The following is a 144,179-nucleotide window of genomic DNA, read 5'->3' on the forward strand; positions in this document are numbered from 1 at the left end:
CTAGCATCTTGGCCATTCATTTCAACCTGCCTTCAGAAGATCGTCTAAGCTTCATGCTCGGTTGTACGGTGGCACTGTATGAACCATCATGCACAGTTCATCACTGAATAGGTGTGAGACGGATATCATGAGCAGAATTTGGAGTAGCCATTTAGAAAGGCAAGTCCCTTGTGTGTTTTGTTTCCAAGTTGCTTTGCCAGAATGGCTCCCGCTTTACAAAATGGGCAATCATCATTTCAGCAGGAGGGTTTTCAAAGAGACCTTTGTTTACAGTTATGATCATAATGCTGTATTCAGCTGACTCATGGGGTTCACCTTTGTATGTTATAGTTTTAATAGATGCATCTTAATTTTACAAGACCTAGGTGGCATACCTGCTAAAAACTGTGATATCTGAAGTGCTTACTTCAGCCTTCCCAACCTTGTGCTCCCCAGATGTTTTGGACCATAACGCTCAGCATTCCTGACCACTGGCCATCCCCAAACATCTGGAGGGCACCAGGGTAGAGAATGCTGGTAATACACTATCTAAAATGTATTTAACTGTTTTTCTTTAATGTATCAGCTATGATTCCAGGAAAACCTGCCCAAAGTGATACACAATAAAAGCAGAACTATTAACATTCAATAAAATCATAGCTCAATTACTGATTTTTCAAAGAAACTGCCTTCCTACAAACAGATCAGGAAGGACTCTGGTGGATGTCATTAGAGAAGGAATTTCAGAGAATTGGAGCCATGACAGAAAACCTCATCGCCATCAGTAGAACATTTTGTAGTCTGGGCAAAAACCAAAAACTTCCAGTGCAGATCTTAGGAAACTATGGAGTTCATATGAATGAAGGCCCTCTTGAAGATAAGCTGAGCCCTCTCCATTTAGGCAGTTTTAACCTTATCAACACCCTGGAAAGAATTCTGTAGTTCCCATCAGTATGCTTATAGAGGTGCATATGAAACTGTTCTAAAATACCTATTCTTCCAGCGTTATAGTTTAAGCGACACATAAAATAGATCTCCAATATAAAATAATGAATATTGGAATATAGGAAGTAGCCCTCCTGAAAGTAAAGCTTACTTGGTTGGAGCCAGATGCAGTTATACTTAGAAAAGACCTATTGAAATCAATGAGACTTCCTTAGTCATGCCTAACTTCAGTCCCCTTGATTTCAGTGGGCCTACTCCAAGTATGACTATGTCTGGATCCAACCTTCCTCTGGTGAAAGCTCTTCCTTATCCTTCAAGCCTAAGGAGGGAGCAAGTGAATACCCTACACACACTGGAGCACTTGAGTGGTTGCTCAGATTTCAGTTTCACATGGTGATGGGACACGTTTTAGGGTAATTCCTAAAGCCAAGCTGCAGAGTGACCAACCTGTCAGTCAACATGGGTGTTTACTTATTTTTTGAATGCTTTGGCAGATATTCAGGCAATGATCCACTGTGCCCCCATTCAAGATTATACTGGATGTGATAGGATGAAAACTGATGTCATTATGTCACAGCATTCACTTGACTGGTTTTTCACCACTGAAATATCCTACACCAGTCCACAGACGGAATTTATTAAGAACTGGTTGTGTGAACCTGTACTTTCATGACCTTCTCTTATCTGTTATTGTAGCATTTTATTAGAAATCAGAGAGAGAGAGAGGGAGAGATCATCGACATACAGTATTAAAAAGTGCATTTTATTTGCAGTTATCCAGGTATCCAAGCACAGAAGTGTCCACCATGTCTCCATAAAAAGTCACAAATCACTCGATGGCAACAGGATACCCTAAACCATCCATAAAGGGGCACAAAGGCAGGAATGGGGAAGGGAGATGTTAAAAGCAGAAGCTGATTCTTTTTTAAAGGAGGAAAAAAGGCAGTTCTGGTTCACCATCAGGCCTTGAGCAAAAGGATCTTCGGACCACCCCTTCTGGGAAAGGGAAGGAAGGCTGGCGTTGCTGTGCATCATCGCTCATGTTTCGTGTGTGAGTCGCTGCATTCCACCATCACTCCGTTTCCATTTCGCATCAGATCCTTTCTGCTCCAGTCCCTCTCTGTGTAAAATTCAGCTAACACTGGGCAGTGGCTCGATGCCACTCCACCCCATGACCAGTTATCAGGGATCCAGGGGTTCGTAAGGCCCTCTCTCACAACTGCCCAGTGACCTATGTGGACAAAGGTTCACAGAGGAGAAAGAGGAGCATGAATGTTTGGGAGGGAGACAGCTACCAATGACACAAAAGAAAGCATTCGGCTTTTAAATGGTAGCCTTTGAGTGGCTCGTCTAGAGGCATCTGACGCGGCAGTGCCCTGGAAGCTAAGTGGGTGTGCACCTAACCAGTGTCGGGGAGCACCCCCAGGAGAGCCATGTGTGGTGGGTTGGTTGCTGAGCAGAAAATGTGGACTTCACAGAGTTTCTAATTGCACAGAGACCTGTGTAGTTTAACTTAACCAGCAGTTTTATAGTTAAGAAAGCAGGCCTTTAACACAGGCTGGTAATTCACAGCCTGCCTTGAAGCTGTTTATGCCAGCTAAATTATGTCATCCTGAAGGAAGAGATAAGGGTGAATTGCCTTGATTCTCACAGAAAGGTTGGGAGACTCCCCCACCCAAAAGGCACTTAGATTCCTAAGCTAAATGTTTCGAGAACATTTTGGGTAAGAGAGAAGCCCCCTTCTCTTGTGTGTATGTTAGCCTGTTGGTGTGAGAGAGGAGGGGAGAGGTGTTGCTCATGGACTAGAAAGAGGCATCTAGCAGAGAAGCATATAAGATCCAGCTTGCTGGGCCCTTTGGTCTCACTCTAAGGAGGAACATGCATGCTACCAGCCTAGAGAAACATGTGGCCCTGAGGAACGGCCTTTCGTCTAACGTGCGGACCCCGACAGACACCCAGCTATGAGAGGTTGATTAGCTGGAGGGAGGTGTGAACTTTGTGTGTGTGTGTGTGTGTGTGTGTATGCAAAAGATGTGCAAAAGATGACAGTTCAGTGATAAAAAATGGATGCATCCTGCATCCATTTTTTAATCAATAAACTCATCTTTTGCACAATTGGCTTGTTTCATCTTGATAACCAAAAGATTCTGATTGATGACTGGGAACTGACAGGGTCAGGACTGGGAACTGACAGATCAATACACCATGGGGTTGGATCCAGGTGTAAACTGGATTAACTACGCTGGCGGAAGTGGACTTCCCTGCCCCCTCCTTCCCATAGCAGCCCCTCCAGCCCCCTGAAAATGCTACACAGAGAGCCCAGAGATAGCTGAATGGTGTGAGCTGTGGTGTGTGTCGGGGAGGGGGATCCTCAAAGATCAGGCAGAGGCGATCTCATCTGAACTCGGAAGCTAAGCAGGGTCAGCCCTGGTTAGTACTTGGATGAGAGACCACCTGGGAATCAGGCTTCCTGCACTGAGCAGGGGGTTGGACTCGATGGTCTTGTAGGCCCCTTCCAACTCTATGATTCTACGACCTTCTGCAAGCGGAGCCCTGCCTCATGTGGAAGGTCCCTTCCTCTTGTGGAAGGCAGATCCTGGATCCAACCCATGAAAAAATGCTCATTTGTTCGAAAGAAGAATATGATGTAAATAACAGGAAATCAAAGAAACAGACATGTGAGTTTATCATTTCATGGCCATTGGCTGGGCTACTGAAACCTTCTCCTGGGCAACTACTACATTTCTACGCTCTCTTAGGGTGCAATCCTAATGGGATAGTCAGCAGCCCTCAAACTCAGAGGCTGCCAACTATCCAAGGCATGGCAGATGGGGAATGGAGGGGATCCCCTCCTCTGTGCTCCAGCCGCCCTGCATTTGTGGCTAGATGCACGTTTTCATGCATCTAGTCACAGCTTTGGGAAGGGGGAGGGAAGGGGCCCTGAGACCTGATAGGAAGCCGTCTAAAGCGGCTTCTGAGGTCTCCTCCCCTCCCCGCCCCCAGGACAGCCCCCTTTTCACCCTCTCCACGCTCTGTTTACAAGGGCAGAGAAAGTGATGGTGTGGGAAGAACTGCACCGGCTACAAGGGAGTGGGGAGCGCGGTTTCTGGAAAGTGAGGTCGAACAACCTCGGTTTCCAAAAACCGAAAAATGCTGTGGCCATCTAGACAGTGCCTAGTGGCCATAGGATTGCTCACTTAAAAACTAAGCTGCTAGTTCTTATGGAAGTGAAGAAAGCCTTGAAAAAAGTAAACTTGTAAAGGGGGAGGTGTGCATCTCGAAACACCTGGGGATATGTGGCAGACAGGCTCTGAGGAGCTGAGACTGGCTGCAGGCAGGTCCCTGCTGAACATCCACAGTATGTTTGAAGGCACATATCTCCTTTCTATATGTTTACCGCAGCAAACACAGATCAAACTCTGGTAAGCAAGCAGGCACCGTAAACATGACTACTGTATAAAGTGTCCAAATAGACTAGGAGAAGTTGGCCCGAAATGTGCAAGGCTGCTGTAATTCCACTCAACAAGCAACAGACACATTGCAGGAGATACCTCACTGTTGTTGCTTCCGAAGCTGTTTATTGTCATAACCATTACACAACAATTGAAGCGTGATATTGTGAATTTTCACCTCCCTCAAGAAATTAAACCTTACCAGTGAAAACCTTCTTCAAGCTACGGCTGATCCAGATGTTATCCAGGGACTTGGAGCCCTGAGGGTTCTTTGTGCTGATGTTTGTAAATGTGCTGGCAGGGACCAGATGATGGAACTTTTCCTTCCTCAACAGGTCGTGGTCGCTACTGTCTGGGGCTTGACTGAAGTCTCCCAGAATGATCACATCTTTTTCACCTAGGGTTGGGAATAGTGAAAAGACATGTAGGGTTAAGTGATGGCATATGACATAAATGAGGCAACGTCCTCGTTCACAGAAGAGCTTTACTCCTACAACTGCACCACCCAAAGGTCTCTTGATATCTAAAAACAACTCTGCCCATTCTCTCTTGCTGCCCCCTAAACATGAAATACCTTCCGTGAACATGGAGGAGAAGGCTATCAGTGACTACCAGTCCTGATGGCTATACGCTACCTCCAGTATCACAGGCAGCATGTCTATGTACACCAGTTGCTGGGGGATTGGACGGGAGGGTGCTGTTGAACTCACATCCTGCTTGTGGGTGTCCTGTCGACAGCTGGTTGGCCACTCTGTGGACAGGATGCTGGACTGGATGGACCCTAAGTCTGATCCAAAATGGCCCTTCTTACGTTCTTATGTATGTAATGCTACCGTATCATCCATCAAGTCCCTCCTCAAACCATGGCTCTACCATTTCTCCCACAACACCTTTGGCCTTCAGGCTCATTCATAACTGCTGGCACATATAAGTGCATTTGCTCACATTCATCCTCCTTATCCTCCCCAGCCCCCACTGTCTCTCCACAAATTCTGTTGCAGACTTCCCCCACCTAGTGCCCTCCGGATGTGTTGGACTACAACGCCCAGTATCTTCCAGCCAGCATGGCTGGTAGGGGGATGCTGGTTGTTGTAGTCCAACACATCTGGAGGACACTAGGTGGGGGAAAAGACTGTTCTACTGTCTTGTCTTTTTAAGCTCCGGGGGTGGGGGGAGGGGGCAGCAATTTCTTCTAATTTGCTTATAAAACTCCATGAAGCATCACACACACTGAGGGTGCTGAATAAATAAAACAAGGTCAACAGTGCTGCTGACAATGCCACCCACTGGGCCCTTCACTTACATAAAACAATAAAATGACTCAGAGGGCTTTTCCCTACGTTATTTAGCACATTGCTGTAGATGATTTGTGTTTCTTTTCCACTTCGATTCTAGGAAGGAAATGCATGAAATTGGCAGAGACCCCCAAGGCTAAAGGGATAATCGCAGAAGGAACAGGCAGGCTAGTGGCGACAGAGGACAGTGAGAAAGCAGCATATAAACCAACCTTCCCCAAACCTGGCCCCCTCCAGCTGTTTTGGATTACAACTTCCAGCATTCTTGCCTACTGGCTATTTTGGCTAGGGATTATGGGAGATGGAAGTCCAAAACATCCTGGTTGGCGAAGGCTGGTATATACAGTAAGAGGAAAATACACTGAGTTGCTCTCTTGACCTTCAGAGGAGGTGGGGGAGAAGCTGAGTAGTCACGTCCTAAGTCCTCCTTGGCACTGGGCTGAGCAGCTGTGAGGTCACAATGCTCAGAAACATTCTAACAGCTGGGCAGAGGAAGGGTCAGCCATGGAATGTTGATCATCAGTGCAGGGGAGTGGAAGGTTGATTAGGCTGGATGAAAACCCCACATCTAGTCTAACCAGCCTCATGGATTATGGACAGTAGGAGGCAAATGTCTGTGCATTTGGTGTGGGGTGAGCGGCCAAGCCTGAATTTCACATACTGATTCCATAACTAGCCAACCTTTTAGAAGAGATCACAGGATGGGAATGAGTTGGGAAACACACTGCCTCTTCCCACTCACAACCATAGAGTTGTCTTCAGGAGGGAGGCAATGCTTCTCCATCCATCCTCATCACAAAGCCCAATTTTTGATTTGGGCATATGCACATAAGAATTTAGTGGGTCTATTTTTTAAATTCTATTTTTCTATATAATCTGTTGACAACCCTCCTTTTTCGCCAAATGTTTTGATTTCTTCTCAGAGCTGATAGGGCTGGCCATCTGTTTGGCAAGAGAGATGCTCACATGACTCAGCTACCAGAGAACTCCAAAGGATATGCTCAGTCATAATGCTCTTCTGACAAAGACCAGAGCCTCAAAATGGATAAATGTCCACAATTTCCATGGTAAGAATCCACAATATTTGAAGTTGTGAACAGCTACAAATGTGTTCTTTTATTTCTTTCATTTCTTTAGCTTTGTTATTGTTGCTGCAATTGTTGCTTAATAGTGTATTTTAAACAGTGACTTAATCTTTTTATATGTAAACCACTTAGATATTTAACATCTAATTTTATTCACACAGTGCAAATGTTGAAGCCATACAAAACCAGGTGACAATATTCTACAGATCATTAATTAACTGTTTTAAGTGGACACTTATTACTTTTTGAGTAGGACTTAAAAAAAATTTGCTGTTGACTCTTAAGACTAGTTATTAAGTTTTTGTTGTTATGCAGGCAGCTAGCCAGCAGGGGGAGCTCATATTCAATAGCAAATCCTCATCGGATTCGGACTTAAAGAGAGTTGTCACCAGTAAACTACTAGAGCTACTTCAACATCACCAATGTCCCACACTGAATGATAGCACTTCTGTATAGAAGCGGGGGAAAACAGCCATGCAAACCTTATTAAGATTTAAGAATGTCTCTGTGTACATGGGATACATATTGTGAAACAGACATGCATGTGATTGCTGCGTGTGATTTTATTTATTTATTACATTTATATCCCATTTTTCTTCCATTGTGGAACTCAAGGTGGCTACATGGGGTTCCCAGGCGGTCTCCCCTCCAAGCACTGACCAGACCCAGACCTGCTTAGCTTCAGCACGGTGGCTGCCTCATGTGCCTTCAGACTATGCCCTGGAATTGTCTTAGACAGAAGTGCTTTCTCTTTTAAACAAATAAACAAACTCCATGCCTTTTGAAGCAGCCCTAAGTATCTTCTAATAACTGATTAAAAAATACCAATCCAAAACTATCCAACTGTAAATGATAACGAAAGACTTGCAATGGGGGACAAGGAGAAATTAATGTTTGGCTAATGACCAGAGTGCAGGACACGGAATCATGGGCTGAAGTTACAGGAAGCCAGATTCCGGCTGAACATCAGGAGAAACTTCCTGACTGTTAGAGCAATACAACAATGGAACCAATGACCTAGGGAGGTGGTGGGCTCTCCCACACTGGAAGTGTTCAAGACGAGGCTGGACAGCCATTTGTCAGGGATGCTCTGACTTGGATTCCTGCACTTAGCAGAGGGTTGGGCTCGGTGGTCTTGTAGGCCCCCTCCAACCCTACTATTCTATGATTCTATGGTCAAAAAACCCAAACAATTTAGGGTCCTCTAAACATCACAAAGATGACCCATTTAGAGTGGAGCCACACAGCAGTTTTGGAAAGGGATGAGCATGCATTCAAGGCACAGTCAACCCCTATGGTCCATGCGCACCCATCATTTCACCTTAGGGTGGTCCCCCTAACCCTGTTCATTCACAGTAAGGATGTATGGATTGTGTAAAACCCATTCCGTATGTGTTTTGCGGATTGTCAGGCACCTTTCATTCTGCATCCACTCAGCGATGGAATCAGATTTTTTTAGTTTCTGAATTTGTGTAAATTCGCATTTGTGCAAATTTGCACTTGCAGAAATGCGCAAATTCCCCCCAGGTGCGCAAATCCCCCCAAATATGCACTTTCACATTTTAGTCTATGGGGGAAATGCACATTTTCGGCTTTTAAATTTTTTTGTGTATTTTTCTAGAACTAAATTTGTGCAACCCCCCAAAGGTTAGAAAAATGGTCCACAAGTCCACGGAATCTCCCCAACATGGGAAAAGCCGGTCCGCTGCAGAACTGGTGGGTTGGATTCATAAAAAGCCTAATTCATTTGGTTCCATTGCTGATTTCTCCAACATCCCCAATTCACAGCACTGCCAATGGCACCTGTATGACCAGCATAGGGGATGCAGGCAGTATGTGTGGAAGTAATCAAGCAATACAAAGCATCTGTTTTTTGCAGGGTACCACTTCAAAAAAAGGGACCCCTTTGTATCAGTCTCACATGGGTGCATCCACTGTTATGCTTTTGCAAGATGGCACCCCTTGGCAGTTCACTACAATGACCAATGATCTAGAGGTTCAATTCTCAAGGTTTGAAGTTCAATTACAAGGTGAATACAGAGCTGCTCAGCACTGCATCAGACCAGCAGCAACTAGGGGCTCCTACCCCAGATGAGGGAGATGTGGTTGCTCTTTCCAGGTCACTGGAGGAAGGCTCCAGTGCCTCTTTCCAGGTCACTGGAGCCTGCAGAGGAGAAATCACAGAAATCACTACGTGACAGTGAGCAAGAGGCTGAAGGTCAGTCAAATAGAGGCGATGAAACCCAGGCCTACAACAAGAAGAAGAGAAGAGTGGTAGTAGTGGGAGACTCCTTGCTGCGTGGGATCGAGACCCAAGTATGTTGCAAAGACTTGTGGACTCACCAGGTATGTTGTTTCCCGGGAGGACGGATTAGAGACGTGACTGAAAGGTTGCCTGCACTCATAAAGCCCATTGACAGGTATCCCTTTCTTCTCATCCATGTGGGAACAAATGATACCGCCAAGAGGAGCTATGAAGAAATCACGTCAGATTTTGAAGCTTTGGGAAGGAAACTCAAGAACTTTGGGGCCCAGATACTTTTCTTATCCATACTTCCAGTAGTTAGAAGAGGGATAGAAAGGGAACGAAAAATACTCTGGGTGAATGACTGGCTACGAAGATGGTGCCGACGAGAGAGATTTGGATTCTGGGACCATGGGCTATACTTCCTGGAAGATGGGCTGTTGGCAAGGGACGGGTTGCACCTCACAAAGGATGGGAAGAATGTGTTTGGCCACAGCACGAAGAACTTCATCAGGAGGGCTTTAAACTGAATCCTACGGGGAAGGGAGATGTAAAGTTGGGGGTAACAATGGACATAGGCTCATGTACTGCAACAGAGAGAACAGCTCTAATAGCGCCCAATAATAGTCTTCAGACACATGTAGGAAGAAAGCCAGACTACGAAGCACATGGTCTTCGATGTCTATATACTAATGCCCAAAGTATGGGAAACAAACAGAACGAACTTGAACTCTTAATACAAGAGGGAAATTATGACTTGATAGGTATAACTGAGACTTGGTGGGATGACTCTCATGACTGGAATACAGCAATTGAAGGATATAACTTGTTCAAAAAGAACAGGAGGAACAGAAAGGGAGGTGGGGTTGCACTGTATGTGAAAAATACATATCTCTGCACAGAAATACAGGAGGATGAGCTTGGTAGCCCCATCGAGAGCATCTGGATCAAAATAAATGGACAAAGAATAAAAGGAACTTGATGGTTGGAGTCTACTACTGGCCACACAATCAAGGAGAAGACGAGGATGACACTTTTGAAAAGCAAATAGCCAATGTTTTAAGGAAGCATGATGTAGTAGTCATGGGGGACTTCAATTTGCCTGATATTTGTTGGGAGACAAATTCTGCAAAACATGGCCCCTCCAGGAAATTCCTGACTTGTCTGGCGGATAACTTCCTCCTACAGAAAGTAGAGGAAGGAACTAGAGGATCGGCTATCCTTGACTTGATTCTAACCAACAGAGATGACTTAGTGGATAAAGTAGCAGTTACAGGAACTCTGGGGGAAAGCGACCATGTTGTACTTGAGTTCTTGGTTCTAAGGGAAGTCAAATGCGAGTGTAGACAAATGCGTATCATGGATTTTAGGAAAGCTGATTTTAATAAACTCAGAACAATGATCAGTAAGGTCCCATGGCAAGCGATGCTAATGAGAAAAGGAGTCCAAGATGGGTAGGAGCTTTTAAAAAAGGAAATTCTCAAGGCACAATTACAAACAATTTCAACAAGAAGAAAAGGTGGAAGACAACAGAAGAAGCCAATGTGGTTTCACAAAAAGCTTAGAGATGTCCTGGAAACAAAAAAGGACACATACAGGAAGTGGAAAGAAGGCCAAGTAACAAAGGAAGAGTACAGGCAGGTAGCACAGAATTGCAGGGATGGCGTCAGGAAGGCTAAAGCTGAGAATGAGCTGAGGTTAGCAAGGGATGCTAAAAACAACAAAAAGGCTTTCTTCAGATACGTTCATAGTAAAAGGCAGAGGAAAGAAATGGTTGTTCAGCTATTAAATAAGGATGGCAAAACGATAACAGATGACAAAGAAAAGGCAGAGGTGCTCCATTCCTACTTTGGCTCAGTCTTCTCCCAAAAGAGGGTCTATGACCCCCCTGGCAAAGGCAAAGTACAGGCTGAAGGGGCAGGATTGCAGCTTGAGATCGATAGGCATATGGTCAAGGAACGCCTCATTACTTTGAATGAGTTCAAATCTCTAGGGCCAGATGAACTGCATCCTAGAGTAATAAAGGAACTGGCAGAAGAACTCTCAGAACCGCTGTCTATTCTCTTTGAGAAATCATGGAGGACGGGGGAAGTGCCAGATGACTGGAGGAGGGCTAATGTTGTCCCTATCTTCAAAAAGGGTAAAAAGGAGGAACATGGGAACTACAGACCAGTCAGTCTGACATCAATCCCTGGGAAAATTCTGGAGCAGATGATAAAGCAATCCATCTGTAAGCACCTTGAAAACAATGCTGTGATTACTCGAAGCCAACATGGATTTGTCAAGAACAAGTCCTGCCAGACGAATCTGATCTCATTTTTTGATCAAGTCACCTCCCTTGTGGACTGTGGGAATGCTGTAGACATAATATACCTCGACTTCAGCAAAGCTTTCGACAAAGTGCCCCATGATATCCTTATGAGCAAACTAGCTCAAAGTGGGTAGATGAAACAACGATCCGGTGGATCCACAGTTGGCTACAGAATCGGACTCAAAGAGTGCTTATCAATGGGACCTTCTCAAACTGGGGAGAGGTAACAAGTGGGGTACCGCAGGGCTCAGTCCTGGGCCCAGTGCTCTTCAACATTTTCATTAATGACTTGGAGGAGGAGGTGCAGGGAATGCTGATCAGATTTGCAGATGACACTCAATTGGTTAGGATAGCGAATACTTTGGAAGACAGAAAGAAAATTCAAAGTGATCTTGATAGACTGGAGCGCTGGGCAGAAAACAACAGAATGACATTTAATAGGGATAAATGCCAAGTTCTGCACCTAGGAAAAAGAAACCAAATGCACAGTTACAAGATGGGGGATATGTGACTCAACAACACTACAAGCGAGAAGGATCTTGGAATTGTTGTCGATCACAAGCTGAATATGAGCCAACAATGTGATGTGGCTGCAAAAAAGGCAAATGCTCTTTTGGGCTGCATTCATAGAAGCATAGCTTCCAAATCCCGGGAAGTACTAGTTCCCCTCTTCTCAGCACTGCTTAGGCCTCATCTGGACTACTGTGTCCAGTTCTGGGCACCACACTTTAAGAAGGATGCAGACAAACTGGAGAGGGTTCAAAGGAGGGCAACAAAGATGATCAGGGGACTGGAAACAAAGCCCTATGAAGAGAGACTGAAAGAACTGGGCATGTTTAACCTTGAGAAGAGAAGACTGAGGGGAGATAGGCTAGCGCTCTTCAAGTACTTGAAAGGCTGGCACAGAGAGGAAGGCCAGGATCTCTTCTCCATCATCCCAGAGTGCAGGACACGGAATCATGGGCTCAAGTTACAGGAAGCCAGATTCCGGCTGAACATCAGGAGAAACTCCCTGACTGTTAGAGCAATACGACAATGGAACCAATTCCCTAGGGAGGTGGTGGGCTCTGCCACACTGGAGGCATTCAAGACGAGGCTGGACAGCCATCTGTCAGGGATGCTCTGACTTGGATTCCTGCATTGAGCAGGCGGTTGGACTCGATGGCCTTGTAGGCCCCTTCCAACCCTACTATTCCATGATTCTATGACTGGATGGGCTTAGCTCCATATTATTTGGCTGGTTCCTGATGCAACTGGGCTGACACTTTGTAAGGGTCAACGTAACCCCTTCTCTAGTATACCTAACCGGTAGAAGGAGGGTTATCAGCATGGTACATAACTATGTGTTCTGCCCCAGCCACATGGGTGGAAGACATAGACCAGGGGTTCATAACCTCAGGCTCGGGGGCCAAATCCGGCCCTCTGGGGTTCCCCAGAAAGTCCTGCCCCTTTCCTTGAGTCCACCCATTTCCTCCGACCACTGATCATTTGGTGGTTTCCCAGCTTACGTGAAGTTTTCCCCCCCATTCTAAAAGGTTGAAGTGCCTCCCCTAAGGCTCAGTAAGAGCTCGAAGCTACAACATGCTGGCAATTTGGCATTTTTGGCCATGCCCCTTTTGCCTGCAGCCCTGCCCACCACTGGAGTACGGCCTCCGAAAGCTTCTCTGAAATGGAATTCGGCCCTCGGGCTGAAAGAAGTTCAGCCCCGCTGAGGGAGACGTCAGCCCAAATGGGGTAGATGCAAGATGACGGTGGGAGCACACCACACCGCCCCAGCAATGTGTCAGCAGGTGTGAGACCTTGAGATTGCAGAGTCAGAGAGGGTGAGGGGACTTCAGGAGGCCAGGTAAGTCTGTTGGCACTGCAGGGAAGTTGCCCTCGGAGTGCCGCTTTACATTTACTAAGGGGTAAATTCCACTGAAGTGAGTGAGATGTCTTCCTTAGAAAATATACTTAGGATCAGATGGCCCATGTCACAGACTGTTGCTGAGAACGGCTTCAGTTTAACTGAAAAGGCAATGCTATTTTCAACTTCATTTGAACGATAAAGAAATCAACACTTGCCTAATGGGAGGAGAGAAGAATCACTCTGGAAGCTGTTTTCTAACTTTAAAATACATGTTAAAAAGGGGGCGGAGGGGAGTGCTAGTTAACTGTTGGCACAGCATGCTTGGCTTTAACTCCAGTAGCTGCAGTCCTTCAAAGGAGTGCTGTGTTGAAATCAGGTCTGTATAGCTGCCTATAATTTTTTTAAAAAATACACACCAAAGATAGGTCAATCCTAACTGATGCTTTGCAACAACAACAACAACAACAACAAAAGATCAAGACACGACGCATGTTTGTGAGGTATCCTCTTTGTGAACCTCTTTTGAAACTGGAGATGGGTGTCGATTCAGAATGTTTTTAAGCTGCTGACCTTGAAAAACTGAGCTAAGTCATCCCACATTTTTAGGCTTTGTTAAACAGCAAACAAAGGGTGAGTTGCTCCGATTCCCCAACAGAGGCCCCACAATGATATTAATGATGGCGAAATCACAATGGCTTTACAGGAATCTAGCTGAATCTAACCCCTAAGGGCCAGAAGAAGGGCTAAGATTAGAAATGGAGGAAACTGATTCAAGGCTCTAGCAAACAACATGCAACATCAGCAGGGTCAGATGTCTAGACAACCCATCCAATCTAACACCAGATTCCTATCGTCTATGGTAGCCTTCCCCAATGTGGTGCCTTCCAAATGTTTTAGACTACAACTCCCAGCATTCCTAACCATTGAGGCTGATGGGAGCTGGAAGTCCAAAACATCTGGAGGGCACCAGGTCGGGGAAGACTGATCTGTGGCATTTCAATTACCCTTAGAAACTTTAGTGTGATGCACAGCACATTGTTTTAAAAATATGCACGAGCTGGTTTGGCAGTGCCACCCTTTCTAGCTGGCTCCCCTTTCCTGGGTAGTCTGCACAGTGCCCCCCGCTCCACATTTCTTGCTCTCCCTCCCTCCACAGCAGTCATTGAACCGTGTGGGATCCCTCAGCCCGATCTGGTACTGCATGTTTAAGTATTTCTTGTGTGCATTATGATCCTAACCACTCGACATTGGAGGTCTATTTCCCAACATTTCTGGTAGCGCATGTTAAATGGTGTTTAGGGCCATGGATGCACAACTGAACATTCCAGCTGATGGCTTCCCTGCATCTCATCCCCTCCAGTGCAGTTGGGAGACCCCGGAGGGCATCTTGTTAAGCATGCACGCTCAGTGGAATAGTTTTGTGGAAGTCAATGATGCCTAAGTCAACTCAGGTCTTAGGATAGAGGTGTACAAAATGATGCATGGTGTGGAGAAAGCGAATAAGGAGACATTTTTCTCCCTCTCTCACAATACTAGAACCTGGGCCATCCCATGAAGCTGATTGGTGGGAGATTCAGGTCAGATAAAAGGAAGTCCTTCCTCACACCGCGCATAGTTAACCTATGGAATTCGCTACCACAAGATGTAGTGATGGCCACCAATTTGGATGGCTTTAAAAGGAGATTGGAAAAATTCATGGAGGAGAAGGCTATCAGTGGCCACTAGTCCTGATAGCTACATGCTACCTCCAGTATGCCTACAGTACGTACACCAGTTGCAAGGAAACCTGTGTAGTAGGGTGCTATTGCGCTCAGGCCTTACTTGTGGCCTTCCTACAGTTGGTTGGCCACTGTGTGAACAGAATGCTGGTCTAGATGGACCTCGGTTTAATCCAGAACAGCTATTCTTATATTAAAATACATGCTAAAACCTCGTGATGTTAGATCATCTTCAGGGGCCTTTCTCCAGGAGTCCCTGCCAAAAGAGGTAAGGAAGGCGGCTACCAGGAAAAGATATTTTCTGTTGTGGCACCCTGGTTGTATAACACACTCCCTAGAAAGGTTCACCTGGCACCTACGTTGTACTCTTTCTGGCGCCAGGTGAGGAGCTTTTTATTTTCCCAGTATTTTAGCATTCCAGTTTTTTAGCTCAGCTGTCTTAAATCTGCTGTTGCATTATAAATATCTGCACTGTTGCTAGGTTTCACTCTAGTTATATTTTTATTCTGTAGTTTTAATCTACTATATTTGATATTGTATTTTTTGTTGTATTCTTGTGGTTTTAATTTTGTGAACCATCCAGAGAGCTTTGGCTATGTGCGGTATAAAAATGAGACAAATGAATAAATATCCTTATTTATACTGCTGGACATGCAGAATCCAGTTTCTTGTGTGCATTATGAGTCTAACCATTCAATATTAGAGGTCTATTTCCAAACATTTCTGGTAGCACATCTAGAGACAATATGCCACTAAAAAACCAGCACCATAGCATGCCACCTTTAAACATGCTACTGGAAACACACGGCTACAGGTGGGCATTGCATGCATAATAGGGAGCACCATAAGGCACAGGAAGCAGACTCTGACATCCCGAAGCGCCCTTAAACTAATTTAAAATCAAGAGCAATGTATATTTCATACATTGGCAGTGGTGGACTGTGCCCTACAGAGGCCCTGCTCAATGTATGCAAAATGACAATGAGCTCCATGCCCCAATGCATCCCTGCAGGTAGGCTTTGAAAACTATGCACAAAACTATGCACAAACACAAATAGTTCTCAGTGGCACACAGACACCACAACCATAGAAGTACATGGACTTCATGGACACTGTCAGGGTTCCCCTTATGACCTGGACCCCCTGAGCAACTCCTTAAGGATCTCTTGCCTCCTTATTTTCCCCTTTCCAATAGTGGTGAGTTTTAAGCTGTAGGAGTGGGGTGATTGACACTCTAGACACAGGGTTTAACCACAACAGTTTACTGGTGAATTAAAGCAAGCAAATCACAACTAAAGGTATTTACACAATATTGCTGAGTGGTACAAAAGGCGTTAAGAGAAAATAAAAGTTGCAAAATACAAGTTCCTTTACTCTAGCTGTACTTAGACTTCTCCATGCTGCTTTTTCCTGCTTTCTCCTCAGGCTCTGGTCTCCCCGACTTTGCTCTTACTGGCTCTTTCACTCTCTCTCTATACCCTCCTCCCACAAAACTGAAAGTACCATTCCAAACCTGAAGAAATGAAACTTAACTGGGGAAATGAAACTACTCCTCTCAAGGATACCCCCTTCCAACAAAAAACGCAGGCTTCTGAGCCTGACCTTTTCCCCCTTTGCTTCTGTAGGCCTCAAACCTTCACAGACACACAAACACTTACATTCTCTCTCTCTCGCACACGCACACACAAACTTAATTCATCTCTTTATTCCAAAACCCAGTGACTTAGAGCCCCCTTGTTGTCCCAAGACTCCTAGGCCTAGCATAGCCTCTCTCCCATTGCCTGAAGAGCCCAGGTATGTTGGAGAAATAAGCACTTCCAGTTGCCATGTGACATTAGGGCTACTACACTTAGGGTGCAATCCTATGCACACTTAGACAGAAAAAAGACCTACAACTCTTCACATTCCCCACCAGTGCTGGGAACTGTAGGATCTTTTCTGTGTAAACATGCATGGGATTGCACTCTTAATCAATTAATAAATTGGACTGAATAAATTTTTGATAAAGGTGAAAAAGTGTTCGGCAGATGTAATTTTTTAAAAAATTGTTTTATAAATGCAGTTATAAAAACTGCAAGCATCATCTTAAAAGAGGCATTCCCTCCTGAGTAAAAGACAAGAGGGAATGCCTCTTCTAAGAAGATGGCTGCAGGGACAAATGCAGGCATCATCATCTAAGTACACTTTTAAAAACAGGTGTGGGGAACCAATGGTGCCCGCAGCCATTGTCAATATTCAAAGCTGCAGTGCCTGCCCACTGCGGCTTGAATATTCACAATGGCTAATGGCACATGCTGCAACCCACCGTGGCTTAAATAAACCATGGTGGGCTATGGGAAACCAGGCCAATGTGTAAAACTGCTGAGCACTGATGTAGGAGTTAAAAATTAAATGGACGAAGAGTCTCATTCCGTAGTTTTCAATCTTTTTGACTGATACTGTAAAAAAAGCGGCCTTACCTTTTAGTGTTTCCTGCAGAGTCTGTGCAAAGGCTGCTAATTTGTGGCTATTATGATTCTTCACAGCATTTTCTCCCGCTGAGGGCAAAGGGGCCAGATGAAGGTTAACCAGCGTTAGGTCGTTCATTCCAACCTAGGCAGGTGCCAACAGTGTTAACCAAGACAGAGTCAGATGCTCATAAGGGCATACGGTTTTCAAGGAACTGCTCATAACAGCCCTCCCCAACCTGCAGATGTCTCAGACTACCACTCCCATCATCCCCAGAGTACATGGTTGGGTGCTGCCTGGGGTGATGGGAGTTGTAGTCCGGCACATCTGCAGAAGCTTGGTTGGGTAAGGCCAGCTCACAACATGTCAGCACTGTAAAAACCTGTCACACTCCACCCCACCCCACCCATCATAACAAGATGCCCTTCAGGGTCTCCCAACTGCCCTAGTGGGAGCCATCATCTGGGATGCAAGAGCTGGGGGTAGGTCCACTGTTTGCTTTTGCTGCCGTGGCCCTAAACACTATTTAATAGTACCTTATCGGGCTGCAGGGATCCCACAGGGTTCAATGACTATTGTGGAGGATGGAGGTTCTCATTACATAGGGTCACTACAATGACCCTGGCAGGATTTTGGGGAGCCACAGGGCTCCGCATCCAGTTCCATGAGAGCTCCCCTTCATGAGAAGTCACGACATACTGGATGCAAACACTCTCTCTAGGAAGTGCCTGTGAATAGGCCAGGCCTATTCGCTCAAAACAAATCCCAGCAGTGCCACCAAACAAGCCAGTGCAGTGTCATGCTGAGACGTGGATTAAGACCGGAGAGACCTGAATTCAAATCCCTTCTCAGCCATGAATCTTACTGGGTGACCTTGGGCCAGGCACTAGCTCTCAGCCTGCCTGCCTCACAGGGTTCTTATGAGGATAAAACGGCGCTGGGGAGGCAACTGTGTATGATGCCTCGCCTCAACTGGAGGAAAGGCGGGATGATGTGCGAAACAATGGCACTTAGGCCAACCTTCAAACACGGCTCCCTTAATGCAAACTCCCTCTTGTTGTTCACAAATACCCTCGGTAGCTGCCGTCAAGATGTTGCATTCGTGTTAACTGCTGAAAGTAACTGCCAAAAGGTTTTATTGTTTTCAATTTTTGAGCCTCCTTGATGGCTTTTTAGCAGATAAGGCGGCATATGAATGTTAATAACAGCAATAACAATAGACCTTAGACCCGTTTGTACCTATGCAGTGGAGGATGGTGGCTCTGATGTCAGTGGGGAGGTGAATTCGCTCCGGGTTTCAGTCAGAACCAGTCAGAACTCTAAAGGAGCTATCCAAGCACGTTGGATAGCTCCTTTAGAGTTCTGACTGAAACCCGGAGTGGATTCACCGCCCCACTGATATCAAAACCACCAGCCTCCACTGTACATATAGGAAATATATCGCTATCAAATATTATCAGGATATACCTGATAGCAAGCTAAATGCTACACTGCCCAGCTATTTCAGCTGGCCAGTAAAACATGAAAGAACTCTTGTTAACAGTGAAAACATATCTGCGCTTTTTCACCTCCAACAATTTCTCGAATTCCTCACATGGGAAAGGCAAGCCTCTCTTCTTGAGCACCATTACCTTGAAGTGTGCAACATAAAGGTCAGGATACGGCTGCCTCCCGTTGCCATTGGTGTGTGCATTTTCATGGGAAGAGGCATCCTTCAGCTCAATCCCTGCAGTCGTGTCCCACAAGAAGCCAGAGTATTCCGCACACTGGGAGGCAAGAAGGAAAAGCAAGCTAAGAAAGACCGTTTGCCTTTCCAAAATGACAAATTCAAGTCCCACAGATTGCAGTGGGTCAACAAGTCCAAAACAAGTCTGAATCCAGCCCCTAGGGATCCACTCACAGGGCTGGTTCATATGATCAGAGGCCGGCAGCATGGCTCAAATAAGCCACGGTGGCTTGTGGCGTGTGCCGGCTGCTAATGTGAATATGTAGCTTATCATGTTGTGTGAACCCGGGCAGGTGGCAAGTTACCATGGTTAACATGCAGAGCCGGCCCAAGACATTTTGCTACCTGAGGCGAAGGCAAGATGCCCCCCCCTTCCATTCCATGTACAATGGCTGATTGGACTGGCAGTTGAATCTTTCCTCAACACCGGTGATGGGATGGCATACTCTACCACAGGCTAGCTTAGGGGCAGGTCACGTGGCCCACAACTCTCTCCTCCAACACTTTGCTGCCACCTCCCAGCATTTGCTGCCTCAGGCGACTGCCTCACCTTGCCTAATGGTAGGGCCAGCCCTGTTAACAAGCCATCCAAGAACCAGCTCACAGTCACACTCTGATATCTCTTCCCTTCATCCAGCAATACACACTCCTTGATTGCAGGCTACCAAAAAAGAGCTGAACTGACAGCAATGTTGCCTGGGGCAATTTATTGGAATCTGTGATTAGGACAGAGCTGAACTGAATTTGTGTGATTGTGTTTATAACTGTAATCAGCTCTGTCATTAAAAAAATGGAATAAATATATGCTTTACAAGCAGTTCCATAAGAATATTGCACATATTCCACAGGGTATCTTTTTACACTCAGATACTTTTTAAAATCAGCATTTTCACATAGTGAATATAAGTACTACCATGAGTCATTGGACAGGTAGTTTCAAAAACTATAAATAAATAAGGGTGCAATCCTACATGTGTTTAGATGTAGGCCTTTTCTCCGTTGAAACATGCATAGGATTACGCCCTAAATATACTGGGTGGGGGTGGGGCAGAATATTACATTCACATATGCATTTTTTCTTTAAAATTCATATAAATAAAACTCTTCACTTTCCTGGCACAAAACATGCTGCAGTTCGACAAAACAGAAGTATTTCCAAAATCAATAATAAGTTCCAGGGAAAAGCCAGTTATGGAAAGTCAGCTCAAAGCAGAAGAAAAATGCAATCATCAACAAACAACAAAATCAAACAAGTGTAATTGTGTCCTTGGCTGGACAAAAATAGAATGTTGCGAAAAGGCCATGATGCTTGAACTGGACTACCTTCTGTGGGTGGCCTGAGGCCTTCTCTGAAACAACTCCTTTCCAGCATCCTCGAGGGCCCCTCCACTTGCGGATGTTTGGCAGAGTCGGCTGGTTCAACTCCATGCAAAACTGAAAAGGAACCCAAAAAAGCAGTGAAATGGCCATCACTCAGGATCATTTGTGGGTTTTAGAACAGGTCTGAAGGAGGCCATTCTTTACCTGACTGGTGTCAAGGGTAGGAATGTTCGGACACTTGCCAAGGGCCCACACCCCAGCAGGGGCCCAGTGAAAAGAGCCCTCTGGAGTTGCTCTTCCTCTTCCCCATTTCAACCTGCCTGTTTACCTGCCTCTCACTCTGGCCCAGACAATGGTGGTGGTGAGGAGGAGGAGGAGCAAGATGCCAGTGCTTACTTGCTCACTGCCTCTCTGCCTGTCAAGCAAGCAAGTGGCATTTGTGGTGAGAACGAGGTGGAGGAGCAACAGCAGCTGGTGACAATGGTGGCGAGGAGGTGAGGTGTCTTGCCCCGGGGTCCTCAAAAACCCGGAGCCGGCACTGACTCTTTGACCCGGTTCGCACATAACGGCAAGCCACCATGGCTGAATTTCCCCGCTGGGCTTGCTGTTCTGCGTTTTAAAAATTCAAGCCATAGCGGGGGTGTGGTGCAGCCTGTTGTTACAAACCCGAGAGGGTGGGTTGTTGGGGTGGTTAACAAGCCACCCAGAACCCAAGGTCTATTTCAGAGTTGCAGGTGGCTTGTTAACCACTCCACCCTTGCCGGGTTAGCAGGTAACAACAAGCTGCAGCGCACCCCTGCTGCAGTCTAAATTTTCAAAATGGTGGCCAGCGCCACGGGGAAATCCACCCAGGGCGGCTTCTCATTATGTGCAAACCAGTCTCAAATGAGAGAGAAGAGGGTCACACACACATGCACACACCCTGGTGAAGTATTTCCAGAGAACTGTCTTGCTCATCCTGCAAGTCTGTTGGGATAGTTGCTTGAGTGTTACCTGCTGCACACCTTAGCCAAGGTGAGCTATGCATCCAGCTTAATCAAAACATAGTTTAGAGCAGCCCTCCCCAACCTGATGCCCTCAAGATGTGTTGGATTACAACTCTCATCAGTCCCATTGGTCATGCTGGCTGGGAATGATGGGAGTTGCTGCCCAATGCATCTGGAGGGTTGAGACAGGCTGGTTTAGGGACCAGATGTTTTGAAGGCCTAACAGGCCACTTATTCTCAAATTGGGTGGCCTTGCACAGGAGTGTACGTTACATGATAGAAGCATTACGGTGCCCTGACGAACATATTAAGTTAAATAACTGAAGGATTTGGTGAGGCCCTGGGCATGCCCCCTTCTAAGCAGGACACCCAGAGAAGGAACCTGTGAGGACACAGAGGATGGCCTCCATGGAGGGTAAACAAGGCATGGTTTGAGAGCACATGATGCAGCAACCTGGCTGAAGCTAAGCTGGTCTGATCTGGTCAGTATTTCAACAGGAGACTACCTGGCGACCCCATGTGACCGCCTCCAGTTCCATGACGGAAGAAAGACAGGATATCAATACCCCAATTAAATTAAATTTAAACATTAAAATTAGGAAGCTCTGCTGCATCCGAGTGTGGGCACTTTGAAGTGTGGGTTGCAAGTATCAAATAATAAAAACCTGCACCAACTCCATACCAAGAAAAAGCTGAGTTCTATGACTTGCATAAGCTACGCAGATTTGCATATATTTGCTTAATTTTCCATAATTCATTCTGCTTTTACTAGTGATGAAGAGGGGCAATGAGCTGTGCAGGGAACTTAAGCCTGCACCCCTGACCACTGGAAATCCTACTGAACACTTCTCCCATATGTCCAGTCTTATCCTTTCCTCCATAAGGATTAGAAGCATGCGTCTTTTTTTAAATGAAAGACAACATTTTCAGGATGCTGTATTCTATGTCCAATGCCCAATTCTGTTTTTCTCTCATGTGTGGAACTGCACAATACACACAGCCCAGGTTGGCTCACACAGAAAATGAGATAAATAGACCATTGATCTCATAAAGATGAGAGAACAACGTAAATATAAGATTACCCAAAAAGCATAATCAGACCAAAGTTCTGCATGTGCTTATGGTTCTCTTATCAAAATTAGTGGCAAGTAAACATTCACACACACACACACACACACACACTTGCTTAAATCTGGCTGGATCACATCCTCTTCCTGCCTTTCTTTTCTTTGCATAAGGCTTCATATTTTGTCAGTATTATCTTAATTTTGTTATTCATGTTTCATGTATTTTACATTTTCAAACATTATAATGCAAATGAAAACAATTTAAATGCCTTTCAGTTGGCATATGTTAAATATGTTAAATTAACAGGGAGGTCAGTTTTTGTTTTTTTAAGGCTAAGAAGTAGATTAAAGGAAAACCGATGGGTGGGTGGTGGAAAGGCGTTGGTGAAACCCAATGAAAGGCATTCTAGCAAGAGCATCAGTTTTAGGAGATTTTTAAAGTGCTCAACAAAAGAACTAAATTCAAAACGCTGGGGAGAAGAAAAAGCCACTCCAAAACCAGCTGTACTGATTTTCAATGAAGCGAGGCTGTTTTACATCAGGTAGAACATCTGATGGAGGATGCTGAGGCAGCCTCAGCAGTTAGAACAAGCTAAAGAAAGAAGCGTCTATTACAAAAAACAAAACAAAAATGAATGCCCTCTTCATATAAAGGGGAGATGGCTAGTCTCCAATTCTTTCATTCTACATTCATTCTGACTTGCATTCCGCTCAGTCCTTTTAAAGAGATGGCTGTGAGCTCGTTGCAGGTGACACATTGATCAGATTAGTCTTGAAATGGGATTCTCTGTATGCCAGGCACAACCAGTGCTAAATATAAAGTATGATATTATAGAGCCAGTGTGGTGTAGTGGTTAGAGTGTTGGGCCGGAAGTCAGGAGATCCAGGTTCTTGTCCCCACTCAGCCATAAATCTCACTGGGTGACTGTGGGCCAGTCACTGGCTCTCAGCCTAACCTACCTCACAGGGTTGTTGTGAGGATAAAATGGAGAGGAGGAGGGCCATGTACGCCACCTTGGGTTCCTTGCAAGAGGAAAAAAGGTGGGATATAAATGCAATAATAATGACAACGTTTCTAGTGCTACTTTTCTACATGCCTTTCTGACAGCATGACAAAATCATACTTTATTAAGCCTGATGACCAGGATCAAGGTTTATGTTGAACCAAATTGATCAACTGACAGTCACAGTGTCTGCTTTACAAAAGTCATAACAAAAATGTCATGTTCCAAGGAGGGTTAAACTTGATATCTCGTCCATCTCTTCCTCTTTTTCTACAATCTGCTTCCATCATCTGAAGACTAGACTGTGCTACTGTTAAGGGCTCCAAAACCCCACCCTTCAAAACATGCTATAGCAGCTGTCCCCATTCATGGGCCCTCCCAGCTGGCTGGGGGATGCTGGGAGTTGTAGTCCAACATCTGGAGAGCACCAGGTTGGGGAAGGCTGTGCTAGAGGATATATACTGGCATGCCACGAACTCCATAGCCCCTAGGGCAGGGGTGGGCCACTTCAGGAGATCTGGGGCCACTTTCCGCCCACCAGACTGCCTGGTGGGCTGCGCTCCTGCTGCTGCTAGTGTGGAGGCAGCAGCAACAACAACAACAACAACAATGGTCATCTTGCTGCCAAATTTTGGTGGCAAACTGCTACAGCAATAGAAAAAGGGGTAATTTCGCTTGTTTTCTGTGCTTTGTCCTTTATAAGTTTCCAAGTTTTTTTTTTGTCACTGCCACAACACAGAATTTCTAGGCCTCAGTTGGCCACACAAGAGCCTGGGGGGTTGGGGAGCGTGTTGCCCACCCCTGACCTAGGATTATCTCCTTTTCTTTTTTGTGAAGCTATCTTTGAAATTGCACCCAGACTCAATTTAGTCCAATATCATCCCTCTAATATTTAAGTATTTTATAGTTTGAGATAAAGGAGCTCTGTTTTAAACTGGAACAAGGAATGTACTTATCTTTATAGTGCAGGTGCCCATAACGGCAAGCTGGAATACCAACCGAGAAGCATTTGACAGGGCAATTTTGTTTTTTAAAGTAATCTATCACTGCTTTGCAGAGCACCTGCAAAGACCTTGATTTGAACAACAGGCTGTTATTATTATATATATTTTTTTAAGGAGATTGATTTGCTCAAATAAAAGGGACAGAACAAAAGCTAGCTTGATTGCTCCAGAAGAGAACACATCTACGTATGTTTATTGGGCAATACCAAAATGAACAGATAACTCTGCTGCCTTAGGTAAAGTGCCATTTCTTAGCAGCAAAGGCATCGCCTTTTCAAAACCTGTCTTAGGGAAGTTTGCACATGACATTCTTCTTGTCAGTACCTGAATCCAGGCCTGCAGCAAGTGCTCTTCGTCCAGAGGAACTGTCGCTGTGTGGCAGAGCAGATACTTTGGGGCTGTTCACACAACATGCTAACCCACACTCGGTGGTTGAGTGCGGGTTGTTTTGAACCATGGGTTGTTTGTTGAATCGTGGAATAGCGTGTTGTCTCAAAACAGCCAGGGTGACTTGTTAACCATGCAGTGTGGCTTATTTTTCTCGAACAAGCCACCTTGAGAACCTATGGTTTGTTGCTGGGTTCTTCAGGGTGGTTAACAAGCCATCCCGGCTGCATTCAGACAACACGCCAACCCGCGGTTCAACAAACAACCCATGGTTCAAAACAAGCCACACTCAGCCACTAAGTGTGGGTTAGTGTGTTGTGTGAACAGCTCCTTTGTGTGCAGAAGGTCTTGGGTCCAATCCCTGGCACCTGCAGCTAAAAGGACCAGGTAAAAAAAAGGTAAAGGTGTCCCCAACCAGTCGTGTCTGACTCTAGGGTGCGGTGCTCATCCCTGTTTCTAAGCCGAAGAGCCAGTGCTGTCCGAAGACGCTTCCGTGGTCATGTGGCCGGCATGACTGAACACCAAGGTGCACAGAACGCTGTTACCTTTCCCGCCAAGGCGGTACCTATTTATCTACTTGCAATTTCTTGCTTTCAAACTGCTAGGTTGGCAGGAGCTGGGACTGAAGACGGGAGCTCACTCCATCACGCGGCACTTGGGTCTCGAACTGCTGTCCTGCCGACCTTCCGGTCTGCAGTTCAGCATCTTAACCACTAAGCCACCGCGGCCCTAAAAAAAGGACCAGGTTGTAGGTCAAAGACTATCTGCCTGAGCCCCTAGAGAACCAGTCAAAATATATAGCAATTTGACTTTGTCACTCCAAGTATACAGAAATGGGCTAGATCAGCCTTTCCCAATCTGGCGCCCTCTAGATCCATTTGCACTGAACTCCCATGCTGTTGAGGATGATAGGAGTTGCAGTCCAAACACATCTGGAGGGCACCAGGTTGGGAGAGGCTGCCTTAACACATAGTTTGTAGTGAGGCAGTATCAACTGTGTAGAAGCTATTTTGTTTAATTATTTTGTTATACTGTGCCTGGCTTGATTTCTCTCTGAATATCTTTTCTTCTTTTTCTTCTTCTTCTTCTAAGTTTAATACAGATTCTGAATTGGAGATTGGGATTAGCTGTCTAGTTTAGGAACTCCGGAAGTCATCTTCTACCTGCCTAAGTCCCTTAGTTTTATGCTATGTACATTGAGCTGAGGCCCTTGTGGCTAACCTTCTAGGGCTGCATCCCCCCGCCCCCCGCAAAATGGGGATGCCACCGAAGCAAGAAATAGTGGGGTCAGAGTGAAGGGGAGAGGCCCACCCCACACTCGCTCTTTCATACACACATTTATTAACACACATCCATATGCCCTCTCTCCATTTCTCTCTCTCTCTCTGTCTCTCTCTCTCTCTCTCACACACACACACTCCCCCCCCTCACACACACACACTCCCCCTCCCTCTCCCCCTCTCTCACACATACACAATCATCCCTACACATACCCCGAACAGCAAGTAGGTTTGGAAAAAGCATCCCATTGGCTCCAGTGGAAGGCTTTTTGTCAAGCCTAATTGCAGCACAGGGTTGACTGTATCTTAGCATGTGGAGAGGGTAAACCCTTCCCTCCCCAGCTCCAGATCCACCTCCCCAGAATCACTCACTCACACTGCAACTAGCTTTGAATCAAGCCTTCTACTGGCTGCTAACTGCTGTGCCAGGGGCAATGGGGTGGGTGGGTGACGGGTCGCAGTGTACAGGGGGGTTAACCCTTCCATGCCTACTGGTGACCCCCCCCTCCCCAAATTGCTCCTCACGCTGCAATTAAGCTTGAAAAAAGCCTCCTGTTGACTCTAATGGAAGGCTTTTTGTAAAGCATAATTGCTGCACTGTGGGAGGATAGGAGGGGAGGCTGCAGGCTGGCTGGATAGGCCCTGCAGGCCGCACTGGTCCATGGAACAGAGGCTCTCCACCCTGATCTAAGGGGGACAGGGCAAGCTGAATGCAGCTGAACCTCACACAGTGGCATCTGTGAAGGATAGGCAACAGCAAACTCTCCTCCCAGTTTAAACTCACCGCTCTTTGGATTTGCTCCTACTCAGAAGTAAGAGTGAAAAGGAGAGTGAGTGGTGGTAGATTTCAAGAAAGGAGGAGTGTGGCAAGCAGCCCACCTCACAGAGTTGTTTTATACCCTTGGGATTCCCCCAAGCCTGCTGAGACCTCCCTCTCGTGCATGGATGGTGCCATTTTGGCAACATCAGGATCGGCACTCACAGCTTGAACATCAGAAAACGTTGTTAGCGACACGTTACACAAAAGCTTAAAGACAGCAATCTTTTCTCTTGAAGCCACACAACAACAGCAGCACTCCTCAAGCGAGACTGTCGGGTTTATAATGCTGTGGTGTAATAGCGGTCAATATGACCCACCCTTACTGTTTATTTGCTGGCACAAGTCTTAGGTTCAAGCATTAAATTAAAGTGGGAGATTTATGTGGACATTTGCCAAGATGCAATTTCCTCAGGGCAACTTGCTTTAATTAATTTCAATTCGCTTCAACTTTGATAAACCAGCAAATTGCACAAATCAAAGACAATGTGTACTAATTCAGTTAGTTCTGGCTGGGTGGCTTAACAATTAATCTTGGCTAGACGAAACAAGCAAGCTACAAGCTAAGTGAATTAGGCAAGATTGAAGCTGATGCATTTGCAGCATTGCAAACATTGACATTTTATCATTTGCTACAAGTTTAAAAAAAAAAATAAGGAAAAGAATACCAATTGACTCATGTATAGGATGACAGATTATTCTCCCGGGCCAGCTGTTTTGGACTACAACTCCCATCATTCCTGACAATTGGATGTGCTAGCTGGGAATGATGGGAATTACAGTCCAACACATCTGGAGGGTGCCAGGTTGGGAAAGACATGCCTGGGCACACATACTTCTGGTATTAATCTCCAGTGGGAAAACTCTCTCTCTCTCTCACCCTCTCCTTCTCATTATGAACACGGGGAACGATCCTGGATTTAATGCCAGTTATTTGCTGAGGGACCAGTTAGAAGAGCAACTCTTCAAGAGCTCAGCTGAACTCCAGACAAGAATGGTGCTGGAGCTTTGCCATGGGGTGCCTCTTTCCAGTAAAATGGGAAGGGCAGGATTAGGTACATACAGGTAACCATTTTACCACACAGCTCCACCTGATGTGTGACAATATCTACCTCACCACACTGCAGGAGGCTACAGACAGCCACATTAAGGCTGCAATCCTGTGCATGCTTACCTGTGAGTAAGCCCCACTGAATACAGTGGAACTTACTTCTGAGTAAACCTCTGTAGGACTGTGCTGTGAAAAAGCTCACCCCAGGCGAGTCTGATATTCTGTGTGAGCTCTATGTCAGAGGGCATTGTGGAATTCATCCAAATCAATGCTGGTGCTAAAAGGATCAGAGCCAACGAAAAATAGCTCCCCTGCCTTCCCCTCATGTGTGCTCACTTTGAGCTGTCCTGGTACTACTGATTTTTTCAAGAGCAAGTATGGACACAGTTAAGTCAAACTCATACCCCAAAGCCTCAAATTAGTTAAAACCAGAAAGGCCTGAAACAAACACCTTGACCCCACCCCCAAAAAAATGTTTTAAAAAGTGGGGAGGCACTGAACTTCCTATATGTTCAGTAATTACCATATATTATTATTAAGGGTTGTTAGTAAAGTTGCCAGAAACCAGAATCCATACTCTGAAAAAAAGCCTGGAGTTCTTGCTACTCAAAATCAGTTTTGTTTTGTTTTGTTTTGAAGTTCAAACATTTTACCGAAACAACAAGTCTAAGTGATTTACATTTATTAGCTGAAATGACATGGCTCTTTTTCAGGCACTATGCAGAGGTGGGTGGAGGGAAGCACATCAACAAAAACACCTTCTGTAGCAACCTCACCTGAGGTTGTGTGTATATAAGATACAATTTGTTTCTCAGGCACATTCTGGAGCTCAGGAGGGCTGGATTTGGCCCATGGGGCGTGGCTGGGGGCATTCCGGGGTGGGGAGGGCGTAGCTGCATGTACAACACATACAGCAGCCTCCTTCCCCGCTCCGTGCTCCCACGGCTAGACAGCCGTAATCGTCTGTCTAGCCAAGAAAGCAGAGCAGGAGAAGCGCGGAGGGAACGATCCCCTCCATGCTTCCCCTGCCCTGCTTTGGATAGGCGGTCGCCTCCGAGTTCGGAGGCGGCCGCCGATCTTGATAGGATTGCACCCTGAAAAACCTAAACTGAAGTTTCTTATCTCTAAAGGTTATAGATGTATGGTTACGAGATGTAAATTGTAAGAGGTACCGCCTGAAAGTACAGCTGACGTCATGCGATTCCCAGGTTAGCTTTATGAAACACAGACAAAATAGTATTGCAAAAGGAAGGCAACAGCTAACTGTCCAGAGAGCAGAGCACTGAGGTGGGAGATCAGGTGCAATACCTGCATAGCTCTTCTATGAATCTTATGAGAAGGTGAAGATCTGTAGCCATGCAGTTAGTCATGTGTCACGGAGGTCAAATTCCCTGCTAAAGATTGCTTTAAAGCCTTTCTTTTAGGGTTGCCAGGTTGCAACCTACCCCTAGGTAGAAACATTTGCAAAAATAGCTGTGAGAAACTCAGTTTACTGTGGCACCAGCTCCTTTGTCTCTCTTTTCCTAATGTATTTGAACATGCCTAGCTTATACATACATTGCACACAGCATGGTATGTATGCAGAAAGGTACATGGTTAAAAAGCTTCCTTCACAGAGCTGCTGCCACCTTTGCACTCAAGCCAACCGAAACCAGGAGCTTTATTTGGACAGCGCACAACCTTCTCTTCTGCTTAACAGTCGTCTCATGAGCTGTCTGCTTTGCTGTGAAAGTGATTTAGAACTAAGAAAGATAACAATGGGTTTAATCATAATGAAACACTGATCTGGCTGAAATGTACTCTGAAGCAGGGAGGCAGGGAGAAAAAGCCACTGCAAATGCATTTACACTCTACGCTTTGAAAACATTCATTCGAGCCTGCCCAATTCAATGCCAGGAGCAGGATATTATATTGGAGTGGGGAAACAACAGGAAGAGACATTATACTGGAGCAGGGAAACAACAAAATAAATAAATCTTAGACTTGTTTTCCCATTGCTATTACTATTTCGTAAGATGAAGAACAAAAAAAAAAAAGCAGGGTGAGTGATACAAGTGCAGCTTTTTCAAAGCCTTGGAAAATGCAGGCACACCAGTTTACATTTACACATCACTCCCCCTTAACAGTGAACTCAGGTGGCGAGTGCCAACAGAAATGGAACCAAAATGGGGCCACTGAGGAACAAGAGAAATCAGCAAGCTTAGAGGAACCCCCAGGTTTGCAGAAGTACAAATATTTTAAAAATACACAAGAGGGACAACCCATCCCCAAAACAGTCCAGCGAGGACTGAAAATACTTATTAGACATGGCATTTTGAGTGTCAGCTGGAAAAGACAAACAAGAAATTGGTGGTGGTGGTGGTGGCGGAATGGAATGGAATGACTGACTGGCTGGAACCCTGAACAGGAGCACTTTTACCAGGACATGAGTATACATTGTGACAATTTGTTGCATATCCTGCTTCTATGGCTTAGTGCGCTACCAAACAAAAAGCCACAGAAACCAGAAAGCTATAAGAAAATGTAGTTTTCGCACTGCCCCACCTAAAGGGGACAGCAGCAAATTAGAAGATTTCTACAACTGGGATTCAAAGAGTTACTCTGGGCATGCCCAAAGCCAAGGGCTTGCATACTCCTGGTGAGATTTTTTACTCCTCCCACCCCTGTCCCATTTGGACAGACAAACCATCTCGGTCATACCACAAACTGCTTTGAAACTCATCTCAGCTTCCAAAGGGGTTTGCCATGCAGCCTGAGCAAAATGCAAGCCCAACCATCCCAAGGGTGTGCAGAACTAGTTACATGGTTGTTTGGATTCTGGCCTATTAAAAAGGCAGAGGTATGTACAGTGCATAAGCTCCTGCAGGCTTCCCCAGCCTGGCAGCCTCCAGATGTGTCAGATACAGCTCCCATCATCTCCAGCCAGCATGGCAGTTGCGAATCATGAGAGTTGTAGTCCAACACATCTGGGGGACAGACTGCGGAAGCCTGATCTGGCAACTAATAAGAGTGGCCTTGAGAATGCCAACAGGAAAAAGAGGCAAAGGCTATCCGTTTTTGCATGCTGCTGCTGGCTGCCACAGAGCAGAAAAAGTGGAAGACTGCCCATTTCAAGTTAGGAACCAATTTTTCTTCTTCTGATATTATGTAATATGAAGTGTGTGGCATGGGGAATCTCTTGCTTATACAGCATGAGTCACAGCAAGTAGGGAATCCTACTGTTAATAGAAAGGTTGTGCTTAAATAGTATGTCTTGCTCAACAAACAGGTTAAAAATACCTTCTCCAGTGCTTCTCGGTCAACCAACTCCTGCACAGCCAAAAGCTTGATGCTATGAGAGAAAGAAAGAAAAAAACACAGAAAATGTGTCATTGAAAAATCACACAAGACTAGCTCCTGGATGTCTGAAAACTGGATGTAGCTAGTTGGCCAACCATTTACAGAGGTCTAGTCCCTCTGCCATCAATATGTCTACATCTGTACAAGCAAGCATGAGGGTTGCCGTCTCTAACTGCTTTGTCTCGCAAAGGAATGATGTGCAAGAATTTACATTACATTGCATGCTCTGTTTAAACCGGACATACCTCCTGTAAGTTGATTCTTGGCTGGAAGTGTCAATGGTCATCCCAAAATTCAGCATGCAAGAGCCAATTGTTTGAGGTGTGTATTCTTTTATTTCCAACCTTTCCCCAACCTAGTGCCTTCCAGATGCATTGGACTGCAACTCACATCATCCCCAGTCAGCATGGTCGATGGCCATGCTGGCTGTTGGTGATGGAGGCTGTATTTGGGACAGTGCTTTATCACATCTGAAAGAGAACCGCCGGAATAGTAAGGTTAGAAGAACTGCCTTGCTGGATCAGGTCAAGGAGCCATACGGTCAAGCACTCAGTTGTCAACCGCAGCCAACCAGATGCTTTTGGGAAGCCCACAGGCAAGACATGGAGAAGCCCTGTTACTCATCCTAATCGTCAGGTATCAGAGGTGGACTGCTTTTGAATAGGGATGCTGGAGAAATCTGCAACAAAACCCAATGAGTTCGGATTTTCATTAATCTGAGCCATGGATTCCGCAGTGGACCAGCTTCCGTTGACTTGCAACCTGATTTTCTAACTTTCCTTAATTTTGCGCAAATTTTGTCATAGAAAAATACACCCTCAAACACACACCCCAACCAAAAATGCACATTTCCCCCATAGGTTAAGTGTGAAAATGTGCATTTTGGAGTATTTGCACTTTTCACACATGTGAAATTGTGAATTTATTCAAATGAGAATTTGCCCAAATTCGGAAACAAACAAAAAATCTGATGTCATCGATGGGCAGAAGGCAGAATGAATGGTGCCTGATAATCTGTGAAACACAGATGGAATGGATTTTACACAATCTGTACATCCCTACTTTTGAACAGAGATGCTCCATGTCAGAGCCAATCAAAGCTGATACATCCATCTTCTATTAATTTGATCCATTTTTTTAAAGCACTTAAGCTACTGGTCATGTGTGTTATGGTAACGGACCACACAGATTCCATCATCAGCCAATAGAAACCAATGGAAGGATGGAATTGTATCTCTTTGTCATTACTTTAATAGGCTGCTCTGTAGAATTAAACAAATCCAGCCCCTGGAACGTCTACCTTGTTGCCCATAATAACCAAGTTCATTTTGTCAACATTTAATTATAATGTGCACTGACTGATATAGTCCTAAGTTCCAAAATGTGGTAGAAAGAAAGGGAAGGGACAGAAATAAGCTTGTCTGTCTGTCTGCTTTTAACTTTAGCCAGGTTCCGATGCTGACTAACAGAAAGTATGAGGTTCCCAAGGAAGCATAATCACCAAGTAAGGATTTATAGCACTGCATAGTGAAGGAGAGATCAATTTATCTAAATGGTAGATGGCAACTTGGCACCAGGGTCTGGTGTAGAACGCAGAACTGATTGGACACCCTTGGTGGGTTTTACAGGACTTGCGGTGTGACTGATCTAAAAATAGGAGGTAGTTATTGCTGGCTGTCCAATACATTATACTCCTCCAAGGTCTTCAAAGGTTGCCTTTTTAAAAAAAGAAAATGTGTGCAATTATATACCCAGCCATGGAGAATGATTGTCCACAAAACAGGCATAGCATAGAGGCCAAGACTCAAACCCAAAGTGAATCTTGAACTGGTAACTTAAGGCGTGTCAGAGAGAAATTCTGCCTCTGTTCTCAATTGTAGTCAAAGGAGCAAGCTGCAGAGAGACCAGCCTCACCAGCAAGGAAGCTTCAGCTTTATACCAATAGGCTGCCCCACAGCATGTCAGGTAGTAAGTAACCCCTGACCCCAATAAAGGTTAGTCGGTCAGGAGAACTCACCGCTTTGAGCAACTAGCTCTCATTGCTGCCTTGCACTGCTGCTTCCTCACCCCCTAAACTCACTATGACAGTAGATTGCAGAAAGGTGCGTTCACTCCCACTTTTCTTTGAGGGTTGTTTCATCCCATTAAGGAGTGATAGGTCTCCTGAATGTACCACTGAATCCCCAGTCCCCAGCACAATCTACTTGTTTGTTTCATGATGGTACAATCACAGGATTCCAGAACTTTGACACAATGAAAATCCCTAAATCAAGGAAACCTGATCAGGCATCTCTGTGTAGAACAATCACAAAACAAAGACTCCTTAGCTGAAAGCAGTTGCTTGTGTCCTGGCCTGGGGAGAGGGGGAAGGAAACACATCCAAGAACAAGGGAGCAATCAGAGACAAGGGAGAGAAACAAGAGAATCCCTTTTTATTAGGGAAGCACCACAGTGATTCCAAATAGTGTGTGGGTACAGCCATATGAACACAGACCTGCACCCTCATTTGTATTAGAATTCTCACTATGGCTTGGCAGCATGATGTAAACCAGCCTTCCTCAACCTGGCATCCTCCAGATGTGTTGGATTTAAGGATGTTCATTTCAGGGAAATCTGGTTCTTTTTTTGGCTCAGTGGAGTTCTGCAGCCTGTAAAACTCGCTTTGCGTCTGCAAGCCAAGCTGTGGGGTGTTCCCCAAACTCTGGGAACTTGTTTGCGAAGGGGGGGATTTCTGAGCCATTTGTACAAATTACAGCCAAATTTGCAGGAATTACAGGAATTTAGCTGTTGTTGTTGTTCAGTTGTTAAGTCGTGTCCGACTCTTCATGACCCCATGGACCATAGCACGCCAGGCCTTCCTGTCCTCTGCTCTCTCCCCGAGTGTGCTCAAGTTCATATTAATTTTAGCTGTAATTTGCATAGTAATTTGTGCAAACTGCTCAGAAATCTGTACAAATTGCGGAACCTCCCCCCCCCACTCCAAAAAAGTGCAAAATTCGTGGAAAATCTGCAAACTGGCCCGACTTGCTGCAGGTTGATTCGGACGCCGTGGCAGGAACTGAAATGAAGTCGGTGGGGGTGAGCCTAGGAAAGCTCATCAAACTCTAGCCCCCAAGTAGATTTCTCTGACATCCCTACTTGGACTACAAATCTCATCAACCCCAGCCAGCATGTCCACTGGTTGTGCTGACTAGGTATGGTGGTCCAGCACATCGGGAGGGTGCCACATTGGGGAAGACTGATACAGACACCCAGTTAGCAAGCACTTTTCATGCACACAATGACCAGTTCACGCTTCTTCATCTGTTATCCATTCACTGTCAATCATCCAGCAGGACAGGTAGACAAAGCCAGACATCAATCTTGTACTGACTGCAGAGGGGATCTTTTTTGAGCAATCAACATATTCATAAAAGAATTGGACTAAGAGATAGGGGGAATCAGGACTTCTTGCCCTTTCTCACCTAGCAACTGCTTATGATTCCTCTGTCATCCCTGCCTGAGCGTTTAGGAAGCCTGGTTCTCATGCACACACTGGGTATGCATTGACAGTGAAATTCTGGTAGGACACCGTGAGATTGGCAGAAAGGGCAAAAAAGTTCTTGGACCTCTGTCCCCATAACAAAGGCCCATAAAGTAGGTGCAGATTTAAAAGAAAGAAGAGGGCCCATTTAAAGAATTGTTGCAATCTGCTAACAAAAGCCTATTGTCTTCAGTAGTTTGGGGGGACAAGGTTCCAATGGGCGTATGGGCTTTGTAGTACTGTATCTGGTGGTACCAATGCTACATCATCATCTAGAACTTACCGCATTTCTTACAGCAAGCCACGGTGACCTGGTTCGCACATAATGAAAAGGCACTGTGGGTGAATTTCCCTGTGAGGGTTTTCGATGTGGTGGCAGCTGCCATTTTGGATATTCTGGGTGTGGCAGGGGCATGCTGTAGCTTCTCGTTATGTCCGAACCTGGCAAGGGTGGTTGTTGGGTGGTTGACCAGCCATCCAGACCCATGGGCTATTTCAGGATTGCAGGTGACTTGTCAACCACCTCAACAACCACCCTCACCAGGTTCGCATGTAATGAGAAGCTACAGCATGCGAGAGCCAGTGTGGTGTAGTGGCTAGAGAGTTGGACTGGGAGTCGGGAGATTCAGGTTCTAGTCCCCACTCAGCCATGGAAGCTCACTGGGTGACTTTGGGCCAGTCACAGACTCTCAGCCCAACCCACCTCACAGGGTTGTTGTTGTGAGGATAAAATGGAGGAAGAGGAGGACTATTACGCCGCCTTGGGTTCCTTAAGGAGGAAAAACGGCGGGATATAAATGTAATAAAGAAATAAATACATAAATAATACAGCATGTCCCCACCGTGCCCCAAATATTCAAAGTGGCAGCTGCCACTGCAACAGGAAACCCTATAGGGAAAGTCACCCATGGTGGCTTCTCATTACATGCAAACTGGGAGAGAATATGTCCATCAACATATGAGGAGCAGTTAATAGCAGCATGGACAATGTATGGAGAAGAGGTACAGTATGTCATTGAGTTTTGCATCAATGTATAATGGAGGAATGGAAATAAAGGCATCAATTTGAAAGCTGTTTCGAAAATGGTGGAAAGTTTAGGTTTGGTTTAGTCAATGTAGTAACTAAAACATCTGACTCTTTAGATTACTTGGAAAAGAAAAATTTATATATCATTCTTGTCAGAAAGTCTGAGTCATATTTCAGTAGAAGAAAGAAGAAAGGTTCCTCCTGTGCAAGCACCAGGTCATTACTAACCCCTAGAGGGACACTGCTTACGCTGGCGTTTTCATGGCAGACTATAGCGGGGTGGGTTGCCATTGCCTTCCCCAGTCGTGACTACCTTTCCCCCCAGCAAACTGGGTGCTCATTTTACCGACCTCGGAAGGATGGAAGGCTGAGTCGACCTGAGCCGGCTACCCGAGACCCAGCTTACGCTGGGGTTGAACTCAGGTCATGGGGAGAGTTTCAGTTGCAATACTGCTGCCTACCACTCTGCGCAACTGCTCACATATTCTTCACAACATTTGTAGGGTTCTTAAACCTGCCATTCCATGTATGAAATGGGATTTATTTATTTTCTTCCAGCACAAAGTAATTTATTCAGTTGGCTTTGTTACTGTAAAATGAGGCTGCAGGCCACACTCCCATCCAACTCCCAATGCCATTCTTACTTTTCTTGGATCTTTTGTTTCTGTGTAAATGCAGTTTGTAAAATGCTGGGTTGTTATTTACCAATAAGGTAGTTTGCATGAATGAAACCAGATAAATGTGACTTTTCAGTCCACTGCTGATTAATTTCTTCTTCATATCAAGAATAGATGGGCAATTAATACTGACCCAGGCAGTTAATATAATAAAGAGAAATATATGGAATTTTACAGATTATGCTGAAGTTAAAGTGCAACTGGGTGTGTGTTTGTTTTTGGCTGCCTGCATCAGAAGGAAGTTACTGCTCCTCGAGTTGTTCAACATATTTTGCCTAGAGCTGATAGCAATGAGCTTTTGTGTGACTTAACTGAGTAAGGGATTCCTCCCACGTTATAGTTAAACAGTACCACAGAACTCCCATGAGCCTCTTCTTCCTTCTGGAATAATAACAGTGCCACAGGAAGAGCTCAGGATCTCCATTAGGCTTACACTAGTGGAAACCCAAGTATAGCAGTGGCCATATTAACTAGACTAGTGGTAGGCAACCTGGTACCCTCTGGACTACAACCCATAATCTCTCACCATTGGCCATGCTGGCTAGGGCTGATGGGAGGGGTAGTCCAAACATCTGGGGGGCACCAGGTGGCCTAGCTCTGAGCTAGACTGTAGGATTGGGCTGCTGGTCGGAATGGCACCAAGTGTGGAAAGACAAAAATGACCCCTTCCCCCATCCTCACACACCTGTGGGGATGTGAAGAACCTTGAATAGTGTGGACAGGGATGTGGAACCGGGTGCTGTGACCTCATGCTGAGAGTCACTCCTATGCTAACGGAAGCATTCTAAGTGGCCTTGCCCCATGGGGACACTTTAATCAAGGAGGGAGAGGGAGATGTGGGGGAGAAATAGAGAAAAGCGGGGGTGAGAATACGGGGAAAATAAGGGGGTGGGAGAAAGTGGGTGGGGCCACCACTCTAGCCCCACCCACTTTTGGTTTCAGTCAAAAGCTGCAGTGCTCAGGTAATTAGGAGAACAGTAAGAGGTGGGGAAAGCTAACCTTGAGTCCCAGAGGAGTAAAACGCATTGCTTGGACAAAGAGTCATGGGAACAAGTGCAGTAAACGAATTTCCTAGGTATGCTGTTGGTTAAGGACTGTGTACATCATCTGAATCAAATTTCCAGCATAGAGTCTGACAACCAGTGTGGCATAGGCATTAAAACACATGCAGACGGGCAAAATAAGAAGGCACTGCTAAAGCCCTTCTTAGCCAAGGCATATCACTTTTTTCGGCTTCTCCGAGTTTAATGGAACTTACTTCCTAGTCAAGTGAGTTTAGGATTGAAGCCTCCAGCCTAGCACAGATACAGCGCTGGTTTGCAAATCAGAAACCATCAGTGGTGTAGTGGAGGCAGGGTTCACAGGGTTGACACGCTGGGACTCTTTGATTAGCAGGGATGATGACATCAACTGCCATCTTGGCTTCCCTGTTTCCTCAGACCTTAGCTGCAATCCTAACAGCAACTGGGGAGGGGGGCAGGGAAATGGATTTTCCCGGCAACAATATACTGTTATGAGCTATCCCTGTTGTAATACAAAGTATTTTGGGTGGCTTGGTCTTGAATGGGTTATTAAGACCCATTAGCTTTACAAAAGACCTACAAAAAACCTAACAGAGAGATGGATCAATACAGCTGCCTGCACTTTTGGACTCTCCTTGGGGGCATGGTTCATGATGAGCACCTGCATTTCAAAATGCACCACTATGCCACTAGGAACCAGCCTTAGGGAGGCATGCTTCTACCCTGTCACTACTCCACTCACCAGCATGAATTCCCCTCTCCCTTCCACAGTTGTTCTTAACCACACTTTAGCGTCCAAAGAGGAGACGGGGGGAGAGCGTACATTCCTGAGGCTGACTCCTGATTTGCAAAACGTGATTTTCAGAGTGCCAGCATTCTGTCCACACTGGGCCTTAATCTATTTATAGTACATCCTTCTATAAAAACAAATGTTTACATTTGTATTTAATCCAAATCCATATTTGTTTGCTCTTACATTAACTATTGGCACACTGAGGTTAAAACAGTTTTGTAATTATGGAAAATCCACAATATTATTTAAATAACAAACAAAAACAACCTTCAGGATATATTGCAGGAGCCACCCATTTTTTAAAGTTTTTGCAAGACAGAATCGACAAGGAAGTACAGTCTGTGTCTGTCTCTTTTTACATAGGCATTTAAATTGGGTTTAGATGAATCATTTAACTGATTTTTTAAAATCCTATCCATGGAAAGAAGACCGACATTTAAGATCTGAAGATCATAAAAGCAATTCTTGGCTTACACTTTTGAAAACACAGACCATGATTATTTTGCAGATAAATAAATCTATTCTGTTTGCTTTGTCGTTCTAATTTCTCTCAAGGGTTGTTCTCTGGTGCTTCTGAAGTATCTTTTGCTCCATCTGATTCTACCTCCCTACTCCAGTGCTTCGCCATTGATTTGAGGAGGGGTGGGAGAGCATGTGCACATTTTAAAAAAACGGCCAATGACTTCCTGTTGTTTCCTGACACAAAGCACAGCTAAAAATAAAATTAAGGGGCTTTGGGAGGAACCCAGGAATAGCAGAGGATTGTTTCTCTTACGGGTTTATCACCCGAGGAGCTTAACTCTGCATCCTTGCCACACAGCTCTAAACCCGGGAAGCAATCAAATGTAATTTAAGGTTGTCTGATTCCTGGGTTTAGCTGAGTGCCTCAGCTAAATCCCATCCAGCTCTTTCAGTGAGAAACTTGCATCTCCCATTAATTCACAACAGTTTCATGCTTTTTAGAAAATCGTTTTGACCCACCTGCACATTGCAGACTTACAACAACGGTTTTTCCAGGACATGAGTACCAGACCACTGGAAGCGCAAGACAGAGCTGGCTGCATAGCAGTCTGCTTCACATGTGGCAGATGACCTACAGTGACGTTACTTCCATGCCGGGCAGAGCATGAAACTGTTTCCTTCTCATCTCATGTGATGACAACACTTGCGCAGCTGTTGCCCTGTATACACACACTGTGTGCCAAGCACAGCCTCCATGCATGTTTACATGGAGTGAAATGCACGTGTGTATAACAACCAGGTGTGATGAAAATCAACAACTGAATATTATTAGTCATTTCCCTAGTAATAAGTGCTTCACTACCTCTTGTGTATGCTTGCCATCCCACCCTCCTCCCTCTGCCCCTTTGGCCAGGTTCCTATGTCTTTAGTTGCTTTATGTCCGGTTGATGTTAAACAGGGCAAGTATTTTTCTAGCAGAGAGAAAAGGATGGGGACAGCTTGCTCGATTTGTTTTTTTGTCATCTGCAGGTAAAGGCACATGATAGGGAACAGAAGAAGCTGGTAACCCCAACCATGCAGTAAACTAGGTTGGAAGAACGTGCTTTCCTCCTCAAGGGTGGGTTTCGGGGCTGACTAGAGATCTGCATGTGGTTTCCCTGACAGCCAAGCTCAACGCTGCTTCCTCTGCGTCACTGCAGACCATGCCAGACATAACTTCCTCAAGTCCGCGGAATCACTTCAGTCACTTACGATGATGAAGCAGTTCAAAACAGCTAGGCGCAGCCTTCACATTATGCTCAGCATGTGGGGGCCAAACGCCCTCAAAAACCTGGAACCGGTACTGCCCTGAGAGCTTCTCCGAAATGGAATTTGGCCCTTGGACTGAAAGAGGTTCTGCACCCCTGAGCTAGACTTGGCTGCCTGACTGCTCAGAGCATTTGGTTGGAATTTTTATTTTAAGGCAAGGCTAGGACAACAGTAGGCCCCACTCGGATGCCAGGGCCGCAGCCCAAGAATGCCCACTGCTGGCACTATCCAGTGTCGGGTGAGTCACCTTGTTGCCACCAAACGTTCCTGAAACCTGCAGCCATGTCTTTCTTAGGCCCGACTGTATGAAAAATGGTCGGAAAGATGGTTGGAGAATGGTTGAAAGGTGTCTGAAGCTACGCAGGTTTGGGTCTGGCCAGTCCTGGGATGGCAGATCATTGGAATATCCCATGTGGCTTCTTGAAGAAAGTACAAGATAAAAATAATAACAATGATAGAAGCAAAGTAAGCAAAGCTGCAGGGCCACTAGCCAGCATGAAATCAGAACCGAAGCGGCCTGAAACATCATTAGAAAGAGAAACTGGAAACCAACACCAGTCCATTTCTCCCTCATTATTTTTACAGGCAGGGACTTTTAAAGCAGCATTTGGAACCACACATGCCAATTTCTTTTAATGAGGCCACATGTTCCTTAGACAGAGCTCTCTAATTTAGCAAGCATCTTATTAGTTTCATGTGGGAAGCTGCATGACTGTTAAAAGCTGCAGTGGGGAAAATTAAGCTTATGGCCATTCTCAATGCCCTATTAAATTTTTTAAAAACGACAAAGTAAACAAGACAATTTTCTCATTAGGATGCAGCTATCTCTCCCCCCGCCCCCCGTCTCCCCTAATGAGGAGTTCAACGGTACTATGTGAAATTTTGAGCCTCGGGTTTGTCAATAGCAACAGCCTTGCTCAGATACTGCTCTGTGTACTACATGCTAATATTACTACTGCTTTAAATACCGTATGTCAACTGATTTTGATTTGAACATTCATGGAGTGGCTCAGATTCTAAGTCATTTTAACCCAGATATCATTTAATTTCCCCCCCAAGTCTGCAAGGAGGAAAAACAGGCTGAATCTACATGACCTAAATAAAATGCAATCCCTAAAGTAGTGTGCAGAGCTATTTTGCCCTTTTTCTTGTAGAGTTACACAAAGCAGGCCCTGCTAATGTGAATGTATAATACAGCTGACTGCAATTTATGTTACAATGTAAGTGCAAGAATAAACTGCTTTCTATTCCCCACCCCACATATTTATGGTTTGGGTAGAACCTTGCAAGCCTGTCTCTGGGGCAAACTGGATTACAACATTCAGAATAAATGCACCTTTTGTTTAGCAGCTATATATTAAAACCAGAGGTTCCGGTGAAAATAGTTTGTTAGCATTTATGTAACAGTTTTGGAAAGCTCAGTGCATGCACAAGAGACAGGGTCTTTTCTGTGGTAGCTCCATCCTTGTGGAATGCCCTATCACAGGATGTGTGTGAGGCTCCCTCCCTGGCTTTTTTAATTGGTCTTAAAGACCTGGATGTCCCAGTCTGCTTTTAAATGAACAGATGTTCATTTTTATTTTATAAATTGGGAGTTCTGTTTTTTGTTTTAAATGTTTTATGCTGTTTTAGTTAATTGTATTTTATATGTTATTGTTTTAACAGTTTACCTTGTAAACCACCTTGAAGAAGCTTTGGTTCAAAAGGCGGTGCATAAGAATACTTTAAATAAAGTGCTTTATCTCAGAACTCCTTACAGCAGGGGTGGGAAACCTGTGGCTCTCTAGACTGTTGTTGGACTGATGGCTGATGGGAGTTGCAGTCCAACAAGATCTAGAGGACCACACACAGTGGAGGCTGGTCGCTCTGATGTCAGTGAGGCAGTGAATCCGCTCTGGGTTTCAGTCAGAACCGGTCAGAAATCTAAAGGATCTAAATTTAGAACTCTAAATTTAGAGTTCTGACCGGCTCTGACTGAAACCCAGAGTCAGATTCACTGACATCGGAGCCACCAGCCTCCACTGGCCACACATTGCTCACCCTGCAACAACCCCTTAAGGAAGACCAATATTATTACTGTTCGTTTGTAGTGTGGATCTGTCTTAGGTTTCAGGATCGACCTATGTTCTCAGTGGTGCCATTCATGATTAATTCTCCTCACCCATCATTCAACTGCTGCAATTATCTCAGTAATAAAGAAAAAAAAGCCTCTCTGGTGACTGTCTCCAAACGTCCCAATCAGATAAGCTATCAAAATGAGGAAAGAAGACACATGCTAATAGACTCTGCTGGATCTTTGGATCAAAGGGACAATGACACTGTCACACAGCAACTCGCACCCCTCAGCAAAATTCAGTTGTCTTAAATGGATGGTCACCACAGTATTACTGCAGCCCTCTTACAAAACAACCGCGGTAGAGCAGCCTAGCAACTAAAAACAACAACAGTGTCTGGTGTGGTCTGAGAGACCGAGGGAGTTCCCCACAGTAGAATGAGCACAAGAGAGTAAACCATCAGTTTCTGAGGTCTAATCCTCCTTCCTTTCACCAAGCGCCCCTTTATACTGACAGCAAAATCAAGGAAGCGATAAAGCTTTTTCCGAGATTTTACCATTTCATGGTGCAGGGAGGGAGGATGCACATTTCAATGCTCACCTCCACCCCCACTACCCCAAAATTAAAAACCCTCCTGGCACATAGGAAGTTAGCATACAGCATATGCCAGCCTAACATGTTATCCTTCTATGTGCGGGGCTTTATTTATTGGTATGTGTGTGTGAGTATTCAAATATGCATGCATACCGCACCCCTACTGCAGCTTGAAGTGGTAAAAGCCAGGTGAGCTTTATCACTTGATTCTGCTGATATAACAGTCGCATGAGCATCTAATTGTACACAGGACATGCCTGAGGTAAATGGCAGATCGACAAACTGTTGCACACATGCAGCACCAAATAACGTAGGTCAATATCCTTATCGCCGGCTTGTCAGAGGAAGATGTGACAGAGTTTCTGCTTTGTATGTGCAATAACAACCATGCCACACAAACCAGGTGATGGCATGTGGTAATGACGACGATTGGTGTGACTGAGGTCAGTTACCACCTGCACATATATTCATGGCCCTTACACACATGATATAATTGATCAGGGATAATTTTGGGTGGGAGGGGGAATGAAACTTTAATCTCACAGCTTCAGATCTTAAATCTCTGTGAAACAAAACTACCATGACCTCCCATTAAAGGCTTGTTCCCGGAGGAGAAGGCCATTCCTAGAGGAGAAGGCTATTCTTGGAGGAGAAGGCTATCAATGGCTACTAGTCCTGATGGCTCTGTTAACCTCCAGTATCAGAGGCAGTATGCTTGTGTACACCAGTTGCTGGGGAACTTGGGTAGGAGGGTGCTGTTGCACTCATGTCCTGCTTATGGGTTTCCCGTCAACAGCTTATTGGCCACTGTGCGAACAGAAAGTTGGACTAGATGGACCCTTGGTCTGATCCAGCATGGATCTTCTTATGTTCTCATGTTCCTTCCCTATGTTTGCTAAGGCCATATCTCTCAGTATCAAACAGCAAAACCTAAGGCTCCCGTCTCCATTGTTTTCACCCAGGAAAGACATTTGTTCCCAGAAGCTCCTGGAAAGTGGCACAGCGGAGATCCCTTTGGGTGGGGAAGGAACTGAGGCATGAATGACTGTCTGTGACAGAGCTCAGGTAAAAGCAAAACATCTGTACACATATCTGGGGGAAACCTGCTGTTAGGGCACAGGGGTGGGTGAGTACAGAACCAAATCTCAGGCCCAGGAGAGCAATCCATTTGCCAAAGACTCAGAACAGCTTTCCCCGACCTAGTGCACTCCATATGTGTTGGACTGCAACTCCCATCTGCAACAAGATTTAAACATTTTAATTTAAAATATGTTTAAAATGTCAGAGAAGCATTGCAATTGTCCTTTAAAAGAAATTTTAAAAACAGGACACCATGTGGCCAATGTGTCATTTGTCTCTCCCCTTTGCCCTGCTCATGCTTGATCATGCACAATTGTAAAAACTGCCTGAGGAGTGCATTCAGGCCAGACTGAACTTTGCTAAGAGTGAGCTCCTTGAACTCAAGTAGCTCCAACATGGGCAAAAATCCAAAGAGACGTCTTAGAGGTTACTAGGATTGCTTGTGGAGGAAGAAGAGGAACGTGTTGGTTTTGTTGTCAATCTACAAAAGAATAAAGATAGCTGAAAACAGAAGTTCTGTGGCATGCACAGAAGAGTGTCTTCAAGTTATTAAAATGAACTGAGCAACAGTGAGGTAAAGATTGCTCAAACTTCTTTGGGTGTCAAACAATCAACTGAGTCTTCCAATCCGTCTCATTAGGATACAAAGACCCATTTTCTACAGCAGCCTTCCCCAACTTGGTGCCCTCTGGATGTGTTGGACTACCGTTCCCATCATCCTTGGCTCCAGATGGGGGTGGTAATCCAACACATCTAGAGGGCAACAGGTTAGCGAAGGCTGTTCTACACAGTAAGATGGTCCATACTGTTCACTGCTATACTGCTAGCAAGTCTCAAATCCAGAACTCCAGGGTCTTAAGCAAAGATTTGTAGCAAAAAAGATTTGTGAGTGTATTTATAGCTCAAGAACAGGACCAACTGCCTGGTGCTGTGCCCAACAAGGCAGAAGCAAGAGAGCATTTGCCAGTCATGTCGGCAAGAGAGAGAGAAAGTGAGAGCGAGTGTAGCGTCCCCTCCCGCACAAACTACAACCATTTTGTGACTTCAAATGCTGGACCCTGAGGCTCTGGTAAAAAAAAAATTTAAAAAGAGCACCCCACAAGACTGAAGTCCACCATCCCCTGTCTAAAGCCTTCCTTAAAGGAGAAATGGTGTTCAAATTTACAAATATATTAACAGCAATGCATGTTCTATGAGGGAACAGCAGCGTGGTCTCTCATGGAGCATAGCAAAGTAATCTGTGCCCGTCAGAGTCACTTGATGGTCGCCAAGGGTCGCACAACAGACCGATTCTTCTATGTGTACTAGTTAAAATCATACTTTCCATAAGATTCACAGCCAGTGCAATATAAAGTTGTATAGGTATCATTTTCCCCTATGCGAAACCATCAACAAGGAGAAGCAAGTTTGAAGTGAGTAATTGTTATGCCTCCCTTCCCCTCGCTAAATGGAGTTGTTTCCTTTCTATGCAAATCTTATTTTGCGCCTAGCTGTGCAACCTACAGAAGCTATTTGCCTGCATGCACCCAGGCTGGCCCATCCTTTGGGAAAAGAAGATTTCTGTGGAGTTCTCGAGGAGCACCACGAAAACAACTCTGGTGACCCGCTATTACCACCTTTGATCGTTCCACCCAACCATGTGCAGGCAAGCTATTTGGTTGCCTTACTTGAGGTGGAAAGAGACTGTGCCTAGCCTAGCAGTTGTGCAACATGCTGCCCAACCAACTCCAAAGTCCACATGCTCTCTGTTCGTGCCAGTCAGTACCTCTCCTCTGCTCGCTCGCTCTCACCTTTGCATTGCACAACTGCTGTGGCGTTAACTCCCAGTTCAAAAAGAGGAGCAGTCAAAGGCTGCTGGTCTCTCAGCTGACCAGATGGGAGCAGCCCTGCTTCCCTGCTCCTCCACCTCCCTTGCAGCAGCCTGATGGAATGTCTGCAGCCAGGAGATGGTTGATGGAAGGAGCTAGCTTCTCAGCAGAATTGATGGGGGCCATGTTTCCTACTGTTCCTCCCTCGCAGCAGCCTGATGGGATTTGCTTTGGCCTACTGGTCTACTTTCTCCTCAGGCATGCCACTAATCATGACCCACTCTGAAAGTCATGGCAGAATTTGTATCAAAACTACACATAAAAGAAAAGTGTTTGCCCAAAGGTATTTGGATTTTAACTGCACTGAGACGAATTATTGGAAACAAAACAAGCTGAATCATCCATTCTCTTTAACCTATTAATCGGACCCATGTTCATTCATTCATTCATTTTCTATACCACCCAACAGCCAAAGCTCTTTGGGTGGTTCACAACATGATAAAACATAATATAAAACCTATAACATTCAAAAAAGTATGACAGTTTGAAAACAAGTTAATAACAATTAATAATAAAACTACCAAGACTTGATCAAAAACTAAAAAGCCCCAGCACATGCCATCAAATGCCTGGGAGTAAAGTCTGAACCTGGCACAGAAAAGTTAACAATGTTGATGCCAGGCAGACCCTACTGGGGAAGGCATTCCACAATTGGGAGGCCACCACCGAGAAGGCCCCCTCCCTTGTTGCCATCCTCTGAGCCTCCGTCAGAGGAGGCACTTGGAGGAGGGCCTCAGATGTTGATTGTAGTATAAAGGTAGGTTCATATCAAGAGAGGCACTCCATCAAATCTTGTGGTCCCCAACTGAATAAGGCTTTATAGGTCAAAACCAGCACCTTGAATGGGGCTCAGAAACGTACAGACAGCCTGTGCAAGGGGGCCAGAATCAGTGTTATATGCTCAGACCTCCTGGTCCCCACTATCAATCTGGCTGCCACATTTTTGAGACGCTGCAGTTGCTGAACCGTCTTCAAGGGCAGCCCCACATAGAAAGCATTGCAGTAATCTAACGGAGGTTACCCAAGCATAGACTACTGAAGCCAGGTTATCCCAATCCAGATAGGTGTGTAGCTAGGCCACCAGCTGAAGCTGGTAGAAGGCACTCTGTGCCACTGAGCCCACTTGAGCCTCAAATGACAATGATGACTCCAAGAGAAACCCCACGCTACAAACCTGCTCCTTCAGAGGGAATGCAACCCCATCCAAAACACGATGAACACCCTCAATCCAATTTAGAAGGCCCACCCACTGACAGCATCTCAGACTTATCTGGATTGAGTTTCAGTTTATTAAGCCTCATCCAGTCCATTGTCACAGCCAGGCACCAATCTGGTGCTTATGTTTCAGGGGAAATTCTCCTCCTAATCATAAAAGTATAAAACAAAAGACATTCATGTTATAGACGCTTAATAAAGTCATAGGAAAACTAGTGCTTATGGCCCATTCCTTGCTGCCCCTTCAGAGACATAAGATGCTTGCATGTGATGGCTTGGGTGATGATGGGTAAAATCACACCACGTTGGTGTTAAAATCTCAGCAGGAAGAGCTGTTTTTAGATATCAAATGACAAGGAAGGCAAGTCAGAGAATTTTAAAAAACAAGACAAAAGGGGAGGCGTTCTTAGCATCGATTAAAATCTCCTGTGGCATTTAGACCAGGATTTCCTATTTTGGAAAAGTAATGCTTTGGGTAAAAAAAAAAACACCTGTTAGGAAAATAAAATTACAGCATACCTTTTATATGAAAAACACCCATTCTGTCACAAAAACTTTACGGGCTGTAATCGGGGATGCAGCTCACTTCTTCCAACACCCAAACAAGCAAAGCAGAGTCAGACTGGAAAATCTGTGGTGCAGGCTTGCAAGTAGCCACTAGCATGGTTGTCTGTGGAGAGCAGGACTCCTTATTGTTTTACTTTTTATTAATCAGTCATGTAGCCAACTTTACTCTTTCTCAGATTTGATACCTGAGGAAAGGTTTTTGTACTCTCAGCCTTCAAACTATGGAAATATAAAATATAAAACCTTGGTCAATATAGCAATACTACAAAGAAGGGAAAGGTTATGCCAGGGGTAAGCAACCTGGTGTCCTCCAGATGTTTGGACTACAAGTCCCAGAGTCCATAGGATGGGGCTTATGGGAGTTGTAATCCAAAACATCTAGTGGGCACTGGTGGGCAGGCAGAAGCGGAAGAAGTGGAAGGTCTTGCTTCTTATGTTCTTGACTGCTTTTGTATGAAGTCTTGTGAGAGGCCTTTTTGCAGCCTTCACATGTGCTGGATTACAGCTTCAATCCAGGAATGATGGGAGTTGTAGTCTAAAACATCTGGAAAGCACCAGGTTGGGGAAGGCTGCCTTATTGGATGTGCAACTGACAAAAATGGCTGGATGACCAGCAAAATTCAAGTTACTATTTTTGTTGATTACCAGTAAGAGAAACAAAAATCATAGCAAGCTGTGATGGTCCATTATGGAAAAAATCCCAAAGGTGCAGACAAGCAATATCTCTGTTAGGACCACAACACAGTATTAGGCAGACTAAATATTTTTTTTTCCTAATGGAGTGACATGGCCCCCTAGGATTTGTGTATGTTTTGGAGAATACTCAGTTAAGCTGTCCAAGGACAAAACTCTTAAAACCAGAAGGAGATGATCTTCTGGCACCTGAAGGTAAGATTTAACTCTGAGGATTACATTTCTCCAGCCACTAGATAATACTGTCCAGCTTGGCTTCTACTGACTCTTGTTGTTGTTGTTGTTGTTGTTCAGTCGTTCAGTCGTGTCCGACTCTTCGTGACCCCATGGACCATAGCACGCCAGGCCTTCCTGTCCTGCGCTCTCTCCCGGAGCGTGCTCAAGTTCATATTCATTGCATCCGTGATGCTATCTAGCCATCTCATCCTCTGCCGTCCCCTTCTCCTTTTGCCTTCAGTCTTTCCCAGCATCAGGGTCTTTTCCAGGGAGTTTTCTCTTCGCATTAGGTGGCCAAAATATTGGAGCTTCAGCTTCAGTATCTGTCCTTCCAATGAGCACTCAGGGTTGATTTCCTTTAGGATGGACTGATTTGACCTCCTTGCAGTCCAGGGCACTCGTAAGAGTCTTCTCCAGCACCACAGTTCGAAAGCATCAATTCTTCGGCGCTCAGCCTTCCTTATAGTCCAGCTCTCACAGCCATACATTACTACTGGGAAAACCATAGCTTTGATTAGACGGACCTTTGTCGGCAAGGTGATGTCTCTGCTTCTTACTATGCTGTCTAGGTTGGCCATAGCTTTCCTCCCAAGGAGCAAGCGTCTTTTAATTTCATGGCTACAGTCACCGTCTGCGGTGATCTTGGAGCCCAAGAAAGTAAAATCTGTCACTGCTTCCATTTCTTCCCCTTCTATATGCCAGGAAGTGATGGGGCCAGATGACATGATCTTAGTTTTTTTAATGTTGAGTTTCAAACCAGCTTTTGCACTCTCCTCTTTCACCCTCAACAAGAGGCTCTTTAGATCCTCTTCGCTTTCTGCCATTAGGGTGGTATCATCTGCATATCGGAGATTGTTGATAATTCTCCCAGCAATCTTAATTCCGACCTCTGATTCATCCAACCCGGCATTTCTCATGATGTACTCTGCATATAAGTTAAATAAGCAGAGTGACAATATGCAGCCTTGTCGTACTCCTTTCCCAATTTTGAACCAATCGGTTGTTCCATGTCTGGTTCTTACTGTTGCTTCTTGACCTTCGTACAGGTTTCTCAGGAGACAGGTAAGGTGGTCTGGTACTCCCATCACTTTAAGAATTTGCCACAGTTTGTTGTGATCCACACAATCAAAGGCTTTAGCGCAGTCAATGAAGCAGAAATCGACGTTTTTCTGGAATTCTCTTGCTTTCTCCATGATGCAGCGAATGTTGGCGATTTGATCTCTAGTTCCTCTGCCTCTTCGAAACCCAGCTTGTACTTCCGGTAGTTCTCGGTTCACATACTGCTGAAGCCTAGCTTGTAGGATTTTGAGCATCACCTTGCTGGCATGTGAAATGAGCGCAATGGTGCGGTAGTTTGAACACTCTTTGGCGTTGCCCTTCTTTGGAATTGGAATGTAAACTGACCTTTTCCAGTCTTGTGGCCACTGTTGAGTGTTCCAGATTTGTTGGCATATTGAATGCAGCACTTTAACAGCATCATCTTTTAGGATTTTAAATAGCTCGGCTGGAATACTGTCATCTCCGCTAGCTTTGTTGTTACTAATGCTTCCTAAGGCCCACTTGACTTCACTCTCGAGGATGTCCGGCTCAAGTTCAGTGACCGCACTATCATGGCTATCAGGGACATTCAGATCTTTCCTGTATAGTTCTTCTGTGTATTCTTTCCACCTCTTCTTAATCTCATCTGCTTCTGTTAGGTCCCTGCCTTCTTTGTCCTTTATCATGCCCGTCTTTGCACAAAACGTTCCCTTGAGATCTCCAATTTTCTTGAAGAGATCTCTAGTCTTTCCCATTCTGTTGTTTTCCTCGATTTCTTTGCATTGTTCATTTAAGAAGGCCTTCTTGTCTCTCCTTGCTATTCTCTGGAACTCTGCATTCAGTTGGGTATATCTTCCCCTTTCTCCCTTGCTTTTTGCTTCCCTTCTTTCCTCAGCTACTTGTAAAGCCTCATCAGACAGCCACTTTGCTTTCTTGCATTTCTTTTTCTTTGGGATGGATTGAGTTGCTGCCTCCTGAACAATGTTACGGACCTCCGTCCATAGTTGCTCAGGCACTCTGTCTATCAGGTCTAATCCCTGAAATCTATTCCTCACCTCCACTGTATATTCATCAGGGATATGATTTAGGTCATACCTGAACGGTTTAGTGGTTTTCCCGACGTTCTTCAATTTAAGCCGAAATTTTGCAAGAAGCAGCTCATGATCTGAGCTACAGTCAGCTCCAGGTCTTGTTTTTACTGACTGTATGGAGCTTCTCCATCTTTGGCTGCAAAGGACATAATCAATCTGATTTCGATATTGACCATCTGGTGACGTCCATGTGTAGAGTCGCCTCTTGTGCTGTTGGAAAAGAGTGTTTGCTATGATCAGCATGTTCTCTTGGCAAAACTCTATTAGCTTTTGTCCTGCTTCATTTTGTATACCAAGGCCATGCCTGGCTGTTATCCCGGTGATTTCTTGACTTCCTACTTTAGCATTCCAATCCCCTATGATGAAGAGGACATCTTTTTTTGGTGTTAGTTCTAGAAGGTGTTGTAGGTCTTCATAGAACCGATCAACCTCAGCTTCTTCGGCCTCAGTGGTCGGGGCATAGACTTGAATTACTGTGATGTTGAATGGTTTGCCTTGGATTCGTACTGAGATCATTCTATCATTTTTAAGATTGTACCCCAGTACTGCTTTTCCCACCCTTTTGTTGACTATGAGTGCTACTCCATTTCTTCTAAGGGATTCTTGCCCACAATAGTAGATATGATGGTCACCTGAATTAAATTCGCCCATGCCTGTCCATTTTAGTTCGCTGATTCCCAAGATGTCAATGTTCAATCTTGCCATCTCATGTTTGACCACCTCCAGCTTACCTTGATTCATTGATCTGACATTCCAGGTTCCTAAACAATATTGTTCTTTACAGCATCGGATTTTCTTTTCACCACCAGACACATCCACAGCTGAGCGTCCTTTCGGCTTTGGCCCAGCCGCTTCACTCTTTCTGGCGCTACTTGGAAATTCCCTCTGCTCTTCCCCAGTAGCATATTGGACACCTTCCGACCTGAGGGGCTCATCTTCCGGCGTCATATCTTTTAGCCTTGTGATACGTTCCATGGGGTTTTCTTGGCAAGAATACTGGAGTGGGTTGCCATTTCCTTCTCCAGTGGACCCATTTTGTCAGAACTCTCTGCCATGACCTGTCCGTCTTGGGTGGCCCTGCACGGCATAGCTTATGGCTTCACTGAGTTACGCAAGCCCCTTCGCCACAACAAGGCAGTGATCCATGAAGGGGTCTACTGACTCTACTGTATCACATAAAATGAAGTTCCAACTTTGGTCATCTAAAGACTAACACGGTTCACTTTACGTCACAAGGGAGTCACATGTTCAGCTTAGTACTAGAGACAGATCACTGCTACATGTGTGTGTGATTACAGATAGACAGACAGTTTTTTCTTTATCTGAGCAGTCCTTTGTGCAATCTCAAATCTGTTTTGCACCTAGGACTCATCTAATTAAGGCTGCAATCCAATACACACTTACCTAGGAGTAAGCCCAATTGAACGCAATGAGACTTACTTCTGAGTAGATATGCACAGGCTTGTACCCTTACATTGCAATCCATGCATGTGTACTCAGAAGTCATTCCTGCTGAGTTCAGTGGGACTTACTCCTAGGTAAGTGTGTATAGCCTTCTCTCCCTCTGCTCCCACTGTTACTTTGCTTAATGTCAAGTCTGATGAAGACTTCTGGAGAACTCAAAAGCTATTTTGCTACATTAGACTTTGGGAACCTGTGGTCCGTGGGTTGCAAGCAGCCTAATTTTATGCAATGTTTAGCAAAGTTCCTCATAGGGTGAGGAGAGATAGAGAGAGAGAGAGAGAGAGAGAGAGAGTGCTATGCAATCCTGCAGTGTTGCAAACTCTGCCACTTTGAGCTCTGGTTCCACTCACATTCGGCTGTGGTCCCCATTCACTTTTCCCATAGTCCAATGGCCCTTCATAGGAAAAAGTTTCCTCACCTCTGTTTTAGTTGGTCATAATAAAGGCAGCACTCTACTAATAAGGCAATGATCCATAAAGCAGTCTTATCTACAGTGGGTACAGCGAAGCTTCCATCAAAATGGTGAATAATGAGTTATTAGATAGAGGTAGCAATTATTACCAACTGTTTAATGTCTTTGATGTTAGTGGACTATACTATAGATCTGGATATTTTTGATACTCGACACACTGTAGGATCATTTTTTGCTCTGCAATAAAGAAACACTGACTGACCGTAGGGTGTTAGAATTCCTTCCAGTTATCAGCCCAGGAAGAGTTTGTAAGATGGAAAATAGTTGTGGGCTTTCTTTCTTACAGGATATGCTCAAAATGAGCACAACATATATTCGTGCAAGCAGGCAGACTAGTAAATTGTTTTGTGAGCTACTAAGTTATGGAGATATTTGCAAGGCTAACACCTCTCTCCATCAAGCATGTTAATTTAATTCTGTAAAGAAAGCAGTGAGGGACATCCTAAGAGGAAGGAAAACTACAAGAGCTCTCTCTCTCTCAGATCCCCATATTAGATTTGTTCCCCTCCTGAGTCATATATGGACAGTGAACAGCTACAAGAGTCATCAACTGCATCTCATTATTCACATCAATGCTCCTGCAGTCCTCAAGAGCACATAAAGCAGAAATTCTGTTATGCCTGAACTCTGGTCTCTTTACACTCCTGTTCTATCATATCATATAAGGATTTGGCGGAAAATTAATAACCAGTGATCATTGTTCCAGGAAAGTGTTTCAAAGAATATTTAAGAGGCAACATTCATGCAAGTTTTATGAGCATGATTAATACCATTAGAAAAAGACAAGGCGGGGGTGGGAATAGGGTAAAGGTTTCAACAAAATGCTTGGAGATGCAGCAAGCTATTAAAAAGCCATCTAATATTTATGCGTTAGCACAAACAGTACAAGGCCTCAGTATACAAGTCCCGCAGAGATCACTTGACAGTAGTTGTGAAGCACTTCCTAGGTTGGAAGAAAATAAGCAAGTCTGAGGTAAAACGCTGAGGATAACAGGATTGGGGACCTTTCCTAATGCAGCACCTGCACATACCATGGTGCCCACGGAGACATTACATTGTGCCCATGGGAAGCACCCGCAGATACCATGGCGCCCACAGAGACATTACATTGTGCCCATGGGAAGCACCCGCATATACCACGGAGACGTTACATTGCGCCCACGGAAGCTCCTGATTACCTCTTCCCTCCCCGAAGCTCTGTGCTTTTATATATATTGTTTTGGATTTTTAACACTGTGATTTGGGGGAGTGTGGCTGCCATCGGGGCAGGGGAGGGGCGAGATCAGGGGGAGGGGCAGGCCAACACTCTTCACTTCCACTTCACTTGCAGGGCAGTAGAGGGGCAGAAGGCCAATTGCAGCCACCATGGTAAAGCTATGGAGGGAGGGAGGCTCGTCAGGGCAGCGAGCCCCTGAAGGCTTGGGATGCCTCACCACATGGGGAAGAGGCGGAGGGAGGCTGGCTGGCTCTCAAGATTACAAGCGCACCATTGTTCAAAGCAGTCCTGGCTGTTGTTTTAATGGTTTTACAAGTTGTCTTCATATCATCTTGTTTCATATATGAATTCCTACATGTTATAATTATCCTTGTGTATTAGCCCACATGTGGTGTAAATTTGGGGCTTTTATAAAAAGGAGTGCATGGTTGTTGTGAAAAGTCAGGCTATGCTGCTGCCACAGTACTGGAGAAGTCTGCTTTTGTATATGGAGCCAAATCTAGAGCAAGTTACTAAAGGCATTTGGTCTACAGAGACAAGACTCTTTTCCTAATCCAATATCTCACCAAACTGGTCAAATAATGGAGGAAGCTTAAGGCATATGTAAGAACTGCCTAAAGTTGTCGATCAGTGGTCCTGTGCTAACTATAAGCGCTACTCAGAGGGCAGTGTGGAGACACTGCCTGGCTGAGCATGAAGATAAAGCAGAAAAGCTGTACCTGTTGAAAAGCCTCCTTGTTATGGCACTATTAAAGCCCTGACAGGCAAATGCAGCAACCCTATTTCTGAAGTGATGTCCACCCCGCTGCCGCCAACCGCCACCTTGCTATGTGACTGTTGCTTTTATTAAAATGAATTTAAATGTTCCTCTAACAGGCTGAGTTATTTTCAGACTATTGAAATGCACACCCCTCAGATCTATTGTGCTTGTGACTAGTCACTAAACTAGCTTCAGTTTGAGCAGAAAACCCCCCTCTTCATGACGCTTGGAAAAAATCCATCAGCAAACAGAGGGAGACAAGAATCAGCTGGGTCTTCTTAAGGCTTGGTTTCCAAGGAAAATAAGCAATGCTTCACTGTTGCAATATCGACACATAAAAGTGTTTTCCTAAGGATTTACACTCCCAGTTCTGGGCTGGGAAAAAAATAAGTAAGTCTCTAAACACAGTTAGAACTGAACTAATGGATCCAAAGGTTTCACGGTAATCTCTGAACTATTTTAGCTGGTTGCTAAATAAACCTTCCTGGGCTCTAAGGGTTCTTTGCTTTGCAGCCAAAACCAAAATATTCCATGCTGCCTGCAAGCCAGGGATACATTTCAGGGCAGCCGAGGGAGGGCAGCCTTTAAAAATAGAATTGATTTGTAAATTGTAAAACGTGGACCAATTAGTAAAGCTGAAATATCCATTACGGAGAAGCGTGCTGTGGGGCAGGAACCAAACCAAACTGCAGCCTGCTCTTCCCTCGTCCTGTGAGCACATGAAGTTGCCTCATACCAAGACGACTGGTCCACCCAGCTTAATGCTGTCGTCTCTGGCTGGCAGGGGCTCTCCAAGGTCTCCAGTAGAGGTCTTGGCCAATCCTGCTGCCCAAGATTTCATCGGAGATGCTGTGGACTGACCTTTACGCATACAAAGCATGAGTGCTGCCGCTGAGTTAGAGAAGTGGTGGACATATGCCAGGCAGAAGCGCTGCTACTTTTCAGAGGCCCCAGGGAAGTCGCCTTCCACCCCCACCCCCCTTACCACCCCCTTGCTTGCCTGCCAGCCAGCCCCCCTTCTTTATTTTTAATCTGGCAGTGGCAGTGATTCTCCTCCTAACCCAGTCCTGCTGGCAGAAGGAAGTACCATGGCTGAGCAACGCTGCAGGCTCCATAGCATGCCATTTTAAAATGCCCTCTATGTGGGGCTGCCCTTAAGGCTGCTCCAGAAGCTGGAGCAAGTGCAGAACGCAGCAGCTTGGCTGTTGTCAGGAGATGCCCCTTTTCAGCATCTAACTCCTTTGCTGAGGGAACTGCACTGGCTGCCTATCTGCTACCAGGCCAGGTTTAAGGTTTTAGTACTAGCGTACAAAGCCCTAAACAATTTGGGACCAGGATATTTGAGAGAGTGCCTTCTCCCTTACCAACCTGCCCAGTCACTGAGGTCATCGGAGGGCTTGCTCCTGGTGGTTCCACATGGACCTATGGCCCGACTGGAGTCCAGCAGGAGAAGAGCCTTCAGTGTGGTGGCCCCCTTTCTTTGGAACTTCCTGCCCCTGGAGGTCAGGCAGGCGCCAACACTGTGTTGTTTCTGGCACCTCCTGAAAACAGCACTGTTCAAGGAGGCATTCCTTAATTGACCAGCTACAGTTTCTATTGGCATTCTGTTTGTAAATAAGCACGTTTTTAAGGTGGTGTTTTAATCTGTTTATACTTTTACTGTTTTATCTTTTGTGTTCACAACTCCAAAATCTGTTTTAGATATGGAGTGGTATACAAATATTGTAAATAAATAAATAATTTTTATTGGGTTTTTTTTTTTAAAGCTCTTCTTTTCCCCTTACGTTTTCAGTAGCAGCAATCTGAACCAATCAGACACTGCCTTGGGTGGGTGGAGGGCAATGATGGCAGAGGAGCAGCAAACAGAAGGTATTTATGTCGCTCCTGCACTCTCATCCCCCCCCGCCGATTGGCTGTGCCTTGTTGTTAGTGGGGACAGGCTAGGAAGAGGAGTATCACCTTCAGGGGGTCATTTAGGGGCCCTTCCAGACTGTGGGGCCCCAAATCTGCACCCTGTAGTTTGGCCCTGGAGGCACCGCTGATGGCAGGGTTGGCTCCATGTTTTTGTGAGGGCTCTGGGCATGGTGTCCTCCAGTGGTCCTCCTCCACTTGAGAGCCCTGGTGGACTCACCAGGCAGCAGAAGTGGTCCAAGCAGCTCAGTCTAGCCACCATTTCAATTTCCCACAGTGCCTCCAACTTAGCATCGCTCAGGTCATTGTGGGGAAATTAAAATAGCAGCTAGGCCAAGCAGCATGGCTGTCAGGGTGGACACTGAGCCCATAAAATCCCAGAGTAGTTCTGATTTGGAGGAAGAGCAGTCGCTCCTGGGAGAGGAGCACGCCCCTTTTTCCCATGGCCCGCAGCAGACAGAGATTCCTCCCACCAACATTCCTAGATTAGAAAGCAGTCCAGGGAGTGACCCAGCACCGACAGCAGACTGGTTGGATGCGCGGCGCAGATGCAGAGAGCGGCGCCAAATGGAGAGCGTGGAAAGGAGGCGTAGCGCCCGGTTGGCGCTCAAAGAACGGTTGCGCCCAGAGGATCCAAGGGAAAAGGGGAGGGACTCTCCCTAGTCCTTATATTCAGGGGTCTGCCAGTAATTGCCTTTCAAACGGGGACCAACTGTTCCAACTTAGGGCATAGGGATGCTGCTGCTCAGATCTAGTTGCTACCTGTAGAGTTGTTAAGTTGTAAAAGAAGAATAAAGCTTTGAAAAGAATCCCTTTGTCTGCGTCTGGACTTGGCTACTGGATTAGACTGATAGACCCCTCCAAGGAGCCCTTGACAATGGCACTGCTTAGAGCACTGCGTCAGAAGTATTCTTAAAGAGGGGCACTACAGTCTGTCCTCTTTGGACATCACAGCAAATTGTGGTTACACAAACCAGGCATGGCCAGCTCCAGGCGTATTGCTTTCTGGTGGGCTCCCTTCTACACCACTGCCTCCCCATTGGCTTGCCTACTGACTGGAACAGAGCGGCTACCATTTCTATTTTCCACAATGCCAACGCTATGCCAGGGGCATAATGGGGTATTAAAATGGCAGCTGCGTCTACATCTGATGCGACATCCAATTTTTAATGTGGTGGTGGGCACTGGACAAGCACTGGCAGAAGATCATGTCTGGGCTCTGAGGCCCTAGCAGCGGCCCAAGTATGCCATGTGGTAACACCGGCCCCGGAAGCAGGCGAAGGGATTCAGGGCACAAGAAAGGAGGAAGGAGGAAGCACACGCTTTCCTACAAAGCTGTCGCCAACAGCATGCAAGTTTGGGCTGATCATGGCAATGGCATGTACACGCATCGGGTGAAACAAGGCAGTTGCCCTGTGTTGTTTGAATAGCAAGAAGACAAGAATGTTAAACGCTACTTTCCCCAACAGCCGCAAAAGCTCTGCTGAAGCTAGCAGGACTGTCCCATAGCTACCCGCAGGCTGTTTTTGAAAACAAAGTTAAATGCTTAGTCATCTCTCCCTGCAACATCCTTCTGTGCGCTCACCTCACACACTTTCACACCTCTGTTGCAGCCATATGACACCACAACCACCAAGATGGAATGCAAGGGTAAATCTTCTGCTATGATTGATGCCACTCTGCAAATTTACAGCTGTCTACCGGGGGGGGGGGGGTGTTGTTACAGTAAAAGTGATCAAAATACCCAAGATGCGTAGGGTAACTGAAGCTAGATGACTGTTTCAACGTTCACAACCAGCGATCTAAAGCAGCCTTCCGCACCAGATGGGTCAGACTAAAACTCCTATCACCCCCAGCCAGCACACGCTACTGCTTGGGGATGATGTGAGCTGTAGTCCAACCCATCTGGAAGGTGCTAGGTTGGGAAAGACTGATCTAAAGCAACAATTCTTCCACATCAAGGAGAGGCCAGATCTCTCTGCTACAAAGGAAGTAGAATTCTGCAGCCATGACAATGGGGTTGGATTTGTCTCTGTTTGTTAAAAAACACACACGCAACTTTTCTAAGTCAGCAATTGCTGCACACACGATGACAGGCCACTTCAAGTTCGGCAGAAATACACTAAGCCTTTACATCAGCCTGCCCCTGCCGAGGTCAATGACCAGGAATTACTGTGGGAAATGCCTGGAACAGACCCAGCCAGGGGTGAAGAAAGAGCAAAAACAGCACCCATATGCTGTATTCCGCAACCACAGGCATGTGACGAAGAGGGGGAAATAAGCTGTATACAGAAGCGGCAGCCTTACTGTGACAATATTTCAGAGTGACCTACTCAACTACAGACTTAATAGATTTCCATTTCTCCTCCTCTGACTAGCTTCCAATTCCATTTACATATAGAGTGCAGCTCACTGAAGCACCTGGAACACTGACAAAATTTTACAGCAAAACCATCATTTTTATCCAGGGGACTATTCATGAGCAATCCATTCAACACTCTCGAAGAGCCAACAAACAAGATTGCCTTACAGTTAATTTTACAATGGGTTGTTCCTTTCGGTGTATTTGCTTTATTCCAGCCTTCCCCAACCTGGTGCCCTCCAGATGTTCTGGACTACAACTTCCCGCTTTCCTGACCATTGGCCATGCTAGCTGGGGCTGACAGGAGTTGAAGTCCAAAACATCTGGAGGGCACCAGGTTGGGGAAGAAAGCTTTATCCATTCCCTTCAAACTGTGCTTATTTGAATCAAACCAGGTTAAGGTGTGTATGTGGGAGGGTGTTTTAGTGCATAAGGCTGCAACCTTCTGCACACTTACATGGGGGTGAACCTCATTGAATTCAGTGGGACTTACTTCTGAGTAAACCTGCACACGGCTGTGTTGTAAAGCTGCAATACAATTTACCTAGAGTAAGCACCAGTGAACACTTTTGAATAATCCTGCTTAAGAATGCACTGTTAATAATGGAGCACCAGGAACGTATGTATTTCCTTTTGCAAAGTTAACTCTTCACAGACATTAGTGAAGTTAAGTGTCACTAGATTTTCAGAAGCTGGGTAATTCTAGCTATAAGACAACAAGGAATCAGAATCTACTGTTCTCTTGCCCTCTGTCCTTCTCTGGTTTTAGTGAGCTGAACCTCTCTGTCACATGATGCCAAGGGGTGCAGGGGGGGGATCTCTGGCCCATCAACCCTCACCATTGGCCAGGGCAGCAGGGGGTTGATGGGAATTTAAGTCCAATAACAACTGGAGGACCACAGGCTCTCCCAGCCTGCACTAGGCTTTTCTAAATTAACCCCCCCCTACTCTTCAGGTCTTTTTGACTGAAATCCTATAGCCATTTGCCTGGGAGTAAGCCCCATTGAACTCAATAGTATTTAGATTTGAGTAGACATATATCTATTTGTGCTGTTGAAGAGCAACTCAAAAAAACCCTCCACAGACAGCTTCACTGTTATTCCCCACCCTCACTCCTCAAACAGAAAGTGACATTTAAAAGCGCCAGTCATATGAATCAGCACATGAGGAGTTGTACTTCATATAAGTGAAGGAGAACCACATATTAATGTTTTATTCACATCAAATAGAGCAGAAAGGGGCCTGAAGGAGAACAGAGGCCAAGGAGAGAAAGTACTGGGGACCTGTGTGGAAATACGGGAAACAATTAAATATGGGGGAGATTCGCTCAAGTCCCCTCATACACAGAGAATGTGTAAGGGGCCACAGAGCTCTGCTGTGCTAGTCCCAGCCTGGCTGCACATTCAGAGGCCATGCAAAAGGCCATTACAGGCATAGCAACGTATGTATGTATTTATGTAGGCCTCCTCCACACAAGAGGAAATCCTGGACCAACCAGGATACACAAGTAGGGCCCTTTCTCACGACAGGCGGACATGCGATGCAGCGCAGCCCCACAATGCCCTCACACATTCATTTAATGTGCGAGAGGTTTTGAGTGGACACCCTCCTTCCTTATGCAATGGCCTGTTCCCACACTTGCCACACCTCTGGACTGAAAGATTATTGTGCCGCAGTCATAAAGGTGAACATCTAAGAGTGTCAAACTTGCCAATGAGACATCTAAGGCATAGTCACCGAAGGAGGCAAGAACAACTGATAGCCTTTGGGTGTTTAGGGGCGTACACTCTTTAGCTGCTGTAGGAGTGCATCCTTGCCCCTTAACAGGAGTGTCCTTATTCAGGGTCCCAGCAGACAGCTATGCCCTCTTCTGTGATAATATAGTATAAGAGTGCAATCCTATGCATATGTAGACAGAAAAATGTCCTACAACTCCTAGCATTCCCCAGCCAGCATAGCTGGAAGTTGAAGGGCTTCTTTTCTGTCTAAATACTCATAGGATTGTGCCCTAAGCCAGCCTACTCCAACCTGGTTCCCACCAGATGTTTTGTACTACAATTTCCCCCATCCCTGACCATTGGCCATGCTGGGTGGGACTAATGGGAGTTGTAGTACAAAACATCTGGAGGGCACAAGAATGGTAGAAGCGGTAAGGAGTTCAATCCCTCCACCCCCAATGTTTCTTTTCCAATAGACACTCAACATTCTGCGGTTGTTGAGCATGCTCAGTAATCACTGGGCTGTTTTGTTGTTGTTGTTGCTTTGTTTCCCCCACTTTAGGATTTTTTAAATAGCTTTCTGGATGCTTTTGCAAACCTCGGGGCTCCTCTGAGCATGCCAATACCTCTCTCTTGGTGGCCCTGTTTTGATCCCAATCCTGTTGGCACACAGCACTTGAGTTTAGAATTAGAGGAAGCGATACTGTGATTGCACCCAGAGACACACACTTTCTGGAGAAATATAACTCAATCCTAAGTATGAGAGGTAAGGTTCACCAAGTTCAATGGAACTTACCTCCTGGTCAGTATGCTTGAGATTTCAGTCACAGGGAACAGGCTTCTAGGAAGTTCTCCTCCACCCCACTGAAATGAATGGGAGTTGTGCAGGAGCTTGACTGTGGTCTTGCACAGCTCCCAGAGTTTGTCCTAAACAATAAACTCCAGATACGTTCACAAGACAAACTAAGTTGCAAGTGCAAGTTCAAACATTACCCAGTTCTATCAGGCAAATGCTTTTCCGAGCAACTTCTGTATCATTTTTAGTACTCTTGTTATTCTGTCTCCCCTTTATTTCTTCATTGTTTTCCAAAATAATTACATGGTGATACACAAAACAGATGATACTACTAAACACAGTCAGCCCTTTTGGACGCCATGATCCCAACCTGCTAAGGCCAATACTCCCCCCTCGATCCTCCCCTTACCTCATCTCTGTGCATGCCAGGTTCAGTCTTGGTCTATTGAAGCCACAGTTCCCCATAACACAGGAAATGAGGAAATGGTTTAAAGTCAATTTACTAACCAGGATCTTAAACCAGGATTTTTTTTCATGGCTTCATATCCTGGTTAGTACACTGACATTAGAGTTCCCCATTTTGGAGGTAACAGAGGACTCTAGTCTAAATAGACCCGAACTGAAATGCCAAAGCTGACTTGCGAAGGAGGGAAGTGAAGGGAGGGAAGGAGCAGAAGGAGTGCATGGTCAGGCTCATTCCCGGCTTGCTAAATACAAAATGTTAAGGCCAATGTCAAATCTGCTGCATTGTCACGGCTCTTGACCATGCAGGCCTGGGAGCTGTAGCCCCATGAAGAGGCTAGGCCAAACACCCCATCAAAAGCTTCTCAGCGCCTGCACAAAGCAAGCCACAACAGGACCATAGTTGGAAGGGACGTTAGAGGTGATCTGGTCCACCTCCCTGCTCAATGCAAGATCTGAAATGCAGGATGCGACAGCATACCCGAGAGATGAATGTCCGGCCTCTGCTGAAATACTTCCAGTGAAGGAGAGCCCACCACCTAAAGGGCAGTCTGTTCCACTGTCGAAGAGCTCATACTGTTAGGAACTACTGCTAGGTTCAACCAACATCTGCTCCCCTGCAATTTTCACCTGCTAGTTCCAGTACTGTCCTCTGGAGCAACAAAGAACATAAGAGCCCTATTGGATCAGATCAAGGGTCCATCTAGTCCAGCATTCTGTTCACACAACCAGCCAACAACGAGGACACCACAAACAGGAGATGAATGCAACAGCAGCCTCCCACCATGTTCCCCAGCAGTTAGTGAACATAGGAATTGAGAAGCCAGCTATCAGGTTTCCCCTGAACCTTCTCTTCTCCAAGCTAAACATATCCAGCTCTTTCAACCATTCACCATAGGACTTGGTGTCCAGACACCTGGTTGCCCTCCTCTGGATATGCTCCAGTTTGTCAGTGTCCTAAAACTATAGTGCCCCAAACTGTACACAGTACTCGAGATGCGACACACTCTGTTCAGAATAGAATGGATCATTACATCTGAACCAGCACAGTAAAATGAAATGAAATCCATCCCTGGTTTTAGAGTTCAAGGGTTCCAAACACCTTATCTACACATTTACATGCAAGTCCTGATGGGTTCTTTGTCTCCAAATCTTACAGCCAATGGCTCTTTAAGGCTAGAAGGAAGAATATAGAAGGCGTGTTTGAAACTATAGTTTAGGACAGCAATATTCATCCTGTGTGAGCAACTCTATCCCTGCAACAGAGGAGCCTCAGCTACTTGCCTGAAATAAGATTTTACTCACCATAGGGGATCAGCTGGGTGACTGAGTGAAAGCATGGACTTCTGGCTATGGTGAGGTAGGGTGCTACAAGGGTAGTCTGGAATTATAGGGAAAACACTATACTGCAGTACTGAAAAGCACAGCACCCAGACTGGATCTGGGGATGGGGGAATCTTCTAAAAGAAATTAACATCCTTTGAAAAGGGGACGTTGCTTTAAAAACAGAACAAAAACCCACAACTGTATTTTACAGAGAAAAACAAATCACTGTGGGAGCATGAAGCATAAGAAAAGTATTTTTCACCACAACTGTGTTTCATTTCCAGCAACAAGCATTCTGCTGTTGGAACCTTGATCAAGTTGTCCTCAAGTCCTTCCATGGTATGCTGCCAAGCCTGCGGTGATTACCCAACGCTGAACAGAGCAGAGAACGTGGGGGGGAAGGAGGAAAACCAGAGGTGCACCACATTACAGTAAAGATGATACAACCTGCATACTACGACACTCCCTTACTTCGAAAGCTCTCCGCTTCCTTGTCACACCCTATGTTTTCTGCTTTTATTTCCAGATATATTCCTAGCAAGGATCTTCACTCCTCTAACTCTACCACCCTCAGATTTCCTGCCCTCTTAAACCCCTCCGCCCAACTTCTCGTTGTGCCATATGCCTGGAACTCCCTCCCAGTACACAGACACGGCAGCATCTCCATCTTCCTTTAAATCAGGGGTGGGCAACTTGAACCCCTCCAAATGTTTTGGCCTACAACTCCCATCAACATTGGACATCATAGTCAGTGGTGAGGGATCATGGGAGCTGAAGGCCAAAACACCTGGAGGGCAACCAGTTTCCCACCCCTGCTTTAAATCCTTTTTCAAAACTATCTGTGAAGCCCTTATTTAACCCCTCAGGTGAGCATCCAAGCTTTGTTACCACTGACTCCTCATTCCCTCCCCTCTCCTTCTCCCATTGGGCCGATTCATGTGATCAAACAAGCCACCGTGGGTTGTTTAAATCAGCAGTGCGTGCCAGGCACCATTAGCCTAATTACCTGCCCAGGTGTGGCCTGTCGTGTCATCCGAACCCAGGTGGCATGGCTTGTTTGAGTGGGAAACAACCCTCAAATAACCCATGGCCTGTTGTAGCTGGTTTTGATGGTGCAAACCGGGTCAGTGCCCAACCCATTGTCTTGACTGTAAGCTCTTTGGGGCAGGGGTCTCTTTTTTGCCAACCTGTCAAGCCTTTTACACATTGATGGTTCTATATAAACACACAATATTCTCTGAAAGTCTGTAGGACAATATAGGCAAAGATGTATATAGAGAATATAGGCTTGCAATTCCAGGATCAGATCTTTACTGGACTGGCTCCCCTCCCCCCTAAATGAATTTCTTAGATGATATACATTTTGTGATAAAAGGCCTTCCGTTGACGCTGGCTTCTCTGGATTGTTGTGCCCATGTCAATCTCACAGTGAGGCTTACTGACACACTACACTTCGGGGACAATCAGCGGATTGTGTTTTTAAACAAAGCCACCCACTTCTCAGGCTGTGAACAGACACAGTCATCACTTCATTAGGGAATTCAGTGTGTGATGGATGCAGTTCAACAACAGAAGGGGACAACACAGATATCTGCAGCCACACCCCCTTCCAAAGGCTTCTGCTTGGTCTTTTCGAAGCACTTGAACAATCCCAGCCCAATCCATGCTTACTTAGGCATGGCTCTCAAGGCTTCTAGAAAAATTCAGGCAAAGTAAAGAAACTAGAACAGCCTTCCTCCACCTGGTGCCCTCCAGATGTGCTGGACTGCAACTCCCATTATCCCCAGCCAGGATGGAATCATGGGAGTTGTACTCCAATGCATCTGAAGGGCACCAGGTGGGGGAAAGCTGAACTAGAAGGTCTGGGACACCTCTAAATAAAGCACTGCTCCTGGCAGAAGCTGGAAATCAACATCCAGGCAGTAAGGAAGGTTAGGCTGATGCAGAAAACAGGCACCCTTCGCTCGATATACATGTTGGCTGCATTCATCTGCCACAGGAACCATCAGCCATCTTGCTGACATGTTGCTAATGCAAGTGGTTCCGTGCAACTCTGCCAAAATGACTGGGGGATGTGCAAGAGCGCGACAGTGCTCTTGAGCAACTCCCATTCATTCATTGGGGCTTATACAGGAGCACTTGATGAGTGGATTGTGCCCAAAACCAGCACCAGTGCAAACTCCCCTGCTGTCTGAGGTGGGAGAGCACATACACTCTGCTCCCCCCCCCATTGCTGCCCCTCTCTTGTGTAGGCAACCTCCTGGGACACCCCACAATGCCTGGCTCTGAGGAAAGACGCCCTCAGAACCAGGCACTTGTGGCCGATTGGCTCTCTGAAGAGCTGCACTGGCCACTTTTGCTGGTTGATGAGGCCCTACAGAGAGTCAGCCCACCCTCTGGCTCACTCTGAGATTCTCAGAGTGAGCCAGAGGGCGAGTGGCTCCTCTGGACAGCTCTGCTGGCTGCTCTCTCATGGCAGCATTTGTCACAGGGGGACAGTGGGGCTGGAGGGGTTCTCTGGAGCTGCCACCCACCTGGCGGCACTACAGTGGGAGCTCCAGGCAGGCAGGCAGGCAGCAGCTCCGGAGAGCCCCTCCAGCCTCGCTCTCCCGCTGAGGCAAATGCTGCAGTAGTAGAGCAGCCAGAGGGCGCCCCCTGATGCACAATTTGCCGCTCCCCCAGCGTCACTGCCTGAGGCAGGGGATTCACCCTGCCTCAGGAGAGGGCTGCTTCTGGCCCAAACTTCTCTTCAGAGTCATCTCCCGATTGCAGATAGAGGCCAGGGTCTTGACAGGACTGACACTGAAACCTGCAAGATAATCCCCAAGGACTTCAGAAAGCCCTCTGGATTCGTCAGCCTCTGGGGATGGACCACTGAAATTGGTCCTTCAGCCCTGAAGATCAGGAAGTGATCTGTCCAAGACAAAGCAGCTACCCATGGCTCCCCTACCCATGGATCATCGCCCTCCAGTCTCAAGCAGAACGCCACATCCAAAGTGTGTTCTGCAACATGCACTTGACTTGAAGTGATTTGAGATATGGCCACAGCAGTCACAGCACCTATGAAATCCCAAGCTGCTCCAGACAAGGCAGCCTCGGCGTGGTAGTTGAAATCCCCCAAGACCATCAGCCTTGCGGTTCCCAAGACCACCTCAGGCAGGGAGGCTGTTGAGCAGCAGGGCGCACAGCACACCAACAGAATCTCAGTCCTACCTCTGCTTCCCAACATGAGGCACAGCCACGCAGAACTGGTGCACTGCAGAACAGAGCGATGAAAACCCGAGAGGCCAAAGCCGCCATCACCTTCCCTGCTCTGCAAGCTATAACTGGTGCTGTATCGCTCCCTTCCTCTGCACATGCTTACAGGGCACTCTTATCCCCACCAGTACTACACCTCATTCAGGGCCAAGCACTAACACCGAAAGAGGTTCTGGAGATGTGGTGTGGGAATTCCCGACTCAAAAGAAGGAAAGAAATAGCGACTAAGAATAGGCAGTGCGCACAGGAGGAAGAGAATCCTGTTTCCTGTGGCAACTGGATTTTTGCACTGCCCATCTCAGTCCCCTCCAGTTCAGGAGGCAAGGAATGTAACCTCTCAGAGTCTGTTCGGATTTCACTATCCCAGAATAATTTGCTGATCAAGGACAGCAGTTTCAGAACAGGTCAGTTATAAGTATGCTATACTTATAACGTATATAAGTATAGTATAGTAAGTATAGTTATAAGTATAGTTATAAGTTATAGTTATAAGTTATAAGTATACTTATAAGTATACTTATAAGTATACTTATAACAGCCTTCTCCAAACTGGTGCCCTCTGGATGCTTTGGACTACAACTCCCATCACCCCTGACCATTGGCCATGCTGGCTGGGCTGATGGGAGTTGTAGTCCTAAACATCCAGAAGGTGACTGGATAATACTGTTATGCACCTAACCTTCCCTTTGACAGTATTATCTGTCGGGGGGGGGGGGTTAATCAATCTGGTACCTTACAAAAAGCAAGACTGGCTTGACAACTAAAAGGTATTGCTGGGTTTCAAGCTCTCCCAATAACCAGGAAGATGTCGAAATTGCCTTACAAAGAAAGGAAAAGCTAAGTGTCACAGCAATCCAGGAGCCTTAAAGGAAAGCGATGTAGCAATCTTGCGCTGCCAATTCACATGCACAGAGGTTGTGTATAACATCTGCAGCACAATCCTATGCATGTGTCCCCTGAAGTATGGTCAGTAGAATGTGGATAAGTGCACATAGATTGCAGCCTTAATTCTCCATGCTTTATATATTAAACAGCAGATACAAACAGCTTCACTATACAAGCATGGATGGTGGCATCTGGCATAGAATGCAGCATCCCGAGAATCTGAGCCACTGTATGTTAAATAAGCAACTGTCTAGTCCTCATGGTCACACAGAAAAGCTTAGAAACATGCACAGATTTTTTAATCAAAGGTATGGGATGGTGACTAAAATTTATATTCCCTAGCACCCCTTCTTTTCTCTCTCTCTCTCTCTCTCTCTCTCTCTCATGACTACTCTTCCATTCTATTTGTCCTCTGGCACTCCTGCCCTTGCCCAGAGTTTTCACATTCTTTGACAACCTGGAGCATTTAAAGTTCATGCACAGGGAGGTGTAAGCCTTGGATGACATGCAGTTTTCTCTTCTTCCAAGCATATTATTTGCAGAATACATTTTGAGCATGTCTTCTGGATTTGGAAGGAGTTAAAATATAGCTGATGAATCTCAGTGGCTTGTAGATTGGTGATGGTGAAACAAGAGTCTTTCTTGTTGTTGTATACTTCTGCGTGCACTCAAGTTATTAGGGCTGTGCTTTTTCCTGCTCTTTTATTACAGCGGAGTTTGTTTTGGATGGTCGCCACCATATTATTAGAATGGGTACAGGAAAATATACACAGAGATAAAGGAAGAGATAAGGAACAAAACAGACACACCTTACTGTTCTGCCAAACCACCAAGAGCTGAGCATACAAAAATACGCCAAAGAAAGCATACAGTGTTTGTTAATGCTTTGAAACATTTATGGCGGAGGATTAGCAGCAGAGTAACATCAGTCCCAAGGCTTGGAAGTGATTCCATACAGCACCATTGCAGAGGTGGGAGAAAAGCAGTGCTCAGAACGCAGCTCTCTCCACGGGCTGAGAATGGCAGCCTTCGCCTTGGAGGAAGAAAACACCCTCATGTTTCTAGACATCATGTTTGTAAAGGGAAGTTGGGAATGCGTGGGCAGATTACATGGCTTCTTCATATCTTCAAACGCAGCTGGCTACCAAACCCCGCTGGAAATGATTTCCCTGCAGGAGAAGGCAAGAGGTAGCTGGCCTTTGTCTCTGCACTCTTGAGCCTGCTTCGCGAACCAGTGTGGTCTGGCAGATGGAGGGTTTAATCAGGTCACCCTCCCTCAGTCCCAGTTAGTGGTGTGGCAAACCCTGGCCCCCACTTTCACTAAATTCTTGCCTCCCTGTGAAAGAGGCATCATTTTTTCTGCATGGTCTCCTGGGCCTGGCTGAACACCTCTGGGCAAAGAGACCTGCAATGCTCAGACAGCATATGGGTTGTGGGGCAGCCAGGTAATTTTAGATCCTGGACTTAAGGTCTTATTTATTTATGTATGTATTTATTTAAAACATTTGTATTCTGCTGTATATCATTAAGATCTCAGGGCGGTGTACAGATAAAATCAATTTAAACAGTATAAAACAATAAACAAATTAAACAGTTAAAGGCATACTAAGCCATTAAACAAGCTAATACCTAGTAGAAAATCTAAAGCAATAAAACAGTTAAAACAGTGTGCAACTTTAGGGAATTCAATTAGCCCTCAAAGGCTTTGGTGAAAAAACATGTTTTAACTTGGCACCGAAATGAAACCAATGCCTGCACCAATCAGGCCTCCAAAGGGAAGGCATTCCACAACTGGGGTGCCACAGCAGAGAAGGCCCTCTCCCATGTCTCCCACTGTAGTGTATGTCTCGCACTAATGGCCCATGTACCTTCCTCTCAGGATTATTGTGAAGACAAACAAGCTACAAGATTTAAATGGAGTGTTGCAAAGTTTTGCTCTTCAAAGTGTCTTAAGTTAAACTCTTAACAATCATTACCCCAGCAACAGAAGCACAAACAAATTAAGGGATGTTCTACATAACCATTTTTCCCACCATGTGATGTTGGAGCAAAATGGCAGAGTTCTGCATGGAACCCAGGTCTTGTAAATGGGTTTATAATTGCACACCACACAATCATGTGCTTGGCAAAGCTGAAACATTCAAATCTTTCAGCATGCACAGAAAGCACAGAGAATCTGCAATTACAACAGTGGATTTGGCCAAATTGGGTCAAAATCCAACATCAAGCAACTTGAAGATCACAGCTTTTGGAGGGGGCTTTTTTTTTAAAAAAAGTTTAAATTAGGCTTGAAAAAGCATGAGTGACACCTGATGCAATCTCAAACACTACAGCACAAGCCCCTGGTAGGTATTATTTTTATACATAAGCAAACAGGCACGTCCCTACCCCGAGGAGCTTACAATATGAATTTCAGCAGAAAGGGTGAGGGCATGAAAGGAAGAAGAGGCACGAGCAAGTAGGGATGAATATGAGCAGATGCAATTATTACACATGTACAAGCTTCGTTTCAGTAGATTATTATTAGGCTTCCTCACTACAACTGCTGGGAAGAATTATGCAAAAGAAGCCAATCTGTGAAAAAATTCTTAATTTACATATTACAAAAAGCTTGCAGAATTTGGCTTTTGTGAGCACAGAATTCTGATTTTTTAAAAAGTTTAAATAATAATAATAATAATACCCAGACTGCACACAGCACCACACAGATCTTGTCGTGACAGGAATCCACATATTAACTAACTTGATCATTTATCCCCCAAGAAGTCTTTTATAATGTGATTTCACATAGGGATCCTAACTATTAAGCCCACAACATGTGAACTCAAAGATGACCATTTACTACTAACACACATTAGCAACATGTCCTTCACAATGAGCACCAGCAAAATTAAATACAAAATGAACATTGCTGAACCAAACGCACCCGTGTTTATCTTAACAAACTGAGGGGATGCCATTCCAAAAGGGAGAGGGGATGTTAGTCTTTTCAAGACCCCCCAGGGAGACCACAGTTCTACTGCTGCGACTGTTCGTGCCAGGGCACCTAATAAAAAATGTGGCAAGTCTCAACAAAGGCTTCTCAGCACTTGCACAAAACTACTAACACCTATGGAGTTTGGAAGATGCCAAAATACATCAAAGTGGTTTGAAAGTGCTTTAAATTTCTGGTGTAGATGTGCTCTAAAAGGACAATCATCCTTTCTCTTTTGGAGTAACACTGCAGCACCATCCGCTGCACAGGCTTGAATCCAGACTTAGACATATTTACATTCTCGCCTGGCACCAACACTGTCAACTTTTCAGCACCAGGCAAAGATGTACTTATTTTCCCAGGCATTTGGGGTGGGGGTCGGGGGGGGGGGAGGCAGACTGAGAGATATTCTGTGTATTGTGGATGAACACTTTCCACTTTATTTTATTTTTAGATAAAAAATGTTTTAATGGTATTCATTTTTATTACTGTGCTGGTTATGGTTTATACTGCTTTTTTTTCCTGTCACATTCCTGGATTTCCGTACTTTTGTGTATAAGTTGCTTCAAGACTGCTTTTTGCAGTGGGAAGCAATACATAAAAGTAATTAATAATAATATTTAGAGTAGACCCACTGAAATCAGTGGGAGTTAAAATTAGTCATGGCAAACCTAACTTGATTTCAGTGGGTCTACTCTGACTATTCCTAAGTATATGACTAAATCTGGATCCAACCTGTGGTTATGGGAATACTTTTCATTCACTAGCCAAAATTCCTCTTCATCTCTCTGGCTGGGTTCATACAACACACTCAGTGGTTGAGTGTGGGTTGTTGTTGAACGGTGGGTGATTGTGTTGTCTGAACGCAGTGCATTTTCTGCACAGTGGCTTGTTAACCACTCTGAACACCCCAACACAAACCATGGGTTCTCAGAGTGGCTTGTTGGAGGAAAAGTAAGCGACACTGCAAGGTTAACAAACCACCCTGTGGAAAACGTACTGCGTTCAGACAAGACAATAACACATGGTACAACATCAACCCATGGTTCAAGATCAACCCACACCCAACCACTACATGTGGATTAACTTGTTGTGTGCACCCAGTCTCTGTAACAAACTTTCTTTAACACGCTTGTCTCAATTTCAGACTGACAGGAGGGAAGGTCAGAACAGAGGGGCTGTCTTTCTTTCTTTCTTTCTTTCTTTCTTTCTTTCTTTCAACAAACACGCACACACACAAATGCAAAAGACATTAACAATGGTCTCGGAAAAAAGAACAAGATGGATAAAGAACAGGGAATAGCCCGCTCAGTCAGAGACAAATGCCACAGTCATCTTCAGAATGGGAAAAAATAATCAAACCTGAGGCCAAAGGCTTACTACAGGTTAATAGCGCAAGCCACAGCCCTGCAGACTTCTCTGCCTGACCGACACCTCCTAAGTGTTAAATACTATCAGTTACAGCTACAAAAACAATGAAGCAAATCTAGCTGCCCCACATTTTAAAGAGATGGAAATTATTCATTTAAATACATAAAAAAGAGCATGCTGACTGCAAGAAGCTGGCATATTCATTAGCAGGGATCGAGGGAGCTTTCAAAAAGGATTAACACAATCGATGTGGCGAAGAACATGGAAAATAACTGGATTAAAAGAATTCAAGATATAAAGCAGGCTAGCTGGGGTTGATGGAGTTGTAGTCCAGCACAGTCAGAGGGTGTCTGGTTGGGGAAGGCCGATATAAAGTAAGCCAGCATTGTAGAACACTTCTGCACACTGAGTTCAGAAGGATCAGTTTCCCTGATGTTTGGCAGAGTGGGCGGGCTGTGCAAGGTTCAGTTTCCTTTGCTGGAGGCAGCAGCTGCACCCCAACCACCCAGCCTTCCTCTTCTGACTGCGGCTCCAAGGAGATCCAGGCTTCAACCTGGTTCTTCTGAAGGTAGCATATTGCAAACAGAGCAACCACCTTGCAGGGTAGCTTCAGCTTCCTAAACCTAAGAATAACTGTATCAAATGTGCCTTACCAATAAGCACCAGCTGCTACAAAAAGGGTGCCGGGGCGGGGGGGGAGTACAAAAGAGAGAGAAGTCTAAATACACGATTGATTAAATATCACCAGGGCTTTCAAGGGTGATTTGCAGAAAGGAAGGGTGACTTTGGACCAGGGTCCAAGGTGATGCCCTCGCTTGGAGAGGATCGCTTGTCCGACAGACAGCAAAGGGCTTTCCCCCGGGTTGCTCCTGAACTCTGGAACACCCTCCCTACAGAGTTGTAACTGGTCCCTGCTCTGTCTGAACTAGTTTGCATGTCACAACAATTCCTTGGTTGTTTCACTCGGGAATTGTCGGGGGAGTGAGCCCCTTTCCTGGGTTGTTATCATGACATCCAAACCTGGAACTCTTGAGTTGTTTAAACAAACCAGACTTAGTCCAACAACCAACAATGGGCGATTGTTGGGTTAACTCTGGGTTGCTTAAGCCCTAAACAAATCATGGGCAATTGCTGGGTTAACTCTGGGTTGTTTAACCCCTAAACAACACAGAGCTAATGCAACAACATATCATGGGGGATTGCTGGGTTAACTTTGGGTTATTTAAACCCCTAAGGGTGTAATCCTATCAGGAAAGCTGTATACCTCTGAACGCAGAGGCTTACAGCCATCATCAGAGAGGAAGGAGTGGCGGAGGCAATCTTCTCTTCCCTGCTCCTTGCGCTCTGTATCTGGGGCGCATCGTTGGGGGATGGAAGGAGGCTGGAGAGACTGGGGGATACAGTGTAGCTCGGCCTCTCCAGTCAACTCCTCTCCCCCCAGAACACCCCCTTTAACCCCACTCCGAGGTCACTTTTGTCAGCTGCGAGGGGGCAGAGAGCACAGATTCCCCACTTCAATGTTGGAGCGCCATCTCTGACCTCAGCTCCAGGAATCCAAAATATCCTATGGCCCCCCAAACACTGTCTAGGGGCCAAAGGATTGCTCTCCCCACCGCTCAGAGAAATTTTAAATGATTTCAGCGATATATAAATCTATTAAACAAGCTAACTCAACAACATACCAGGGGTGATTGTTGGATTAACTCTGGGTTGTTTAACCCCCAAACACCACCAGGTTCTGGGCTTGGACATCATGATAGCAACTCAGGAACAGGGCGTTCCTGGGTTTTTGATTGACAGCGGAAGCTAAAACTGTGCAGGAGGCAGTATGCTCGCTTGCTGCTGCTCGGCCCTGACAATTCCTGAGTTAAACAACCCAGGAATTGCTGTGATGTGTAAATTGGGCCTCTGTGTTCGGGAAGGGGGTCAAGTCACATCTTTTAAATATCTTTTTATAGCTGTTATGGTTGTTATGGCTTTTAAGGTTATTTAAGTTGATCAGCGTTTTTATTTTCTGATATTTTTGTAAACCACCTTGGTTGATTTCAGAAGGGCAGCATAGAAAAACAAGAAAGAATGAACAGAATAGGTGACAAATCCCCCCCCCCCATGTTTGACAGGCACTTGGAACTATCACACGTGTAACTGGCCTAGTAGCCTTGTTGAGTCACCTTCATGTTTACTTTTGAATCTCACTGATATGGATGGACTCAAGCAATGTCAGGAACCTGCTCCCCAAGTGTTCTTTGGAGGTGGTTATCACCTGAAGTTTATCTCAACAGGAGGGTTGCCTTTTTTTTTTTTTTACTGCCGATGTTCCTGTGCCTTTTACTGCAGTTTTACCTGCACAAATTAAGCAGATGAAGCTCCTCCCATCCCTTATTGCCATGTCAAGAAAAGCTGTACCTGCTGAAATGCCTACACATGGGGATGCTGCAAAAGGCAAAGGTGCACATCCAGTAAAGACATTAACAACCCTAATAGCTGTGAGCTTTGAGGTCATTGGAAAAAAGACAGGCTATCAACCGAATAACTAAAGAAAACTATGGCATCCCATCTTTCCCCACATTTAGAATCATACAACAGCTGGAATTGTTGCAGCTGTAGATGTAGATGAGACCTAGAGATGATCAGGAAGTAAAATTCCAATGTACGTTATGTGAGGCTACCCTTGAAGAGTGCTTGGAAGCTACAGTTGGTTCAAAATGTAGCAGCTAAGCTGACCAGTGCATGGTATCGGGACCATATTACACTTGTCTTGAAAGAACTGCACTTGTTGCCAATTACTTTCTGGGCTCACTCCAAGGTGCTGGTTTTAACCTTTAAAGCCCTGACTATGTAAGGGATCAGCTATCTCATCATAAACCTGCCAGGGTATCAAGATTTCCAAGAGAAGCCCTTTTGAGGGTAGCACTACCTGCAGAAGCCCATTTGTCGGGCACAGAAGAAAGGGCTTTCTCCTGTGTCGCTCCCAAACTGTAGAACTCACTCCCTCAAGAACTACCCCCAAAATGGGTGCGAAGACACATCTCTTTAATTTAGGGCACAATCCTATGCATGTGTAGACAGAAAAAAGTCCTTCAGCTCTCAGCTTTCTCCAGCCAGCCATGAATAGGATTGCGTCCTTAAGTCTTTTGATGCTATCAGGTTTTACTGTATTTAATGTTCTTATTTTTATTGCTATAAGGTTTTATTATTTTAAATTTATTGTGTACCACCTTGATGGCCTTTTATCAAATAACACAGAATATAAATGCTAATAATAAAATGAATAAATAAAATCCCTGTACTGTGTCAGAAACATAAACATCAGTCATTCCCAATTTGCATGCCAGCCAGACCAGTAACTTTGGGGAAGCCATGGCTTCTTCTTTTTACTGGAAAGTTCTCAAAGCTAGGTATGCTTCCTGCACAAATATAGGTTTCTTGTAAATTTTGGATCACAAACAGCAGTATGTTGCAACAGAAGAGGATTACAGCATGATCTTCCTTGCCAAATACAAGAATTGCTTATTATTTCCTCTTGATCCAAGCCAGAGAAGCTTCATGTTGCTCCATCATGCTTATTCTTGTGAAAAAACAAAATGTACTGCAATATGGTATACAGGAGTTTAGTCTCTGCACTGCAGACATGTGAACAATAGCCACTTCCTGTTGCAGTGCGCAGGTAAAATAGAATAAAAGTATTTTAGTAATAATATAGTACATCACGGATCTCAAAGGATTCCACCTAAAATATCTTATTATTACATCTTTTATGCAGACGTTTTCCAGCTAGAAACTGAGACAACAGTCCCAACAAACTTGCACTGTTTACAACATCTAATTCAGAAGCCAGATTTTATTGAAGAAAGGCGGGGGGGAGAAGCAAAGATATTTTTCATGATGGAATAGAAAGAGAGAAAGGAATGAAGCATGATGTGCATCATTACTTCTATATCAAGAATAATGAGGTCCCTTCTGTTGAACTTTCGATGAACACAGCAATAATGTCAAGCAATGCTTGCTTGCCATGGAAACGTATACATTAGAAGAAGGGCCGTAGCTCAGTGGTAGAGCACATGTTTTGCACGCAGACGGTTCCAAGTTCAATCCCTGACTTCTCCAGGTAGAGCTAGGAAAGAATCCTGCCTGGAATCCTGGAGAGCCACTGCCTGTCAGTGCAGACAAGACTGAGCTCGAAGGGCCAATGGTATGATGTGGAATAAGTCAGCTACCCATCTGAGTGCTTTAATCTAACAAAGAGTCTTGTGACACCTTAAATTTATTCTGGTATAAGCTTTCATAAATACTGTCCACTTCATCAGTTGAATGAAGTGTTAGTCTGAAATTGGCGGGTTTATAGTCAATTCCCTCTGACAGCACAGTTTACAGTCCCCACATCTGCATGTGTATACAGATCTGTCCATTTGAGGTTAACACTTCATGCATCTGACAAAATGGACAGTGTCCACGAACGCTTATGCCGCATTGAATGTGTCAGGCTTTAAACTGCCACAAGGCTCTCTGTTGTTTTTGCTGCAACAGACTAACAGGGCCCTCTGGAAATTAATCTAACAAAACTGCTCATTACAAAAAGTGGCAGCAATAACTTAATCACAACCATACAAAACTCTGAACAGACAAATCTCGCTCTGAAGCTTTGTCCTGAAACATATGGACTAGTATGCTGCTCAGGGAATGTAACATTCTACAGGAAATGCTCAGTGTACAGAGCAGTGTACCACCTCTCTCATATATTAGCCTGAAGACTGATTTACACACGAATGCTGCCACTCAGAGGCCATCAAAAGGTTACCTGTACCCTAGGCACTTGCAGGCTGGCCCTGGCTTGGCCACCTGGCCACAGAACGCTGGTGCACAAACAGGCCAGATATACGGGCTAGCGCACTAGAGCCTTTTAAACAGTGTCCACACTTTGCAAACACCTACCCGAGTAAGTACTTTGCAGAGGCCTCCTGCATGGCAGCTCTCCTACTAAGTCACTGCTTCATTTTATCAAGATGCAGATACCTACTCAGTTTGGACTCCCAGGTGCATGGGATATGTCCAAGACCACTTAAAACTTGGGTTCAAAGTCACACATGACAAAGATTGTAAACCGGTGTATTCGATCCCCAATATGCCCCAATCACACAGAAAGCAGCCAGGAAGGGATCCAATTTAGAGAGCAACGGGGGTGTGAGGGTGAAGACTGGAGAACCCTCACCCTCCGCTCATTTCTTCAGGTGCTTTTGTCCCACCCATGCTCAATTCCAGTAATGGGGCTTGCCTGAAGGAAAAGTAACTTCGGGAGACAGACAGCAGGGACAAAACTGTGGACAGGAAGATGGAGTAGCACCCCGCGCACACACATGTGCACCCCTCCTTCTGCTCTTATATTAGACCCCCCCATTTCCTTTTTTTAAGCAATTGGAGCAAATTCAGGCTTAAAACACAAGGATCTTCTACTGTCACAAATGAATCTCAAACTTTGTCCAAGAGAATGGACTAGCTTAGTAGTAAGACCATGGATATCTAACAACTCATGATACTGAGAGTAGCTAGGGATAATTCTCAACGTCTATAATCTTGTTCTGTCCACTAACCCAGGAGTGGGCAGACTTCAGGCTTGCAGGATCTACTTTGTTTTTTACCAGAACCCCAAGATCCACCAACCAGAGCTAGGTGTAAAATAGTGGCTCAGGACAGTGGACGTATGCGAAGAATTGAGGATCAGGGTGCCACTGAGCACATGCTCAGCCCAGGAATTGGTGTTCAGTACCAGAACCAAGCTCACAAGTCCTTTTACACAAGTATCCACTCCTGGTTTCCCCCCATCCCCACATGTTCTCTTTCAGCAACTACATTTAAGGGGAGTGGGGAGCTTTTAAGTTGGTCCTACTGTTAACCACAGGGAAGTAAAAAAAAACACCTTGCCAACCTACTGCAAATCACTCAAGAGATCTCCCAGTAGGTCCCAATCTACCTTCTGCCCATCCCGGCACTAATCTAACTGCACTACCAAAATCAACAGGACTTATCTGGATGATCAGGTTTGGGGTGTTAACGGTGCAACATGTTGGCGGAAACAGATAATAAACCAACCAAACATTTGAGTTTTGCCCTGCTGTTCTGAAGGCTTAAGTCAGCAGAAAAACCCCAAAATAAAACAAAAAATCTACGAATGGTGGACTGTGGGTTCATCAGACAGAGTCAAGAGAAAAAGAGAATTAGCTAGAGAAAAAAACTAGATATTTTAGAAACAAATAAGAGTCCTACACTAGATATCATCCAATGAAGTTAGGTGATTATCTTATTCCTGCCGCAACATTAACTGCAGAGTCTTTGCCTGGGACAACCAAAACTGTCAAGAGACCTTAGTGACACATGCTAGAAAAAAAGAGGTTTCCCTATTTTTCTCTACTGTTCTTATTAATCCTGTGGTTTAGGCAGACAACATATAAGCCCAGATGAGTAACTTTCTGAACAACATCTCAAATATTTCAACACAGTTTAATTACACAGGCTCAAATGCTAGGCTCTGGCATTACTCAGAACTTCACACGGGGCATAAAAACAGAGGAAGCTGCCTTATAATGAGTCCGAGCATTGATCTATCTAGCCCATTATTGTCCACGCTGACTGGCAGCAATGTTTCTCCAGTGTTTCAGGCATGAGTTTTTCCTGCCCTACCTGGAGATGTTGGGGATTGAACCTGGAACCTTCGGTATGCAGGTGGTCTACCACTGAGCTATGACAGATGTATTCATTGATCATGTTCGATGGTGGCTTGACTGCACAGACATTATTATGGTCTGTAGATACAGCTTATCAGATTTACCTAGGGGTGTACAGAGAGCAGTTGAGTTCAGCTGGTTCGATTATATGTTGTCTGCCTAAACCACAGGTCATCACAAAGCAACGGGGAGCATTAACTACATGCCAAAAACAGTTCAGCACTGCATGCTTCCTGCATATCATGGATATGCAGGAAGCGAAGCAAGCAACAACAGGGAAAAACAGGCAAAGGAGAAATGTTTGTCGGTATTGCCTGAGAAGTCTCAATGGGGCCCCCATACCTGTTCTCCAGTAGGGTCATACACATGACCTCTCGCACACCGGGATTGTTGGCTTTTTCAACAGAGCAGCTTTGCAGGTTCCAGGTGGCCACCCTCAAGACAGGCTTCCCATCCCGCACCCCACCAAACATCTCCACAGTGGGCCGGGTGGAGATAATCTGAGTTGGCCCTCCTGGCGGAAAATCCAGATCCTCACTCTGAAGGCTGAGCGAGGTGGGGCTCGGATGAGGCTTGACTGTGAAATTGAGGCCCCCGTTGGTGTTTGTCGACGGGGGCCGTGACCGCTCCGCAAACACCTGATGTCGGATTTTGTCCAAAAACGAGGAGTTGATACAGTCCATCTTGACCAGGTCCTCGATGCTCCTGAAGGGCCCGTGCTCCTTGCGGTACTCAACGATGCCGTTGGCGATCTTCTCCGTGACGCCGCGGATGCTCATGAGCTGAGCGGGCGTGGCCGTGTTAATATTGATCTTAGCAGCAGAGAGGTGGTCCAGGTTCTGGTCCTTGCGTAAAGAGCTGGGCGAGTGCTGGGCAGAGTTGCCTTTGCTGCTCACGCAGATCTCGAACTTGACCTGCTCCAACTTGGCAGCTCCGACCCCGCTGACCAAGGCCAAGTCCTCGACTTTCTTGAAGCCCCCGATGTACTCCCGATACTCCACAATGTTTTGGGCCACCATCCTGTTGACGCCGGGCAGAGTCATGAGCTCCTCCTCGGTGGCTGTGTTGATGTTCAGCCTCTCCTGGTTGACCAGGATGTTGCTGAAGTTGCACGCTGCACTGAACTTGCGGCTGTGGCAGAGGTCTGAGGGGTCTCTGGGGATGGAGCGGTGACAACCAAGGTTGCCCCCCATGACTTGTCCCGTTGGAGCCCCGCGATAACCCAACGTCAGGTTCGCCGCTCCAACAGGACCGGCGGGTTTTCCGGGTCGACGGGCCCTGGGCACGGTCCAAGGTTCCCCCTCTTCACGTGGAAATGACAGCTAGGCAGGCGGCTTCTGAAGAAGAGGGGCGCAAGGCAAAGCGTCTCATTGAAAAAGCCGACCCGAGCTCTCTCAGCACGAGAGGGGAGGGGCTGTAAACACTGGGCTGGAAAAGCGAACTTGGCAGCGGCCGGGAGATTAGCGGGCTTCTGAGCGGCACTTCGGCAGCCAAGCGGAGGGGAAAGTTAAAAATATTCCGAACACACGCGCGCACGCAGGCGCGCCAGGGAGGCGAGGGCAGCCGCAAAACGAGCCTCCCGCGCCGTCTTTCTTACGGGGAGGGGGGGGAGGCGTCCCTCGCGCTCCTCGCTTGGGCCAGGCGGGCGAAGAGTCCCGCATCTGCGGCAGGGCGCGCCTCGAGGGATCCCCAGGGCGAGCCCCGAAACCGCGGCTGCCGGACAAAGCGCCTCTTTCACTGGAGCATCCCGCCGGGGCTGCACCCGAGGCGCGGGGGGCTCGCGCGGCGCCTGTTCAAGCGGCTCCTCGCCCGCCCCGCGCGGGGACTCTCCCTCCCTCCGCCCGCCAGTTGATTTCCCCGCCTCGAAGCCCTCGCCGAGCGAGGAGCGGGAAGGCAGCAAGCGGCCGCCGCCGTGCTCGGCGTTCCCAGCCCACCTCGGCGACGGCTGCTGCCGCTCGCTCTCGCGCCAGCCTCCGCCGGCCCGGGGACTCTCGGCCGCGGCGCTCCGGAGTTCGAAGCCGCCCTCCCCGCGGCGGCAGAGGGAGGGAGAGCAGCGCCCCCTGCAAGCAGCCGCCGGAGCGCCAGCCTCGGCTTCCTTCGGCGGCGTACGCGAGGTGTGATGCGCGGGCGGCTGGGGAGCGGGGCCGTGACCGGCGGCCGGCCGGCCGGCCCGCCCTCTCTGCACCGCGGAGGCGGGGCCTGCCCGAGCGGCTGCCGCTTTGCCACCCCCGCCCCAAGGCCACCTGCGAGGCGCGGAGAGGCCGCAGAACCGGGGGCGCCGTCAGGGCAAAACTTTGGGCCAAAGGCCCAGGGGGCCTTCGCCCGCGCCACACGCATTTTTATTTTAATTCAAGGTTGTTTTTTATTTAAAGTTATTTATTTGGGCACTGTCCAATGTTAGCCCTACTTAGAGTAAACCCACTGAAACGAATGGGACTTAAGTTAGGCGTGACTAGCCTACGTCCCAATGGGTCTACTCTAAGTAGGACTAACGTTGGATCCTGCCCTTTGCATGTAACATTACTTTGAGGCTCCCTTTAAGGGTGAGTGGAACCCCCTCAAGATAAAAAAGCATACAAAGTGGATACAATACAAATCAGTAAGTACATACTCACTTTTTAAAAATACATCACGATGGAGGTTACAAATTTTTAAAAATCCATCAAAAGAGAAATTACCAATAAAACCAGCAGCCCAGACTCTACGGGGAGGCCAGTAAAAGCAGGTGGCTCTCTTTCAGTCCTTCTTCTTCCAGGCAGTATGTGACTATCCCTCTAGAGCACCTCTTCTCTCTGACTATCCTACCTCTGATGACACGCACTGCATGACTGTTGCACATGAAATGAACCCATGTGCTAGGTATGCATGCCAAAGGCACAAGTCCCTTTATTTTAAGAAGAAGAAAAGGTGCCATATTCGCCTCATTTGTGCTCCAGTTATTGTGGGGTGTGTGTAAGTATGTATGTAGATGTTGATTTTATACAGACACATAAATACAAAAAGATCACAAGTGCTCTTAAAATAACAGGACATTCATTTGTTTAGCCATTAAATTGTGAATAGGTCCAAGAGCCTTTGGACCTTGCTGAATGAGGCCTCCCCTGCACTGAAAAAAATGGTACTCCACCCCCGACACACACACCCAAGGGGGAAAGGGAATGACTCCCAATACAATCTAGCTCTTCAGAAATAACCTTGGCTGCTTCCCTGTTAGGCTTTTGTCATGCAGTGCCTCATTCACAGACTGGGGGCGGGGAGGGGGCAGGGCTGGCACCAGACATTTTACTGCCTGAGGCAGAGCAGCTAATCGTGCCTCCACCCATCCACCCACTCAAGTCAAGGTGCCTAGTACCCGAAGCCAGTCAAGTTATTTTAGCACATGAGGCAAAAAATCCCGCAAACACATCTTCCCTTCCCTGGCAGTAAAAAGACAATAATAGGTTCCATAACACCCAAAATCTACTGCCTGAGGGGGGCACTTTATTAGAGCCAGCCCTGCAGGGCTGAGTGGGTGTTCCAATGTCCTGGTCTTCCACTTTGCTCTTGTGTTTTCCCACTGTTTCTTCTGTCTTTTTCCACCAAAAAAATGAAAAATCTTTTGTGTAGCTGTGCTGTGTCTTTTGTTTGGTAGCTCTACGGGTTTGGTAGCAGGAGTATTGTTCAATGATACAATAACCCTTCTTGAAGTTCAGATATTACAGTGAAATAAAGTATCCATAAAACATTCATCATCAGTACAGTGCCTTTTCTACACTGTCACTACACATTCTGCCTCTCCCCCTGCCCCAGTACATGAACATAGAAGAAGTATTAGAAAAATGGTGCCATTGAGCGGTCCCCCATGTTCACTTAATAGGGAGAAAAATGTCAGTCCCACACAACAGGGGTCCCCAATCGTTTTGGACCCATGGGCACATTTGGGAATTTGGGAAACTCCTGTGGACACCATCACAAAATGCCAAATCAGTGAATTGCCATTTTGGCATCTACTTGTTGCGTCTATGAATCTTAGGTTGCATATTATTCAGCAAAAACTTTTGTTTCATGTCTACTGGACAGAGCAACACCTCTTTAATAAGGGATTATCTAATTTAGCTAATTGCTGGCAGTTGTTGTTTTTCAGTCGTTAAGTCATGTCCGACTCTTCGTGACCCCATGGACCATAGCACGCCAGGCCTTCCTATCCTCCGCTCTCTCCTGGAGTGTGCTCAAGTTCATATTCATTGCATCGGTGATGCTATCTAGCCATCTCATCCTCTGCCATCCCCTTCTCCTTTTGCCTTCAATCTTTCCCAGCATCAGGGTCTTTTCCAGGGAGTTTTCTCTTCGCATTAGGTGGCCAAAATATTTGAGCTTCAGCTTCAGTATCTGTCCTTCCAATGAGCACTCAGGGTTGATTTCCTTTAGGATAGACTGATTTGACCTCCTTGCAGTCCAGGGAACTCGTAAGAGTCTTCTCCAGCACCACAGTTCAAAAGCATCAATTCTTTGGCGCTCAGCCGTCCTTATATTCCAGTTCTCACAGCCATACATTACTACTGGGAAAACCATAGCTTTGATTATACGAACCTTTGTCGGCAAGGTGATGTCTCTGCTTCTTACTATGCTGTCTAGGTTTGCCATACCTTTCCTCCCAAGGAGCAAGCGTCTTTTAATTTCATGGCTACAGTCACCATCTGTGGTGATCTTGGAGCCCAAGCAAGTAAAATCTGTCACTGCTTCCATTTCTTCCCCTTCTATATGCCAGGAAGTGATGGGGCCAGATGCATGATCTTCGTTTTTTTAATGTTGAGTTTCAAACCAGCTTTTGCACTCTCCCCTTTCACCCTCAACAAGAGGCTCTTTAGATTTTAGAATTTTGAACCAATCGGTTGTTCCATGTCCGGTTCTTACTGTTGCTTCTTGACCCTCGTACAGGTTTCTCAGGAGACAGGTAAGGTGGTCTGGTACTCCCATCTCTTTAAGAATTTGCCACAGTTTGTTGTGATTCACACAATCAAAGGCTTTCGCGTAGCCAATGAAGCAGAAATAGACATTTTTCTGGAATTCTCTTGCTTTCTCCATGATCCAGCGAATGTTGGTGATTTGATCTCTAGTTCCTCTGCCTCTTCGAAACCCAGCTTGTACTTCCGGTAGTTCTCGGTTCACATGCTTCTGAAGCCTAGCTTGTAGGATTTTGAGCATCACCTTGCTGGCATGTGAAATGAGCGCAATTGTGCGGTAGTTTGAACACTCTTTGGCATTGCCCTTCTTTGGAATTAGAATGTAAACTGACCTTTTCCAGTCTTGTGGCCACTGTTGAGCGTTCTAAATTTGTTGGCATATTGAGTGTAGCACTTTAACAGCATCATCTTTTAGGATTTTAAATAGCTCAGCTGGAATACTGTCATCTCCACTAGCTTTGTTGTTAGTAACGCTTCCTAAGGCCCACTTGACTTCACTCTCAAGAATGTCCGGCTCAAGTTCAGTGACCGCACTATCATGGCTATCAGGGACATTAAGATCTTTCCTGTATAGTTCTTCTGTGTATTCTTTCCACCTCTTCTTAATCTCATTTGCTTCTGTTAGGTCCCTGCCTTCTTTGTCCTTTATCATGCCCATCTTTGCACAAAATGTTCCTTTGATATCTCCGATTTTCTTGAAGAGATCTCTACTCTTTCCCATTCTATTGTTTTCCTCGATTTCTTTGCATTGTTCAATTAAGAAGGCCTTCTTGTCTCTCCTTGCTATTCTCTGGAACTCTGCATTCCCTTGCTTTTCACTTCCCTTCTTTCCTCAGCTACTTGTAAAGCCTCATCAGACAGCCACTTTGCTTTCTTGCATTTCTTTTTCTTTGGGATGGATTTAGTTGCTGCCTCCTGAACAATGTGACGGACCTCTGTCCATAGTTCCTCAGGCACTCTGTCTATCAGGTCTAATCCCTGAAATCTATTCCTCACCTCCACTGTATATTCATAAGGGATATGATTTAGGTCATACCTGAATGGTTTAGTGGTTTTCCCTACATTCTTCAATTTAAGCCGAAATTTTGCAATAAGAAACTCATGATCTGAGCCACAGTGGTCCAGGTCTGACTGTAGGGAGCCTCTCCATCTTTGGCTGCAAAGTACGGATATATATGGATATAAACAAATCCATGGACATATATTTTAAAAAATGGGGATGGGTGATTTGCGGATGCCCACAGGTGCCACGTTGAGGACCCTTTCATGGGCACCATTGGAGGTGTCCATGAGCACCATGGTGTCCACAGGTGCCGTGTTAGGGACCTCTGCCATACAATAAGCCTGCATAATTTGTGACATGCTAAGCCCAACACTGCCCATGAAGCTTGTATGCATACGGCCTGCCAGAGACACAACAAATGTCTTGATTTTGCCCCCTATCTGGTACTACAAGAACAGGGCAACTGTCAGACATCTTATTGTTCATAATACATGGCTTATGGGCTTGGTTTGGCTTGGTGGGTCGCAACTTGTGTAGGCCAACCATACTGTTGTGCCAGAAGTGTGGAGGTTGCTGCATTCATAAAGGATACTGTGGAGCAGAAGAATTTAAAAAGAAAAGTTACTCCCTATTCTCCAAAACCAGCCTTCCCTGACCTGGTCCCTCCAGATGTTTGGACTACAATTTCCATCTTGCTTTTACAGAGGTCAGTCCTCATTTGAAGGGCTGCCAGAGGACCATCCTCTGTTTGAAAGGCTGTCCTGTTCAATTCTGGCTTAAAGGTAAAAGAACCAGGGCACGGACTGAATCGACAGGAACACAGGTCACTTGGTCAGAGCCATCCACACTGTGCTGAGCTGCACTGTATTTAACGGAACGTCAAATAATTATTTCTAAATTTGCATCTATGATATAAATTAGCATATGCACATTTTATGTAAATTGGCATCCCCTTTTGGCCTTGTTTGTTTTTGTCTGGGTGATGTATGTCCCCTTTTTTTGGCAGTTCATATGTGGCCATGCTAGATGGTATCCTGTCACCAGCGTCAAAGTAAGATACAGCTGCCAACCCAGTCAGCTTCTGTATGTCGAATGGGGGGACGGGGAAGCACTATCTTGTGCTTTGTGTACCTCAGGCAGCAAAATGTCTTGGGGGCCAGCCCTGACTTAAAAACTGGAACAGGTTACATCTGTCTTCATCCCTGCATTCAAATCTGTGCAGCTCTGAAGTTCACCAAGCGTAGCTTTGGGCAAGTCGTTCGTTACCTCTCTGTCTAATCTACTATATGGGTTTGTGGTCAGAATAAAAGGTGATAACCTCACATGTGGTGCCATGAGCTTCCTGGACCAAGAGCACAGTGCAGCAAATGTGATCTATAATCCCTATTATCAATAGGCAGAACCAGCTTAACGTTTGATGTGGTGAAGTCATCCCAGGGTGATTTCGCCCACCTGCATAGGTGTGATCATCCGTGTGAATGCAGTGTCACATTGCAAAGAAGCAGTGAGTTTGCAGCTGACTAGCTCCTGTCCCTTTGCACCCTACAAAGAAATGTCAGGAGGTGAGATTTTCCATTTGTTGCAAACTTCAGTTGCCCTCTGGGACTTATTATTCTTTGGATGCCTGACAATGAAGAGTGTAATTTCATTATGCATCTCCTTTCCAGTTCTCTTGTCAAAACAAAACAAACAAACACAGACACAAAAACCCTCGGCACTCTGACAGAAAGGGCAGCACAGGCTGAAAGAAAAACTGACTGGGAAAATTAGTTATAATAATATTTATTATATAATGCATTGCATTTTCAAAGGGCTAAGCAGGTACAAGGGAATTAATATAATTCTGAACACATCCTAATTGCATCTAACATTCTTTGCTCAAAGGAAATGTACTTAATTATTGTGTGTGTGTGTGTGTGTGTGTGTGTGTGTATGCATGTATGTTATGTTCTATGTGGTTCCAGCACTGGAACAGCAGCCATTGCACTTATTGATACTTTGAAGTCAGATAGTTAACACCAGGGCTTAGAAGGAAATTAACATGTTTTCCGGTAACTTGGCAAAACATTAGTTAGGATTGCAAATCTTTGATCTCAAAGTGCAGTTGATCTCAAACATGATCTCAAAGTGTATTTAATTACAAGGCCCGGGCCAGTCTGGCACAGGGGAAGGAGCTCATATACAAAGTTGGGCCCCAGGAACTGGGGGGTCCTGTGGACAGAGGCCCCCAGCACCCCAGTGACCTCTCAGTTTCACAAAAGCTATATCCCTTATATTATTAACACTGCATTTGAGAAAAGGGATAAGTGCTGGAATGGCTACTGTAGAGCTGGGGTGAGCAACTTGTGGCCCTCCGCCTGTTTTGGCCTACAACTCCCATGATACCTCACCATTCGCTATGCTAGCTATGGCTGATAGGAGTTGTAGAACAAAATATCTGGAGGGTTACAAGTTGTCCACTCATCCTGTAGTGCCTTGGTCAACCCCTGGATTTCTTGGAGGGCTACTTTGTTAATAGAGTTAGCAATGGAGGATGAAACCCCCCACCCCCTGCACTTCTATCCCCTAAATGATTTCTGCTTCACTTTGTTTCTCCTTCTTGTGTGAGTGGGTAAACAAACCAGAAATGGATAGCTTAGCATTACATCTGAACCCAGGATCCTAGTTTGTTGCTCCCAAATAAGCCAAGGTTAATAGGGCAACAACAAACACTGGTTTGATTTATATCCTCTTGTGCAAAGTAAGGAGCAAAGCAGGAGCAAATGGGCTGTATGCATGAGGACACTGCTCATTCACAGTAAGCCAAGATAAAACTAGAAGGGGCCATAGCTCAGTGGCCCAGAGGCCACTCCCTTCACACACTTCTCTTGACAATGGGGGGTAGGCAAGCAATACTTAGAGGGGCAGGATTTGGCCCAGTGACCTCCCATTTTTTATCTACACCACACAGCCAGAGCCATCTTGGACAAGAAGATGGTGCTGCCTCAAAGCACTCACAAACTCCTGTGCCAACCAAGAGAGCATGCATGGTGCTACATATCTCCTGCCACCAGCCATTGCAAGGGGGTTTAGAAAGGTTTTAATCATTTTAGTATTCATTTGTAGGCAATGTTGCTCAAAATTTGCAACTAGAGCAGCATAACTGACTCTCTTCTGAGAAGACAGAGAAGGTGGCTCACATTCAGAAAAAAAGAATCACCATCTTCTGCTGATGTGGCTTATTTGCTGACTAACTGCCTATCAGAAACTGCATAATTTCTTGCTTAAGCCTTGTCCCAGTCCTTACCAGTATTATATGAGGGTGTGGGGGAGAGAAAGGAACTTGTACATTTTCCACAACGATAAAATGTGTCCATAACCTATGCTTTCAGTTCATGCCACAACAGAGTTTCACTCTTGGTACAACATGGCTGTTATGTTGTATTTCTAGTTGTACTGTGAAAACCACAACAAAACAGAGTTAGAGACTCAACTATCAAAGTCAGAGTCCTGTCAAGCAACTGTTAAGCCCAGCAAGTGTCGAACAGTTGAGTTGACCAAGATTCTGTTGTTCTTAAAGCTGCAGCAAATAATCTCATTATCACGAAACCCAGCCATCTTGTTCAGGATGGCACCATCCCCAGGCTTTAGGAGGCCAATCCTAGTTAACAAAATCTAACCACCCTGTTTTGGGCTAACTGAAGTTTCCAGACCATTTTCCAAAGCAGCCCCACACATAAAGCATTGCGAGGATCCAATTACCAGAGCATGAATAAGTATTGGAAGACTATCTCTGTCCAGTAGAGTTGTAGTTGGCATATCAGCCTGAGCTGATAAAAAGCACTCCAAGGCATCAAGGCCACCTGTGCCTCTAGTGACAATGATGGAGCCAAGACCACCCCCAAATTATGAACCTGATCTTAGGGGGAGTGCAACATCCTCCAGGGTGAATACCACTTAACCAAACAGACAAATTACCCACAGTCAGTATTTCTGTCTTGTCTGGATGGAGTATTAGTTTATTGGCCCTATTCTAGCCCCTTACCCTGTCCAAACACACATTCAGGATGTCAACTGCCTCACATGTATTAGATGAAAAGGGGAGGTAGAGATGGGTGTCAACCATCTATTGGTGACACCTTAGCCCGCATCCACAGATGTCTCCCAGAAGCTTCATGTAGATGTTGAAAAGCATGGGGGAGGGGTTAAAACAGAGTCTTGAGGAACCCTGTACCACAATTGCCACAGCGCAGAGCAATAACCCTCCAGCACCACTTTCTGGAATTGTTCATGTAGGAGCAGAACCATGGCAATACAGTGGTCCCACATCCCAACTCAGACAGCCTATCCAGAAGGATACCATGGTCAGTGGTATAAAAAGCTGCTGAGAGGTCCAAGAGGACCAATGAGGTCACAGTCTCCTATTCCTGGCCCAGTGCAGGTTATCCCACAGGGTGACCAAGGCTTAATTGGACTTACTTCTGAGAAATGAATAGGATTGTGCTGTAAGAGTGGCAGATGGACAGATGTAATCAATGGGGCATGATCTACCAGGAAATTGTTCTGTGCAAGGCCCAGTGAAATGAAGGGGGGGGGGTTCAAAGGTACCCAGTTGTGCTCTTGCAAAGTGTCAGTTTCTTTCACTGAAGTTTGTACAGAAGAGCTTGCACTAATTAACATGGGGGATAATTTACCAGGCACAGAGAGCCCCAGTGTCTCGCACTTAAAATTTCTAAACTGATCAAGGCCTTTCTCAGTGTGCTGATAAATCTGTATTTGGACTGTACCACTTTAGACTGGGGCTCACACAGCTGAGTACTCCTCCACAACAAAAAAACACCAATACCATCCCTAAAAGATAGAAGATGAACATGTCTGGAAGAAGGCTAGATTAGATCCCTTCTTCCTGACATCTAGTTTTCTGTGTGGAGAAATATTTTATTTTTATTTGGGGGGGGGGGTATGGAGAAGCATTCAATCATGGGAGCTCCCAACTCCTTCTGCATTTTCTCCTTCCTTCTGCAGCCAAGAAACAGGTTTCCCAGCTCAGCGAGAACTAGAGCTATGTTAACAGGATGACTCACAAGCAAATATTACGAATGAACAATACCTGTGTCCTATGCCAACCCGCCTGAGTGAAAGATTTACCTGTTCGAGAAGGTTATCATTATCACCTTTCCTAGTATGCTAGGAATGATTTCCTGTAAATTAAATACTACGTAAGAAACAAAGTAATGTCATATGGCTCATACAGAGAAACGAGTGCTGAAAATGTTCTTTCACTGAAAATCCCTTCCACTGGAATCCTCTCAGTCTTCTGACTAACCATATGATGTTGGCACAAAAGTACAGATGAGAATAACCTGGTTTAGTAGTATACAGAGCCATTTTTAATGTCTGCTTTGCTTGTGATGCACCACTTTTTTTCCTGCACTGGTTATATTTGACCAACACATTACTCAAGGTGAAGTGGTCATAGGAAGTTACCTTTATGCCAAGTCAGGCCATTTGTCCATCTAGCTCAGTATTGCACTGACTAATAGCAGCTTCCCAGGGTCTCAGACAGGATTCCTTCCCAGCCCACCCTGAAGATGCCAGGGATTGAACCTGGGACCTTCTGTGTGCAAAGCAGGTGCTTTACCATTGAGTCATGGCCATTCGTAGTCAAGTGAGGTATCCACCATGAGCTAAAACTGCAGTGCGGTGCACCGTTGTTCATTCTACTTTTTTAAGAAGTTTGCGATGAAGGGCTTCACTATGATCTTGGCTTGTGAAGGAAGATCGCAAAATGCAGCCAAAAGGTACTCCAAAACAGAAAAGAAAAAAAATACTCCATCCCAAGTGAACGGATCAGGAAAACAGACCCTGTTTGTGAGCAAATATTTTCATTACTGGAGTTTAACTGAGGCTACAATTGATCTTATGATATCAAAAGCATTCTCTTGCAGTACTATCTTGAAATTGTACAAATGATGGTGTAGGACAAGCATGTCCATTAATCACTGTTTGATGTCCTGCATACTATTTGAATCTGTCATTCAAATAGTATGCAGAATGTGATAATTGTTTATCCACACATAAGTTGTGTTGCTACAACTCATTATGGATTTCCATGGTGGCTCCCTTAAGTTGCCCTGTCATGTTGTACACGAAGCATCTTTTGATCTGTTTGCTAACTTCGTGATGTTTTCTGCTTTGTCTCTTATCTCTACTGTTTGGAGAAAGGGTGTGTGAAAGAAAAACAAACCAGAATTAGCAGAATCTAGAGCTTTAACCTAATAGCAAATATATCATTTGGACATCGTACATTCTACATCGCATAAACGTTTCATCATGCATAAAGTGAGGCGGCAGATGAGCGTGTTCCCATTTACTTAGAAAACCAAAATGTGAACCATTGCCTCACATGAGATTTCAAACAAACAAAAGGCCAGTGTATTCATTGGAACCTTGATAGAAACTCATTTTGGAATGGTGTAAAGATAAACAAGTGGTGAGATGCTTAGTTGCATAATCATTACTGGAAACACCCTCTTTTTGGTGTGCATGCCAAGTCCCGTTCAAAAAAATGGAAGATTCGCAGTGACGTACAGTGCCACTTTGCATGGATTGCAATGCTGACAGAATGTCCATTTAGCCATTTGTGAGATTAACTTCCCTGCCTTCACAGATATCAGCATCAAGCTATCTATCTATCTATCTATCTATCTATCTATCTATCTATCTATCTATCTATCTATCTATCTATCTGCAATCTTTGTATACCGCTCCACATCCAAAGATTTTGAAGCAGTGAACAGCAGATAGGATAAAAGAATAAAAACACCATTATTTGTAATACTTATATAGAAAGGAAAGGTTCCTCCTGTGCAAGCACCAGGTCATTACTGACCCCTAGAGGGACGCCGCTTGCGCTGGCGTTTTCATGGCAGACTATAGCGGGGTGGTTTGCCATTGCCTTCCCCAGTCATGACTACCTTTCCCCCAGTGAGCTGGGTACTCATTTTACTAGGGATGTCAGAGAATTCTGCCACAGATCTCGGTGAGGCCAAATGCCAGTGCATTCGGCCCCCCGAAATCCGTGGCGGAACGAAGCCCCCGCCCCCCCAACCCACAAAAGGCGCGCGAAACGGAACACTTACCTGCTGCCGTCCGCGCTGACTTGCGAATGGCGGCCGCTCTGCAGCCGCCATTCGCTTCCTCCTCATAGCTGTGATGGGCTACATAAATACTTACATAGCCTATCATGGCTAACGCAGGGACGCCTTTTGCGTCCCTGCGGAGGCTGTGATAGGCTACGTAAGTATTTACGTAGCCTATCACGGCAAGCCAAAAAAACCCCAACAGCGTACGCAAATGGTGGCGGCTATGGCGGCCGCCATTTGCGTTCCCTATTTTTAGCCGTTTTAGCCTACGTAAATATTTATGTAGGCTATTATGGCGGAAAAAAAAGGGAAATGCAAATAGCATAGTGGGCTCTATTTGCATTCCTTTTTTTCCCGCCGTAATAGCCTATCTAAATATTTACATAGGCTAAAATGGGGGGGAGGAGGAACGCAAATGGCGCCCACTACGCTATTTGCATTCCCCCTTTTATTTCGCCGTAATAGCCTACGTAAATATTTATGTAGGCTAAAACGGCTAAAAATAGGGGACGCAAATGGCGGCCGCCGTAGCCACCACCTTTTGCATACCCTGTTTGTTTGGTTTTTTTGGCTTGCCATGATAGGCTACGTAAATACTTATGTAGCCTATCACGGCAGCTTCACAGGATGCAAATGGCGGCCGCTACGGCAGCCGCCATTTGCATCCACAGCAGCCCGTCCGCGGCCGGAACTCTGGCTGTGAATGGTCCTGGCCGGCGGCTCCACAGAGCCGGCCCAGGGAAGATTCCAGGGGGAGGGATGGAGCGCCTCCCCCCCACCGCGAATCCAAGCTGCGAAAAGGTAAGTGACTTTCGTACATCCCTACATTTTACTGACCTCGGAAGGATGGAGGGCTGAATCGACCTGAGCCGGCTACCTGAGACCTGGCTTCCGCTGGGATCGAACTCAGGTCATGGTGAGTGTTTCGGTTGCAATTAGGGATGCAATAAGTCCCCTTACCTGGCTCTGCCGGGTTCCGCTGGGGGGGGGAGGCGCTCCCCCCCTCCCCCCGGAATCCTGGCTAGCCGGCTCTGCTCCGCGGGAATTCTGCGGAGCCGCCGGCCGGCTCCACTAGCAGCCGGACATCCGGCTGCTAGCTAGCAGGGACACAAATGGCAGCGGCTGTAGCCACCACCATTTGCGTCCCTGTAGTCAGCCGTGATAGGCTACGTAAAGACTTATGTAGCCTATCATGTCTGGCTTTAAAAAAAACACGTGCGTACGCAAATGGCGGCGGCTATGGCCGCCGCCATTTGCATTCCTTATTTTTGGCCGTCTTAGTCTACGTAAATATTTACGTAGACTAAAACGGCCAAAAATAAGGAACGCAAATGGCGGCAGCCGTAGCCGCTGCCATTTGTGTACGCGTTTGTTTTTTAAACCAGACATGATAGGCTACGTAAGTCTTTACGTAGCTTATCACGTCTTTAAAAAAACAAACAAAGCGACAAGACTGCAAATGGCGGCGGTGGCAGCCGGTCGGAAGACCAGCCACTGCAGCTGCTGCCGCTGAAGCCGCCACCGGAGCCGCCGCCGCCCGGAAGATCCGTCCCACGTAAGTCTCGTCCCGGGGGGGATCCACGGGGGCTCTAATACTTATATACTGCTTAATATAATAAAATCTCTAAGGAGTTCAAATATGAAGACCATCATCCCTATCACATTTCCAAAGTACCTTCAATTATGTTATGAGCATTGCACACAGAACAGGAATAGCCGTTTACCTTTTTTTTTTTTTTTTACTCTTCATTCCCCCCCTGCCCCCCATTGAATAAAGTCTACCAACCAGGGCTAGTGGCTCAATACACCTGCTGTTGCTACCAGCTTGGAATAGTGGAAAAAGGGTTTGTCAAGCACCTGACAGGCTGCCATTCATAGTTGGTGAGTAGCATTTGACTTGGCAGGTGACAACTCATGAAGGCCTTGTAATCTGGGATAGAATTAAAATGTGAGCACTGGAAAGGCAAAAAAGAAAAAGAAAAAAGTACACAGTCCTTTTGGACTCTGGCGGTGGATCTCAGGATCTCAGGCAGAGATCTTTCCCTTTCATATCACTTGCTACCTGATTCTTTGAACTGAAGATGCTAGGATTGAATCTGGGACATTTTGCATGACCTACAGTCCCGCCGCCCCCCCAGCATTTTTATAGCACTTTAATACGTGTGTGTGTGTGTGTGCATGTGCGCGCGCACGAGAGAGAGAGAGAGCAAAAGAGAAAGAGAGACAGAGAGAGATTCAATGTGTATTTTTGTTTTCTGATTCTGTCTGCTGTAAAAGGAGAAGCTTGTATTTGTATTTGAGTTCTCTACCATGGAAAAGATATTAGTCTTTTGCTTCCAGGAAAGCATGGAAGATGATTTCCACTAAAATATGCAGGGTGTTGTTTTTTCTTTTGCATTACTGTTTACATTGTGTGTGCACATACAAATATCATGGGTGAGTTCAGTATTGGGGCAGAGTAGAGGGCCCACTACAGAGAACTAGCCCCGGAGCCCATCATGGCCTTGATCCTGCCCTGTCAACTACTGCTGCATATTTCTGATCAATGGGATCCAAGCAGGACGGTCTGGGTAATTTGGGTCCAGTTTAGCCAGCTTTCCGTGTGTGTAGGTGGTGACATTTCAGTAAAGGCAAAAACACGAGGGTAATTTTCAAAGTGGTTCAACAGGATTCAGTGTAAACTGGGACTATAAGTCACATGGAAGGGCTGTAAAACTGAGCATTCTGGGAGTGGATTTAGTCAACTATTTCAGTAAATATCTTGATCCAGAGTCCAATGCTCTCATGGTATCTCAGCTCATGCAAAGATTCCATGTAAATTTCCACTGTGGTCTTAATTTAAAATCAAAGAGGGAAGTTATACTAGGCAAGACCATTCCATGTGTACGTTGGAGCACCTATGCCAAGAATATATTACTGGATCAGACTTAGGTGGTGAAATGTATGAACTGTGTATCATTTGTACTCAACTAATGTCTGCAATACAAATTATGTCAACAGATATTTCAGAGTGAAAGAGGCCCACACCTTGCAAGGAAGCAACTGCATATGTTCACAATTCACAAAAATATGTGGAGAATAATAGAAGCCTTGATTTAGGCTGAGGCCTTGTGATAGCTTTTGCAGAAGAAGATAAATGGAATCTATTTTATAACTAGCTGGCTAGAATTCTAAATGTTACATCATTTTACCTAATGTTGCACAATAAGAACCCAAATATAATACATACTCCAGCATCACACCAAGGCATTGATGGGGACATGCAAACAACGGGGTAGATTTATATCTATGCAGATATAAGAGAGCTCCCCTACTGATGACTTGTACCTGGTTCTATATGAAAATAAGCTATAATTTCAGACTCAGTTGAAAAGGGGCAAATTTGCCCCACTGGCATAAGCAGGGGAAGTGACAGGTTTAGCCTTTCCCTCACCTTGACCCCAGGTGCACTGCTTCATTTTTGCTCATATAAGTGAATAATAGCATGTATTCGTTGCTGCACTTGGGGACAAGGCCACCTATCACTTCCGATGCCAGGTGGCCCCAACAAGAATGACTCCATCAACAGACCATGGGGACACAGTGTGCCCCCTAGGGATCCTTGCAATACTGGGTCTTCTGCCACATAACATCCCACCCATTATAATGATAGGCCTTCTGATGGTAAGTAAGTATGCTGTGCCGAAACCCCACCTGCCCTTTCACACTCTCTTTGTTTCTCTGCAAAAGACGCAGTTGTTGAGAATTTCAGAAAACTGCTTGAACTTCCTGAAAACCCCCCTAGAGGACTTAGCCAGGACTTCTTCCCTTGGGGCTTTCCAGTGCTTCTGCCTGCTGAGTGAGTTGTGGTGGTGGTGGTGGTTCCTCTTCTTCTTCTTAATGATGACCAAACCAAACCAAAAATGCCTTGCTGAGCTCTCAGGCACTCATCAGGCAGCAGCACTGGAAAGCCCCACAGAAGAAAGTCCTGATTAAGTCCTCTAGGGGGGCATTTCAGGAAGCCCAAGCAGCCAGAAAGGGTGCAAGGACAGAACAGGGGCGGAAGGGTGGGGTGGTAAAATAAAGAGTGCGCACCCCCCTCAGCCACCTTCTTACAGTAAGGTAGGCACTGAAGCCCTGCACCCTGAAAATGTCTCCAAAGTCTCATCCCTTCCACAATTTTCAGGTATACGTTTTTTTAACCCATCCACCCAACAAATGGTTGAGAATAAGTAGATCAAAAAATTCGGCACAGTGCTAGTAAGTGATACATGTAAACAAAGGTAATCAGAATGCTTACCTGGACTGTAAAACACACAAGATAGGTTATGTAGAGTCTACACTGTAGACCTCGCTCATGCACTGACACTGAGCAGTGTTTACTCATCCTAACCCTCCCATTGACTTCAATTAGCGTATGTGCAATGGTACTATATAAGCATGATAAAATTTGGCCCAAAGACTGTAAGCTTCTTGTAGAATCAGCTGTGTTTGTCTTTGATCTTGTACAGCACTGGGCAAGTAATATAAAAATGAAGTAATACTTCTAAGCATCATCTTCTTTGTTGCAATTGCACATTACATAACTAGAATTGTTAGTATCTTAACTGTACATACTGTGTGCCATCATAGCTATGAGAACACAAACTAGTAATTTAGCAAAGCTGAATCAGGTGATCATACATGCAATGTTGATCTAATACGTGACTTATTTCTGTAGCATTTTGGAGCATGCAAAGTGCTTAACAATTTTGCAGTCAGATCCAGATTTAGTTATACTTAGAGTAAACTCATTGAAATCAATGGACCTTAGGACTAACATAAGTCTCATTTATTTTAATGAGTCTGCTCTAAATATGACTAAAGCTGGATCCATCCCCTCATGTATTTATCGTGCTTTATTACAATGCAAACCTAAACCCCTCGGTTGGCTGCCTGAGGAGGGATTGGGGTGAGAAGAAGTGCCCCTCCACAGGCAGATAGCAGCTCCACTTGTGGGAGAGGATGTTTACCACAAAGGACTGCGGTATGGCTGTGGAAAGCTCCATGGATGTAGCTCTACTCCTGATTATGTTTGTGACAGCAGTAGGCCCCCAAATGGGGCATTCCAGGGGCTGGGGCCTGGTGTGTGGGTCAGATGCACCCTCAGATCTGCTGGATCTAAAGCCCCTTCATTGCCCTGAAAGGTCACAGAATGGGCCACATCAGCTATGCTGTCCTGCAATTGGAGTCATTAATCCTGCCCATGGATTTCAATGGGAGAATTCAGAAAAATGGAGATCTGCCAGGACGCAATGCAGAAAATACACACACCCTTACCTTCAGCTCTGGCTAGCACAAGTTTTGGGAGCGGCGGATTATCAACTCCCCCTCCCCCCCAATTTGGGATTGCTCTTCCCATTTTGAAATCACACCACATCACATCACACTTGTGCAATGATTCAGGACACCTTTGCCCAAAGCCCTGCCTTCATAAATTAAGAGAGAGGAGGAGGAGAGAGACAGAGTGAGAGAGAGACGCCTAGTGGACTCAGGGAGAGCAAAGATCACATTTAATGTACTGGGAAGCCCCAGGAATGTTTTAAATTATATTGTGTGACTCACAGAGGATTATAGAAGGATGTTCCAAGTAATGCAAATCTGAAGTGTTAGGGATGGGTCAAAGGGTAAGCCACTTTCATAAAGGCTGAATAATATAGCAAACCAATGCTTAATTAGAGCTTCCCTAATTATGAATTATTCCTAGTGCCTGGAGAAACTCAGCCTGGAGCCCTTCTAAACAAGGCCTAACTAATTGTGATACAGCAAAGAAAGCCTGTTCTCATCTCTTTTGTTTGCAGGGCTACAATTCCAGGGTGATGGCTGGCTGCTAAGGTTTTTTGCTCTGTAAAGGATTTTGCTCTGCCACTATTGTTAGATCAGGGGTGGGCAACTTGTGGCCCACCAGATTTTTTTGGCCTACAACTCCCATCATCCCTCACCATTGACTATGCTCGCTAGGGCTGATGGGAGTTGTAGGCCAAAATATTTGGAGGACCACAAGCTGCCACCCCTGTGTTAGATGATCACCACTTCCCCAAGCAGTGAGACATCATGCGGTAACTTAAAGGGTGACCATATGTTCTACAGGGTGCTCACAGCAATAGTCTTCTGTCTTCCCACAGACATAATCCAGCAGCTGCTCCATGATCCAGTACAGGCCGGTTCGCATGATCACCACAGCCCACCGTGGCTTATTTAAACCATGGTGGGTTGTGGATGTGTGGACGTCCATTTTGAATATTCAGTCCCAGGCACAGCATTGCTATGGTCTGTTGTGTCATCAAAACCTGGGCAGCAGGGGTTTATTTTTATTTATTTATTACATTTCTATACCTCCCAATAGCTGAAGCTCTTTGAGGGTTCAACAATGCTCAAATGATTCTACAACCATAGGTTATTTTAGGCCTGTTTAACCATCAAACAACCCTTGCTGCCCAGTTTTGGATGACATGGGTGCCATAGCTCATCATGGTTTAAATAAGCCAGGGTGGGAATCCGTGCGAACCAGGTCTACCTGTCAGTGACTGAGGCCTAGAGTAGGGCTGTGCACGGACCCCCTGATCCTCTTCAGATGCTGCTTCAGATCCTCAGAAGTGGCCGCTATCTGCCTTGGATCGATTTGGACCCCCTCTGCTTTGACTTGGATCCGAATCCGAAGCGAGATTCGGATATCCAGATCACCCGTTTTTGACATTTCCCCATTGGCTTGCATGGGAAAACAAAATAGTCATAACTTTTTTAGTTTTTATGATACAGGCATGAAATATGGGGACCTTTCCACCCGCCTGGAGAGGAGGTCACCTGCAAAATTTCAGACAGTTTGGCCCAGTGGTGTTCGTGCCCGGCAGAGTTAAAATCTGATGTTTTCCACAGAAACTCTCAAAGCAAAGAGCTCTAACTTCTCCCTTTTTCCACACATGCACCTGACACCTTGGCCTCTCCCAGCCCCCCTCGAGGGCATTGCACCCCCCAAAGCTCAGGCAGTTTGGCCCACTGGCTTGAGAGCTAGGCGCAAGGGAAAATTGACTTTTTTTCACCAAAACTCCCAAAGCAAAGAGCCATAACTTCTCCCTGTTTCTATGGACGTGTGTGAAACCTGGGCCCCTCCTGGCCCCCCTCGAGGGCATCCCACCCACCAAAGTCCAGGCAGTTTGGCCCACTGGCTTGTGTGCTAGGTGCAGGTTGAATTTGATATTCCCAGAAACTCAGACCAAACTCAGAAGGGAAAGTGTGTTGAAGCAGAGGTCACTATCCCTAATCTCTGCTGCAGGTTTCTCTGAAGTGCAAAACAACCCTTATTCAGAAGAATCACTGGCTCAGCCTCTCTATGGCTGAATAGACACATTACCTGGCAGGCAGGCTGGAAGAGGTTATTTTTTAAAATCTGCTTTTGTTTATTTCTAGCACACACTAAATGAGTATTTTGAATGTATCTTGAATGAACATGGTCAGTGCCTATCCCAGAAGGGCCACTGATTTTTGAATGCTGGAAACCTCCACCTGGAGGACCCATACTTTCCCCACCCCATCTCCTCCGTGGTGGCCTGCCTAAGCCTCTTGGGGGCGAGAGACGGAGAGCTTGCAGGAGTCCCGGAGCCACTCCCAGCCTTCTGCTTGCCCCTGCTGCCAGCCTGCTGGGACTGGGGGCCTCTTCCCCAAGCAAGACCGATTGGTGCTGCCTCCTTAAGTGCAGGAGCAGGCTGCTGGTGCTATCATGCCCTCTCTGTTTCCCCCTGCTCAGAGACACCTTGCAGGGGCAGCACATGGCAGTGCTGGGATCCACTTCCACTCAAAGTGGTCCCACACAATGCTGCCCTGACATTTCGGAGGAGAAGGAGACCCAGAGTGCCTGCCTTGAGTCTGGGGGCACACCACACGAGCAGGAGGAGCGATGGAAGAGGGGTCGGGTACTGGAGCCTCTGCTTGCTCCTCCTCCTCCACCACACCCTGGAGGATCTCCTCCTCTTCACCCTCCACCACACTGAGGACGTTGGACACCTCTGACCTAACGTCCATCAGCAGGCTTCCCTCTTCCACTACAGAAGGAGATGCTGCTCCGCCTTGGGCAAGAGTGCGACGACTGCACCTGCCCACACCAGGATCCTCGAACAGTGACCTCCGAGCACTGCAACTGGCCTCCACACTCTGCTGCCCTACTGCACCAGGATGCACCATCTGGACTAGGGGACAGACAGCTCGCCTAACAGTGCCGCTAGTGACAGCAGCACCTTGCCCACCTCTGCCCCTGCCAACACTCCAAAGATGCCTCATATTGCACTGAATTGCTTTGCCACACAGTGGAGTGTTATTGGAATAAGAAAGTAAATAATATAAATACTATGTGTCTCGTGCTTTTTCAACACTGTCTTGAAATTTGGACATATAGTGTTGGTGGAACAAAAACCTAGCACGCACACGCACACGGGCACAGACACACAAGAGATAAAGAAAAGCAGAACTACCTAAGCAAATGACGTGCGTCTTTAATTCATTGTTTTATATTTCATGTTCTTTTATGGAAGGCAGGGTAACTTCAAGAAATACAGGACAGTGCAGGTGATAAGAGCCAAGAGAAATAAAACAAAATTTTTAAAAGCCCTTCTTTAATTTCTGTTTTGGGAGAATCAACACAGACAGAAGACACAGATGGTTCACTTAAGCACGGGGGGGGGGGGGGCACCAAACACTACAGACATAGGCTGCTATAATATGCCTTTCTTTAAGAATTTAGAAGGAAAGAAAAAACTAAATGCTTGAATGTGACTTAAAAAGGGCAGGGGGAGGAACATGCCCAGAAGTCAATGTTTGCTTTTAAAAATCAAATAAGACTGGGTTTTTAAAAATCTAAAAGAGACAGAGTTGACTGATAAAAATGACAAGGAAATAGAATGGAGAAAGCAGAAGTGGGGATTGACTTTAACAACAAACGCAGCCTTTTCCAGAGTCCAAAAGCAAGATAAACAAACACAGGAATGGCGGGGGAAAGGAGAGCGTAGCAGCAAGAAGCAAGGAAAAGCTATGTTAATTTGAAAAAATATGGAAAGGAGAGATGAATCTAATCAAATACAAATAACAAACAAGTCAGAGTTAGAAAGAAATATGAGGAGGCTTTTTTATACATATAAAATGTATATATGCTAATTTATATAGAGAGAGGAAAATTCATACCATTTAAAGTTCCTCTCAGAATGCAGTTCTGTTCAGCAGGAGCCAGATGAAGTATCAGTAAACAACAGTGTCCTTTCACTCTGAAGACTTGTTGGATTGAAAAATGAACTCACAGTTTCACCACTTCATCAGAAATGTTCAAAAACAGGAAAAACACCCACATTGCCAGGTACATATGGGAAAATGCTTTGAACTATTTTTTGTGACATGGTTGTCATGTTTAGTTTGTTTCAGACTCCTTCAATTTCAATTGCAAGTCTGAACATCCGTTTCCCAAATTGTTGCTGATATTAAAAACAAAACAAAAACAACTACCTCAACACAACACAGTTGGGGAGTAGGTTGGGAAGTGTTGATTCCATCCAAAGTGACTTGACAAAGAACATACCATTTGGTAACATATTAGAGTCTTTTGCTTCTAGAAAAGCACAGAATAAGATGTTCCATACTAAGGTATTACTATATAGTTTTTAAAAATGCATATGGATATACACGACAGTTTTCTTTTACATCATCATCACCACCATCACCATCTAAAGCATTTTACCCTACTCTACGGCTGAATCTACACATAGCAGTTATACCGTTATCATACTGTTATCATAACTATTGGTGCCCATTGGTGTCATATGTACCAATAGTTATGACAATGGTATGATAACAGCATAACTGCTATATGTAGATTCAACCTATAGCTAAGAAAGGCTCCCAGGGTGGCTTACAAAGATCCATAATAAAGACAGTCTTACAATCGCTAGTTCTTGGTTGCATGGTTCTTCTAAGTCTCCTCTCTGGCAGGGAGAAGAGCTCCCTGCAGCGGCTACTTCTCCGGTGGATAGATGGTGCTAGGTAAGTGGAGGCTGGTGGCTCCAATATCAGTGGGCAGCCAATCCTCTCCGGGTTTCAGTCAGAACCAGCCAGAACTTTAAAGCTCCTTGGTTCTGACTGAAAACCCAGAGCAGATTCGCCGCCCCACTGACATCGGAACCACCAGCCTCCACTGTGCAACATTAGTCCCCCTTAGCCATTATGTTCTTCCTGGGAAGAGGAAGAACAGCCTCCTGTGATGCTTGGTCCCCTGACCAATGGCAGCAGCCACAGTGTGCTGCCCTTCAGTCCTAGTGCAAGTGTCAGTGGGAGATCATGTGTGCATGTGCAGAACTGCCATTGTGGGAGTTGAGGGTCAGGGGGGGGGGGCACTACATCCTGCTAACCCCGGGCTCATCATACCCTTGATCTGGTCCTGTGCAGGGAAGCAGGATTAACCTCCCTCATTCAGTGTCACAGCCCTAACTGCAATACTCAGCTCACACGACTGTTGCTATTAACACTTTAAATAAGGAAAATCCTATTTATAGATCTCCCACCCTCCTTGTGTCTAGTTTAGTCACATGAAGCAGTATCTATCCACAATCTGGCACATGAGGCAATGCTTGGCTATATTTATGATTTCTAAGTCATATACATAAAAATGGAGCTAAGCTGCTGAAGGATCACATAATTAAGAATGTTTTAGCTGTATAGTTATAGGATATAATTATGCAGCGTAAATCTCCTCTGAAAAGCTGAGATGGCCAGAGAGTGGTTCATTATCTTTTACAAAATAAATAAAACATCATTATCTGCAAACAGGTGACATACAATATCTGGTTCCCCAAACAAAGTACGATCGTTAATTTATATTATTCTGAGGTTCCACCAAGAGGGACGGCAATTGAGTTGAACATTGACAGAAAAATGTCTCCTGCTGTTTGATAAATAGCTGAGCTCGATCGAATAAGGATGAAGCCATTTACAAAGAAGACTTCCCAGACTGGTTTTCTCCCATGACATGTCTTAATGGCTGCACTGTCAGGTGGATGTACATAATTGCACTGTGGCCAGCTTCCAGATTAGCTTTGCTTGCAGGGGATTCTGCATTTTCCAGATTCAAGAACTTAAGAAGTAAGAGTTGCAGCACCATTCAGGGGCCATCTAAATGGCACTGCTTTCAACGTTCACTCCATCGTAAGCGCGTGGCATTACAGCTGCGAATTAGTTTCTGCTGCAGTACACACGTGATTTACCACGGAGTTCTACAACGGAAAAGTCCACTGTGCCCTGACACATGGCCGTTAAAGACAAGTAAACTGTGGCAGTCTTTTTTTTAACCATTATATGAAAATGTGCAGCTGCCTAGCCACATGAGGATAGGGGTGCCATACTTAAGGGTTCTTAGTGGCTGTTTTGTATTTTAGGGGTTCTGTCTGTCTGTCTGTTTCTCTTTGGTAAGATGTGGGCAGTCTGCTCCTTCATTACCATGCCAACTATTTGTACACAATCACAGCAGCAGTCCTTCAGCCCCACACTCTCGCGATGGTTCACACATGCAAAGGGGCATGCCCACGGGAGAGGTATACACCGACTCATCATTCCAAAATGAATTCCTCTGAGCTTCGGGTGTATCTCTCTGTTACTATGCAGCTGCAAAGGAACAGGGAGGAACAGGGAGGAGTGAAAAGGCATCACAGAGTGACACAATCACTAAGCACGCCTACCCCACACCCACTGCAAACTGAGAAGTCAGTTCAAGGAAAGGACAGACAGCTCAGCAACCGCAGTAAACCCGCAGCAAGCAAAAAAAAAAAAAATCGCAGCAAAACGCCTCTGCGGAAAGCTGCATTTTCCCTGTGAAAACCACGGTTTGGCCGCAAAGTGGCAACTACGTCCTATGTCCCGAAGGTCCTTGGATCACAGCAGCCCTGGAGTAAATGGCTCATGTAGATGGGGCCTCAGTGAAAGAAGAATCCTAACCCAGTCCAGTGGAAACACGGCAGGTTGTATACAATTCTGAACTGAACTGTACTTGTCTCCCTTTTCCCAGTGGGTCACTACTTCATTGTTACTTACTTATTGACTGTAAGTAAGCCGCTCCAGGAGTGTTTTTGACTGAGGAACACGATAACAAATGCTTTCAATAATCACTCAATCAATCCCCCAAATTGAGAGGTCTCTGATATGAATCTCTGCCACAAACTGACTAGGCATAAGCCACACTATCACAGCTACAATCCTGCTGCTGCCCCGCATCTGCAGTATACGGATGATGATAATACTGACCAACCTTACAAGTTTGCTGCAAGCAGTATAAAACAATGTATATGAAGTACATGGAATGCTCTAAAATAGCCTTCCCCAACTTTGTGCTCTCCAGTTGTATTGGACTACAATTCCCATCACCCCCCAGCCAGCGTAGCATTGTGGCAAAAGCTTTCATGTGCTAAACTTGCATGAAGTGGTCTAGTAAGTTGTAAGGTATATTATTCAGCAGTACAGATGGGACATCCTTCTCCGCCAGTTTTTATTCAGTGGTGTCAAAAAGCCAAGAGCTAGAAGTAAATATGTATAATTTCTAAGCAGAGCATGAATGAAGTCAACATCTAGTCGGTGCAGGTGTGCCCTAACTGCTAGTACCTGGCCAATATGAAATGGTGTTAGGGCACAATTCTATACATGTTTAGACAGAAGAAAGTCCTACAGCAGAATCACCTAACTAGTGCCCACCGGTGATCATTCAATCAACCATTTGTCAGGCTGCTCTGCAGCTAATTTTGGATAGTTGAAAAGCACCCAGCAATCCACTTCAAACTGAGGGACCATGAAATAATTCAGATCCATGCCTTGCAAACTAGAAAGATGGGTGCAATCAATCAGGCATGCAAGTGTTGGCTGAGGACCTAATTCACCTGCTTACCTTACAGATGTGATGAGTCTTATTGACTTCGCTGAACATCACTTCAGCTAGTAAGTGCTTTGCTGGAGAGAGAGCAAAAAGGCCTCTGCTTGAGTGATTTTTGTTTCCTAGAGCTTTAAGAGGCTGAGTGTATGGCAAAATACTCTCCCAGATTGCTCAGGACATTGTGTTAAAAAAGATTGGATGGTAGACAGACAGACAGACAGACAGACAGACAGACAGACAGACAGATGATAGATATATATCCTATGCAATGAAATGTAGAACTGCAATAGTTAGCATAGTCCTCTGGGATAGGCAGAAGCCCCTACACAGCAACCAATAAATATAGGGATGGGGTACATATTTCTATCCAAACCTGTTCGGAATGGATAACACATTAAAATACATCTAGATAAAATTACCAGGTAATTGCTTGCACCTGGCCAGGAAATGGCTTCCAATATAAAACAGTGTTACGGCACAATCCTATGCATGTTTAGACAGAAAAGAGTCCTACAATTCCCAGCATTCCGCTGCCATTCATGCTGGGAGTGATAGGAATGATAGGAGTTGTAGGACTTTTTTCTGTCCGGACGTGCATAGCATTTCACCCTTAAGTTCTTTGGGAAGTTCTAAATGTTAAATGCTACGATTTTATCTCCACTGTAGAGTGGATAATCATATGCACGTTAACTGGGCCAACCTTGCAGTAGATGGGGCAGCCCGTGTTTCAAATGATTGTGTTATGAGCACTATTCAGACATTTCAACATGCATGCAAATAACACATATAGGTGGGATTGTTATGCTGGCAAACCTACATATATGTATACGGTGGCACTGATCATGAATTGATGGTATTCACCGAACATGGATACCATCAATGTACATTGATGGTATTCATGTTTAAACTCTGATCAGTGCTATGCTGTGTGCAGCGTTATGGGGAGATCAGTTAATTGGTCCATCCCTCTTTGACAATAATGCAAAAGTGAAATATATATGCCTATTCTGGAAGATTTTTCCCTGGCCATATGTACTAATTCGTGGTTCCAAAGAGACACCAATTGTCACCCTTGGTGATTTTTAAATGAGCAATTACCTGGAAAGTGGATTGGGATGGCGAGGTCCCTTGGAATGGGCATCTAGGTCACCAGACCCATGAGCTCAAATACCCACAACCAAAGGAAGATCAGTAATTTGTCTATTCACACATGCAAGCAGTTTTCCCATGCCATCCTACCATCCCAACCATCATGAAAGTATGAGGTCTTGTGAAGAAACTGAACATGTAAAGTGATGGTGGGCTGTTAGGGCTCAGTAAATGGTCTAAAGCCTTCCCTAACCTGATGCCCTCCAGATATGTTGGACTGCAATTCCCAGCACTCCCAGCCAGCATGGCCAATTGGATCAGGGTTTTATCACTATAGGGTCATATTTTAAGAGACCACTGTTCAATTTCTTTCCCCAAGCTTTCTGTGCTGTGTTAAATTCTGGATGTAGGGCTGGCACCAGGTTTAGTGTTTGGCTCTTTGGGCACCTGCTAAGGCCCGTGCCTCAGCAGCAGGGATGGTGTCAAGGGTCAGTATGGTTGGGCTCCTGCCAAGGGGCCCACTGACAACAGCCCCCTGGAGTTGCTCCTCCTCTTCACCATTGCAATCTGCTTGTTCAATTGCCTCTTGCTCTGGCCCAGACCACAGTGGTCCTGAGAAAAAGAAACAATAGATGTCATGGCCTCCTTGCTCCCTGGCTCTCTGTCTGTCAAGCAAGCAAGTGGTAGCAGTGATGAGAGAGAGGATGAGGAGCAAAAGCAGCTAGGGACAATGGCGGTGAGGAGGAGGACTCACTGAGAGAGGGGCCCACTGAGGTGTCTGTCCCAAAGCCCTCAAAAGCCTGGAGCCAGCACTGCTCAGCAGGTTTCCCACGGCCAACCCTTGGAGCCCATTCATCTTGCTCTTACTGCCTGTTCACCGCCCTTGCTGAGTGAGGAAACTGGGACAACCGCCGTGAGGAGATGGAGGAGAAGCATCTGCTTGCTTGGCCCTCTTCTCCTGCCAGCCATGTAAATGGGCAGCTGTGACAGGAGCAAGGAGGAAGTGGGCCCACTCAGGGAAAAGGGGCCCACTAAGAGCATCTCGCTTATGGACCTGAAAAGCCAGAGGCAGGAGCATCTGGTCATGTGGTAAAGCAGTCTCATGCCCGCTTTATCACACAGACCCTGCCCCCAAAACCAACCATGAAACCACAACCCACATCCACTTTGGGTGGTCACTTACACATCACCCCCCCCAAAAGAGGACACACATTTGCATAAAATGTGCACGTGCTAATTTATATTCATAGATGCAAATTTAGAAGCCATTACTGTAATTGAAATAGAAATGCAATACATCTCGCCATAGCAGAGAAGACTGCGCCAGGTGACACATATGCCCACTCGGCCTGCTGCTCCGGGGCTAGAAGTTGTTGGGCAGCTTCAAGGCTGCTGCTCACCCGCAATTCTTCCTATGGTTCTTTATCTTGAAACTGGACTTGTACTGGACAGCTCTTAGGACAGCTCCAAACAGAGGACTGTCCCCTAATGTAAAACACATGGACACCCTACATATACTCCACCCAACTCTTGCTCCTGTAAAAGATTCATGCGAGTGGATTGAGATGAGCAACGCTTCTTTAGCTCTGGGATAAGAGCAGCCAAGGTGGCTTCCCAAGCAAGACTGGATTCCCTGTGCTTCAGTTCAATTTATTCCATCTCAAGTTTGCCTCTCTGAAGAGTTAAAAAGTACTGCTACCCAGTTTGCTTGTACAGTGTCAATTTGGTGTCTAAAACTACAGCAGAGTCTCAGACAGTCATTAAACACCTAGTCTGACATTCAAGCTATAAAATCCATGCCACGTTCGTGAGCACAATCTCACATTTTCAAATAAAGAACAGGTGAACTTAGTGGCAAATCTTTAGTACTGCTAAGGTGGCAGTGCACACATGGCCTTAATTTACTCCCAGTACCTGGCACATCGGTAATTTCTTCCAGCATGCTCATCTGCACCTTACTATACTTTATGTCAGGTTTAAATTGGCCCTAGTTATGGATTTTAGTCAGAACCAGTCAGAATTCTAAAGGAGCTATCCAAAGTGCTGAACCCTAGTCCCAAAATGTCTTTAGCACCTTGGATAGCTCCTTGAGTGTTCTGATTGGTTCTGACTGAAACCCAGAGTGGATTCACCACCCCACTGAAATAGGGGCAACCAGCCCCCACTGGGCCCTCCAGACCCTTTGGCCTTCAGCTCCCATCAGCCCTAATCATCATAGCCAATGGTGAGGGACGATGGGGGTTGTAAGCCAAAACCTCTGAAGGGCCACAAGTTGCCCACCCTTGCTCTACTCCCTGCAATTAAAGTGATTTTTCCTTGTTTGTTTTTAAAGTTTGCATGTCTCCTTTCTTCAAATTGTACTCAGGGTGGCTTAGAGATCACAAAAATATAACCCAATATAATAAAGAAGCAGAGATCATAAAAATATAATGCAATCCAATGCAAAAATATGTATGACTAAATACATAACAGCAGCCAAACCAAAACAATGGAAAATAAAAGTCTGGAGCCATCAAATCAATAACTCAGATATTATAACACAGAGACAAAAACAGTGCCAGCCAAAGACATTTTGCTGCCTCAAGTGGAGCCCAAATGGCACTTCCCCCCCCACTCCCCGACCTGTAACTAGAGCCAACACAAGTCTTGCTGTACCATTCAGACACCAATTCCTTTCTGCATCTATCCACCCCATGGTGCTGCCTGAAGGAAACTGTGTCTATCATAACCCTCAGCCCTCAGGCCTTCCAGTATGCAGCAGATGATTCTGATGAGGATGAGGCACACACTACTTCCTCAGAGGTAGGACAGTCAATGCCCTATTCAGGGCCCTCCCAGTCAGAGGACTAAGCCCTGCCATCATTCACTGGCTCAGAGGATGAGCCCCAGGAGAAACTCCATCTCCCCAGCCTCACAGAAGTCTCAGGTGACAAAATCAGGCAAGGGTCCTTTAACAATCAGTTCCTCCAGGAGGGGCGGAGCTGACCATATTACAGGTCCTGTCAGCCTACAAGGCTTCAGTTGGCTTTAGCTCCCTGCTGAGACAACATTCTTTTATTGTCCTAGTAGGAGAGAGTTCCAACCAGCAGGGGCTACTTGGAGCTATCCAAGGTCCTACTTTCTTCTTGCCTTGAGCTGTCTTCTTGCCTTGATTTTGCTACCAGCTTTCCCTGCATGCCTCAAGGGACCACAGAATGGGACAGTGCCACCCTGGTGCATGGCAGGGCTGGCCCTGGCCAAAATAAACACTGTTGTGACATTAATTGTTTGAATGATGATGATGATGATGATGATGATTTTTTACATTTCTATACTGCCCCATAGCCAAAGCTGTCTGGGCAGTATACAAAGATTAAAAACATTAAAAATACAGTATACAGAGGTTAAAAGCCATTTACATTAAAAAACACATGAACAGACAATATACACAAAGACAACATATATCTAAAAACAACTTCAAGCAATCAACCATAACCATAAGACAAATCCAGGATCGATTAAAGCTCATCATATGCTGCCAAATGCCTGAGAGAAGACAAAGGTCGAAAGGTGCACCTGGCGCCGAAAAGATAACAATGTTGGCACCAGGTGCACCTCATCGGGGAGATCAATCCATAAAAGCTTAATGTAGCAACATTTCTTTTATTTTTAAAAATAAAAAAATTGCTCAATACATACGACTCTTTTCAGTTAACTCAGAAGCTTGTTCCAGAACTGTCAACTTTAGTTCATCCCATATTGAACCTTGAAGTATAGTAATTCTGAGTTGTTTGGTTCTGCACCATAGATGCTTTGTCTCTGTGCTAGAAGAAGGATTGTTTCTAGCTTTAGTTGTGTAACTACCATTGAAGAAGTTGCGGGTGGGAGGAGGAGAGAATCTAGTGCAGGTAAGCCACCAGCCATCACTGGTATTTAAAACCCTTTGTTAATGACCCTCCACAGCACAGAATCAATTAACATAGCTGTTCAGGAGAGATAGATACAACACACACACACACACACACCACTGTGCCTGGAGCTCCCACCTATTCTAATGTTCCTGAAACTGGAATTACTTTTGTTTGGTTGGGAGAGAATGCCTCAGTGCAAGGGTTCTCTGGGAATGGCCTCTGCAGAGGGGATTTAACACAGTGCGAACACCCATACCACAATTATGCCAGCAACAGCCTGCCATCCGCAGACAGCTGTGCAGCCAATGTGCACAAAAACATTCACACCACAGTATTGTTTGTTCAAAATCGTAGGGAACGATAGCAGCGGCGTAGAATCTTTCTACCTCGAAACTCTTTCCACATCAACTTGCTCGCCGAAGAGCCCCTCCATGTCTGCCACTGAACCAACATGCATTGCAGAGCATTCTGGGCATCATTAAGGGAAAGTTTGTTTACTGATATTCTCCCTGGGTTCCCCAGAGCACCATCTGAAGACCACTGAACCAAAGCATTAGGCTCTATTGTAACAAAAGGACATCAAATGGTGGTGACATAAGACCAAAAGTTCTTCTAGTCCAGGTTCCTGTTTCCCACAGGGGCCAACCAGGTGCCTATGGGAGGCGCACAAGCAGGACAAGGGGCCAATAGCCCTCTCCCATGGTCAGATATGGATCTTTAATAAGGGGGGGGACAGAGCCATGCTTGCCCCCTCCTGAGTCAAACTCCCAGCCCTGAGACTAAAAATGTAGAAGACAACACTGGATGTCACAGCCACAGCACTGTGACATCCAGAGTGACCAATACTGCTTATCAGTAATTCCGACCGGTTTTCTGACTGGCACATGCGCAATGGAACGCTTTGCCCCGTTTTGCTCTTCCCCTGAGTGCAGGTGCAGCACGGCATAAAGAAGGCACCAGGCAGGTAGCAGGGGTGGATTGTTTGGCTGTACCAACCTGCTCGGATGGCAAATATAGTTTTAAATCGTACTCCCCCCCCCACACACACACACACCAGGTATCAGGTTGCTGTGAAGAGGACCAGTAATGGCCGGGGAAGTAGGGCGCCCCCAGCCAATCACATTCTTAGAATATTTTCCTGGGCATGCGTAGTGGAGCAGGAAAGCAGTGGCTGTTTCCTGTACCTTGGCTGGACCAAACACATTTTGGTTGATGCCAGTGACAAGAGCAGCAGCAGTAGCAATTTGCACGCTACAAGTAAAGGGCAAAGAAATTCGGAGTCCAGTGGAGATAGTGCAGGTGTTGTTTAAAAATCCATCTGTATGTGTAGTAGTAGAAGTAGTAGTACTGACAATGCTACTGGCCTGTGCAGCTGCAGGGACCACCAGCCCCCTGCCCCAGCCTCCAGCAGAGGATAGACCTCCCACCTCACCAGATTTAAGGTCAGCTTGACTCCTTTTTAAGGTTTTTGAATTGCCTGGTGATATTTTCTTAAAAAAAAGATTGAAGATGGGGGCTGTGCTTACCTGGCAATTAACAACAACAACAACAACAACAACAACAACAACATTAAATGTTGTGCCTGCCTGGTGATTTTTCACATTCTTTTAAAAACTGTTTGTGGGAGCTGCGTTTGCCTAATGATTTTTTTTTTTTAAGGGTGTCTGGTGAGCTTTCTTTGTTTTTTCATGAACTGCTGTGCCTGAGTGGTGGGTTGTTGTTCTTTTTGGTTGGTTTGGTTGTTTGGTTGGTTTTTGAACTGCTTATGGGGGCTGTACCTGGCAATTAACTTCTTAAAAAATGCTTGTGCAGGGCTGTTCCTGGCAATGCTTGTTTTTATTTTATTTTTTGAAAACTCTGAGGAATATTTTTATTGTCATCATTTTCATCATCATCATGCATTCGTGACCTAGAATTTCCTGTGCCCCATTTTCCTGTTTCTGTGGTATGGCTTGTTGGCTGCTTTGGCTTAGGAAGGGTTTCTGTGTTACTCCCAAGACATTATTATCTTTATAATTTTATTAGTATTATTATTTTCATCAGCATCTTGTGCTTTGCCTTCATGATCTAGAAGTCCATGAGCCCCAGCGTCCCTTTGCTGTGGTATGGCTTGTTGGTTGCTGTGGACGACAAAGACTTGTTTTTTATGTGTTGCTGTGCAAATTTATTCCCCACCACCACACAGGCACGCACACATGCACAGAGCGTTTCAACCATGACTCCAAAGTTGTTGCTTTGCTCAGAAAATCTTTTTCAAGGCTGAGGTTTGCTGGGGCCAAACTCCTTGTTCAAGGAGTGGGATACATAATTGGAGGATAGGGGTGGCTGTAAGGCAGGAGTAAGCAACCTTCTCAGACCTGTGGGCACACTTGCCATTTTGGGGGGCCCCCAAGAGTGCCTTTGTCCCACAGTCATTTGGGCCCATGCACACTTATTTTGGAGGATTCTTTCTTTCCTTCAACCCTTCCAGGATTCCCTCTTTTCCTGACCCCTCTTTTTCCTCCTCTTCCTCCTCTCCCTCCTTCCTGCTTAGGGTTCCCCCCCCCACTACCTCCCTTCTCACCCCTGTCATTCCACCACACTTACCCCACTGCTGCCACTTTGACCTCCCACTGTGCTCACCTCAGCAATGAGGAAGCAGGAAGTCAATGGATCCGGGCGATAAGTCTTCCAATATGCCAAATTCCTATTTCTTAGCTGCTCAGCTTGGCAGAAGGCGGAAGCAGTGGTGGGGGTGACTGGGGGAGACAACAGGGGTCTGGTGGGTGTGCCCAGGTGGGTGCCATGGCACCCCAGGCACCGGGTTGCTGACCCCTGCTGTTAGGGGAGATGGAGGCCACACAGGTCTTCTTCCAGCACAGAACCAAATGGAAGAGCACCCAGACCTTCTGAATCAAAGGAAGACCCTATTCTTCAGTTTATTTATGCATTGCTTCAGTGTACTTAGACCTTGCAAGGGGAGGAGGTTCTGTAGCAAACTCATAACATGTCATCAAATTGGACTCGAGTCGCTGTATTACAAAAGTATGCAGCTCACGAGTTGTTGTGACTACGCTTCCCAGAACCATAGGGCAACCACCTGCACAGCTGCATTAGGTTTGCTTGCCCTGAACACTAAACACACAGGTGCAGACAGAACCAGCTTCACCAGCATTGCTGGAATATGCAGGAATATTCCTTCCTTCGGGGAATTGCTTTTGCTTTTCTAATCAGGCACTTATAACTACATCAAATGCAAGTTTAATAAAAGGTATTTCTGCAAACCAGAGGTTGGGGGGGGGGGACTCTTGTTTTTACAGCTCTTTTTCTAATTGTGTTTCTCAAGAAACCATGGATTAGAAGCAGCTGTATCTAGCAGATTAAGAGCACAGTCCTATGGAATGTGCCCTGGCTACTCAGAATAGTACTACCTAACTGTCCTGCCAGCCGCTATCTGTAATATTTCTGTTGTACGACCCCCAAAAAAGTCCCACAGTTCTTCCTTTTAATATATTTTAGGAAATATTAGATTGTGGCAAAGGCTTTATTGCACATGTTGAATCTTGAGTTGGGACAATTAGAAAAATTCTAAAACAGTGGTGTAGTGGAGTAGGGACATGGGAAAGCGTGGTTACGGGGCTCTCATGATGACATGATTCCACTGTATCACTCTGCTTGACCAATAGACATAGGGAGCATATTCCGGGAATATGGAATGGAGAAGGCAGAACTTGTGGAAACAGGAGTGTGGAAATCATACAATCCCAGGGAACACCGTACCATGTGACTTTTCTGAATGTTGAGATAGGCACTTAGCAACCTTTGTAGGTTTTCTTACATTCCACATAGTCATACGAATGTCCCTCCCTGCAACAATATTCCCTCCAGACTTATACTAAGATTACTGGAACATGTTTTATGTATTTAAAAACTAGGGCTCTCATCAGATCAGATAAATCTTAATCAATTGTGTGTTTAATTACATCACTGAATACAATAATAGTTCTGAAGGAATATGGTTCTGTTTGGTTTTGGATGATGTGCACACATGTCACAGCAAAACACAACAAAAGGTCCTGGAGTACCTTCAAGACTAACAGCTCTGTGTTCCAGTAGGCACTTCGTTGTGCGAGAGAGAGTGGGGGAAATGCCGCTTCTCCAATATTGCCTGCTTATCACCCACACATTTTGTAAATGCTTTTATTAAAAAATAATGTGTTTGCTTTTTAATTGCTGCCCAAATAATTGATCTAAAGGCTTTCCATGTAACCCAGGGCTGGGGAACCTGTGGCCCTCCAGATGTGGTTGGACTACAACTCCCATCATCCCTGACCATTGGTCATGCTAGGACTAATGGGCGTTGAAATCCAATAACATTTGATGGGCTACAGGTTCTACCAGCAGCTTTTAATAATCCTAGCCACCTCATGTACCCCAAAACAATCAGAAAACAAATTGCAAATAAATCTCTCATGCTTTGATTCACATATGAAATTAACTGGCAATACTACTACTAATAAAGCAATAATAACAATAATACTATTAATTTGGCACTTTCCTCTAAGTAGTTGAAGCATTTCATGTACAATAGCTCAGTAATCCTTATAACAAGACTGAAAGTCACTGTGTTATTTCCATATTGCCAATGGAAATAATGTGAAATGCAGGTGGTGGCGATGAGAAAGAAGGCCTTTTTGGTGGTGGCCTCCTGGCTATGTGTTCCCCCCCAGAGAAGCCTGCTTGACACCCACATTGCTGTCCTATCTCCATCAGGCTAAGACTTTTTTTGTTCTTCCAGACCTTTCAAGGTCGTTGTTATTTTAGTACCCATGACACTGATGATGGCTTTAGCAATTTGTATTGTGTTTTACTATATTGGTATTTGTATATTTGGGCTTGGATGTTTAAGATTTATAGTGGGATGTTTTATAGTATTATTGTTATGTTTTTAAATGACTTTGTATGATGCCTAGAGAACAAGTTTTATAGGCATCTAACAAATGTAAGTAAGTAAATAAATAAATACAATCATTACGCTTAAGGTCACCCAACAAGCTGAATATGAGCCAACAATGTGATGTGGCTGCAAAAAAGGCAAATGCTCCTGGTTAGGGCTCATCTGGAGTACTGTGTCCAGTTCTGGGCACTACATTTTAAGAAGGATGCAGACAAACTGGAGAGGGTTCAGAGGAGGGCAGCAAAGATGATTAGGGGACTAGAAACAAAACCCTATGAAGAGAGACTGAAAGAACTGGGCATCTTTAGCCGTGAGAAGAGAAGACTGAGGGGAGAGATGATAGCGCTCTTCAAGTACTTGAAAGGTTGGCACAGAGAGGAAGGCCAGGATCTCTTCTCAATCATCCCAGAGTGCAGGACACGGAATAATGGGCTCAAGTTACAGGAAGCCAGATTCCGGCTGAACATCAGGAAAAACGTCCCGACTGTTAGAGCAATGTGACAATGGAACCAATTACCTAGGGAGGTACTGGGCTCTGCCACATTGGAGACATTCAAGACGAGGCTGAACAGCCATCTGTCAGGGATGCACTGACTTGGATTCCTGCATTGAGCAGGGGGTTGGATACAATGACCTTGTAGGCCCCTTCCAACCCTACTATTCTATGATTCAATGTTCTACCCAGTGCATTCATGTCTGAGATGAGATCTGAACCAAGAACATCCCGGTTCATGCTACATACTCTTAACTGCTACATTAGCTCCAATTAGGATATTATTTCAAGCACTCACCTGCCTGGAGAAAGTGCTACAACTAGTTTAGTCCACCATCATATGGTTGCATAATTGAAGCTCCGGATAGTCTGGGAAACTGTGACACAAAACCCAAAGAATGGAAGGCTGAAAGCTTTAAAGCTATCCAAACAGTCTAATTTTCCGGATTATATAATATCTATTTAATCTTTTAAGTAACCAGGGCAGGGATTATGTCCACATGAGTGACCGTGAGCAGCATTCATTCTGTCCCTGGGGGGAAATTGTGCTTGCAGAGTGCATGCTTGTTCTGATAGCCATACATTAACAGCACACTATGAATACAGGCAACACCTTCAGGTAAGAATCAGCTAGAGAGGGCTAAAGTTACACAGCAGGCCCTATTCGCCTATAATTAGGGATGGGGGAGAAATTTGTTTCACATTTTAATGTGAAGTTACCTACTTTCACACGTTCAAACCTATACATGAACTGAAATCCAGTTATCCTCCAAAATTCATGCTTCTCTGAATTTTGCAATCGAGTTCTCTGATGAAAAAATGCATATATTATGGAAACATGTACACAGAAATGTATATATCAGGTAAAATTCCATTTTTAAAAAGTGTGTATTTGGAGAAATTTGCATGAAAATGTATAGGAATGTTTGTGAGTACTTTTTTTTTTTTAAGATATCTCAAACTGATGTCAAAATAAGATGAACCAAACTTAATATTGGAAAAATGTGAAACCAGAATTGACAGATTTGTCCATCCTTACCTACAATTAAGGTCACTTGCATATTTCACTTCTACTGAGAAGTAGGCAGGAGGATGCTATGAAATTAGCTACCACAAGATCTAGTGATGACTGCCAACTTGGACAGCTTTAAAGGGGGATTATACAAATACATGGAGAATAAGGCTATTAATGGCTGAAAGTCATGATGACCATATATTACTTTTAGTATCATGGGTAGTGTGCCTCTCAACTACCAGTTGCCAGTGAAGACAAGTGGGATTTCCCACAGGCAGCTGGCTGGCCCCTGTGGAAATAGAATGTTGGACTAGATGGACCCTTAGTCTGATCTGGCAGGGCTCATGTTCTTAGGTTATGTTTTTATGCTAAAGGAAATTAGTCCCCAAAACAGTAATAAGAGAAAGTCCAATTCCTGCATTTCAACCCCTCCCCCCAGCTGCTTCCCTCCCCAACAGATTCCAGATCTGTGTTTGTGAGGTAAATACAGGTCCAAAGTTCAGATGTGTGTATGGATCCTAATGTAGCCAAAATGGCACCACCCATGCACAAGAAGGAGATATCAGTGGGCTTGGGGGGCCCCCAAGGTTTGCAGAAGGTAAAGAATATTTCGGGGGGGAAGTGCTATGGCCATGCATGCTCAATGGCCATGGAATACTAACTGACTGCTGGGGGTGGGGTTGGGGGCACTGAAAACTGGGGAGATGGAATGAAGTATCTTGGAAGAGGGCATAGCTGGTTGGCTGGCTGGAACCTTGGAGGTCTCCACACTGCATCATGTTGTTGCAGGCCCCACTTGTAGCACATAATAAATAAACTTGACTTTTTGCAAGCCGCTGGAAGTATTTTGGATTCTTGCAACACAGCTTGAACTTGCAACACATCACGCACTACAGGTCGGATTTAGGAATGTGGTAGTTCATACCTAGAACCTTTTTTAAAACTCTGTGGCTTATTGTACTGCATACTGAAGATGTATAAACAACTCACATGTACATGGAAGCCATTACAATCAAAGCCGAAGGAATTAATATGGAAATTGTGTTGTCAGGCTATGATAGTTAAGTTCATTTATATGAAATCAAGTTCTATTTAAGTCAGTGAGATTTACTTTCACATCAGTGTGTTCAGGAATGGGACGTAAGCTGGTGGAAATAAGTAAAGCAGTAGCATATTACAGTTCACTGATTTCTTTCTTGTTAGGCTGAATCTACACGTAATAGTTATACTGTTATCATAACTATTGGTACACATGACACCAATGGGCACCAATAGTTATGATAATGGTATGATGACAGTATAACTGCTATGTGTACATTCAGACATTTACTTTCATGCAGTCTGATCATGTGAACACTTATTTGGAAGGAAGGACCACTGAAATCAATGCGAGGGCTGAAACAGATGCAACGTGAAAGATCCACGATTAAGGGCACAATCCCATGTATGTTTAGACAGAAAACGTCCTACAACTCCCAGCATGCCCCAGCTAGCATGGCTGGCTGAAGGGATGCTGGGAGTTGTATGACTTTTTTTCTGTCAAAACATGTAAAGGATTACAATACATCCTAAATCTCCTGGCTGTTCGTTTTTTACTTTAAAGCAGCTGTGCTACACCTTTGAAGCTCCCATGGTATCTTGGCAGCCCAGATTAACGTGATTTGTGGTGCAATCTTATGCATGTTTAGACAGGAAAAAGTCATACAACTTCCAGCATGCTCCGGCCAGCATGACAACCCTTGCCATCTGGGTTCGCACAACATGACAAGCCACAGAAAGCTGGGCGCCTGCAGGCACCATGCGTGACATGATAGCCCCTGTGGGTAAATTAACCCATGTTAAGCTGTCGTGAGGTGTGAACAGACCCACGAGATGAGGCCTTTTCCCTTAAAGTGCCTTGCTTGTTCTAGAAGCCCTTGACTGCGATGGTGTGGAGGCGACTGCAGTCTGATGGTGGCTTCAGTCTAAGGATGGTAAAGCGACCTCCTCTGGACACAGGTGGTGGCCTCATGGGCTGTTCTGGGAAAGAGGGGTCGTCTGAGAAGGTAAGGTCCTCAAAATCTGCTTCTAGGACTGACAGACTGTCTATATCGGAGGCCTCTTTCCCAGCAGAGGGGGAATCAAAGCCCTGGATCCTGGCAGCACATATCTTTTGCAATATACTGTGGAATCTGTATTCCTGTAGGATAAATTACAAATGAATAGGCTTTATCTAGTATTTACTAGCCAACACCTCTCTCACAACTAGAACCTGAGTAAAGCTGACCTGTGTCGCAATCTAACAGGTTGACAGCTTGAGAGCTATTCGGGGATACTGCATGCTGTTTGCAATGATTGGAAATGATCCTGGATTAGCTGCAGCATCATGAGTAGCATGCTGACTCACAGCTGGAGCTCTGCCTGAACAGATCCCTACTCAGGCTGGCTGGGGCATGCTGGGAGTTGTAGGACTTTTTTTCTGTCTAAACATGCATACAGTTGCACCCCAAGTCACATCAATCTGGGCTACCAAGATATTATGGGAGCTTCAAAGGTGTAGCAAGTGTTTTAGCCAGGAGGATATGAATATTTATTTATTTAAAGCATTTTTATCTCACCCTTTAGCCAAAAAGGGTCCCAAGTCATCTTACAAAGATAAGAAAGAAGTCAGTCCTTTCCCACAGGCTGACAGTCTAAAAGACATGATAGAAAAGGAATGGGCACCGGGAGGGAGGAGGAAAGCAAATTCAGACACGAGGTCCTTAGTTGTAAAGTTCAGCTTGTTGTGGGCACAGTGGAAGGGCTGCTGCTTCCTCTCCTTCTGATGGACTCAGTAGCAAGAGTTGGTAGCAAAAGGGAGCGGGGGGCTCTCTCTAGGGCTTCTGGCGGGCTGCTCTCTAGGGCTTTGGATTTGGGGACAATTTTAATTCTGAGCCCCAGAGACCTGCATTTCATCCACGAAAAGAATAAATAAATCCCAACCCTGATTTCTGCTTGATTTGTTTAGCTTTTGCATACATCCAAATTTTGGATAGGTAAAACTCTCTAGCTTTCAAAGACATGCAATTTTTAAATTTTAAAACTGGAAATGAAGCAGCCTCCACAGTAGAACTTGAGCACTGGTTCTGCCCTTCTAATATCACTGGCCTAGGACAGAATCGCCCTAGAAAAGTTGCAATGAACCTGTCCTGGGAAAAGGATGAAGAGAAATGTATCATATCCTTTCTCCATTATGTTTCTGTTCTTACTACCCATAAATTAGCGACAGCAACTGGAAGTTGTAATGGATGAAACAGATTTTTGTTCCCTCCAGCAGACATCTGTTCAGAGCTTTAAAAGCACAGTATATATCCTGGATTTCCAAAGTATGAAGTAAGTACATTCTTCCACTACAAAATTTCCTTCCAGCTCATTCTTCATATATTTTCCATTATATGTCCAGGCTAGCTTTATATATGGCACAGAATGAGCGGGGATTGGGAATGAGACAGTATTTGTTTGTTATATTTATAACACCACCAAATGGTGCTCAAGGAGGCTAACAGTAATAATGAAATACAAAGTAATACACAAAATAACAATCAAAACAAAAAAGGTAAGTAAAGCATCAATAACACTGATTAAAAGAACTGCCAATTGGACAAATTGATATCTACAGTGGCCATAACAGTTAGCTCATGAGGCCAAAGACCTGTCTAAATAAAAATGACTTTGCCTGTCAGCAGAAGGTCACTGGTGGGGTGGAGTTTCCATTTTGGGTTTTATTTACAGCCTGCCAGAAGTCTAAAGGAGCTATCCAAGGTGCTGAGCCCTATCCCCAAAATGGGTCCAGCACCTTGTATAGCTCCTTTAGACTTCTGTCTGGTTAACTAAAACCCAAAATGGAATCTCTACACCACTGAAACTGGAGCCACAGCCTCCCTTGGAAGATCATAAAAAAAAAAACCCTAGGTGAGGCAGGCCTCTCTTGGGAAGGGATTCCAGTACCTGGCAGCTGCCAGAGAGAAGCCTCTCTGTCGAGTTCCTGCCAAACACACTTAAAATCTGGGCAGGCTCATATGGGTGAATATGACTTTTCAGGTGACCTGGTACAAAGTCATGTAGGGGCTTTGCAGGTCATAACCAGCACTGTGAAGTGTGCCTAGAGAAGGACTACCAGTCCGTGAAGTTGCTATAACATGGGAGACACATGCCCCCTATCACTGACCCCAATCAATTGCCCGGCTGCAACATTCTAAACCAGCTGAGGTTTCTGAACAGTCTTTAAAGGCAGCCCCACATAGAGATGTAATTTCTAAGTAGTCTGAGATGTAACTAAGGCATGTGTTATTGTGGCCAGATGTGACATCTCCAGGAACAGGTGAAGTTGGTGCACAATACTTAGCTGTCCAAAAGCATTCCTGGCCACCACTGAAAGCTGGGATGCTTTCAGAGGGAGGGCTTTTATCACTAACAAAAGGCATTGTGCAGCGATTCTGTCTTTTCTTCCTTTACATATTTTTTCTGATAAGAAAAAAGACAGAAGAAGCAGTGGGGGGGAAAACGCACTGAACCCCAGAGTCTTGGGTTCAAATCTTTGCTCAGTCATCAAACTCATTGGGCCAGTTAGAAAAGTCAGTATCCATGGAACTAAAGTCCCCCATAGGATTATATGCCCTCCCTGAGCTCCTTGGTGGATTCAAACAGGATAAATATATAGCCTGTACCTCCAAGTCTTGCGGTACACACATGCTGAGGTGCAATGACTGTGTTGCTCCACTACTGACTATGTGACAGATGGGGGTCTTCAATTTCTTTGATATTTGTTGGGAGACAAATTCTGCAAAACATGGCCCCACCAAGAAATTCTTGACTTGTGTTGCTGATAACTTCCTCCTACAGAAAGTAGAGGAGGGAATAGAGGATCAGCTATCCTTGACTTGATCCTAACCAACAGAGATGACTTAGTGGATAAAGTAGCAGTTATGGGAACTCTGGGGCAAAGCGACCATGTTATACTTGAGTTCTTGGTTCTAAGGGAAGCAAAAGCCGAGTGTAGTCAAACGCATACCCTGAATTTTAGGAAAGATGATTTTAATGAACTCAGAACAATGATAAGTAAGGTCCCATGGCAAGCAACTGTAATGAGAAAAGGAGTCCAAGATGGGTAGGAGCTTTTAAAAAAGGACATTCTCAAGGCACAATTACAAACCATTCCAACAAGAAAAAAAGGCGGAAGACAACAGAAGAAGCCAATGTGGCTTTACAAAAAGCTTAGGGATGACCTGAAAAAAGGACACATATAGGAAGTGGAAGGAAGGCCAAGCTACAAAGGAAGAGTACAGGGAGGTAGCACAGAATTGCAGGGATGGCGTCAGGAAGGCTAAAGCTGAGAACGAGCTTTTAGTGAGGGATGCTAAAAGCAACAAAAAGACTTTCTTCAGATACATGCATAGTAAAAGACACAAGAAAGAAATGGTGGTTCAGCTATTAACTAAGGACGGCAAAATGATAACAGATGACAAAGAAAAGGCAGAAGTGCTCAGTTCCTACTTTGGCTCAGTCTTCTCCCGAAAGAGGGTCTATGACCCCCCAGCAAAGGCGAAGTACAGGCTGAAGGGGCAGGATTGCAGCTTGAGATTGATAAGCATATGGTCAAGGAACACCTAATTACTTTGAATGAGTTCAAATCTCTAGGGCCAGATGAACTGCATCCTAGAGTAATAAAGGGACTGGCAGAAGAACTCTCAGAACCACTGTCTATTATCTTTGAAAAATCATGGAGGACGGGTGAAGTGCCAGATGACTGGAGGAGGGCTAATGTTGTCCCTATCTTCAAAAAGGGTAAAAAGGAGGAACATAGGAACTACAGACCAGTCAGTCTGACATCAATCTCTGGGAAATTTCTGGAGCAGATGATAAAGCAATCCATCTGTAAGCACCTTGAAAACAATGCAGTGATTACTCAAAGTCAACTTGGATTTGTCAAGAACAAATCCTGCCAGACGAATCTGATCTCATTTTTTGATCAGGTCACCTCTCTTGTGGACTGTGGGAATGCTGTGGACATAATATACCTCGACTTTAGCAAAGCTTTTGACAAAGTGCCCCATGATATCCTGATGGGCATACTCACTAAAAGTGGGCTAGATGAAACAACGATCCAGTGGATCCACAGTTGGCTACAGAATCGGACTCAAAGAGTGCTTATCAATGGGATCGTCTCAAACTGTGGAGAGTGGTAACAAGCAGGGTACCGCAGGGCTCAGTCTTGGGCCCAGTGCTCTTCAACATTTTTATTCATGACTTGGAGGAGGAGGTGCAGGGAATGCTGATCAAATTTGCAGATGACACCAAATTGGGCGGGATAGCTAATACTTTGGAAGACAGAAACAAAATTCAAAGTGATCTTGATAGACTGGAGCGCTGGGCAGAAAACAACCAAATGAAATTTAATAGGGATAAATGCCAAGTTCTGCACCTAGGAAAAAGAAATCAAAGGCACAGTTACAAGATGGTGGATACTTGGCTCAACAATACTACAAGCGAGAAGGATCTTGGAATTGTGGTAGATCGCAAGCTGAATATAAGCCAACAATGTGATGTGGCTGCAAAAAAGGCAAATGCTATTTTGGGGTGCATTAATAGAAGTATCGCTTCCAAATCCTGGGAAGTGCTAGTTCCCCTCTACTCAGCACTGGTTAGGCCTCGTCTTGAGTACTGTGTCCAGTTCTGGGCACCACAGTTTAAGAAGGATGCAGACAAGCTGGAGAGAGTTCAGAGCAGGGGTGTCATTCTACGCGGTCCACCTGGGCACAGGACCCAGATCTTTTGAGCTGTGACCCGGATCTTTTGAGCTGTCCTAATTGCATTTTTTTTAACATTTTCCCATTGACTTGCATTGGAAAATAAAAACAGCCATAACTTTTTTTTAGTTTGCATGATAAATACATGAAATCTGGAGGCTTGGTAGCCCCCAAAGAGATGACTGAGCTTGCCAAATTTCAGACAGTTAGGCCTAGTGGCTTTTGTGCTAGCCACAGGTAACCTTTGCTTTTTCCAAGAAAATGTGTCAAAGCAAAGAGCTATAATTTCTTTGTTCTTCCACATAAGTGTATGGAATTTGGAAACCTGGCACCCCCATAGAGCTGATGGAACCTGCCAAATTTCAGGCAGTTATGTCCAGTAACTTTTGTACTAATCACAGGTAAAGTCTGCTATTTTCAAGAAAATGTGTCAAAGAAAAGAGCTATATTTTTTTGTGTGCTTCCACATATATGCATGGAATCTGGAGACCTGCCAGCCCCCATAGAGATGACTGAGCCTGCCAAATTTCAGACAGTTATGCCTAGTGGCTTTTGTGCTAGCCACAGGTAAATTTTGCTTTTCGCAAGAAAATGTGTCAAAGCAAAGAGCTATAATTTCTTTTTTCTTCCACATAAATTCATGGAATTTGGGGACCAAGCAGGCCCTATGGAGCTGACTGAACCTACCAAATTTCAGACAGTTAGGTCCAGTGACCTTTGCACTAGCTCTGCGTGAAATTTCCTTTTCTCAAAGTCTAAAACAAAAAGTAAAAACTGTCGAGTCACCCAGAGGATTAGACATCCTAATCAGAAGGTGTTTAAGTTATGGAGTTTCTCCATAACTGAGCCCTTGTTTTGAAAACAGATTCATTGGCTGAATTCTGGTGAAGTCTTGGCATAAATGAAGTTATGGGGAGGAAGATACAATGAGAGCTTTTGCATAGAGAGGAGATGCACAAAACAAGACATCTGTTTTTATGAAGAGTTGCTGGAGGATGGTAGGATGAGGAGAGATGGTTGCATGGAGGGGACTAGAATTGGTAGGGGGAGAATGTAAGTGCTCAGTGGTGAAAGAAAAACATTCTGCACATGCTCAGAGGCACTCTCTATTTAAGAACATAAGAGCTGTGCTGCATCAGACCAAGGTCCATCTAATCCAGCATTGTGTTCACACAGTGGCCAACCAGATGCCCATTGGAAACCCACAAACAGGACATGAGTGCAATAGTACCTTCCCACCCATGTTCCCCTGCTGCTAACATTGGTGAAATGTAAATAAATTCTAGTAATTCTAAATTAAAATGCATGCATATCCTTCAGAAACTTTGCAGGTTTCTTGCCTGGGGGACACCTCTAATGACCTGTACATTTTCATACAAATTTACACAAAACTATTGGGGAAGGGGTGAATGGAAGGGAAAGCAAATCACTCCCTCCCCCAAACTGGAGAACTCCCCTTCCACATGAACTGCTGCACCTATCCTGCTGAAACTTTGCTGGTTTCCTACTTAGGGACAACTGTAGGCTGTCTCTAACTTTCAGAACAATGGTCCACAAGGAACATAGGGAGATAAGTATGTCCTGTTTTGGAGACCTCAAAATGTCAAGGCCACCCTTGCACAAAAACCCTTGTGGCTAGCATTCTGAAATTTGGTAGATATGATCTCCTCTGATGGGACAATGAATCCTGAAATTTTTATCCAATTCTTCCAAGGAATTAAAACGTTTCTGGCAGTTCCCTTTAAAAGAAAATCAAAATATAAAACCTGCACCTATTTTTCTGACATTGGGCAGCTGTAATCCCCTTCTAGGGGGCTACTATGCCTGAAATTATCCAGTTCTGACCAAGAGAAAAAAGTTACAGGTTTTTTTTTCTAATTTCCCATGGTAGTCAACAGGAAGCATAAAGACTCATTTTTCCAAACCTTGACTCAGGTTTGATACTGAGCTGAAGTGGTCCAGCTACAAATTGACCAGAGCAGAAGTGGGATGTTTTCCAAAATGCTGAACCAGGGTCTGAGTTGAAGTGGGATGGGGGGTCAGTGCACACTTCTTATGTATGTATGTCTGTAATCTGTACACACACGCAAGCACACTGCATGCATGTACCACACACACACACACATATGTATTAGACGTGCGCTTAGACTCGTGTGTGCGTGCGTGTGTGTATGCAAATTTGTGTTATGGGCCTGTGCCCCAGATCTTTTAAGAACCTAGCAATGCCCCTGGTTCAGAGGAGGGCAACACAGATGATCAGGGGACTGGAAACAAAGCCCTAAGAGGAGACTGAAAGAACTGGGCATGTTTAGCCTTGAGAAGAGAAGACTGAGGGGAGATACGATAGTGCTCTTCAAGTACTTGAAAGGTTGGCACAGAGAGGAAGGCCAGGATCTCTTCTTGATCATCCCAGAATGCAGGATACAGAATAATGGGCTCAAGTTACAGGAAGCCAGGTTCCGGCTGAACATCAGGAAAAATGTCCTGACTGTTAGAGCAATACGACAATGGAACCAATTCCCTAAGGAGGTGGTGGGCTCTCCCACACTGGAGGCGTTCAAGATGAGGCTGGACTAGGGATGTACGAAAGTCACTTACCTGTTCGCGGATTATGTTGATGGTGGGGGGGGAGGCGTTCCATCCCTCCCCCCGGAATCCTCGCTGGGGGGGGAGGCGCTCCGTTCCTCCCCCCTGGAATCCTCCGCGGCCGGCTGTGCTACGCGGCAGCTCCGCGGAGCAGCTAGCCAGACCCAGCCAGGCCAGAGCTGTCTGCAGCCGGATTTCCGGCCACGGAGGGCTCTGGGTAAAAAACCCCAAAAACCCGCGTACGCAAATGGCGGCGGCTACAGCCGCCGCCATTTGCGTTCCTTATTTTTGCCCTCTTAATCTACGTAAATATTTACGTAGATTAAGAGGGCAAAAATAAGGAAATCAAATGGCGGCGGCCATAGCCATCGCCATTTGCGTAGGCAGTTGTTGTTTTTTTTAACCCACCCAGCCATGATAGGCTACGTAAAGATTTACGTAGCCTATCACGTCGTGGTTTTTTTTTTTTTAAACCTAGTCATGATAGGCTACGTAAATCTTTACGTAGCCTATGACGCCTTTCTTTTTCTTTCTTTCTTTTTTTTTTTACAAGAGTGGAAATGGCGCGGCGGCAGCTGGTCAGAAGACCAGCCGCCGCCACCAGAGCCGCCGCTGGAGCCGCCGCCGCCCAGAAGATCCGCCCCAGGTGAGTATCGTCCCAGGGGGGATCCGCAGGGGGGCAGGGGGTGGCAGGCCGTTCCGCCACGGAGTTCGGGGAGCCGAATGCACTGGCATTCGGCCTCACCGTGATCCGTGGCGGAATTCTCTGCCATCCCTAGGCTGGACAGCCATCTGTCAGGGATGCTCTGACTTGGATTCCTGCACTGAGCAGGGGGTTGGACTCTATGGTCTTGTAGGCCCCTTCCAACCCTACTATTCTATGATTCTATAATTCTGTGATTCTATGTCTGGACCCCCTGTAAAATTCAGTGAACGAGGCTGTGCGATTGCTTAATATTGTTGTCATTTTGAGCCAACCCTAACTCCCACGTAAAAAACAAACAGTTTCCTGCAAATAGAAAACTAGGACATCAGTATGAAAGGGTCTAGGTCATCCCTTTCCTGCTGTGTTCATTTTCTATTTGCAGGGACCTTTTAGTGTAGGAAAGCAATCACTAATATAGAAAGTGGCGCAGTCCATTCTGTCACCTTTGCATTCTACCACCTGTTTCTGTTCCATGTGTAGTAGATACACACTAGTGCTTTTTATCAGTACTGAAGTGCACTGATAACCTTTGGAGCACATTAGGCATTCTATATACTGCTTTTCTAGCATTATTTACCGCTTTTTATTCCGTATTATCCAAAATACCGCAACAGATGTCATTGCGTATGCTACGAGGTCGTATCGATATGACACGAGTTGTAGAGCTGGCCTAGAGTTCTCAGAAATCATTACAACATTCCTTTTAGCAGGTAAGCAAGTATTATTACCTCTAAATTGCAAATATTTGCTTGTCCAAGGCTACCTTGTAGGTTTCTGGCTGAGGTAAGATCACACTCTTATGCTCGTTTCGCATGTCATCCTAAACAGAGTAAAGCTCCCAATCTCCTCCTTGAGGCCACACCAGCGGAGGGGAGGGGGAGCACCTAATTTATGGTTTACCACTACATGTGAAACAGGCCTTAGACACTGTGCTATGCCACAGACATTCTAGCGGTACTACAGACTAGACAACCAAATAATTAGTTAGCTAGTTAAAATAAAATATTTACCCTTGAGTACCTTGCGTACCGCTTTTAACTATCCTGTCAGAGTCACCACAGTAGTGGCTAAGAGGAGGTGGCGTTCCGGATAACAAATGGATGGTAAAGAGTGAAAACTACAGTGCCCCCCCCCCCATGCAGGCATAGCCAAACAACCCACCACATCGGGTGCTTAAAGGCAAAGCTTTTATCGTGCTATCATCCTGCCTCATACACAGATGTTTATGGGGGGTCCAGACATCGTCTTCGACTTGTGCCCCTTTCGTGTTTTCAGACCACTTCTGTCTTTTTCCTTAACACATAAATCCGTTAAGGAGGAAAAAACAGAACAGCTGCACAATGCTGATTGCCAGCGCTAGGAGCCTGGAAATAACCACATATTCCAACACCTATTCTTTGTATACAATTATTTGTCTATTTAAGGAAGCCGTTCCTTACAAGAAGGTAAATGCTTCTGAGCTTCTTTTTTAAAAAGAGCAACTTATTGAGCACATATGTTTGACACTATCAATTACTAGGCATAAAAGAACACATAAATATTTTGTCTTGCTGACAGGATTGTAGAAGATCCTGTTAGTTATGAGGAATTCACTGTCTCTTTCCAGTCATGTCTTTGAAAGCCGAACATGATCATGGGAGAGCCCTGCCTAAGGAGCAAGGCAGGCTGACTTCAATCCTGCTCCTTTGCCCTTTTCCTCAAGTTCCATTCTCCACTTACCCTTCCTATAGGTTCCTCTTTATCACTCCATCGCTTTCTCTACACCAGGGGTGAGGGACCTTTTTCAGCCTGCCTGAGAGCCTCATTCCCTGGTGGCTAACCTTCTGGGGCTGCATGCCAGCAGTGGGCAGGCCCAAAACCAAAAGTGTGCTCAGCTCACACCACACCCATTCACACGCACCCATTCACACACTCCTTCTCTCTCTCTCTCTCTCCCCCCCCTCTCTCTCACCCCCCCCCCACACACAGAAGACACACATACAAAGATCCTGCCTCACTTGCACAGCAAACAGGCCTGAAAAAAACTTCCCATTGGGCTCAGTTTTCAGGGGGTGGGTTCACAGGATAACTCTTCCCTCCACACTTGCAAGCCCCCCCCCCCATAATTACCCCCTGCTCTATACTTAGGCTTGAAAAAAACCTCCCATTGGCACCAATGGAAACTTTTAATAATGCCTAACTCAGTTGTGGGGGTAACGAAGGATGAGAGGCTGAGTGTCGGTCAGGAAGGACCTGTAGGCCAGCCCTGCTCTGCACTCTTTCTGCAACCTCATTTTCTGTGGGGTCCCTATACCTTGGCTTCCTTTTGTCCTGGGACCTCTTTACAGTCCTTAGCCTTCCCCTGTGTGAAGTTTTAATTCCCTTCTCTCATGGAAGTTGGACTGCAAACTGTGCATTCCCTGAGCAACTGAACATTCTGAACATCGCATCAGCTCAGCCAGTCACCGCCAGAGGCTTCACTGCCACAGTGCTATATAATATAGATTATTCATAGCCTTGTACAAATGTTATAAGTCTGCATAATGTATAGCTGTATGTATTCCCATCAGCATCCCTCCAGTGCCTATAAAATGAACAGCAAACTTTCCTGGTATGTATGGCTTGTGCTCTTTAGAACTTAATTAGGTCAGAAGATGTTATTTAACCCTGTGAGCAACCTTTTAAGAAGTGACATTGGTTTTAAATGGGTTGCCAGTGGGACTAAGGGGAGGAAACGAAGAAATGTTCGTGTTTAGCAGAAATGTTTTAAGATGCATAAAATACCAAGGGGGGGGGAGGAATGAGTGACATTTCACCGATATTCCCTGTGGAGCAGTAATGTCATTGTTTTGTGCGTTCCTGATTAATGTAAGAAGGTGCTATGTCAAGCTGGGCACACAGTGGGATTTTGTACTGTGGTCTCATTAATATGGGCATATCTACATGGGAGTTCACCACATTGCAAAACTGGTGCACTGTTGGGGCATATTGATATCTATAGATGCCCTTCAGAGTAGGCTTTGTCACAAATGTACCTGGCCTCCCAGAGTCTCTGCTGTTGCTCTGGCAGTCAAGGCCAATGGTGGACATGCCATTATTCCCATCTGTCATGTAGTCAGTAGGGGAGCAACACAGTCATTGCACCTCAGCATGTGTGTACCGCAAGACTTGGAGGTACAGGCTATATATTTATCCTGTTTGAATCCACCAAGGAGCTCAGGGGGGCATATAATCCTATGGGGGACTTTAGTTCCATGGATACTGACTTTTCTAACTGGCCCAATGAGTTTGATGACTGAGCAAAGATTTGAACCCAAGACTCTGGGGTTCAATGTGCTTTCAGCTACCAGATTGTCCCAGTCTGCGCTGGCCACCAGACTGGGGCTGCTGCAGCTGCTGGTGTCTATTTCCCATCTGGGCCAGCAGGAGGAAGAGGAGGTGGCTAAGGGTGGCAGCCACTCTGTGGTCAGTTAAGATCCTTGATGATGGTGCAGCTCCAGCCACCGGCTCCTCCTCTGTCTCCTCCCCTCTTCTTCTGTTGTTTCCTTCACTCCTGTTTGCTCCATGCACCCGTCTTCTGCCTCATTCTCCTCCTTTTGTTTTCCTGGTGCAACAGGAGTGGTGGCAAGACAAGAGAGGAGAAACCCAGCCACATGTGGCAGCACACCTAGCTTTCTGGGAGGTAGAGGTGGGAGGGAGGGCAGCCAGGAATAGCACTATCTACCTGAAATAACACTGTGGCCAACCGGGGGCCCATCGTTTGAGAAATGCTGCACTACATCGCACTGGCTCTCACACCAGTATCTGACAACACGAACTCTAACACTTTCTGGGTTGGATCCAGATTTAGGTACATGCAACTGGGCTGGGGGTGGCCGACTTCCCCATCCCCTCCTCCCCACAGCAGCCCCTCCAGCCCCCTGAACATGCCACACAGGGGGTCAGGGGGCCCAGTTGAATGGGGGAGCTGTGGGGAAGGCAGAAGGGGGATCCCCAAAAATCTGTGGCAGGGGGATGTTCCATGAGCAGAGCCATTCTGTCAACAGAAGGCACAACATGGATCCAGCCCATTATCTTTTGCTTGTGTTTGCAGCCTTGATTATATAAGCTGCCCTTCAGGAAGTGTGGGCCTAGTTTGGCTTTTTAGCATCCTATTCTAACTGATTCTTAACATTTCTTCTCACAGGCAATTGTCACTGTGCCCAGTTTGTAGGATTCCACTCTGAATGCATTTAAAATGTGTGTGTGTGTGTTTGTGTGTGTGTGTGTGTATATATATATATATATATATATATAGTGCAATAAACCGAGGTGGGAAAATCTGCCCCACCACATAGCAATGCTATTTTAGGCACAGTAATACGATGAGGCCGACATATGCAGACCCTGATTTCCAGATGTGCAGCTGGTTAAAGGAATGTTAAAGGAACCTCAAGCTGGCATAGATCCACAATCAAAGCCGGTGCAGAGGAAGCCCTATCAAGAGTTAATTCACAGAACTTTGGAAGGTAGAAAAATGCTATTACCTATTTATTTCTCCTCCACATGCTAGTGCTAATCAATACATGGCATCCAGCTGCTTTTTACATTGCATAGTCTTCATACTCTACCAAGTCACAGGCCAAAACAGGTGTGATTATTGCCCAGTCCTAATAGGATCTAGGACAAGCAGTGCAACATTAATGAGAGAATTAAAGGTGGCGGAATGTGGAGCATTTGACAATGAGCATCTCTACACCAGCCTAAAATCCCGCATTTAAAACAGGGCTTTCTGCATCTGTTTAAAAAGCAGGATCACGACAGACTCCCTTTACACATGCTTCCTCCCCCCTTCCCCCTCCTTTCCTCCCTTATCTGAGTCTTCCATGTTTCATTATACAGCCACTAGATGGCACTGTGGTCTAGCTCCTCTTGTTGCGGCTTTTCCTTTTTCATGCGGGAACTCAAGTGCGGTAATTTGATAGCTCATTATCTCCAATCTTTTAAAAAATGGAATAAAGGTCATTTAGTGTGGGAGACGCCCTGGAGGCTGATGACGTCATTTAAAGGACCTGCAAACTTCCAAGAGTAACCAATCACAATAGCAGGCTAAAAGCTCCGTGTTAAGGAGACCAATATGTTCTAAGTACAAGCAGCCTTGTGGGGGATCAGGGATTACATCTAATAATATCACCTTGTATTAATTTCTAACTATTTTGAGGAATCCTTAGAGGGAAGACAGATCTTCAGCTGCCTAGCTTGTCAGTATAGTTGCTGGTAGGAAGGTAAAAATTAGAGGGCGAGTGAGGCATAATTAGTGCTGTTAATATTAGCTCCAATCAGTCAGGCGTGAGTTATTCAAGGAAAGGAATTGCTGGTTAATTAATTGCAACAGCAGCCTTCATGCTTTTAAACGCAGATGAACTAGATTTCAGTGCAACACAACATGAGGTGGTCCAATTAGCAACTTTAGGTGGCCCAAGGGATGAGATGTTTGCCTTTGAACAGCAGACCTATATCTCTCATTCCATAACTCTCCCTCCCTTTTGTTTCAAAAGCATTTTGTCATATGGCTTATTCAAGTCAAGCTTTCCATGTGCGTGCAGAGGAAACAGTGCAGTTGTTTGGATCCTAACCAAATAGATTTCTATCAGCCCCGATCTGTTTTCAGTGGCAGGACTTAGTGATGGAACACAGGGCTAGGCAACTAAAATGATTAAGGGGTGAAGCGTCTCTCCTATGAGGGAAGGTTACAACAGCTGGGATTGTTTAGCTTGGAAAAAAGGAGGGTAAGGGGAGACGTGATAGAGGTATACAAAAGTATGTATGGTGTGAAGAATATGGCTAGGGCGACATTTTTCTCCTCTCTCACAACACTAGAACTGGGGTCATCCCATGAAGCTGATTGGTGGGACAGATAAAAGGAAAGACCTCCTCACACATAGTTAAACTATGTGTGAAGTTACATAGTTAAACTGTGGAATTCGCTACCACAGGATGTAGTGATGGCCACCAATTTGGATGGCTTTAAAAGGAGGTTAGATAAATTCCTGAAGGAGAAGGCTATCAGTGGCTACTAGTCCTGATGGTTATGTGCTACCTCCAGTATCAGAGGCAGTATGCCTGAGTACACTAGTTGCTGGGGAACATGGGCAGGAGGGTGGTGTTACACTCGTGTCCTGCTTGTGGTTTCTTGGTTGACAGCTGGCCGGCCACTGTGTGTACAGAATGCTGGTCTAGATGAACCCTTGGTCTGATCCAGCATGGTTCTTCTTGTGTTCTTAACCTGGTGCTCACCAGATGTTTGGGACTATAACTCAGCCCCAGCCAGAATGGCCAGTGATCAAGGATGATGGGAGTTGTAGTCCAAAACATCTGGAGGAACCCCCATTGCCTGCCCCTGTGTCAGAACATATAAGATAAAACTAGATTATAGTACTCTTGGACTGAACTCGGTATAAGATTACACAGTTAGTTGATTAATCCCCCAACCAGACTGACTGAAGCTTGCAGCCTTAATTTTTCTATTTAGATGCCGCAAATAGCACAGTCCTAAACATGAGTATTCAGATGTAAGTCCCACTGAGTTCCACAGTGCCTGCTCCCTAGGAAGTGCATTTTGGATTGTAGCCAAAACATCTGTACAGCTTTTAACTCTCACGTGACATCCAACTCTCAGGTATTCGATCCTTCAGTCCATGGACCGTTAAGGCAGAGACATTCTTAACACACCCGTCATCACTGAGCATTTGTTTACCAGGCTGTGGCTAAAATTAGGAGCCTCACTCACATTCATGAAAGCCACAGAACTGTTTATTTTCTCAAATGTGTGAAAACACAGTTATTTTTCCCCTAGAACTTGTCATTTACCAGTGAGTCATTTCAAAGGGTCCTCACCTATCTGGAATTAAACAGAAGGAACGATAGGATAGTGAGCCTCGACATCTCTTTTTCTAGAAATAAATTGCTGCCTCAGTGATTATTTACTACTTATTTATTTCAAACCTTTCTATCCTGCCTCTCCGAAGTTTACAACAAAGATAAAAATGAAATGCCTGATTTTGTTAGAGGAGACTGATATAAAATTAATAATATTACCTTGTGTGTCATTGGACATAGCTATGGCATACAGAAATGGCAAAAGTTTTCTGTATGGCCTGCCTAACACAGTGTCACAAGCTCATAGTCAGATTTGGTGTCTTGATGTGAAATGGGGGCAGTGCGGAATGGCTTCTCATGTGGGATAAGACAAAATGATGGAGGTTTATTTATAAAATGCTTTTCTAGCACATAGTATACAAAGCCTTGTACAACAGCTAAGTCCTGCGAGTGAAGATCTACCTACCACATGAGTAGAGTTCCAAAGACACAAATACTTCTTCCATCACTGGGGTTGAGTTTTGGCCCCCACCCAAACTAGGACAAATCTGTCAGTTTTGCTTTCTGCTACATTCAGATGTTTAACATCTCAACATCTTTCCATCCCAAATAAGGAGAAATTTGTGAATGTGGGTAAATTCTTATCAAAACTGAAATGAACTGAAATCCTCACCCATGCCTAATTCCAACCATTCCACTAAGCAGCATCTCTTCAACCAATAGCCATTTAGCAGATGAAGAAGAAGAGGCCTTCTGATGGCTGTTGGGACTGGTTATATATGGCATGGTACGGATTTTTCATTACATACATTTTATGTCTACAAAATGACATTTTTATTTCATTTGGACCTTTTTATTCCTCAAACATTTAGACTGTGAGACCCTGGCTGGTAGAAGTCCTAGCATTTTGAGAACCTGCTATAAGAGGCTCTGAATCTACAGGATATAAATCTAACAAACAACCCATTAACAAACTAAAGAACAAAACACAGATAAAAAGACACCAATATCATCAGAAAAACACTAAACATAAAAAAAATGCAGGGAATAAATAAATCAGAGCAAATCACTCTCCCGGATTGGAGCACAAATAGGCATTGCAGTATAATTATGAGAAATACAAGATAGCAAAAAACTCGAGATTAGGTACCTTGTGGGGGGGGGGGGCTTCCAGATGGAGGGCTCCTAGTGCTACCAGTTAGAAGGCATTATGTAACTATTCCATCTTTTTGTCCTTAATGGCTTGTCTGCAGTAAGAAAAAAAGATGTAAGAAGTGGTGGGAAAACATGGGAGGGTCACAAGTAGAAGTCAATGCCATCTGGACCCTCACCTGTGAATGAGGCAGGACAATGGCACCATAAAAGCCAATAACATATAGGATATAGGGAGTTGTAGACCAGATGTTTCAGTCTACAACTCCAATCATCCTCAACTATGCTGGTTAGGGCTGATGAGAGTTGTAAACCAAAACATCTGGAGGGCCACAAGTAGCCAACCTGTGCTCTAGAGCTTTAGGCTGAAATCCTCCTGTACATAGTTCCCTGGGAGTAAGTCCCACAGAGCCCCGAGTAGATGTGTAAAACTTTGCATTGTCCATTGATTAATCTACCAACCAGACCGAATGAAGCTTGCAGCCTTAATTTTTATATTTAGATGCCACAAATAGCACAACCCTGAACATGACCATTCAGAAATAGGCTCCACTGACTTCCATGGAACTTAGTCCCTGGTTGGTAAGTGTGTTTAGGACTGCAGCCAAAACATAGGTACAGCTTTTAACTATCACACAAAGTCCAACTTTCAGGCATTATATTCCTCAATCGCTGAACACTCAGGATAAACACATTCCTAGTACACCCGTCATTGAGCATCTGTTTATCAGGCTGTGGCTAAAATTAGGAGTCTCAATCACATCCGTGGAAACCACAGATCTGTGTATTTTCTCAAATGTGTGAAAATGCAGTTACTTATAATAACTTATTTATAATGTTTTCCCAACCTGAAAATAGCCATACTGAGAGCAAAGAGGTCTGACCTGAGTTCATAACAATCAACATACATTCTCAACAAAATCAAACTAAATCAGCTTTTTCTTTCCAAAACCAGCTTCTCCCCAACCTGGTGTCCTCCAGATGTGTTAGACTGCAACTCCCATCATTCTCAGCCAGCATGGCCAATGCTGACGCATGAGACACTTTTGTTTTGGCCTGTGGCCACTACCTTGTCCAGGAAACTTTGTGAACAGGTCCTTCTGTTGCACCTTCTGCCAGCCCAGGATTCTGGATACTTATCTGCACTGTGAGGACTTCTTTGCTATAACATCATGAGTTAGCGGACTTGCTGTCATGAGCCACCTAGGTCCTAAACACACCCATGGGGAAGGAGCTGTAATCCCCAACAACAAACATTCTGCCATCTTTGTGTTAAATATAATGATGAGATGAAAGAGATGGCATGCAGGGGGCAGGAATCATAGGCAGGAAATGAAATACTAATAAGACAAGATGGGAAACAGCACAAACAACTAGACTTTATGGGATCACCACAACCAAGGAAGCACTTACTGCCTTTTAATTTCTATTGCACAAACAACTAGACAAGGATGGGGAACCTCTGGCCCATGTGGCTCACGGGAGTTTCCCAAGGTCCTGCCCCCCTCCTAGTAGGCAAAAGCTCTTATCTCCAATCAGGTGCTGGAGATAAGAGCTTTTCCTTGTTGAGGAGAAGGGGCATGGCCTGGGGAAGAAGTTGCTGAATGATTCAGTACTGGTTGCTTCTGAGGTTTGTCCTACTTACTTGTGAGTAGGGATGTTGAAGAACTCCACAATGGAACCAAATGAATTTAGATTTTTATGACTCCAACCTGCGGATTCTGCATCGGACTAGCTTTTCCCAGGTCGGGCGGAATTTGGGAATTTGCAAACTGTTTTCTCTAACTTTCCCGAATTCTGTGCAAATTTTGTTGTAGAAAAATATGCAACATTTTTTAAAAAACCTAGCGAAAAATGCGTATTTCCCCCATAGGCTGAAGCGTGCAAATGCACATGTGGGGGGAATTTGCACATTTCAGGAGAATTTGTGCATTTTTGCATGTGTGAATTTGTGCAAATTCAGAATCTAACAAAATCTGATTCCATTGGTGGTGGACAACAGAACAAAGGGCACCTGACAATCCGCAAAACACAGACGGAATGGATTTTACACAATCTGTACATCCCTACTTGTGAGTAGACATGCAGAGTCTTGCCTGCTTACTTGTGAGTAAACATGCAGATGCTTGGTGCTCCAATGCTATCATAAAGTATTGCTGAGTGGTTCAGTCCTGCTTACTTCTGAGTAGACATGCAGAAGCTTTGTCCTGCTTACTTCTAAGAAGGGTTAAAATCTGTAATAATCACATTTTGGCCATGCCTACAGATGGAATGCATCCCCCACCCCCAGAGACCTTTCCCAGATTGGATTGGCACGCAGGCTGAAAAAGGTTCCCCACCCCTGAACTAGATGATATGGGATCACCACAACCACTTATTGCCTTTTAATTTCTATTGCACCAACAACAAGACTTCATGGAATCACTACAACCAAGGAAGCACTTATTGCCTTTTCATTTCTATTGCACACATGTCTGCAATAAACCATCGGGACAGAAAGCTGACAGAGATTATGCTTTCATAAAGCTGACACAGAGAGTTATGTAAAATTAGATCCTCAGTGAGCCATTTTCCTCTTTTAACTTGGCATGTCACCCCGCAGTAGAATGTTCAATTCTGCTTGTACAAGCACACTGTTGCAACTGAGTATGGCTATCTTGCACTCCCTAAAGGCAGTGCCTACCAAATGTCTGTGTGTACGTTGCAGAGGATTCTTGAATTACTGTACCTCAAGCTGAACTGCCTGCTGGTACACCAGAGTTATAATTAAAGTTAGTTATCAAAGAATGTCCAGTTGGGCCAGGGCCAGTGCATGTCCTAGACAAACTCAACGTTTGCATAGATGAGGGTCCTACTGGATAAGGTTACCAGATCCTCTCCCAGATGGGGTTTCCTCTAATATCATGCAAATAACTGGGCCTGCTGAGATTCTATCTACGACAAATTTCCAAAAGGTTTCAGAATGTTGCTTGGCAGAAGACCTATAACTATATCACAATTTTTGTTCATCTGCATCTTGTTTCTAAAAAAAAAGACAAGTATTCTTAGGCTGTGTTGCCAGGACAAAGAGATTATATGTTGCTGTTGCCAGGCAAGTCAACTGCAACCTTCAGTCAGCAGCTATCGCAGGGGCTGGTCACAGTGTCAAAGATCTATGCGCAGGGAGCTCCAGTGGTGAGTCTTGGACTTGCATCCTACATATATACAATATATGGCATGGAGCTCAGATGCACATGTCCACACATATGAAGGCCCTACCCAACATGGCTGGATGGTTTGTGTGAGTACAAATGTACAAGCATCTCACACCCCAAGCTTGCCATGTGTAGACCATACAAAAGCTGTGACTGAATGAACCAGCCTTGTCTCCAGGTAATAGGAGATAGATAGGAGCCAGGGGTGGCCAAAGACATTTTGCTCCCTGAGGCAAAGAACAAGATGGTGCCCCCTCCCATTCCAGGCACGAAAGCTGGCTGGACTGGCAAATGTATCTGTCCTCAGCACTGACAATGGGACCGCATCCTCCACTACACCTGAAGGCAGCAGGCTTGCTTAGGGGATGCAGAGCAGGCGTCATGGCACGCAGATCTCTTGACCAATGCCTTGCTGCCACCTCCCAGCAACTGCCACCTGAGGCAACTGCTTCACTCCACCTAATGGTAGGGCTGGCCCTGGTAGGAGTGAAAATTAGAAGTTAATGTTGTGGTTACCTTGCAAATACAATACAGGATTCTTTCCCCTCCTAATCCAACAAAATGGCTAGATACTGGTGAAGTTATTTGCATTATTTTGTAAGGGAGCTTTTAGGGAAGAAAAATGAGTAGCGACCAGTAGTGCTGCTGTGAACAGAAAATCATCATCATATTGGTTTGCTTTAACACACACATAGGAAACTCACAGTTCTTGTGCGCGTTTACTTACAAGTAAGTCCCACTGCATTCAGCGGGGCTTACTCCCAGGTAAGCGTGCCCAGCATTGCAACCTCATGTTCCTTATACTAAAGGGCATTTTCTCATTCCAGAACGTCAGAGTCCCGCACACTGAGCACAGTGGTAACAGATATCATTGCAACTAATAAACCTCCTCCAGCCTTCCTGCCATGTGCCATATTTTTCAAAGTTCAGTGCCATTTACGGGGCTCTTTGGAAGGATGAGTGAGCCAAGGGCTGTGAAACCTGTCACAGCCTGAAAGTGATATATATCTGATAAGTCATCGTAATGCATCCCTTGACATTTTTTGCTGAGTTCAGAGATTACCCATGAGGTGTAGATAGATCCAGACTTGTTGGCAAGGAAAGGGTGTCATTGTTCCTGCTCAGCAACACATGGTCCTGCCTTTATTTCTGCAAGCATTTTATTTTCGTTTTGTGAATGAAGGTTTCCATTAATGAGAGAGAAGGACCAATAACCTTGACTTGAGAAAGACACAGTGGAAACACGTGGCTGGGTAGGGTTCACAGACAGTGCTGTCAATCTACTTTAAGCTGTGCGCAGGGCTGCCTCGGACATTGTAGTTGTTCCGATGGCAGCAGCTGCTGTATTGGCCTTGAAGAGTAGAAGGTACTTCCATTTTCAGAATGGAAGATGGTAGAATCTCAGGAGGAGTATACATTCAGAACAAGCGACTTAAAATGGGCTATTTACAGATACCTTGCAGAGAAAGAGGTATTTACAAGTTAGGTTGTGATTGTCTGAATAGAACTGTAGAATAGTCTGAATGGCAGCCATGGGTCTGTCCCAATGAGTATCTGGCCCCACTCATTCAGCAGGGCACACTTTGGATCATGTAGGGTGGGATGATGGTGGTCTGGGGGTGGAGGAACTTTCTACAGTTCCATTGTTATAGACAGATCACTACCTTGTGGGGTTTAGACTTGCTGGGAGCCTCTGCAGGAGCAGGGGGCTGATTAAGATGGTCCACTCCAGGAGACTGATGGATCCGGATGGTTTTCTGATGGCTCTTGGGGATTTTCTTGTCTCCTCAGCAGGTGATTCTGTTGAAGCCTTGATCTCTGGAACTGAGAAATGGCCTGAGCAGTTGATGAGCCCTGAGTGTCCTCTCCCACAGAGTGGAGCCAAATGAGCCCCCTGGTTTTCCAGGGTGCTGCAAGCAATGAAATGAGTGGGATGTCAACTAGAGCGACGTTGGTGTAAAACTCAGAATGAGTCCGATGGAACATGGGCCAGAGATCATTTGAAAGCCTACTCTAGGGCAATGAGGGTGGCAAAGAAATTGTACTTCTCTGCTACCATGGCATCTGTTCAGAGTTGCCCAGTGGAGTTTTTTCAGGTGGGCAGAGGCTGGTTATGCTCTGGCCCGTAAGAAGAACAGGTGGACCACTTGATAGCTCATTGTGACTAATTTGCGCAATAAAATCGATCGTATCCATTCTGACTTGGATGCCATAGTTGATACTGGTCCAGTGGTTATAACTTTGGCTCTCCTCCTGGTTGTCCAGTTATAATGGATACTTTTCAATTTGTACAACCTGAGGATGTGGACAGAATCCTTGGAGAGGTGAGGCCCACTACTTGTGTGCTGTACCCTTGCCCTTCCCGGCTTATAAAAGCAGCAAATGGGGACTGGCTGAGTGGGTAAGGTGAATGCCTCTTTATAGCAAGGTGTGATTCCATCTTGCCTAAAGGAGGAAGTGGTTAGCCCTTTGTTTTTTTTAAAAAACACCTCCCTGAACCCCACTGTATTGGATAATTTCCAGTCGGTCTCCAGTATTCCATTCTTGGGCAAGGTGTTGGAGCATATGATGGCTTCTCAGTTCCAGGGATTTCTGGATGATGTGCATTATCTAGATCCATTTCAATCTGGCTTCAGGACTGATTATGGGACAGAGACTGCTTTGGTCACCTTGGTGGACAATCTATGTCGGGAACTGGATATGGGGAGTGGGTCCCTGTTAGTTCTGCTGGACCTTTCGGTGGCTTTCAATACCATCAACCATGGTATCTTCTGAGGCATTTGTGTGAGATGGGACTGGGAGGCATTGTTATATGGTGGCTCCAGTCCTTCTTGGAGGTGTGATCTCAGGAGGTGGTGGTGGGGGATTCCTGTTCAATGCCAGGCCGTTGGCCTGTGGCGTCCCTCAGGCTTCCATTTTATCCCTCATGCTATTTAACAGATGCATGAAACCTCTGGGAGAGATCATCCAGAGTTTTGGCATTCAGTGCCACCAGTATGCTGATGCCACCCAACTCTATCTCTCATTCCCTTCTAAATCCAAGGAAGCTGTTCTGGTTCTAACTCAGTGCTTGATGTTGGTAATGAGGGCAAACAAATTGAACCTTAATCCAGACAAGACAGAAGTGCTTTTGGTCAGTTGAAAGGCAGATGAGGGGATAGGGATTCAACCTGTGCTGGATGGGGTTACACTCCCCCTTGAAGATTCAGGCTCGCAGTTTGGGTGTATGCTTGTACTTGGCCCTGAACATGGATGCCCAGGTCTCGGTGGAGGCCAGGTGTGTGCTTGCAGAGCTGAGGCTATTGTGCCAACTGCTCCCATTCCTAAAGATGTCAGATCAGGTCACGGGGTTCCACATGCCCTAGTTACATTCTGTTTGGACTTCTGTAATATGGCTACATGGGGCTGCCTTTGAAAACTGTTCAGAAACTTCAGCTGTCCAGAATGCTGCAGCCAGGCTGTTGACCGGGGCTGATTACAGGGAGCATGTGACTCCCTTGTTGCAACAGCTTCACTGAATATCAGTCTGTCTCCAACCAGAATTCAGAGTACTAGTTATGCCCTATAAAGCCCTATACAGCTTGGGACCAGGATACCTGAAAGACACCTTCTTCCATGTGAGCCTGCCCTGTTCTTAAGATCTCTGGCAGACACCCTTCTTTTGAGAGCACCACCCTCAGAGGAGCGTTTGATGACAACCCAAGAGAGGGCCTTTTCGGTGGCCGCTCCCAGGCTATGGAACTCCCTCCCAAAGGAGGCTAGGCTTGCTCCCTCTTTGATGTCCTTTTACTGGCAAGCAAAGACTGCTTTATTCAAGAAGGCCTTTAACCTGTAAGTGAATCTGCTGGGTTGGGTGCTGTTTTTAATAATTTTTTTCCCTGTAATTGTAGTGGTGTTTATTATTTCCTTGCTTGTCAGTCAGTGGTCTCTAGAGTACATATATTAACTCACATTTACCTAAGTGTGAAACTACATGCTATGTTAAATACATAGCATGCAACAGATCCTCACTCTTGTATTTAGTTCTGTGTAAGTGCCTGGGCTCCCGATCTGGAATGGGACCACTGTGTGTGCGTAGGGGAGGTTTAAGCATTCCCACCAATCCACTTTTTTCCTTTAAATTCACCTGCCCATGTGTTGAGGCTAAAAAAAGAAGAAAAAACTCCGTTGGTGCCAATGGAGGTGTTTTCTTTTTCTTTCTTTTTTTAGCCTCTGTGCTCCCCCCCCCCTGCAAATTTAAAGAAAAACAAAGGCAGCTGAGCGGGAAGATTTAAAACTCGCTTTCTCATGTGCCATGGTCGCAGTCCAGATTGGGGCCTCACACACTTAACATGGAAATAAATGAAAGTTCAGCTGCTTAGGCTTCATGTGAGTGATTCCAATTTTACACATGGGGGTTAGAAATGTTATCACTAAAACTGAGGGATGGTGGCTCCATTTAGGTCTCTCAGGGATTAGGATTTGAATGCGGCTCATCCAGAGCTCCACTGACAATATAAGAAATAAGATGGATGTTTCTGCTAGTCAGTGCTGTTTTGTGCCATGCTCAGCTGATATTATCTCCCCGGCTCAGCACACATATGGAATGAGAGAAATGAAGGCATCCCTTTTACCTCTCATGGATTTTTAGCTTATCCATTGATGACGTCAGGTTTAATTATTCTGGTAGCTAAGTGAGGCCTTCACTTATGTTCACTTCCTCTCCCCCCACCCCTTTGGTGCTATAAAAGGCAACAGATGTTTTCCATTATTGATAATGAAATATTTGGATATCCAGCATCTGGGTCAGTTTCCTTAGGGATTTTAATTTATCCACCCCCTAGTCCCATTCCCAAGTTCAACAGATTTGGAAGCACGGATTTATTCACCAGCTGTTCCTTGGCATAGAACAATGGAGGGAATAATGTTTACATATTTGCACATAGTTCTGATGGAGTATTAATAGCGATAGAAAGGAAACCAGAGAAAACCGACTACCGCACATCAACCCAGAACACTGCCTTAGCCCGAGTTTACAAAATAATAATCCAAAGCCTTCCATCATGATTCAAAGCTGTGGACATTATGAACTCTCAAATAGAATTATTTCATTTTTTCACTCTCTATAGAATAGGAAAAAAATAGAATCATATTGACCAAAATGGAGAATTTTTTGGTAGTCAAGAAGGGACAACTTCAAGATCATTAGTGTTTCTAATGCACTTGCAGCTAAATCTTCAACATGTTTCCCATTGAGAAATGCCAGCTGTATGTGTTCAGGAGCATGTGACTTTAAAAGTACAGCAAACATTCTGTTGAACTGAACAAATGATTAATGCAACGTCCCGATTAATGTAATGTGAGTCACCTTGAGGGCACATTTAATCAGGATTCTACAGCTTTGTTCTCTCTTCACGGAAGCTCATACACCCCTTCTGCCTGATTCCAAAAGCCCTTTGCAAATGAGCAGTTCAGACCTCTGGCAAGAGCAATATGTCCCTGGATGGGAAGGAAGAGGGAGAAGGACAGTGGGTGTCAGAAAGAGAAAGTCCTCCAGTGCAGTCATTATGTATGGGATGTACACCAACATGCAAGGGGGCAGTGGGGCCACATCAAGTAGTCCCTCGCCCTGACATCCAGAGGCTTGCACTGTCATGATTCTGGGTAGCACAGGAGCCTGTGTACATACAGCTGTACATACGAAGGTCCTCTCTCTGCAGATGTTCTTCCTGGATGGGCAGACATTGGGGTTAGGGGCCAATTTTGCTTGGCCTTGTTCATGTGCACTATTCATAACACTTGCATAGGGTTAGAGAGAACAAGGTGACACAGAAAAAGAGAGAGAAGGGTGCCCCCCCAATTTCTGGCCCCACCCACAACTGGCATGCAGTCCTCTGCAGGAAAAAAAAAAGTTCCCCTCTCCACCCCTGCTGTAAAGGAAGAAGACCAAAGCTATGTCTCCAAAATAGGAGGGTGGGAGGGAGAAGCCATTTCCCAAAAGGTTATCCTTCTTTCCCATTGTACCTCACACCTAACCATCATTACAAAGTGTTGGGTGTGTGAGAAGTGAGGGCCAGTATGGACATTTCTACATGAGGCTTTTATCCTGCACCTTTACCGAGGCTTCTGCTTCCGGATTCTTCACGGGATTAAGATTGGCTCCTTTATACATGCTTTTTTTCCAGGGGTGTGTGTCTTTGCCTTTCTATATGTATCATTATACAACCACTAGATGGTGGTGTGGTATAGTGAAATTGCGTGATTACTCTCATTCCACCATTTCTAAATAATACCAGACTTTCCTCAGTAGGAAAAGAATGAGATAATGGTTGCAAAGCATGGGAGAGGCCCTGAAGGATGATGACATCGTGTAAAGGGCCTGCAAACTACCATGAATGAGCAATCATGCATGCACAATAAAAGCCTTGTGTAGGCTCTACATTGCAGGTAATCACCCTGGGCTTAATGCATTCCTGTGGCCATTCTCTGTCATTCATTTTCAGTATTTCCCTGTGTCCAGGGAGGAATTGAACCTAGGACCTTCTGCATGCAAGGTGTGTGCTCTATCACTAAGCTATTTGACCTCTCCCCAGAGCAGATAGAACTCATTGGGTGCTACCTTCTTGTTGTACCTGATCTCCATTGTCTTTCTAACAGCATCCATCCTGTTTCAAAATGGATGTTACTATTTTAAGCAAAGGTCTGTTCTGTAAGGCTGTACCTACTTATCTGGAAGTAAGCCCCACTGCTCAGCCTATCCCACCTTGGTACCCTCTAGATATGTCAGACTACAACTCCAGTCATCCTCAGCCAGCTTGCTGGGAAGTTGTACTGATGGGAGTTGTAGTCCAACACATGTGGAGGGCAATAGGTTAGGGAAGACCCCTATACAACATCATAAAATGTGAAGGTACGGAGCTGTTGTCTTTATCGTTCCAAATATAACTTCATGATGTACTCAACCATTTTCCAAATTAACCCTCTAGAAATTTTCTGACATTAAGGGAGAGGAATCCTAAATCTTAAAATAAATATGCATGATAGTGCTGCAAAATGTTTGATTTCTAGACAGAGAAATCTGAAAACCTGAACCACATGTCAATCCAAGAGTATTTTATCACTTTGTGTAAACAGGATGCACTGAATTTTCAGTCCATCGTATTTATTGGTAATGGTGCAGGGCATTAGCACAAAGTTGTACTCACCATAAATCTAATCTGTTTCCCCTAAATAGATCTTCACCAGTCTTACAAAGACTTTGTTTTGCTTTATGTTTTCTCATCACGTATCAGGAAACACAGAGAATGGGAGAATGGGTGTGCCAGGATTGG

General features: G+C 45.3%; 1 protein-coding gene across 3 annotated transcripts; it reads right to left on the bottom strand.

Annotated features, from left to right (window-relative positions):
- Positions 1-313: 313 nt before the first annotated feature.
- EEPD1 (endonuclease/exonuclease/phosphatase family domain containing 1) lies at positions 314-80,990 on the bottom strand. Of its 3 annotated transcripts, none has more exons than XM_084857874.1 (8): positions 80,909-80,990; positions 78,573-79,567; positions 31,249-31,300; positions 20,377-20,487; positions 18,959-19,093; positions 17,339-17,471; positions 4,579-4,773; positions 314-2,155 (listed from the first exon to the last, which is right to left on the bottom strand). In XM_084857874.1, exons 2-8 carry the CDS (start codon positions 79,421-79,423, stop codon positions 1,956-1,958), a joined length of 1,677 nt encoding a protein of 558 aa, XP_084714000.1. In that variant the 5' UTR covers positions 79,424-79,567; positions 80,909-80,990; the 3' UTR covers positions 314-1,955. The 3 variants fall into 3 exon arrangements, with proteins under 3 accessions (XP_084714000.1, XP_084713998.1, XP_084713999.1); XM_084857872.1 differs by lacking the exon at positions 80,909-80,990 and adding an exon at positions 80,295-80,416 and having other exon boundaries at positions 78,573-80,065; XM_084857873.1 differs by lacking the exon at positions 80,909-80,990 and adding an exon at positions 80,165-80,416.
- Between the last annotated feature and the right edge of the window lie 63,189 nt (positions 80,991-144,179).

This window comes from Heloderma suspectum, chromosome 5 (assembly GCF_057233095.1).
Source record: "Heloderma suspectum isolate Gila_16-S chromosome 5, 16-S_ref, whole genome shotgun sequence".
Lineage (NCBI taxonomy): Eukaryota > Metazoa > Chordata > Lepidosauria > Squamata > Helodermatidae > Heloderma > Heloderma suspectum.

What these genes read in the sequence shown, in the direction of transcription:
- EEPD1 (XM_084857874.1), bottom strand. Translation starts at nt 79,423, where the DNA reads ATGGGGGGCAACCTTGGTTGTCACCGCTCCATCCCCAGAGACCCCTCA. An exon ending in CCTCAGGCCACCCACAGAAG is followed by an intron (nt 19,094 to 20,376) that starts GTAGTCCAGTTC and finishes CTTGCCTCCCAG; the next exon opens with TGTGCGGAATACTCTGGCTT. An exon ending in CTTGAAGAAGGTTTTCACTG is followed by an intron (nt 2,156 to 4,578) that starts GTAAGGTTTAAT and finishes TTGTCCACATAG; the next exon opens with GTCACTGGGCAGTTGTGAGA.